The following is a 116,892-nucleotide window of genomic DNA, read 5'->3' as shown; positions in this document are numbered from 1 at the left end:
TGATAAAAAATATCCAAGTTAACATGAGACACTTTTTCACTGATGGAGAGTAGATTTATTTGACTACTATTCCTTGGACACTTACTTCAAGCCAGGCACGTTCAAGGTACTGGATATTTTCCTTGCTGTTTTCTATTTCAGAAGCCTCACTTTATTAGTTGTGTGGCTGGAGGAATACTGTGTAGTACAAATGATTCTTATCGTTCATTTTCCGTAAGCAGACCCTTTGCAGACTGAATTCTTGGCTTTCAGTATTCGTTAGCTGCACGCTTTTTATAAAATATACTATTTGGGCTGCACTTAGTGAGTCAAACTGACTGCAGATTATAGTTTCCAGCGTGACAAGAGTTCTAATAGGTGTTTCTTTATCCACCCCATGGCAATCTTCATTTCTTTTGGTGGTATATTGTAACACTATTGGCTAAAGAATCTGTTGAAAAACAATCTTCACCTTCCAAAGAAAAGTTGAGCTAACAGCCTTTCCAAGAATTACACCTAAGCCAGAATCCAACCCTTCAGTTCATTAAGACCACAGTTGACAGAGAATGGACCCATCTTGACACCTGAGGAATGACTCAAGTCTTCTTGGTTAAAAGGCTAATTTTCAGACTTAGTCACTGGACTTTGATGATTCCCTGGAGTGGTTATCATACCTGACTGCCACTAGAGAAACTCTTCTTAAATGAATTTCAAGAGCTTAGATGCAGGTTTTTTGATGAGGCACCTTAAAAGATATTATATATGACATCCATTCATAACCATTGTAAATTTGTTAATGGATGGAAGTTTCCTCTTCTAACTCTGTGCAGGAGACGTGGGATCTGAACTCTTGTTGGGTTTCTTTGGTGTACACATGAAAACAAGTACTCAAATAGCACTTACTATGTACTAGGCTTATTCTAAGCATTTAATTTGGTTTCATTCACTGAACCTTCACAACTACCATATGAAATTATTCTCTTCATTTTGTAGATGAGGAAACAAGCACAAAAGGATAAGGAGTATCATCAAGGTTACAAAGTAACAGGGAGTCTTGGCTCGTGCTCTTACCCTCTATTCCCTCTACCTTCTATCATTCAACCCCTTGGAGATTCTGTTTCTTCATCTGAAAAATTAGTAGATTAAGTGTTACATTGAGTGTGAGGTTGTACCTGCTAATCTCCAAGGTCCATTCCAGTTCTAAGACTCTTGTTCAGATCCAGCAGTCCCAAAAGGAGCATTCATGACCAAGGGTGGCTAAGAATAATTATCAAGCCATGATGTAGCCTGGGAATGCTAAAATACTCAAAAGCAGCCACTTCAAGCCTCCAAGGATGTTTGAAGGACCAGGTTCAGGGGAAGGAAATGCCCATCATTATCATTGTACATAGTGTTGAGAGGTAATTCAGATTTTCCTTGGTGGGCGCCAGAGTCTATGTGATGAATCCAAGTATTTGTACTGTGGGTCATACCACTCTCAGGTTAGAGATGTAATGACTTTTCTCTAAGTACAGAATTCTGGATTTGTGGGTAATGGGGCTGTTGGCATGCCTCTGTCTGAGCCAGCTGTACACCTGGCGTTTGGTTGATGTTTGCCTGTTACTGCCAAAGGATCTGGCTTGCCACTATGGTCTCTTTAGCCTAATAATCAACCCTGATTCTTTTTGCTCAAGTCAGTTCTATTTCTAGTGAAACTTTAGTATTTACTTTGCAGACACCACTACTCACAGTACTGGTACTGAATAGACTCCTTAGTTTCTGTTTCTGTTGCATGTGCTCACTCATTTGGTGCCGTGTCATCCAGACCACGAATCTGAAAATTTGAATCTGAGAAAATAATTTTGTACCATTTCAAATTGTGAAAAAAATCTTGGAGATCTACTTTAGATTTGGAGGGTTTTTTTTTTTTTTTTGGAATTTTGGGGGTCTTATTGGAACAATGAATAAAATATTTGAAATTTGGACTATTGTGGAGGATCCTGCAGTGTAGAGGCACACTTCCCTAATTTTCCCACCATTCCCTATAAGGTCGTTATGGGAAACCTGGACGCCATCACAAACCTTTCTTTTTACCAATCCTTGTATGGTACTTTGTAATCTCTCAAATTGGTCCCCCTAATTTTTAAATAATTTTAGAGGTTTTACATTTTCATAAGTTTTTTTCCTTGGCTATTTGATCAGCCTTCTAACTAGTTTTCCTCCCAGTGTACCCTCCAATGTGGTTTTGAAGAGTGATCATTGTGACAAATCCTACCATGTCATCCCGCTGTTTGGAATCCTTCAATGCTTCCTTCAACCTTTCAGTGCTTCATTGCTAAAGCCTACATACAGAGATAAGAACTCACATGGTCTAACCCACTGGAGAAGACATTTTGTGTGTGTATGTTTTGGCTAGTTAGCATCCCAATTTGCTTTTGGAGAATTACCTCTCCTTCATTGAGTGCTCTCAAAGTGGCCCTTGTTCCCTTGGGAAATGGTTATAGTGCCCAAGCCAGATCACTAACTCTTTCCTTTGGGACTCTGAATCTTGAACAAAAGCCTGTAAGAATGGAGAAAATAGAGCCCATTCATTTGCTGATAAGACTATGAGTCCCTGCCAACTTGATCTCTAAGTGGACCCATGTCCTCTTGGGTTGTCCATTTATGCAATCCTGTCCAGAGATGGGAACCATTGCTTGCAATCAAAAGCCCTATTCTTGTTTACTTTCTATTTCTCACAAATACTCTTATCTTTAATCCTGTGTAGTTATCCATTGTAGTTCCCTAGCCTAACATAAGAAGCTTTCATGACATTAAAGCTTTGCAAATGCTCTTTACTCTGTCTTGGGATGCCTCCTTCTCAACCCAAGCTGTTTCTATTTCTGTGTTCTGTTAAAGTGGCATGAGTACCTTGACTAAGGTACTTGGCACATTCCAGTAACTATTTACCTGTCAGTATTCCTTCATAGATGGCGAGACCCTTTGTTTTCATATAATGTCTGGCTCAAAATAAATGACTAAGAAATATTAGATGAATTAGTAAATAAGAATAAATAACAATTGACAGTATATTTTGTAGTTCATGCATGGGGATTTATGTTATAGACAACAGATTTCAAGAAATGGGTTGCAAATTGTAGATCATAAAATCAACATACATTGCGTGAGACTAACCATAAGATAAATTGCTGATGAGATTAAGGCAAATTTATGAGACTAAGGGTTGTGGTGATCACTAAGTTTTGTGACAAACACAGGACATTTGTTTAACTAGTGAATTTTTTTTTTAACTAAGTAAGTAATTTTAAAACATCATTTTAAATACAGCTTGATTAAATGGTATGTACTTAAGAGCACAGACTCCAGAATCAGGCTGGATTTGAATTCCATATCTTTGTTTTTTTCATCTGTAAAACGGTATCTACTTCTTAAGTGCTTAGCACAGTGCCTAGAGGTTCTGATCATCTCCGTTTGCCACTCTCTCCAACCCAATTCAATTTCTGCCCATCTTTGTCCTGCTCTGTGCCTGGGAGGCTGACCACTTGTGGGCAACACCTCTTGGGCTCCCTCAGTGCCTGGATGCTGCTTGGCCTTGGCCAATGGTAAGCACCATCAAAAGACTGGAGAGCAGAAAGAGAGGCAGGGGACTTCTCTCCACACTCACTTTGGCACTTTGTGTCTGGCAATTAAACTGTACCTCTTCCCAATCCCATCTCCCCTCAGGGAGTCCCTCCTTTGCACGTTCTGCTGTCCTAGGTGCTGGTAATACTACGTCTTCCCTTATTAAAGCCCAGAGGTAGTAATCACTTCCCACTGTCTAGTCTCTGGTTGCTTCTTGTTTATTCCTTTAATCCTGCCCACATTGCTATAATTATTTTTTTCCCTTAAGACTATCTTGGACCTATTCTGTTTCCTGCCTGGACCTTGACTAATACACTATATATGTAAATTGCTTAAAAATGAGAGCTATTGGGGTGCCTGAGTGGCTCAGTCAGTTAAGCATCTGACTCTTGACTTCGGCTCAGGTCATGATCTCATGGTTCATGAGTTTGAGCCCTGTATTGGGCTCTGTGCTGACAGTGAAGACCCTGTTTGGGATTCTCTCTCTGCCCCTTCCCTACTTGTGCATTCTCTCTCAAAATAAATAAATAAACTTAAAACAATCCAAAGAAATGTAAGCCATTATTATAGTAAATTATAAATATTAAATGTTTAATTAGTATTATTTTTTAACTTTTTTAATGTTTATTTATTTTTGAGAGAGAGGGAGATGGGGGGCAGGGGCAGAAAGAGAGGGAGACACAGAATCTGAAGCAGGCTCCTGGCTCTGTTAAATGTTTAATTATTAAATTAAAAAATTAATATTAAATTTTATTAATGGAAATATTTAAATTAAATAAAATAGATAATTATTGCTACTGAATATTGTTATGATATGAAAACACTTATGGCTATTGAGTCAAAGCAGGGTTCACATGCATCTTTAAAGGAAAGCAGAGGACCTCCAACACATTTCAATTCTATAGCTGGTTGTTTTGCTTGTGGTTTGGAATTACTGTTGAGTACTTGGATGGAAAATTAAAGAAGCTGTACAGTGTGCAGGGGGGAGGGAGAGAGCTGAGCACCTTTTTATGTGAGCACCGCCTGGGGTTGGTCGATGGGGGAAAATATACTAGCACTGTTGGGCTTATTCTGTCTGCAGTGGCCCCAGTCCATGTCCAAACTGGATTTTTTTCTTTATAACTTCTAGTTTCATGGGTTAGGTATCATCTTCGAAATTGTGCTCAATAAGCCAAAGTTGCAGCATGCTGATTAGTTCTAAGGTGACCATGTTTTTTTTTTAAAAAGAAAGAAAAACAAAAATGTTTACTCGCTGAAACCATGGGACAAACTATTTGGACTGTCCACAGATTTTGGACTGTATAGATCCTGTGCACAATGTAGAAGTCAGGCTTTTTTCACTTACATCATGTAACAGAGAAGAGAAGAAGGCTAAAACTTAACATTTGGAATTGAAATATTGTTTGGGGCTGTCTGAAATGTTGTTATATACTGCACATAAGTCAGACACTCAGGCAGAGGCACATTAAAAAAATTGGCACTGTCTCACAAAAAAATATTCAATTCAATGGTCTTATGTTTATTTTAAAATAATAATCAATTCCACCTGTATTAAAAAAAAAGAAATTGAATTCACTGGTACCTTTGAACTTGATAGCCTGCCTTTGGGATTAAACCCTTCTCTGGTGATCTATTATCCAATTTGATTACATCCTAGATGATATGAGCTGAATTTGCAACATAAACAATTCCATGAGTGGATTAAAATGTGAGAAATGGTCTGAAACTGTCCTGGACACAGGAGGGGATTTTCTCTTCCCTCCTTCAATACACTATAGGCAGACGTATGGCCTAGTCTCATAAGCATGGCCCCTGCACTCATGCTGCCTGTTTGCTTCCATCTTTGCTGCTTTGTTGCCCTCCGGCTTTGGGCAGCTTACTGAACCTCATGGGGCCTTAGTTTACCATCTATAAAATGGAAACTCTAATTTGAAAAGGTAGATATATACGCACCCCTGTGTTCATCACAGCATTATTTACAACATATAGAAGTAAACTAAATGTCTATCAATAGATGAATGGGTCAAGATGTGGCATATATACATAATGGAATATTACTGAGCCATAAAAAAGAATGAGATCTTGTCATTTGTGACAACATGGATGAACCTAGAGGGTATTATGCTAAAGGAAATCGGTCAGACGGAAAAATACAAATACTAAATGATTTCATTTATATGTGGAATCTAAAAAACAGCAGACAGAAAAGCCAAAATAGCAACAGACTCATAGATTCAGAGAACAAACCAGTGGTTGGCAGAGGGGAAGAGGGTGGGAGATAGATGACATAGGTGAAGGGGATTAAGAGGTACAATCTTCCAGTTATAAAATAAATAAGACCCGAGGGATGTTGTATACAGCACAGTTATTACAATATTGTAACAACTTTGTATAGTGACAGAGGGTAACTAGACTTATTGTGTGGCAATTACATAATGTATATAAATATTGAATCACTATGTTGTACACCTGAAACTAATACAATATTATACGTCAATTGTCTCCAGTTAAAAAAATAGAATAAAATAAAGCTTGGCAGAGTAAGGCAATTGAAGAGTATTAATGGTCTGATGCAGCAAAAAAGTCACTTACTTTTCACAAAAAAACGTTTGAGCATGCATTCATGCATTCATTGCTCCTTTGGTGACTTATTCATTCAACAAAAGTTCATTAAACAAACTTCTACTCTATTGTTGCCACTGTACTCTAGGGAGTAGTGATGAACAGGATAGGCCAACCAAGTACCTGCTATCAAGATTTTATAGTTTCTCTGTGCAAACAAATGAGTACGTTATAGACGTTGGGAGTCCTACATGTGGATATATGCTGGGTGCTTTGGAAATTGGTACATATAAAAATGCAAGTTATTTTTGGTTATGGCCTTGGAACTGTGCAATGCTAGCCAGAAGGATACAAGGTGGAAAGTATATATATGTGTGTACACACACACACACACACACACACCACAGAAGGACACACACATTCCGTGTAGTTTTATGTTTCTTATTTCCACTTTCTTAAGAATATAAAATGCTAGTTCAGAGCATGGTTCTCTGTACCCTGGATGTCTGGATTTGAACTCTAGCCTACCTGTTGTGAACTGTGTGACTGGGGGCAAGTTATTTAATTTCTCTCTAGTTCATTTTCATCAGCAGCCAATGTGGATGATAATCATAGCACCTGCTTCTTAGGTTTATTATGGGTCATAGTGAGCTTAGTGAGCCGGTAGTGTTAGCTCTTACCAGCCTTGAATCCTTTTTCTAAGGTAGAGTGGGAAGGGCACAGACTTAGCAGTCAGTCAGACCAGAGCCTGAGCCCTACTCCATCACTTACCCACTAAGCAAGTAACTGAATTCCAGTTTTCTGATCTGTGAAATGAAGATAACAATACCAAACGCCAGGAGATAGCATAGTTCTTGGCAATTACCAGACACTCAGAGAACAGCATTTATCCCTCTTAACCCTAAGAGGGTTAAATAATCTCCTAAGATTAAAAACATCTCAGCCCAATAATATGACAAAAGTAAAGGGAAGAAAAAGATGAAACAACATTCTGGAGAATTACAAGCAAAAATATGATACAGTATGTCTTTAAGTTCATGTCTAACATTTGAAAATTTGTCTCTTTAAACATATCTCTGTAAGTATGAGAGAGACTGATTTATCCACTTCCAGTATTTTTTGGTCTTTTATCTGTTAGAGTATAAATGAATGAAATGGAATTAATGGCTTTAGATCTGAGCCAACTGCTACAAAAACTCTAATGTCTATTTTCTTTATTTTTATTTTAAAATGTAGTGTCCATATAGCTATGCTGTCACTCATAAAGAGGGGAAGAACAGCATGTGGAAAGGAAAGAAATCTGTCCTGGTGTAGTAAGTCAGGGAGGAAAGTCTGCTCAGCTGGGCAGGCACTGGACTGGTGACTCAGGTGCTGTGGAAATGTCTCACCCTCCCCTGACCAACTGATGCCTTCACCTGCCCCCTGCATTTCTGGCCTCCTGGCTAGGATGAGGTCCTCAGAGCAATTTTAGGTTGATTACTGTGTCTTTTCTCTAAAGGATTGAGTCAGCAAATGGCCTAAGAAGGGGTGGACCTTAAGCTATTTCACAAATCACGAAGTTCTTAACAAATGCTCCATACCAATAATAATAATACAAGGCAAGGAATGAACTTCTTCAGCCAAGGCATCACTTCTGTATCAATTTTCCTTTAAATGCACATTCAGTTTTCTTTCTTCCCAAGGGAGTTTCATTAAATCCAGCTTAATTAAAAAAAAAATTAACGGTTGTTTGTTTATTTAGAGAGACAGAGACAGAGCACACAAGCAGGGAAAGAGCAGAGAGTGAGGGAGACACAGAATCCTAAGCAGGCTCCAGGCTCTGACCCCCTATGTGGGGTTTGTACCCATGGACACAAGATCATGACCTGAGCTGAAGTCAGATGTTCAACTGACCGAGCCACCCAGGGACCCCTAAATCCAGCTTATTTAATGACTTTTTTCTTTCTTTCTTGAAAGTACATATACTTTTGGGCCCAAGAGAGACCCAAAGGGCATGGGTTGCACAGAGCTATAAGGCCAGCAATATTGAACTATCTGATCCTCACCTTGCTAGCAAATCTTGCTTCTTCCTGTCATTGGGGATGAAAACTCTGGATGGTAGCAAGGTGGTTTTAATACTGTCTCTGTGAACCTGCTCTCTACCCCATTCTGTGCTGTGGGCTGGGTGGTGTGGGAGCCAGGTGATCAGAACATCCCTAGCTTCTCTAGGTCAAATTCCATTCATAGGTAAAGTGTCAGAGCTGGATTAGATTTCTGAGTTCTCTCGCATGTCTAATTTCTCTGCTGAGGTGTGACTGAAAAATGAAACTTCACAAGGGGGTAGGGGCAATTCTCACATTCTAGCAAGGAAGCAATTCCCTAAGCCAGGTGGCCACTGCTCCCAGAGTCACCTTACACACTCCTTAAGTTCTCCAGGCTGCCTTCTGCCCACTTCATTCATTACACTATGAGTCTGGCCCCCTAGCCATTTGAGTTTTTGACCCCTGGGCTCTAGTCCTACACTAAAATTGGGACCATACCCTAGTGTTTAAGAATGAACTCATTTTGTTCTTTAAAAAATTTTTTTTTCAACATTTATTTATTTTTGGGACAGGGAGAGACAGAGCATGAACAGGGGAGGGGCAGAGAGAGAGGGAGACACAGAATCAGAAACAGGCTCCGGGCTCTGAGCCATCAGCCCAGAGCCCGACGCGGGGCTCGAACTCACGGACCGCGAGATCGTGACCTGGCTGAAGTCGGACGCTTAACCGACTGCACCACCCAGGCGCCCCTGAACTCATTTTGTTCTTAACTGATAGGCGTGAACTGGCCTGAGCAGACACGGGAGTGTTGGTCATATACCGTCTGTAAAGGAAATCTGGGGAAACTTGGTGGAGACGAGAACAGGAACAAGGCACCTTCAGAAACCAGTTCGTGAACACAAGTAGTTTTCAAGCAGGGATTCCTTGTCCTCAAAATATAATTTTACATACATGGATTGGTTTGACCAAACTAACTGACAAGATGACACTTGCTTTGGTGGTTAGAGAGTATTTGAATCAAAGAAAAAACTTTCTAAAATATCTCTTATCAAACACAAGTTATCAGTGTACAGGTCAATGAATCATTATAAAGCGAATACACTCGAGTAACCACAAACTAGCTCAAAAATAGAACATAATGAGAACCTCCTTTTTTTATCTTCTGTCCTTCTCAGAAGTAAATTTTTGATGGCGTGGACAGCATCACCTCTCCATTTTTCCTTCCAGAAACTGTTCCTGGGAACACCTCCCTCTCATTCTTACTGTACCTTCATCCCCACCAACCCCCCACCCCGAAATCTTTCTTCCTCTTAACACAAAACAAAATATGTAATATCAACTAGTTCTGGCCATTCCCTTTCCCATAACCCGAAAGTCAGTAAATCGGGTAGAAGGGGATGAACCACAGTTTTCATATCTGTAAGAAAACTTGACATGCGTGATCAGGCTCCTTAAGATTTTTGGAACTCTCATTTCACATCGACTCTACCATGCAGGCAAGATGAGAAAACAGAGGTTCAGGAAGGTTAGACAGCTTAATTTGGACTTCAGAAAGCAACTTTACGCAAGGTGTAGAGTCTTTGTCTAGGTCAGCACCAGAGGCCTCAGTTTATAAACGGAATTCTCATTCCAGTGTTGGATGGCCTTACGCCTGTTTGAAAAGTTAGTACCAGCTATGGTGCCCCTTCCCAGAAACATGTACAGACATGGGAACACCAAAAGTGCATATCACTTTAAGGGTCCCCTCACCCAGTGAGCCTCTGGTACCTGCAAACTGTCCCCAGTCTGCTGCGGTGACCCTCTGTGGGGTTACAGCACACGTCCAGTTCAGCTCCCATGCCCGACAGTGTGAACTTGTGTTTAGATGCGCCCTCCCTCTCGGCCCGCTGTGTTGCACTGCGGAGCGCCCTCCTTTCCCATGGAGCTGTCACAAAGGACAGCACTTGGCATCCTCACTCCTGTAGCCCAGGAGCACCGGCTACACAAAGTTCTGGTGCCTGTTTCTCTGGGATCATTGCCAGCTGGGTATACAGCTCCGGCCAGGAGGGCGCCCGGCGGCCCCAGGAGCCTGGGAGACCGGGGGCGACTCGCACTCATCTCTACACCCCGGCTCCCAACCAAGTGCGCTGGGTCTTTGGCGAGCTGGTGCGGGCACGCGGTGGGCGGCAGGGGCGCGGCGGCGCCGGGGGACGCGCGCGTGTGCGCACCAACAGGGCGCCTGGCCGGCGGTGCCCAGCTCTCCTGAGGCCTCGGTGGCCCCGGGCCGGGCGGGGACCGCGGCCCCGGCAGTGCCCTCCCTCCGCCCCGCCGGCCGGAGCCCGGCCCGAGCCTCGAGAGCGGGAGCAGCGCCCCTACCGCTCGCTTTTCCGCCTCCATCTCCTCCGCCTCCTCCTCCTTCCCCCCAGCCACCCGCGCAGTCACAACCGGTTCAGACTGGCCAGGGTGCCCCGCAAAGGAGTGAGAGAGAGGGGCCAGACCGCGGGGAAGAACTTCCCGCGAAGGAGGAGGAGGGAGAGAAGGTGGAGCCCAGAGGAGGGGGCCGGATCCCCCTCTCCCTGCACGCGGCCGCCGCCGCCGCCGCCGCCGCGGGGCTCGGCGGGGGCAGAGGGCGGCGGCTCCCGGGGTCGCGCGTAGCGGGACCGATTGCCCAATACTCCGGCAGGGGCCGGGGCCAGGTCCGGGCCCCGGATAAATACAGCCCGGCGGGCCCCGAGGAGCAGGGGAGAGCTGCGGCCGCGGTCCTCCCCGCACCACCCGCCCGGCTTTGCCCGGGGCACTGCGCCCGGTGCTGCGCCCCGGAGCCCCCAGCCGAGGCCGCTACCCAGGTAAAGGGCTGGAGCTCGCGGGAGGGCGCCGACGCTGGGCGGCCACCCGCGCTGCCTCGCCTCCCGGAGGCGAGAAGTGACTCCTCGGGCTCGGAGCAGCGGGAGGCGGCGGCGGTGGCGGCGACGACGCTGTCACTGGCGGCCAGCACTTTGGAACGGGTTTCTGGTTTGGGCTGTGTACCGGGAGCCGAGAGCGTCCTCGGTGCGCCCATCCCTGGACACCCCCCTCCCCTTTTGATGGGGTGCCGCTCCGCGGTGGGCAAGTTTCCCCAGGAATCCGAGGGAGGCATTTTGCACGGAGCGCAAAGAGAGACAGAGATACAGAGAGAGAAAGGGGGTCCTGGAGGGAGGACGGTACCCACGGGCTGGGCTCGGGGCCGTGGTCTGTCCTGGAACTCCCAAGACAGCTTCTGGGGCAGAGCGGGACTGTGGGAAGTGCGACCAGGTAGGCCCCTGTTCCTCAGAGGGCGGCGAGGCCTCCAGGTGCCCGGGTGGGGAGCCGGTGCGCGCAGCTGCCCTGGGAAAGTCGCGGCTGGGGCGCCCCGCTGCTGCAGGGCTGGGAGGAAGGCGGCGCGCGGAGCTGGAGGCCTCTGAGCCGCGGCGCCAGGTTCAGCACCACCGGGTCAGTCCGGGCGACCGCCGCTGGAGGCACGGGCACCTGGGCCGCCTGGACGCCGAGCGGGACCTCGGGAGAACTTGGTGCTTAATGCTGCAGCTGTGGCTCGTCCCAGGTAGCCGACTCTGGCTTCAGCAGCACCCAGAGGCTTTGGAAAGAGCTGACAACTATTTAAAAGCTCGGCCATCAAAAAAACAAAGCAATGCTTCTCCGGGTCCCATGTCTAATTCAGCACAGGTCAATCCATCCTGCAGGTTTAGGCAGGCTTTACACTAAATATATTACTTACACAGTAAGTTATTTGATATAACAGTTTTTTGGGCCAATTTCCTGGCTTACAATTTGTTTGGGTGTATTTTTTAACATCTTGGATTATTTGGATAGTAGTGTATTTTTTTTTTTTTTTCTGTTATCAGATAGATTATCCGGATAGTAATTTATTTTGTTTAAATCTTGGATTATCTGGATAGTAGTTCAGACTGTAGATGGATTTTTACTCCCGAAGTGGGATATTTAGTTGTTCCATCACACTGTGTTCAGGTGGTAGTCCTAACAGTTTCTTCAATTCTGGGGTTGGCTTTAGCTCTGGGAAATTGTTCTGGCCAGAGAAGATTCTGAGGTGAGAGTACCCATATTCATTGACCGATCACACCTTCTTTTAGTTAACAGGTGAATGCAGATATCAGGGTTAGTATCCATACCATCGCTAAAAAAAGTTTTTTGTTTCAAGACCCTAGAAAATGGAAATTACATGATAAAATAGTTTAACCTGCCATTTTGCAACAACTCATAATTTTAGCACCACTGACTGAGAACATCCTTCTCTGTTGCTTCCCGTTTGTGTTTAAGGGGAACCAGGACCTTTCCTATGTATAGGATGAATACAGGGAAGGACAGGTGACATGGGGAAGTGCATCAGGACACTAGAAAACCTCTTGCAGCTCCTGGCTGTGACTCTAAAGAGATGGAGGTGATGGTGTGTGTTGGGTGGTGCCTGAATCTGTGTCAGAGCAGACTGATACAGTGCTTTTGGGTTGGATCTGGTCATGAAACTGGAGCTAGAGGGTGAGAGTTAGAAACATGTGGTCAGATTTTCTTGTTGTTTTTTTTTTTAATATTTGTTTATTTTGAGAGAGAGAGGAAGAGAGAGCATGGGAGTGGCAGAGAGAGAGAGAGAGAGAGGGAATCACAAGCAGGTGTGCTGATGTCAGGGCAGAGCCCCAGGAGGAGCCTGATCTCCTGAATCATGACCTGAGCCAAAATCCAGAGTTGGAGGCTTAACAGACTGAACCCCCCCCCCCGCCCCGGGTGCTCCCAGATTTTCAAGTTTTATTTCCTCACTCCAATCTTTTGACCCCTAGTTTTTGTGGTCTTTTTCTCAAGTGAGATATCCCTTCAATTTAATTTATAGAAAGAAATTGAGTATAAAAAACCGTGGGAAGTGCAAAAAGCCACAATGACTTGCTTGTATAACTATAGTTTTCAAGAAAGTTTGCCTAGTGACTTCACTTTTAATTAAAGATTGAAAGAATGCATATATTTTGAGCTAGTTGGCTTTTTCTTTGGGGGGTTCTTTGCAGATACCAAAGTATTCCTCGTAGATAATGAGATTGAACTAGAATTTACAAGTGAGTTCAAGCAAAGAACACATGCTCCCCACCTTTAAAGAGTTTAGTCTAGTTAGGGGCACCTGAGTAGCTCAGTTGGTTAAGCATCTGACTTCGGCTCAGGTCATGATCTTGCAGTCCATGAGTTTGGGCCCCGCGTCAGGCTCTTGTGGACAGCTCAGAGCCTGGAGCCTGTTACAGATTCTGTATCTCCCTCTGTCTCCCTGCCCCTCCCCTGCTCATGCTCTGTCTCTCTCTGTCTCTGAAAAATGAATAAACCTTAAAAATTTTTTTAAAGAGTTTAGTCTGGTGGGAAAGATAGGTATGTTTACAAATATCTACAGTACAAGATAGTATATATAGATGGAGTCATATGGCAGTAACATCAATAGCGTGCTATTGAATGGCAGAGAAAAGGAGAGGTTCATTCAAGGTTAAGAACTAAAAAAAGTTATGTGGCAGGTGGAGCATTTGAGCTGGGATCTGAAGAAGGAAGAGATTTCCTCCGTGGAAAGGATCCTCACTGGAAGAAGCAAATAGCACAGAGTCCTGGAAGTCTGATGTGTCCAAAGGAAGCAAAATAGTTTGGAGTGGCTAGAGCCTGGAATTTAAGATAGATAAGGCTGGGAGGTAGGATGGGGCTAGATTGTGGAGAATATAACAAGCCACGTGAAGGAATTAAAAATGTGCTTGAACGTTATTATTGTATTTATACTACCAATGTTACAGCATCTTTAACTGTAGTTTATACCTTAAAGTTCAATTTTGTTTATACACTAAAATAAAAAAAAATAATATTTTTTTGAGAGAGAAAGAGAGACAGAGTTTGAGTGGGGGAGGGGCAGGGAGAGAGGGAGACACAGAATCCAAAGCAGGCTCCAGGCTCTGAACTGTAAGCACAGAGCCTGACACGGGGCTCAAACTCACAGACAGTGAGATTATGACCTGAGCCGAAGTCAGATGCTTCACCAACTGAGCCACCCAGATGCCCCTGTTTATATCCTAGAATAAATAAATGGATAAAATCTCAATGGTATTTGCTTCCTGTAAACATTACTGTAAAAGAGTAATGTATTTCAAATAGCCTTTAATGCTTTAAGTCCAACAGTTTTTTCCCCCCAAGTCTGCAGTGTTATGGACTTAAGGTATACTAGTCTTATCGTATACCAAGTCTTAGTTTGACGAAAACTTTGTATAAGAAAACACCTCCATATTCCTGGGCAATATGCAGAGTAGAGCCACTGTCTTCTGTTTCAATTGCCAATAATAATAATGACTATTATTATTGTTTATTAAATGTGATATGTCATATAAGCCACATGCCTTATTTCATCTAGGGGAGGCATCATTTTGATCTTAGGCTGATGATTTTAATGAGGTCACTCAGCTGAGTAAATAATGGGACCAGGATGTGAAGCCAAGAAGTGTCTCTCAAAAGCTTATTCTTTGAACTATTGTGCTATCATGTAACAAGGGCATAATACATGACAACTTATTAAAAGAACTTAGAGGGGCTGGGTACCTGGATGGCTCAGTTTAAGTGTCCAACCTTGGCTCAGGTCATGATCTCATGGCTCCTGAGTTCCAGCCCTGCATCAGGCTCTGTGCTGAAGCTTGGAGCCTGGAGCCTGCTTAGGATTCTGTGTCTCCTTCTGTCTCTGCCCCTGCCCTGCTTGTGCTCTCTCTCTCTCTCTCAAAAATAAGTAAACATTAAAAAAAATTAAAAGAAGTTATAGGGGCATCTGGCTCAGTTGGTTAAGCATCTGACTTCGACTCAGGTCATGATCTTACAGTTTGTGAGTTTGAGCCTTACATTGGGCTTGGGATTCTCTCTCTCTCCATCTCTCTCTGCCCCTCTCCCACTCCTGCTTTCTCTCTCTCTCAAAATAAATAAATAAACTTTAAAAAAGTAAAAGAAGTTAGAAATTGAGCCTGCTAACTGTAGAAGTGTTTCTCTGTTTTTAAATTTTCACCTTCATTCCCATTATTCTGATTCTGTTTGTTTGTTTCTTTATTTAGAGAGGGTGCAAGCAGGGGAGGGGCAGAGAGAGAGGGAGAGAGAGAATCCTAAGCAGGCTCCATGCCCAGCTAGGAGGCTGACATGGGGCTAGATCTTAAGACCATGAAATCATGACCTGAGCTGAAATCAAGAGTCTGATGTTTAACTCAGTGAGCCACCCAGGTGCCCCAGTTTTATTTTATTTTTTTTATTGAGTTAATATTGACATATAGCTTTGTATTACCTTTACATGTACAATGTAATGATTTGATATATGTATATATTGTGCAGTGATTACCACAATAAGTTTAGTTAATATCCATCACTACACAGGTTTTTGTTTGTTTGTTTGTTTGTTTGTTTTTTAGTGTTGAGAACTTTTAAGGTCTACTTTCTCAGCAACTTTCGAATATAAGATATAATATGTTAACTATAGTCCTCATATTGTACATTGCCCATCATTCTGATTAATTTCACACTACAAATCAACAATGAGATGTGTAAATGTTTTAACACATCTTTAAACTATTATATGATCTTGTGCTTTTAGGATCCACTCAAAAGAAACTCTTCATCTTTTTGAGAAGAGATGGGATATGGATGAGAAAAACTCTAGTGAGAGTGACAGCATCAAATACAAAGGCTAGATCTTCCAGATTCTCTGGAAGGGTGTCAATTTCAAATATTCTTGTCATTATTCCCAGTAACCCTCACCCCCAAATGCACTAGATCTTTTTGTATTCCAGCATCCTGGAAATGTTGCCCTGTGTCTTAAGTTTTTATTCTGAAAGTAATATAGCAATATATTAGCTTGGACACAATATACTCGTGTGTGTTCAGACAATAAACTAGACTCCACATAATCATGTACAAATTATGCAAAACATATACTAAGCAAAAGAACACACCAGTGTAGATGGCATCATCATAGATTTCTTTCAGAACACTACTACTTGGGCCAGGCTGTGAGTGATATGGTTTGTGTGGAAGAGAGAATAGCTGAAGCAAGAGCCCAGCAGCATAGGGAACATGGCAAGAGTATGGGATGGATGCAGGGAAATGATTATACCAACTTGTATTGAAGTGTCTGGCCCTCATTTTGCCTATATTTAATTGTTAAATCTAGATGTTTTCATCTTTTTTCAGGCTCTGAGTGGTTTATAAATTCTGCTATTTTTCTCTTCTGAGCCTGAGAACAGGACTAGAAATAAATGACCTTTCACTGGATTGGTCAGTGAGGGACCTTGGTACTGGTGTTTCCTCTAGAGTGACATCTCTAAACCTCAGTGTCTTCATATAGACGAAGCAACTGAGTCATTGATGAGATCAGTGGTGCAAGTTCACAGGGTTCACCCGGGGGAGACAGGCATCATAAATAAGTAAATAAGGGGTGGTGGGAAGGGAGAGCACAGGTGAAACTCTAAATGCAGGTCAATCTTGGTCCTGTGTCAGGGAGATTTTAGGGAGTGGAAGGAACTGGAGAGAACATGTCCATTCGATGAGGGTGAATGTTAGTTCCAGCCAATTGTTGTGTAAGAACAAGAGCCCAGTGTCACCAGATCTTCTGATTTTTTTAAAAGAATCAAAAAATTCAGATTTTTATGTGAAATCTTCCAGTGCTAAATCAGTGGCAATTCATTCAAAATTGCCAAAAGTAAAATAAAATAAAATAAAATAAAATAAAATAAAATAAAATAAAATAAAAATTGTGCAGGCCAAACAGAATACTACTGATCTAAAGATCAGATCTGGCCTGAGAGCTGTCAATTTGCTGAATGATTTCCAAGCCTCCTTCTGGCTTCAGGTTTCTATGATCCTACACTGAATCTATTTTATCTCTAACCTATTTCTTCTACGTTGCTAAACCATAGCCTGGTACTCACCATATCTAAGTTATGCTTTGGGGATAACTTAGCTTTGGAGGAGTTCTTTGGCAAGTGCTGAACTATGATAGATCTGTAAGGCCTTACTAGATCAGAGGATGTCCTTTTTTGATGGCCATGCTGGTTTCATAATTCATAGGCTGTAGCAATTAAGTACTTGTGTTAATTATCCCTTTCAGGGACAATTAATGTGATTCAATTCCAGGGCCCAGAATTATTTCTCTAAACACTTTCCTTCCTGCTCTTCCTTCTCACCCCAGTAGGAGATAATAACCAGTTGGGAAATCGATCCTGGTTCCCAATTGGACAAGGTATATTTGTAGCCTGACTTATGGTGCTCAAAGAAATCTTCATCGTCTTTACCCTGCCAAGATTTCACCATGGAGTCTGTCTCTCTTTTTAAACTTGGAAGTGTCTGGGAAAAACATTCTTGAACTGCAAACTGAATTAAGGGTTTGGCTTTTGAGTTGTGTTAATACAGGACTTTAGGTTTCTTTTTAAGAAAGCATATTTATATGGGCCCCAAAGTAACAGATTTGCATATGATCCCAACCCCAAATTATTTTTAATAACACTGGTTCTTTCGCAGTGAAATTCTTTAGTATAAGTTTTTTAAAAGCTCCATTTATTGAATTTGACTTGCTAAGATGTGTTCCTCACTTTACGTCAATGAGCTGTTTTACAAACAAGTGAGTCTGACTCTAACTGAAAAGTTCAGAGCAGATGTTGACCATGAGAAGGAAGTGTCTGAATAAATAAAACAAGAATGTCATGTTTAGAGAAACCACATATCTTCTTGAGACTGAGCTGATTTCAAGAGAATGAACAGAAGGCTCTGGATGACAATTCTCAGCCACAGTTTGTCCTTGTTCTGGCTCCAGTAGTGAGTCAACCTCCTGCCTCCCCCCCACCTCGCCGCACTTCAGAGAGTGTGTGAAGCATCTCTGGATGTTTAACATTTAGAACCAAATCTGAGAGAGCCAGGTTACTGTCTGACCGTTAAAGACATACCATTTGATGTTATATTGGTAAAAAATTTGAATAAAAAAACTCTACTTCTGTATTTTTACCCATGTATTTGGCTAGTCCTTCCGATTCAATGATGAAAACAGGCTCTAAGCTCCGCGAATGCAGGGACCACATTGTCTTCTAAGTGCATTCCATTCATTTTCTTCTAAACAAATGCACGATGCCTTCTAAATGCACTTAATTCATTTTGTTGAATGAGAGATGTTTGATTAATCATTTTAATATACAGGAGAGTTAGGTAAGTAGCTTTTCCAATATTCATTAATTTCATAAAGATTTGTTGAGCTTTTATTATGCACCAAACACAATTCTTAGTGTTAGGGATGTGAGATGGGCTTGGAGGTTAGATACCTTAACAAGGAGTAGCAATATATTGTGATGAATGTTATAATAGCAAGATTGCCCAAACTGATGTGAGATCTTAGAGGAGGAATGACTGACCATTGGAGAGTCAAGTCATCAAGTAAGAGGAGACATTTTAGGCTAAGTCTTAAAGGAAAAGCAGGAGTTTGTCGGTAGGCAAGTTGGAGACAGGCATTACAACCTCTCTCTAGGCTCACGTGTTGACTTGCAGCAGTGGCTTGGGGACCACAGGTTTGTGGGACATCCTACAGAGGTGTAGTTGCAGGCTGGATTGTTGCAGATCTTTAGAGAAAAAAACAGAATTCAATAACTTTCTGGGTATTTAAAGATCTAAATATTGAATATATAGACAAAACATGGTTGTGTAAAACCAATTTTTCATTTTCATTTATAATTTTTGAATAACATTATTTATTGATGGGGAACTATAAGCTTCATGAGGCAGGAAAAATTATCTTTGGTTTTCTTATACGCTTATAATAATGAATTAAACTTCCCCTCTGCTAGTGGATACACTGTGGGTGGTGAGGAACCACTGAGAGATTTGAAAAGTGGAGGTGGAATTGGAGAAGAAGAGAAGCATGGTTTGGCAGCAGCCTGCCAAACGAATGGCAGCAGGAAGAGAGCATAAGCAGAGGGGTCCATGAGTAGGTGGCTGTGATAGTGCAAAGATTTGCAAAGAAGAGGTAGGGGAAGAGTCAGACTGCAGAGCTCATTGTCAGGACCCTGGTCCTGGCTGACATGGGTGTTGGGAAGAAGGAACAGGGACAGGATGGAGAGGGGGGGCTTTCTGCTTGGGCAATTGCAGGTCTGGTTGTGTTTGTTCTCCAGATGAAATTTAGGAGGAGGAATTATGGATGTGTTAATTGTGAGGGTCTTGAGCACAGCCAGGTGGGATCTTGACATAAAAACTAGTAAGAAATTGGTTGGACATATGGGTCTGGAGTTCTGAGGGGACGTCAGGCCTGCGGATGGAGAATTGGGACTCGTTCCTTTGCATGCATGCAATCACTTGGTGAGGCTAGAGACAGCTGGTGGGGTCCTGTGGGAGTGGGCTCAGGAATGCCACGGGGGGGCATTGGTTTGCAGAGAAGAGAGAGGTGAACAGTGTCAAGATGGCGGTTGAATGCAGGCCTGAACTGACTCAGTGTTAAGGCAGTGGGGGCTCCACAATAAGAACATTTCTCTTGTTGGATGCGTGGAAACCAGAGAACAGTTCAGGAATCGTCAGGATGTGAGAAAACAGAGGCAGGGAGAGTGTTCTTTCAAGTTTTTCTAAGACCTTTGAAAGATGCAACAACAGTAACAGCAGCTGCAAGCATTTACTCTAGGCTGAGCACCATGCCCAGTGTTTCATAGAGATGATTTCCTATATTCCTCCTAAAAATCCTAAGAGGAAGGAGTTCTTAACTATTTCCATTCTATAGATGAAGAAACTGAGAAGGTTGTTAACTCACTGAAAGGCACACGGCTGATGGCAGAGTTCGATCATGAACCCAGGAGAAATGACTCCAGGGTTCATGTTGTAGACCAGGGACTTTCAGTGTTTTAGAATATGACGTGCAGTAATATGTGTTTGTGAACCTGGCCGTGCACACACACACAGGCACACATACAAACACTGAAGCACAGATTCACACAATGCTACTGAAGCCTTATGACCATGCAGGAAGTATTCTTATATTTTTGGTGCTTATCTAATTTATTCTATTCTAAATTCCAATTTTAAAAAATGTTACTCATAATCCACAGTTGATTTCATGACCCATGATACATTGGAGTTTGAACAACACTGCTCTAGCCCACTGCTTTGCATTGCTTCCCAAACTAGAGCTTAATACTCTTTTCTATTACATTCAACAAAACATTTATTGAGTGCCCACTATATGCATAGATGTGGAAAGAACATAAAGAATATAAGATGTGCCTTGATCCCAGGAATTTTCTGTCAGTGAAGAGGATGGGAAGAAAGCAAGTAAATGCCTAATTATAATGCATACTAGAATGAAATAAGAAGAAAAGAGAGGTATAAGCAACATATCATGGGTGCATAGAGTGATTAATGCTGGCTCTAAATGTATATTGATTTGACTAGTAGTGTTTAGTGTTTTTGTGCTTTAACAACATTAAAAAACTTTTATGAAATTAATAGAAATGTATTTGGCAAAGACTTTTAAGAATAAAGGCCCCAAACTATAGAGAGAGTGCAAATGTCCATCAACTGATGAATGGATATATATATACAATGTGGTGTGTGTTTATGTGTGTTGTGGCACACAGACACACACAATGGAGTATTACTCAGCCATAAAAAAGAATGAAATCTTGACATTTGCAACTGTGTGGATGAAGCTAGAATGTATTATGCTAAGTGAAATAAGTCAATCAGAGAAGGACAAACACCATATAATTTCACTCATATATGGCATTTAAGAAACAAAGAGATGAACGTATGGGAAGAGGGGAAGAGGAGAGAGGGAAACACACCACAAGACACTCTTAATGATAGAGAACAAACCAAAGGTTGATGGAGGGAGGTGGGTGGAAGATGGGCTAGATGGGTGATGGATATTAAGGAGGGCACTTGTGATGAGCATTGGGTGTTGTATTTAAGTGATGAATCACTGAATTTTACTGCTGAAACCAATATTGCACTGGATGTTAATTAACTAAAATTTAAATAAATTAAAAAAAGAATAAAAGTCAAAGGAGATTTAAGACCATGATATTCTGTGTATTTTTCTCAAAGGTCCTGAGGTGGTCAAAATATTATTACTTAGATATCAGTGTGTTTAGTATAAGCCCTTGGGTGACGTCAGCAAGTTCAGTCATTTTAAAGTATATCCATTAAAAAGTTTTAAAATGGGGGTGCCTGGGTGGCTCAGTCTGTTGAGTGTCTGACTTCAGCTCAGGTCATGATCTCACAGTCCGTGAGTTCGAGCCCCGTGTTGGGCTCTGTGCTGACAGCTTGGAGCCTGGAGCCTGGAGCCTGGTTTGGATTCTGTGTCTCCCTCTCTCTCTGCCCCTCCGTTGCTCATGCTCTGTCTCTCTCTGTCTCAAAAGTAAATAAAAACATTTAAAACATTTAAAAAAAAGTTTTAAAATGAAAGGGTATCCATTAAAAAATTTACCATCAACTTCCCAAAGTAAAGCAATGCAACTATACAGACCACTTAAGAAAGAACCTGCATTAGGTGGTCACTCCTTGGGTTACATGGAGAGAGTTTGAAGTAGAATCTAACAAAAAGCCTAGGGACACAGGGATAGAATGAGAGTTATCAATACTTACCTAGGTTTTATGTAGAGTTGCACATAGATTAAAAAGATAACATTTGAAAGTCCTTGGCATTGTGTCTGATATACAGAAAGTGTTCATAAAAAATAGTAATTAGAAGTTATTCATGACATGGCTAAATAACAGTACATTTAAACCTTAGAAAATTTTCTTAATTCTACTGTTTAGGGAATTCCCAAGAAAACATGACATCATTATTGGGGTTTAAGGACACTTGAAATATTTTTCTATAGCCATGATTGGAGTGGGTAAAAAAAAAGAGAATTAATTTAAATAACTAAGGGCAGCCAAGTCTTTCAATTTATGACTGTATATTAGGACGTGAAGTTGTTTAAGATGACCTGTAGTGCTGTTGTCCCCTTCTGCTCAGTAACCACATGTTAAAATCATCTGGAGTGCTCTAATAGCCTGGCCTCCCCTCCAAACATCCTGCTTTCATTGCTGTAGGGTAGACCCAGACATCAGGGATTTTTAACCTCCCAAGGTGATTGATTCTACCGTGTAATCCACTTTGCAATCCCCTGCAAGTCTTAGTATAGAGTATGTGTTTAGGAAGCGTGCTTAATATGCTCTGATGATTAGAAACAAGCTCATGTGGAGATACAACCTTAAAACAGGGTTTTTCATTTGCCCTTCTGATGCACATTGAGTTACCACCTTTTCTTGAGAACTGGTTTAGAAAGGAAGATCTTCGGGGACTTTGGAATAAGAAAGGGGTTCTTTGAACTGGGAAGATTAGAAAACTAGGGTGTGAAAAATACAAAGAGAAAGAAGCTTGAGTTCATGTAGCACTTTAAGAGACAAAGTAGTTGATGTTTAAGGACACTTGTAGCCCTTGTTAACTCTGATGATCAATGCTCACCACCGTTATACCCACGGGCACCCTATGAACCATCCGGTGGCTAGGAAGGTGCTGGAAAGCTGTGTGGTTTCCTGAGTTGGGAAGAAAAGGAAGGATGGAAATGAAAGGGAGAAAGAGAACAAAAGGAGATGAAAGCAACCCTCGTTTAGATTTGTCTTCTCTTGACTGTTGGTGACCTAAGAGTAGACTGTCCTTGTCCTTCTGTTCTTTCCTCACTGAGACTTCCCTCTTCCCATTTAATTTTTCTTACTATCAGGAAATTATCCGAGATTTGAAAAATGTCACTTCCATATCACCCCTTTTTTTTGGAGGGAGGAATTTCATAGCAGAGTATGTGTGTGTGTAGGTGTGTGTGCGTGTGCACACTGTTGTGGCAGGGAGGGAGGGGGGTCGTGGATGTTCTGGCCAGCTGTGTTTGTAGGGAGGGTAAGTTTGAGATTTTGAGAGGATCTCTGCCAAGATAAAAAGAGTATTTTTATGACAAACAATTATGTTTAAAAGGATAAGAAATAATTTACACTGAAATTACTGTGTGCCAGGCACTGTACTAATAGCACAATAGTCTGATGAGGTAAGTAATATCATTTCCCTCACTTTTTGGATGAAGAAAGTGAGGCCCAGAGATATTGCAGTAATTTGCTGAAGGTCACATGCTTGGCTAGTATCAGAAGTGGGATGTGTACTCAGGTTATCTAGGACCCAAGCTCATACTCTTATTCCTTATGCTCAGTTTTTTAGAACAGATATCTTCACATATTTATAGATATAAATATCTGTGTATGTACTTGTATGAAACTATAGCTTTTGACATAACAAAAAAGTGGAAACCCTATCAACCATTCTTTGGGACCACATAATACCATTACTAGAAGATGCTGACTTCTCTTTCACTACCTTTCCCAAACTCAGAGATTGGCTAATTTGAACAAATTAATAGGTGGCTCCATCATTATATTGACAGCTTTATCATAATTATCACCATCATCAGCAGCATTATCATGATCATGAGAATCTTCTTAGAGTTTTACCTGCCAGCTGCATGCCTGCTCCACTGGGGACTATGGAGGCTGGCTGGGGCATGTGACCTAGATCTGGAGAGGTGAAGTGACCATTTTAGCATTGACTATCTGGAGATTTTTGGAGCTGCTTCTCCCCAGGTTTTTCCTGGGCTGCTGTACAGCAGAAGGATGACATTATGGGCGATTGGATGATTCTCTAGAAGTAGAGCGCCTAGGCTTGGCCATTTGGGACAATGGAAAAGAGACAGGGAAGGATTTTTCTCTCCTCTGGCTGGCAATGGTGTGTACTTGCTCTCTCTGGAGCCACAAGGGTGGAACTGGGCTCCTTCTCCAGCTGGAAACCAGCCAACAGATTCTGGGGGGTTGCCACATCAAAGTGTGGGGTTAATAGCATTGCCACCACCAGTGGGGATATAGCCAAATGTCACAAACGAAGAGGGAGCAGGCAACCGTCCATTCCTTTGTTTTCTGTCTGCGCTCCAGGGTGCTTAGAAAAATAAAAGTCATGCTCTCCTGAGAAGGTCCATTTATTCTGCCCTCTTGTTTTGTAAAGTTAGGATTCTTTGGAGACAGATGCTTACTTTTCTATAGGCTTCCAATTCACTAGAGCACATTACCATGTTGCAAGTTGTTTTTTGAGTTGATACAATTTCTGACACCATTTTCTCCTATTTGCATTAAAAACAACTTTTGCAAATCTTCAGATAAATTGATGTAATAATCATCTTTTAAATTTTGTATCACAGGCAATGATCCCCTTTGCATTTTCTCATTTTATGGAAGATCAAGAAAATAGCTTTTGTCATGGTCATCACTCCTATAGGAATTTTTGCTTTGATCAGTGGAGATTTAGGGGTAATAAGCTTTGTCCTTGACCATATTATAGATGACAGGGTTGAGTTAAAAGAACAGCACAGTGCTGGCAGCTGCACTGGGGTGGGTGGGCTCAGGGCGATGAGTTCCCACATGCTCCAGTCCCCACTTCGTCCCCAACTCTTAGCCTCTTCCTTTCCTCACCCGTGTCCCTTCTCCACTGGGAAAGAGGATGTGACAGTTGGTCAGAGGTGGTCCTTCTCTCCTGTAGGACAGTGATTCTCAGCCTTGGCTGCACATTTGAGTGACAGGAAGGGTCAGGCTGTACCCCAGCCTGTGGGACCTCAATCAGAGATGTTTTAAGCTCCCCAGAGCGCATTCAGGCTGGAGAACCATTGTGGTTGGGCAACCATTTTGAGTGTATCTGTGGATGACCTTGGTCAGAATCACAAGGTGATTCTTAAAAAATCCAATTTCTGTGATTCCTAACACACTAAAAATACTTAAGCCTTGAACCCAAAATAAAAGAAAACCAAATCTAGCAGTAAACATGAGTTTTGAATTATTCCAAACTAGAATCTGGAAATATCCAGATCTTGGTTTACATTTTCTAAATATTAAGAAATAACTAAAGTTAAAAGGTTTTAGAAACCCTAGGTTTATATATAATTCAGTAACTAGTTGCTGTAGAACTCTGGTGTGAGTAGTAACTACTTCTTAAAGAGGCTATCAAGTTACCAGAAATCCTTTATGGTTTTTAAAGTAATAACTAACATTTTTTTTTTTTAAACCAGTTTTTGTTTTAGAGAGAGAGTGTGTGCACACAGCATGGGAGGGACAGAGGGAAAGAGAGTCTTAAGCATGCTTCACGCCCAGCATGGAGCCAATCTCACAACTGTGAGATCATGACCTCAGCTGAAATCAAGAGTCCAACGCTTAACCAGCTGAGCCACCCAGGTGCCCCACTAACATTTATTAAAGCTTTTTACTGTGTGCTAGGCACTGAGCTTTGCACTTGAAATTCACTGTTATCCCATATTAAGACAAGAAAAGTGTGGTTTAGAGACATTAAGTAATTGGCTCAAAATCACATGGTAATTAGCATGCACTGGATTGGAACCCAAATATATGTATTTAATAACAAAGCTCACAATTGGGGCACCTGGGTGGCTCAGTTGGTTAAGTGTCCGACTCTTGATTTTGGCTCAGGTCATGATCTCATGGTTCATGAGTTTAAGCCCCACATCAGGCTCCATGCTGACAGCAGGAGCCTGCTTGGGATTCTCTCTCTGTCCCTCCCCTGTGTGTGTACTCTCCCCTCTTTCTCTCTCAAAATAAATAAATAAACTTAAAAAAAAATAAATCTCATGGTCTTAACCATTACTGAATTTCTAAAATTCTGGAACCAGATACTAGAAAAATTTTCTTCTCCTCCCTACCCCATCTTTATAGTAAAATTCAGATGAATAAGAGAAGCTATCAAGCAGTTGAAAATGTTAACTTCTTCATATCCTTTTCTTTACATTCTTCATGTGTGTTTGTGTGTGTGTATATATATATATATATATATGTGTATATATATATATATATATATATATATAAAATGCATCCAAACATCACTGATGTACTTCAGAAACCCTTAATTTATGTTTCATTTTCATTACTTAGATTCTTTTATGATGTGTGATCATTCCTGCACCTGAACAGAAAGAAGCTTTGCTTTCTGTTACTCCTTTGTTCAGAGAGCTACCATATACAAAGGAAGTAAGCAACACATCATCTCCTGATTTCATTGCCTTACTATAAACCTGTTTCTAGGTTAAAAATCTAGGCATATGCGTTGGGGGTGTGTGTGGACATGGGTGGGGAGAAGGAATATTGACCTGGGGGAAAGGCCTCACACGGATGAAAGACCTCATACAAATATTGTTGATTTTGTCTCCAAATCAGGCCATGTATCTGGTCATTGTAACTGTGTGTGTGTTTATAGAATTAATATTTTCCTTTGTAAAGTCAGCTTTGTTGATGTAAAATTTATATCCAGTAAAATTTAATAGTTTTAAGTGTATAATATGATGAATTTTGACAAATGTATACAGTTGGGGTTTACACTAGTTTTTTTTTAATTTTTTTTAACGTTTATTTATTTTTGAGACAGACAAAGAGAGACAGAGCATGAACAGGGGAGGGGCAGAGAGAGAGGGAGACACAGAATCTGAAACAGGCTCCAGGCTCTGAGCTGTCAGCACAGAGCCCGACGCGGGGCTCAAACTCACGGACCGTGAGATCATGACCTGAGCCGAAGTCGGACGCTAAACCGACCAAGCCACCCAGGCGCCCTACACTAGTTTTTTAATAAAGGTTTTATTAAAATGTAATTCACATACCCTATAATGCATCTATTTAAAGTTTGTTTTAAGTATACTCACAGACTTGTACAATCATCATCATAATTCTAAAACATTTTCATCATCCCCAAAAGAAACCGAATACCTATTAGTAGTCACTTTCCATTTCCTCCCAAACCTCCTAGCCCTAGGCAACCAGTGATCTACTTCCTGTCTCTATAGATGATCTATTCTGGAAGTTTCATATAAATGAGAATCATAAAATATGTAGTCTTTTGTGTTTGACCACTTTAATTTAGCATAATGTTTTTAAGGTTCATCATGTTGTAACATGTATTTGTATTTCATTCCTTTTTTTTAATGCTTATTTATTTTGAGAGAGACTGAGTGGGGGAGGGGGGAGAAAGAGAGGGAGAGAGAGAATCCCAAGAAGGCTCCACACTGTCAGCACAGAGCCTGACGTGGGACTCAATCTCACAAAGTGAGAGACCATGACCTGAGCCAAAATCAAGAGTTGGACACTTAGCCGACTGAGCCACCCAGGCACCCCAGTACTTCATTCTTTTTATTGCTAATATTCCATTGTGTGGATAGACCACATCTTATTTATCCATTCTTCACTCAGTTGATGGATATTTGGGTTGTTTCCACTTTTTTGGCTGATAGCCTTAATTTTTAAAAATATATTTATTTATTTTGGGGAGAAAGCAAGCAGGGGAGGGGCAGAAGAAAGGAGGACATAGGATCCAAAGTGGGCTCTGCACTGACAGGCTGACAGCAGTGAACCTGATACTGGGCTCGAACTCACCAACTGCAGGATCATGACCTGAGCTGAAGTCAGATGCTCAACCAACTGAGCCCCTGATAGCCTTAATTTTTAAACTTCAAACAGATATCTTTACTTATCTAATCTCATTTTGGCTTTCTTTTCCTCAATATTTAATATACCAGAAGTCTGAAATGACTTCTGAGACAGTCTGATTAAGGTCACCACGCCTGGATTCACAGTCGTACTAAAATTATTATTTGGAGTTCACTTCCTGTTATAGCAATGTCATGTTGTGGAAAATGCTTACAGAATTGTAGATATAGAGATATGCGTGCATATGTGTGTGTGTATATATATATATATATATATACACATGTATATGTGTATACGTATATGTGTGTGTGTGTGTATGTATATATACATATAAAACAAGGATTTCTTTGTGTGATTTTATGAAGAGCTTTAATAGTTTATAAGGACAGGGGCTGGGTTCTTCTTTTCCTTTAAAAATGACATTGATCTATACCAAAATTTATTTTGCTTCAGAAGAGAAATCATGAACTCTACTCATTATGAAATAATATCACTGGAAAAGGACAAAATTAATCCAGTGCCTATAACTTTTAAAGGAGTAACACTGGTGTTCATGAGTGTGTTTTCCAATATCCGAAACAACAAATGGAGCAGATTCACTTGGAAGTTTGTATCTTTGACCCAGAGGGAACTGACACTCTTATAAAGCTTTAAGCTACCCGTAAATGGTCAACAAACAGCCATGGTGACTCTTTGGCAAGTGATGACCGCACGTGTTGCACTTTTTACTTGGCGCGCGCTGTGGAACGCAGCTCCTCGAGACATAGGAAAGTGAAAGTACCAGCTGAGTGGTAGCGTGGTAGAGGCGGACCCCAGACCCCGCACAGCTGTGGTTACTTGTACGTCAGAACGGCCTCTATGCTGCTTGTCTCCCATTAAATGGAATCTAATTAACTTATATTTGAATCATGAGTCTCTGTGTGTATTAAAGGGTATTTTTTTACCTGTATTTTATTAGAATTCCAAAATAATTATTTGCTTATTTTTTATTTTCACAAAGAATGATTTGTTTACCTACATTTTTAAATGAGAATTCCTCCCAGTTTTTTCTCAATTCCTAGCATCCCTTGACCCAAACCGCAGTCAGCCGTGGAGGATGCATGATACATGTTTGGAAGGGCAAGTGTCACAGGAGCGAAAGAGCAGTATCAGTGCTAGAACTGCTTCTGGCAGAATGGGTCTGCTCTGTAGTTTATAAAACTTGTTACCCATGTTAGAGTCAGAACCAAAACATAATTTCCAGTAGCTTTTGAATGCATTTTACTTTAACAACTTTGTGGAGATATAAATCAGATTTGGTGAAGTTCACCTATTTATTTTTATTAAAAAACTTTTTTTTAAGTCTATTTATTTTTGAGAGAGAGAGAGAGAGACAGAACACAAGCAGGGGGAGGCAGAGAGAGAGGGAGACACAGAATCCAAAGCAGGGTCCAGGCTCTGGGTTGTCAGCACAGAGCCTGACACGGGCCTTGAAACCACGAACTACGAGATCATGACCTGAGCTGAAGTCCAACGCTTGACTGACTGAACCACCCAGGTACCCCTGGAGTTCACCTATTTAATCTGAACGGGTTAGTGGATTTTTTTTTTCATGAGTTGTGCAAACTGTACCATAAAAAATAAGTTAAAAACCTTTTTGTTACTTCAACAAAAACCTTGTGCGTATTCATGCCCACCTATCAAACTGTTTTCCAGAGTGGCTGCCACGTTTTCATCCCCACCAGCAGCACACAAGCGTTCCAGCTTTATTCAGCTTGGCCTCTGGTTTGGAACCTTCCATTTAACAGGATAGCATAAATGTAACTGAAGGAAGTTCACAAAGCCCAGGATGATTTTGACTTTTGACACACCTGATGGATGACCAGGTCAAGACAAAATCAACATGGAATCAACCATTTCCTGCTCCCACCTCCCCAGGATGTAATCACATGATCCTAGGCCCTTAGTTAAAATAAAGTGCTTTGATTGGATATTGCTCAGAAGAAAAAAAAAAATGGAATCTGGGGACCCCTGGGTGGTTCAGTCGGCTGAGCGTCCAACTTCAGCTCAGGTCATGATCTCACAGTTTGTGGGTTCAAGCCCCACATCGGGCTCTGTGCTGACAGCTTAGAGCCTGGAACCTGCTTTGAGTTCTGTGTCTCCCTCTCTCTCTGCCCCTTCCCTGCTCATACTCTGTCTCTATCTCTCAAAAATAAATAAACTTTAAAAAAAATTAAGAAAAAAGAATGGAATCTTGCCATTTACAATGACATGGAGGGAACTAGAGAGTATTATGCTAAGTGAAATAAGTCAATCAGAGAAAGACAAATACCAGATGATTTCACTTATATGTGAAATTTAAGAAACAAGTGAGCAAAGGTTAAAAAAAAAAGAGACAAACTTAGAAGCTGACTCTCCACTATAAAGAACAAACTGATGGTCACCAGAGGGGCAGTGGGTGGGGGGAGGGTTTAAATAGGTGATGGGGATGAAGGAGGGCACTTGTAATGAGCACGGGGTGGTGTATGGAAGTGTTGAATCACTATATTATACACCGGAAACTAATATTACACTGTATGTTAACTAATTAGAGTTTCAATAAAAACACAAAAAAAGAGAAGACATAAAAATAAAGTGCTTAAGCACCAGGTAATTTGTCAGTGACTGAGATTCAAAAAAAAAAAAAAAAAAAGAGTTCTGTTTTTACCTCCTATGATTCAAGTGAAAAATGCACCTAGGAATCTTTAGTGAGATATAGGTAACAGTCAAAAAGGGTTATTGGACAATGGTTATTGTTGGGGGGGGGAATGGCAAGAGGGACCATCAACTGAAAGGAAGGTAAACTGTAAATCACTCCCAATTTGGCAAAAAATAGTGTAATATGTATGTATACACCTCAGAGACAGAAAACTTCTGTGTCAACACTGAATGTTCATAAACATCAAATATGCAATTCTAGCATTCTATGTGTGGAGAATAGACATTTTTAGCCAGTGTAGATTTGAGAAAATAACAGAGGATTGGCATTATTTGAGCAGAAGTAAATGCAGACTATTGGAGTCTAATCACTTTGTAAATCAACAGTAAAATGTAGACTTCTATCAACATTTCCAAAGAAAGTGTCTTGTAATTTGTGCTTTCACAAAACAAATGCTAGCTTTAAGAGATCTGCTATCCTTCATACTATGATAATCTCATTTGCTTGAGTAATGATATCTCTCCCCGCTCCAAGGGAGATTTATAATATGTAGAACATATTTAATGTTTAGGTTAAAAATAAGATATGCACTTAAATTATAAGCTAAAGTTAATTTTGTAATGTTCCATTAGATCCTGTACTGTGACAGAACTGCCCTTAAATTATAGGGCTCTTCAAATGGTCTCTCAAAATGGCTTGCAATTTTGAGTTTGATAAGATGTCTCATCATGCAAAGTCTGGGTTTGTGAACACTCTGATTAAAAAAGATTCCAGGGTGCCTGGGTGGCTCAGTCAGTTGAGCAGCTAGCTGCAGCTCGGGTCACGATCTCGCAGTTCATGAGTTCAAGCCCTGCATCAGGCTCTGTGCTGACAGCTTAAAGCCTGACCTGCTTTAGGTTCTGTGACTCTCTCTCTGCCCCTTCCCTGCTCATGCTCTCTCTTTCTCTCTCAAAAATAAATAAACGTTAAAATTCTTTTTTTAAGTTTCCAAAATTTCAAAGAATGTACCAGAATATACCAGAATGTGTGTGTTTCCTAAAAGCATATTTTTATACAGTTATATCATTAAGAGCCCCCAATTTTGAGTATACTCATGGAACACTAGTCCAAACAAAACAACACTTTCTGATACTTACAGATTTTGTTATTTTTTAGGACAAGAAAAATCTATCACTTAGATAATATATCTTGACGTTGTAAGTATAGGCTTCTTGAGACATTTTCTTCTTAAATTTCAACTGAGAGTACCATCTTTCCAATCTTGTTTTCCTCTGTGATCCCTCTAAGACTTGGCTTCTTTACTTTCACCAAATTTAGCAGGCCTATCCTGATTCCACACCCATGTTCATGTTGTTTCTCTCACTAGAGCCATGCTTTCCTGAATCTCTCCATTGTTCATTAGGACCAACCTACTTCACAGGGCCTTCCACTCCTGCTTTCCTTTCCCTCTGACTCTCAAAAGTTTCACATCCAGCCACCTCTTTGGCACTCACTCACATGCTATCTTACATCTTAACTGGGTTATAAGCTCCTAGGGAGCAAAAGCCATGCTTTCTATTTTTTCTGCTATTTCTTCTTCTTCTTGGTATCTAGTCAATATATTTTAATTTGTAGGTGATCATAAAAGTTGAATAAAGATCACTTTTATAATGCTATATTTCTCTAAATATTAGTATAAGTGGACTTAGTGGAAATTTCAGTTAATTTGAAGTTTTTAGTTAAAAGAATGCCAGAGAAGAGATTTTATCATATTGAATCATAAGATGTGAAGAAGGAGGGATAACAAGAAATTTCAATAAAAAGAGATATGGCATATTCTATCTTTCCCATATTGTGCAGTCATAGACTATGCTCCTAAACCTACCCTTTGGCCCAAATGGGACCAAGTGGGGTATAGAAAGGTAAAATAATCAACTTGAAATTACTTCACACTCAAATTTTATTCTGTTCCAAGTACAAGAAGCAAAAACAAATTAACAAAATAATTTCCTGGGTTTGTTCACAGGGTGAAATGAAAGGCTGGAGAAACCCATCTTGGGTATACCCCAAGGAAGTCAAGGTGGTCTCTTCAATGTACTACCATTGAAATCAGTAAACTTCAAATATATATTTCCTTATAGCATTTGAGTCAAAATTCAGAGTCCTGGGAAAGAGGTCCTACTGGCTTTGCTTGGATCACATACTACTCTATGGGTCAAGATCAAAGAACCTTGATCAACAGTCTTACCAACTATCCACTCATAGAGAAGACCCAAGTCCCCCAAAGGAAATTGGGTACCATTACAAAAGGGGGAAAATAAAGATTAGTCTATTTGTGAAATTACCTTGGAGAATATATAATGTCAGAGAAATAGCAGGTGAGAAACACTTAAGGAATAGAAGAAACTGTAGGGGAAAGGTATTAGTTACCCTGACAGAAAACAAGACATCACTAAATGGTATTTTCCACCATATTCTATGCATACTACATGTACATCAAACTGTGAGACAATTAAAAGTTAGAAGCTATTAGCCAACTCTTTATAAAAACTTGTCTTTCTAGTCAGAGTTGATATACATGAGAACTTTGTATTTCAAAGGTTTGTTCTCCCAAATATTTACTGTGAGAAGAATTTCTCTGGCTCCTGTCCTGTGTGTTGAAATGTCACCCAAGGCAAGGCAAAGTGAAGCAAGGCCAAGGTATTTTGTGTATAAAAGCTCTTCTGTCTACTTAGGTCCGCAAGCTGGCAAGGGAGATACTCCTCACCCTTTTCCTCCCCTGACCCTTCAGAAAATACTGGCTTTCCTCATGATTCTGGTGCTTTGCCTATGTAAATGTGTACTTTTCCTGAAGTGTGATAATTTGAAGATTTAATTGAAGGGCAATCTTATATGCATTTGTTCTTATACAGCCTTTTAGTCTCTTTAGATGTTTGGCTGTTGCTATCATATAGTAATCTAGTTTAGGGAATTAAGACTATATTTTCTTTAAAAGGTATTTTGAACAAGAAATTTGCAAAGGACTAAATTGTCATTCAAAGGACCAAAATGATATTGTTTACTTTTACATTAGAGTAGGTACTGGAGAGAGTTGACTTCTAAAGAAGAGACATAGCTGATTATTTCAAAGGACTTAGATATTTGGAAATTTGGAGTATTCTGTCTGCTAACACAATCATTTGGTCTGAAATACTGGCTTTTAGACTCTACAGTTCTGTGTACAAATTGTAACCTCTTTCAATTGTCAGTTATGAAATACTGAAAGCTAATTTATACACTTTAAAGGCCTGTGGCAGGTCATGACGTGATTTTGCCTTAGCGTTCTGAATGTCAAAGTGAAGAAATTCAGTGAAGCCCATATAAATCGATGGGTGTAACTATGACTCTCTTAAGGTAGCCAAGTGCTCTGTCATCTAATTAGAGATGTGCATGAACGGATGAATGACATTTTCTACTGTCTTTACCTATTATTTGATAAAACCACAGCCAAGGGAATGGCTTGGAAAAATCTGAGGTCAAAGAAGACTCAGTTAAAACTGATTGTAAACCTGACATGGTGTAGTGACATAAAAAGCATACATTAAGTGGATGGCCCTGTTGGGGGCAGGAAGGTCAAGGCTTGGGCCTCTAAATCTATTGCCATGTAAACTGTTTCAGATCTTCAAAAAAAGTAATATTTTCAAATTCTTTTAAAATATTATTTTGATTCCAAAACCTAGTAAAAATTAAAAACAAAAAAGACAGATCTTACTTATCTATTTAAAAATCCTTCCTCTATGGGGCTTCTGGGTGGCTCAGTTGATTAAGCATCAGACTCTTGATTTCAGCTTAGATCATGATCTCACAGTTTGTGAGTTTAAGACCTGCATCAGGTTCCACACTGACAGTGCGGAACCTGCTTGGGATTCTGTCTCAACCTCTCTTTCTGCCCTTTTCCTGCATGCACATGTGCATACACACACTTTTTCTCTCTCAAAATAAATATATAAACTTAAAAAATCCTTCCTTTGTCCCCCAAATAAGCTGACATAATCAAAATAGTGCACAAACCCAGGAAAATTTAATCCAGTAATTCAAAGATAGTTCAATAGTAAAAAATACAGATTTTGTTACATTAAAAGTTATATGGAGAAAATCATAATCATCTCCCTGTGCATCAGAAATGTGTTTGATAAAATGTAGTAAGCATTCTTTTATGGTAACACTCAAGATAGAGTAATGTGAATGTTTTCTTTATGAAAGAAATCTATCTAAGCTCCAGGGGCAGCACGTTGGCATTTGAAGGTATTCTAAGTTAGGAACCAAAGACATATACTCTTATTATTTGACATTATTCTGTATGCCCTGTTAGATGCAAAGACAAAAGAAGGCATTTTGAAGTATAAAAACTCAAAATAAGAACGTAAAATTATCCTTGTTTGTAGATGATTGTGTAACTTTATTGTATTATATATTTTATATACTCAAGAGAATCATCCAAAAATCTACTGCAAACAAGAGAATGTAGTAGGGTAATTGGATACAAGATTAACTTATAGACATCAATAACTTTTACACATACAAACAAAACAAAGAAATAACCCTGATTTTAATATTAACAAAAAGGATAGAATACTTAAAATAAAAAGAAATGTTAGGGAAAACTTTAAACATAAAGAACACTTAATATCTTCTATTAAGAATAGTAGACTTGAACAAATGGAGAAGCACACCATGTTCTTCAATGCCAAGATTCAACATCACAAAAGGATCAATTTTCCTTAAGTCAACTTACAAATGTAATTCAGACTTAGTAATTAAGCTATTGTAATGTTGAGTGAAAGGCAGATCAATGGAACAGAATGGAAATTACAGAAATACACACATATATACCCAAGAATTAGATAGGAATTACAAATGGCTTTTTATCTATGTAATGACACACAACTTTCAGGGAAAGCTGAGAAATGCAAGTTAAATCTATAATGAAATACTGTTTTACCGTTACCAAATTGGCAAAAATGCAAAAGCTTTATGACACACCCCAAATTGCTGGGGATAATATGAATTGGTTTAATCCTTTGACGCCAATTTCGTAATACTAGTTACAGATACAATGTTCTTACCTTTTGACTCAGCAATTCCTCGTTTGGGTTTTATCTAACAGATATGCATATGTGCAAAAAGGTGTATGGATATGTAAGATTATTCATCGCAGCGTTGTTTTTCAGTGTAAGTCACAGGGAACTGGTTGAATTAAGAGAAAGCCCTATAATGAAACACAATGCAGCACAAACAAGAGAATGAGGAAGGTCGCTATGCATTCAGAATATTTTTCTGTGTAAACAATAGAGGAAATCTATATTTGAGTGAACAATGTATACATAAACCAACTCTAGAAAGATATAAAAGAAACAAGAAGTATTGGCTTCCTGTGGAGGGTATGGGAGTTAGGTGTGAAATAGGTATGGACTGTATACCTTTGGTCCTTCTTTTTCAGTTTTGAACCATATAAATATTTTGCCTATTTAATAAATGAATAAACGAACATGTGTGCAGCCATATGGTGAGCTACACCACATGAGAAAAAAAAAAGACTAAGGAAGCTGTGTATTGACAGGGAAAAATCTTGGGGGTATTAAATGCATGAGACAAGGTTTGGAATAGATTGTACAATATGCTGCTTTCTGTCTAAAAAAAGGGAAATCTAGGGGGGCCTGGGTGGCTCAGTTGGTTAAGTGACCGACTTCAGCTCAGGTCACGATCTCATGGTTCATGGGTTCGAGCCCCATGTTGGGCTCTGTTTTGAACGCTTGCCTGGAGCCTACTTCAGGTTCTGTGTCTCCTTCTGTCTCTGCCCCTCCCCCACTTGTGCTCTGTCTCACTCTGTCAAAAATAAATAAATGTAATTTTTTTTTTTTTAAGAAAGAGGGGAATCTAAGACTATTTGCTTGGTTTTGCTTGTACCTTCATGAACAAAGTCTGGGAGGATACTTAAGTTGGTGGACATGGTGATGTGCTGCCAATTCCCCCCCAGACCCCCTTTGGGAATGAGAGATTCCTTGCCCCAGCTATTGAGAGTGCTGGCCAAGGCAGGCGGTGGGGTGGGGGGTGCTGGGGCTTCAGCTGACTGTCCTCCGGGAATGACAGCCTCACCTAAGGTCATGCGCTCTTCTTGGATGGTCCAAATCCAGCGAAAGAGCAACTTGGGGGAAGACAGGGCAACTCTTCATGCCCAACTCAGGGCAACTCTGAAGGGCCATCCAGCTTTAGAAGTCCCCTTCCTTAACACCACGTGGCAGCTTACTTTTTCTCTCCCCTATTACCTTCCATAGGAAGAGAACAGTCCTAATAAACCTCCTTCTTACTAATAGTCTGCCTTCCGGGGAACCCAACATGTGACAAGAAACCAGACCTGGTGAATGGGGACAAGGTTTTCACTCTGTGCCTTTTTATAATTAAAAAAAATTTTTTTTGATACACGTGGAAATATTACTTACTCAAATCATCAGCACAAAATTTAAAGTTAACTTGATATGTCAGTGATTTTTATGCTTCTCCATGTATATTTTTAGAGAAGATTTTTTATTTAATTTAGAAGATATTTTTAATCCAAAATAATGTGCCCCACCACACTCTAAATATGCTTTTCTTTTCCTTTTGTTTTTGCTTAGGCCCGACAGAGGAACACCTCCTTGATCTCACCTTACAATGGAATTTAAAAAGTCACCTGATGGTGGATGGGGCTGGGTGATCGTGCTTGTCTCCTTTTTCACTCAGTTTTTGTGTTACGGATCACCGTTGGCTGTTGGAGTCTTGTACATAGAATGGCTGGATGCCTTTGGTGAAGGAAAAGGAAAAACAGCCTGGGTCGGATCCCTTGCAAGTGGAGTTGGCTTGCTTGCAAGTAAGTGGATAAATCTATGCTTCTCCTAATTCCTTTATCATTTAATTAGATTTGTTGCATTGCCAACACTGTGCAAGGCATAGGAGGCTATTCTTTTTTTTTTTTTTAACTAGCACATATTTTCCTGCCTTCCTTGAGATTATAATAAATCTATGTGAAAATACAGGGTTCCATAAGATACGCATTCATTTCTTGATGCATTTATTTGCCATTGTGTGCCAGGCAGTGTGCTAGATGCTAGATATAAAAAGATGAGCAGTAAACATGTTGTACCTGCCTTAAGAGACTCACAGTCTAGTGAGAGACACCCATGCTTCCATGAGTAAGACTGATACAGGGAGATGAAGGCATCCAACCAGGCATGTCCAGTGTATGCTGGTGAGCAAAGGACCACATGATGTTCACTGTCCTGTAAGCAGTTCCTATACGATTCGAAATTACTCCTCTTTGATTCAGGTCCACTGTGATCAAATTGCATGAACTACATTTGTGTCACCTTCATGAGGAAAATTTGACATGGCAAAGGTAGTTCCATCTCACAATGATGACACTATTCAGAATTTTAATGCAGTGTTATGTATGGTATAGATGTGATGAATTTTGTGTGGCCTTTGTATAATATCTCCATAAGTAATATTCTTGATAAATGTTTACATATGATGGAGTAGGGATTCTTTCTTTAGAAAGAATCTTTAGAATGAATCTAGAATGAAATCTTAGATTCATCTTTAGAAAGAAGAGTAGAGGGGTTTTCAGAAAGAAGAGTAGAGGATGAAAATCATTATGGCACTTCAATTTCTGGAGTCATAGTTTGAAATCTGCAGTAATATTTAGTGACCATCAATCTGATTTACTTGAAACTATTTAAGCACAGGTGTGCTAAGATGGTGACTTCTAGGGTCAGTATCCCTGGGGTCTTTTCCTGTGTGCTATGAGGTTGGCCTGCTTCATTGAGAAAATCACAATCTCTATGCTGTGGGGATATACAGACATCGTAGGAACATAAGGAGAAAATAAGGACATTGAATGTGGTGATTTGAAAGGTAATTTTCAGCTCTGAAATGATTTCATGAACACAAAATGCATTAGCTGTTCCTTCTTTTAAGTATGCTGTCTTTTCTTGATATCTAAAGGGGACTTCTTAAGACAAAACCAAATCATTTGTTTCCAATTGATGTATTATCTTGTTGAATTAAAAGCAAGACTTGAAAACACAATAGTGGATATTGTGGCCATGTCAGATAAGATAACTAAACATAACTAAACAAATGAAAATAATACTGTCATTAGGAACTCAGGAGAAACAGGAAAAGTTTGCTCAAGACTTATTTCAAAGAGTGTTTCAAAATGTGGATTGTTTCCAAAGCTGTCAAAGTACAAATGGATAATTGATATGTTAATATAGGAGTTTGCAAGCATTGATTTCTACAAAATGATGTGGTACAAAGAAGACAGAATCTTTTTAAATGTCCTCCAATTAGTCACCATTTCTATTAGCAAATACTTAAACAGAAAGGTAATTATCCTGTCTTCCAGCAAGGGTCAAAGGACAATTGAAATGATAGCACATATTCAGAGAACAAATTTTGTCAATAAGTCAGTCCAGGTGGGCATTGAGGGTTCAGAGAAGCTGAGAGCTCCTCCGGGATGGATGGGACATTGGTGGTCTGAACAGCAGCTTGCACTTTCTCCAAGTTCCCACTGCTTCAAGGACCAGGAGCTTCCCCCTTAACTTGTAGCAGGACCAGCTACATAATTTGCAGGTCCCAGTGCAAAATAAAAATGCAAGGACCCTTGTTAAAACTTAAGAATTTTAAGACAGAGACAGCAGAGCAGTAAATCAAGTGTGTGGCACTCAAGCCTTGAAACGAGCTCTGCTTGCAGGGGCTGGGGAAATACAGCATCTCACCAAAGTTCAGGGGGGGAGAACATACAGGGAGGGGGGGAGCATTGGGTTGAAGTTAGAGGCTAATTTAAGTCCTGGCACCAAGATTAGTTAGCTGAGTTACCTTGTATAAGTCACTTAACTTCAGTTTCATCTGCTAGACGAGGAGGCACTTGCACCCAGCTAATGAAACCCTTTGTGAAGATGACGATAGAATAAAGAGACAGAGGGCTAAACAAGGAGGAAGTGATAGGAAAGAAATGATGGCTGAACAGCTACCACTTATAGGTGTTTGTGTGTGTGTGTGTGTGTGTGTGTGTGTGCGCGCGCATGTGTGTGCTGAACACGTGTGATGTTGGCCTCCCATATGCTATGCTCTTCATAGCATAAATTAAAAGACAGATCCTGAAAACAATGGTAATGAAGTATTCGCAAGATGTGTCTAGCATGTGTGAACCACATCAGCCCTTTGTTGACAACTTTGTTCTGCTGAGAAATAAACAGATTAATATTACCTTGGAAATGGGAAAAGTAGGTCTCATGTTGGTGACCCAAATGGTTATCAGCAATTCTTAACTGGGAAGATAGAATCATCTATAGAAACAGTTCAGCATCTAAAGGCCTCTATTTGACCCCAGACATTCTAATTCAGTTGGTCTATGAAGAGGCCCACGTATGTAAATTTTTTTAAAGCCCAAAAAGTGATTTTCAGTTGGGAACCACCATTGGGTTACCTCTTGACTTAGATTTTAATCTTGCACTTGTCGACAGTTCTCCAATGTGTGATTTGCTTTGACTCACTTGTAAAAGGGATTGCTGTAGGTTTTTTTGGCTTGGTTGTAGCACTGCTCGTGCCATGTAAAACATGAAAAATAGTGTCCAGTGACTCTGATTCTGGTGAAAAAAACCACATAAGTGTACATCTTTGCATCTTTTTGATAAAAATAGTTTATACATATGTGTATATATCTATATTCATACATCTTTTTGATAAAGATGAGCTTTATATGTATACATACATACATATATAAATATATACATATGTATATACCCATATACATACATATATACACATATAGATGTATATGTGCATGTGTGTGTGCATGTGTGTATTTGCTCTTACATTCAGGACTATATACGAATTACTCAAGGTTGTCTAAAAAGACAATTTCCTACCTATCAGTGCAGTGGGGTGGGGATGGGGGGGTCTTCATTTTAACTGGCTGCCCAGATGACTATGATGCAGGTAGGCTGTATTATATCTGAGAAACATGAGTTATTGTCTTTACCCAGTTTTGTTCACAGAAGACGTAGTAGGAGTCTCAGTTCTGTGATCCAAACTCTGGAGCTTTATAACTGAGCAAGGCATAGAAGAGTAAGTCTATTTGCCAAGTAGCATACAGATTGTATGGTCCTTACAACAGTGCACTGAGGTAGGCATTACTGTCCTCAAGTTTAGTGCCCAGGATGCCCACATGAAGATGCAGCCCAAGATAAAGCACATTCTCTAAGAGGAGAAGTGGCACCCAAGCTCCAGTTTCTCTAACCTGAGAAGCCTGTTTCTTCATCTTTAAATTGGAGACAATAAAAGTACTACCTTATATGGTTGTTGTATAAAGTAATTGAGATGGTGTTTGCTATATGGTAGGTGCTCAACAAACCTTAGCTATTAAAGAACAAGAATCACCCACAAATAAAATTACTTTCCCAAGCAGTTGCAACCAAACTGTGGAATCCACAAAAAAAGAGACCTTTCAGAATGAAAGACAAAGATACTTCTAGGGGGATGGGCTGGAGGGAAAACTAGAACTTTGCTGAGATTGTACCTAAGCATCTCGAATTTAAAGGCACACCCCTGGTCTCTGGCAAACTGAGATTTGAATGGTAGCTCACAGTAATGTGCAAACAATGCAAGCCATGCATATGTTCACTTTATACTCTTCATAATCTTAATTCTTCATTCCTTCTCTTTGAAACTGGAATAATTGAAGAGAAAATACTTCTTCCTCTGTCTGAATTATTTGCTTATACAGCTGATCTTTGGGATGAATAAAGCTGGGAATTTGGGTTATACAAGCTCACTATCATTATATAAGTTAACATTACATACATCCATAGAGTGTCCTTTGTGCTTGGGATTCCAACACAGAAGACATCATCTGTGCTTACAAGGGATTTTAGTTTCAGGGAAGAGACAGAAAGAAGACTTACTGATAATTTGAGACTTCACAAAGGCAAGGGGAAAGCAATGTCTGGAGTTTTATAGAGATAGGTTGTGAGGTGGGCTAGATGGGAGGCTGGGCTGTGCAAGGTAGACCATCAGGGAACAGGCACCATGCAAAGGCCTGGAGCCTGCACCACAGGGTTGCATTCCGGAAGAGTATATCTGGCTGGAGAAGGAGGCATTGCTTTGGGAGATGTGATGGTCAGTGTCAACCTGGCTATGCTATGTTCCCCAGTTAGTCAAACACTAGTTTAGGTGTTGCTGTAAAGATATTTTATAGATGTGCTCAAGGTCCATAATCAACTGACTTTATTTTTTTATTTTATTTTTTTTAACATTTTTATTTATTTTTGAGACAGAGACAGAGCATGAACGGGGGAGGGGCAGAGAGAGAGGGAGACACAGAATCTGAAGCAGGCTCCAGGCTCTGAGCCATCAGCCCAGAGCCCGACGCGGGGCTCGAACTCACGGACCGTGAGATCGTGACCTGAGCCGAAATCGGACGCTTAACCGACTGAGCCACCCAGGCGCCCCCATAATCAACTGACTTTAAATAAGGGAGATTATCCTAGACAATTTGGGTGAACTTGATTCAATCCTTTAAAACGCCTTAAGAGCGGAACTGAGCTTTCCCAGAAGAAATTCCATGTTTTGTCTGTATGGTCAGCCTGTGCCAGAGAGTTTCAACCTGCCCTTCCTGATAGGCTGCACTGTGGGTTTTATACTTGCCTAGCCAGGTCTCATAATCGCAGAAGCCAATTCCTTGCAATAAATCTTTTAACACAAAACTTCTGGGTCTGTTTCTCTGGTTGAAATGTGACTGATACAGGAGGGATGGAACTTAAGTGAACTCACGGGCTGTGGTGGCCTTGCATTGTTTTCAGCTGAGCTAAAGCACAGTTAGATGTCATTCTTCAAATTCAAGAAAGGTGGGGCTGTTTTTTCAGATAACAGTTGCTGAAACAGGCAGACCTTTTGTTCTATATTTTTGTACTATAAGCAGACTTAACAGTGCCCCCTTCTCCTTAATTCCTCCAAAGTTCTTCAAATTGGTAATGAGTCAATAAATCTATCCCCAGGCTGATGGAGTAGGTCACTATAGCCAGTTGGGCTTGCTGGGTGAGTTGTGAGTGCTGGCAGAATTGTATTTGAGGATATCTGTACAATTTTACTCTCAAGTCCTATTAACTCCTGCAAGTAGGACTGAATTTCTGCCTCCTACAAGGATTCTGTTACATATTGGCCAGTTCCCAGTGTGGTAGGCTTTTCCAGGATTGGTGAGAATAACTCTGGGTTTTGGTTAAGCTTTCCCTACTCTCTATATCTCACCAAACCAACCAACAAGCAAGCTAGTCAATATTCATGAGATCAAGGACTGAGTGGGTGTGGCCTTTCTCTTCCCGTAGGGAGATGAACTTAAAATTCTGGTCTCAGCAAGAGCAAGGAGTGAGGAATCTACAAGGGTTCGCTGGGCTCCATGCATTGTGGGTAGAGAGTTAAGACTCTCATGGACCCCATCATCTGCTCTATTAGGAAATTCTTGCTGTGCTGCAGGCATACAACCTGGTTACTGCTATATTTTATTTCTCACTGTACTGTCAGCCTATTTATGGCTTCAGTGCAGTAGGCCTGGCCATCCTACCACTCTTGGGATTCTGAAAATTTTTAGGGGAAATAAGTGCATGAAGGGGCATGCCCCTTCCATGATTTCTTACCCAAAGCTATCTTATAATAATTATAAATTGGGGAAAACCACATTATGTTTCTGTTTCCATTTAGAATGTATTTCCATTCCTTTCGCTGATATAACCACCCTTTATGGTCCATCAGGTCAAGGTGCAGTTTCTTGACCCATGTGCTCTCCCTTTTCTGAAATCTCAAAACATATGATTTGAACCTTTCTTTTGGTGCCTCTTGCCCATGACCTTGGGTTTTAATTTAACTCTTGTGTGTTTATTTTGCCTTGCGATTTAGGTGTTGAATTGTGTGCCCTCTGTCTTCTACCATGATATGAGTGAGACTCTAGTGCTATGCTGTCCCACCAGCAGCCACCAGTCACATGTGGTTATTGAGCACTTCAAGTGTGGCTAGTTCAAGTTCAGGCATGCTAGAAGTGCAACAAATTCATACTGGATTCATTCACAAAAGAATGTAAAATATCTCATTAGTGATATTGAAATGATGATGTTTGGGCTTATTGAGTCAGATAAAATGTATCACTGAAATTAATTTTACCTGTTTTATTCTTCTAATGTGCCTACTAGAGAGTTTAGAATTCCATATGTAGATCACATGTGTAACTCCTTGTATTTCTATTGTGGAGTGTTGCTTTACTGGACACTTGGTCAATAGTGAAGGAATGACAGTGATCAAATATTTTGTTTTTTGTTTGATTAATGCAGACCTAAAGAGAACGTTACTAACATACTTCTAAATTTTAAGAAGTATATTCTTCCTCCATGCTAATTTTAAGAGCCAGCAACAATTTAGTTCTGTTGTTTCTTTCTACAGTACCTTGAGTGCTCAAGGAAACAATTTCATCACTTACTTGTGGATCATTCTGACTTCCTTGTAACAACTCATTCTTCTCATTTTTTAAATTTACCCATGATCATAACAAAACACTTTTTCAGTTAGAATGTTCATTTTCATTTCCCTTTTTATTCCTTTCATTGGATGAAAATTACCCCAATCAGTCTGATGTGCAGATGATTATTAAGAAATTATTTCATATTTTTGTTTCATTTTGTATTTAAGAGGTTGCAGTTCTCAAAATCGTATTCTTATCTTCCTTTCTTTCTTTGCTCCTTCTTTTGGTTTGTAGGGTTATTCCCTAACACACAGGTTCTTACATTTTTTGAGTGAATGTGTCCCCATTGTGCCAAAAATGTTGCCAGGGCCCCTGTGCAAGAGAACAGAATATCTCTTAAGAGCTCTGCATACCATAACCTGGAAAGGGTAGAGCTGTTCAGCAATTAGTGCTCCACATTGCCATCTAACCATCCTTAGAGCTTTCTTCTGTGCTTATTGCAAGCTTTGCTACTTAACACTCAGCCGAGGACTTTCAGTTCAACCAACCAGTCAATATTAATCTCTCAACAGAATGTAGTAATAGTAATAATGGCTCTCAAACACCAATATACTTACAACTGTAATTTCAAGAAAAGTTTTCACTGAAGGCAAAATTAATATAAAGGCAATGATACTGTGTGTGTGTGTGTGTGTGTGTATAAAGTTCCCATTATCTTCTTACTATCTTACATTTTATTCTGAAATTATATCCTGCTCATTACTTCCTTATTAAAGTATTCCTTCTTGCTCTTTAATGAAATGGCAGCGATATTGTAGAGTTGTTACATTCAAAGAATGACCTTACTTGTTAAAACAAAAACCTGGCAACCAGATGGTGAAGCTTTCTCTCTGCTTTTTTTTTTTTCTAAAATTTTACAGCTTTCAAGAAGTGGAATCACTGGCTTATTATGAGTTAACTAATGTTTGTTCCAAAAGCCCCTTCTGCAAAGCATAAGACCTGAAGCATTATATGAAGTCTCCTCTGAGAGCAGTCTTTTTATTGAATTTATCTCTTGAAACTAGTCCAGTACTCCATGGTTTATCATCTTGGAAAACTTGCCTGTTATTACAAAGAGCTAAACATGTGAATGTGTCATGTTTTACGGATGTGACTTAATGGTCAATTCCAGTTATACTTTGCCGTAATTGTTATTGATGAAATATGGGTCTAATGTGGTTTAAATCTATGTAAATAGAATCTGGAAATACTCTGGTTCCGAGGATGGGAAAAAAATTATTTGCCATAAACTTTTAAACACCAAGATGAGCTTGAATGTTATACTTTCATTTGCTATCAATTCATAAAACTGCTTGAGTTGTAACATATTAACAAAAGTACATTGGTGTTCTTTACTAATATTTTGATTTTTAGGAAAAAATTAAGGCATCAATTGAAATAGTTCTTATTGGGAAGAATGCTAAGTTGACTTTGGCCTTAGCCCTGTCATTGATTGGCTATGAATGTTTGGTCAAATAACAGGATCTTTCTGACTTCCAGTTTTATCATTTTAAAATGAGGTGTTTGGACCCTCTCCAAGGCCTCTTTCCTCTAAAATTCTTTGTTTTCAATCTCTGACATCAAGATATTTTTCTCTTAGTAAGCAGCAGATGGCAGTATGAAAGTAGAGAATTTTTTAAAAAGAGTTTTCAATTTACTGTTTTTATTGGTCAAAGAATTTCTGCTCATTTCTTCTTTAAGCTTGATTGTTTTCTGTGAATTGTGTATTACACAAAATAATTTATGAACTTATCATGTAATTGATAATAATTATGTACTTTTTAGCGTGTAATAGTCACAGTGTTATTGTACATGCTATGAAAATTATGACCCTCCATCCCTACCCCTAGCTTCCCAAACTCTGCATCTCCTTGTGGAATTATTATACATTAAGGAGCATAAATTTAAAGTCCTACTTTGAGGGTGAAACTTGAAACTTTTCAGGTATGCCAGCAATAATCTCTGTTTTAATTCTATTCTGCCTGTTATATTTGTTGACGCTGATTCTCTGTCAGTGCAGTTTGGTAAACAACACAGAAGGGTCATGCCTTTATGATGTCAGATATCCATTTATGAAATTTGGCCCTTAAAATCACTTCTATTTTTGAAGTATCTAAGTATTTCTAATTGGGTATACAGGCAGCTCAACTCTTGGATGATAAGTTTGGTCTTTCAAATTTATTTTCCTTTTAAAACACTGGCACAGAATATTCCCCTCTGTTTATCGTGTAAATATATCAGCCTGCTCTTCTGTATTGGCTCACATAGAAGGCCTGAAATGTCAGGGGCCAGTTCATGACCAGGGAGAAATGTGGGAGAGCTGTGCATGTTGAGAGCTATGTAGTATCTTAGTGGTCATAACCTGGTCTTAAGAATGCACTTGAGAGTTTCTCTGGTCCTGGCAGGAATGTTGGACTTGGGTGGTTAGATCCTGGTTCTATCACTTACTAACTAATTTCTCAGTTTGAGGTTACTTAAAATGTTTTAAAATCTAAATAAAAGATATATACAGTAGTGCCTGGGTGGCTCAGTCAGTTGAGCTTCTGGTTTCAGCTCAGGACATGATCTCATGGTTCGTGAGCTTGAGCCCTACTTTGGGATCCTCTTCCCCCCCCACCCCGCCCCTGTCCACCCCCACTCACGCATGTGTGTGCTCATGCCCTCACTCTCAAAAATAAACATTAAAAAAGATATATACATAAAACTGTACATATCATGAGTATTACTTGATGAATTTTTCACAAACCAGATTATACCCATGTACTAAGCACACTCACATCAAGAAACAGAACATTGGCACTACCTAGGAAGTTGGGCTGGGCTTCCTCTGGTTACAACTCCCTACCCATTACTAAAGATAACCATTATTCTGACTTCCAATCATAGATTAATTTTGCCTGTTTTTTTTACTTTTTATAATTGCAATTATGTAATGTATACTTTCGCATGTTGTCTTTCACTCCACGTAGGTTTATGAGACACTTCTATATGTGTAGCAATAGATCCTTCATTCTCAATGGTCCACTGTGTGACTACACCAGAATTCACTTACACATTGTATTGCTGATGAACGTCTGGGGTTCTAGGCTACCATGAGTAGTTCTGCTGCGAACATTTATGTACTTTTGGTACAGGTATTTCTATTGAGTGTATACATGGAAGCAGAATTTCTGAACCATGTGCTGTGTTCAGCTTTAGGAGAAAACACCAGCAGTTTAGGAGACTTCTGATTGCTCCATATCCTTGCTAACACTCACTGTTGTCTGCCTTTAGATCTTGGTGATTATACTTTTTAAAAATTGGGAATAATAATCTGTACCTTGAAAGGTTGTTGTCAACTTAAGGTTGTCAACTTAACTAGGGTTTCTCTTTGCTTTTGAAACCTGGGCTCTTCCTTCTACCATGGGCATGGACAACCTCTGTGAGCTTCAGTTTCCTTCATGTAAATGAGACTAATGTGCTGAATAATCCCCAATGTCCTTTCGTTTCTGATATGCATGCTTTGTAGTTACATGCTTTGTAGGTACACTGCTAGTGGAAGAGAATTTCACTATGACTTAAATCCCGTTACATGGGCAGTTGCCCACGTATGCATAGAACAGATCCAGGTAGTGGTCACTGTAGCCTGCCACTCAACAGTGCACTTCACCTCCCAAATTCCAGATTACATGTAGAATGTAGGACAGTGGTACTGACAGATTCGTGCTGGAATGGGTAGGGTGCTTCTCCATTGGTCCCACCTCCATTGGTCCCACCCCACCCCCACATCATCACTCTACAGGGTGGCGACTGGTTGTGGTCTGTCAGTCATCAAGTTTATTTTCCTCATCAATTACCTGACCGGCTCCATGCTGAGAAGGAGCGCTGGGGAGGAAATATGCATGGAACACGCAGGAGGAAAAGTCCTCAGAATAGTATGGTGGTTAAGACGCTGGGCTCAGGAGTCAGACTGCCTGGGTTGTTACTTCTCTCTCTGTTACCACTCTGGTGGCTGCTGTTGCTGCTCTTGTCACTGAGGAGCTGGCCCCGATCAGAGACTTCCTTGTCCCAGGCCTTGTGATCAGCTTGACACCTGTGCTCTCATTTGTCCTGCCTGTAGCACCACAAGGTGGTATGATTATTATTCTAATCTGCAGATGAGGAAACTGAAGCCCAGAGACATCAGATAAGCTGCCTAAGATCGAACTGCCAGCAAGTGGTAGAACTTGAATTTGAATAAGGCCTGACTCCAGAATGCCTGTTTCTTACCTACATGGCCTTACCATCCTGAAACCTTGATTTCCTTTTCAAAAAGTGAGGTTAATAGCCCTTTCAGGGCTGCAGGGAGATTAAAATGAAATGAGATTGTTTCTATGAAGTATCTCGTAGAGTGTCCAGCACATAGTAAATACACAGTAGATGTTTACTGTTAGTGTTGTTATTGTATGATGGAAAGAATCATTTTAAATTTATGATGGGATGGATCCTAGGACTGTGGGAAGGAGGTTACTGTTAAATAAGTGAAGGTTTCATTTATTATTTTAGGTCCTGTCTGCAGCCTCTGTGTCTCCTCTTTTGGAGCAAGACCTGTGACAATCTTCAGTGGCTTCATGGTAGCTGGAGGCCTGATGTTGAGCAGTTTTGCCCCCAATATCTACTTTCTGTTTTTTTCCTATGGCATTGTTGTAGGTAAGAAATCTGGTCACTATAATTCTTCTAAGCTTCAAGAGTTAAACATCATTTTATCAATGTCAGGTTTATTATTCAGTTAATAGAAGGTGTGAAAATGATAAAAAATAATGTACTTTCAATGACCACTTCACCAAAAATTATTGCCTTAGTAACATGTCTGCCCAGCGAATCAACATATTTGAAAGGATAAACATGTTTTATCAACACACACTGAGTTCTCTGACAAGGCATAAGAAGGGTTTTCATTTCAGTGCTGGTCTCTAATGCACACAAAGGAAAAGAAAGAGGAGGGAGTCTGAGGCTGATGTCACTTCTCTCTGACTTAAGAAGTGGTCCTTTTCATTCTGGCTGGCTAAGCAGGGCTCTGTTGGGTTGTTTGTGTTCTAAACATCCTGTGCTTCTAGGGCCCACATCACAAAGTTACAGCAGAATTGAAAAGTAGATTTCAGGGGTGCCTGGGTGGTGCAGTCGGTTAAGCGTCCGACTTCAGCCAGGTCACGATCTCGCCGTCCATGAGTTCGAGCCCCGCGTCGGGCTCTGGGCTGATGGCTCAGAGCCTGGAGCCTGTTTCCGATTCTGTGTCTCCCTCTCTCTCTGCCCCTCACCCATTCATGCTCTCTCTCTCTGTCCCAAAAATAAATAAACGTTGAAAAAAAAAAGTAGATTTTAAAACACACAATTATTATTTTTTTTTTTTTTAAGATAAGGCACAGGTGAAGAAAACTGAGTGGTGGGGATAATTGATGGTGATCCTGGTTACATGAGAGGAAAAGTAAAGGGTGACTGACAGCACCGACGGCTCTGGGTAGATGCCTTTGTGGCCTTTGTGATGTGTTGTACTAATTGTGTTCGGTGTTCAACATGATCAGACTATTCCTAGGGGCGGTTGGTGGGGAATTTGAAACAGATGATTCCAGCTTTCCAAGTTTTTCTTAGTGTCTGGAAGAACCTAATTTTGTTGGCTATTAATATTCCTCTTTTTCGCTTGGGACTATTTCCAGAATAATACCTAATGGAAATAATAGTGGCTAATATGCACTGAATACTTAACCATGTGCTTGGTTCTATGCTAAATGCTTTATCTGACCTTATTTAATCTTCACAAGAACCCATATTACAGAGGGGGAAAGTGAAGCTCAGAGAATTGAAGCTACAAAGGAGATTTGGGGTTGAATGCACTCAGTCTGACACCAGATCCTGAGTCAGAGCAGTCTGACCTGACCTGAGTCAGATCCCGACCTCTTTCACATTTTTGTAGTTATTTTTGGTGCTTTTAGAACCCTTAAAGTGTATTGTTAAATGCAACTACATACCCTAATACTGCTGAGACCTGAATCTAAATAAGCAAGCCCCATGTTAGTTCTTTGAGAGCATGTAGTGTATGTTTGATATTTTATGTTCCCTGTGGTGCTTAATACAGTTTTGGACCTGTGGGTACAAACACATTAATCTCTGGTGTAAACTTGAGAGTTTTCATTTGATAATCATTTTGCATTCTTGTCTAAAATCATAAAAATAAAAATGTAGATATCTGTGTTTATGCATGAATATTGGATTATTCCCTTTAGGACAAATCCCTTTTTACATAGAAAATTGAATCATTATGCCATTGATATGATCTAGTTCAAACTCTGGACTACATGTTTAAAATTGCATAAGATTTTACTGCTTCACCTGGTTTCAAGGTTAATCTAGGCATACAAAATTTTTACCGACTTAAAAATTGATTAGCAGTGAGTGATGTATAGCATTTGCATTACCTACATATAAAAATGAATTTTTAGGAAGAAAAATTTGGCTTGCAATGTCTAGGATTTATATACAATTGACTGTGTTGGAAGAATAAGGATGTATAGAAAAAAAAGACAATATTAACTAACTCCCAAAACTAAGTTTCAAAATTTCTGTATCAATGGAGGGAGCTTTATCAACTTGTGAAGTTAATTTTGATTTGATTTATGTTGTTGGAACCTTTGATAACTAACCATGACTCCTGACCTCCTGAATCCATGATCTTTAATTAATCAGATGGGATTTGAGATTGGTCTGACTTACCCTTTTGGCTCGTGGTGGTGGTGGTGATGGTGGTGGTGTTACAGGCCTTCCACTTGGCTTTTCCCCACTATGATAACTCTCACCCTGGCCAAGGAACAATGTAGGGAGTTATACCAACCACCATGTATGTGTGAGCCAATGAAATATCAGGAACTTGGATGCATCCATGGACTCAGTGGATCCATTGTAAGCCAGACCTGAGGCATGATCCTATATATTACCTGGCCCCCATATGACCACTCTAAGGGAAGGGCATGTAAATGCTTCAGGCCCCTAGTTAACAATGCCAGCTCATGTTCTGTGTCCAATAGTGCTCTAAAGGTATCCCACTTTCCCTAAATAAGTGGCCATAGTTGTCTTTGGGGAAATGTTTAGGGTACTGTTATCCATATACTTGTCATAGTGTTTGTTACAATGTCCTTCCTCCTGGAATCCCAGCCTCTCCTTCACTTAGTGGATTGTAGGTGAGAAAACAGGCTCAGCTCTTGAACACTCTGATTTGGTCATAGGTTCTGAATCCCTGCAGCTGAGAAGAAATTGTGAGCTCATAGAGAGAGTGCTGGGCTTACGGTCAGAAGACATAGATTCTGTGAGCCTGAGTACACTTGATCACGAATGGCGTTCCTTCATCTATGAAAGCAGGCTGGGAAACCTACCTCACACAGGTTTTGTGAGGACAAAATGAAGTCAAGCAAAATAAAAAAAAAATAAGTAAAAAGAGTTGAGTTGGATTTCAGTTAATAAAAAATCACTCTCTCTAGTATCTATTGGGGCCCCATGAGCTACTCCTAGCCAGCAGACAATTAATACTTATTACCATGGTTGATGTCTTCTTTCTATTTCTTTCTTTCTTTCTTCTTTCATCTTTCTTTTGGCTTATAATACAGGGCTCACAATATCTGTGGGATAAATAAATGAGATAATAGTGAACAATGATATTTCCATTCTGTCACCATTTAGAGTATCCAGTTGAAAAGGAAGTGACAGGAAATTATTACTGTCTAAACTCATTTTCCTTTTTAGTATTGAATTTCTTAGAAATAGCAAGAAAGATTCAGTCTGATGATAACATTCACTGAGCACCACTTCTGTGCTGAATTGTATACTAAGCATTTTCATTTGTCTAGAATGAACTAGATGGTGTCTTAAGATAGACAATATGCAGAGGGACAAGTTATTTAACTTCTGTTTCCCTTTTTTTTTAAGTTTATTTATTTATTTTGAGAGAGAGAGAAAAAGCGCGAGTAGGGGAGGGGGAGAGAGGGAGAGAGAGAATCCCAAGCAGGCTCCGCACTTTCATTGTGGAGCCCGATGCTGGGCTCAAACTCACAAACCGTGAGATCATCACCTGAGCCGAAATCAAAAGCCCGAAGCTTACCTCACTGAGCCGCCCAGGTGCCCCTCTGCTTTCTCATTTTTAAAACTACATATAATAATGACATCCACCTTAGGATTTTGTGAATTGATTAAGTAATGCAATAATATTAGCTAGCATTACCATTATTATTAGTTTTGTGACCTTGGAAATTATTTATTCTCTCTGAGCTTCTGTTTTTATTTTTTATCAAATGGGACTAATATGACTTCACAGAGCTATCATGCCCATTCATGAGCAAATGTATCTACAGAGGCACAAAGAGGTGTTTCACACATGTTTTTCCCTTCCCTTAAATTCCTTGCTGACCACTTAGTTCGAGACCACAGCAGCAGTTTTTTGCTAATGAGGAAGCTTTATTGAATCAGCAATATTTGTATAACAGATTGGGAAGATAGAAAGAGAAATTAAAGCTTTTTAGTATGTTTAGTTATAATACACAATATCAAAAAGAATACTAAAGTTTATTAATTGGCTAATACTAAAGTTTATTAATTAATTCTGTTTTACCCCTTAATTGATATTTTAAAAAGTATCATCTTGAAAATACGATGTTATCTTGTTCAGTTTTTGTAGCTAACATAAAATGGAAGTTTCCCCTTTTTCAAGGGACTGTAAGCCACACTGCCAATCCTGGTAATTCAGGCTTCTATTTTCTCAACTACTTTACCAAATCAGGAAAAAGAAAGTATGATGTGGGAGGCTGGAGTGCTTAATGAGCTCAGGCTTCTCCCCAATAATTTCCTTTTGCTTTTCTGGAAAGCACAACTCAAGATCAATGTCTTACATTCTCTTTTCTTCAGACTTTATTGTTCTTTAGCTACCTGGTTAGTGTTTGCTTGCTATTCCCTTTTGGATTTTGGAAAAGTTCAATTTTCTCTAACTTTGTTTTCATGGTAATATCTGCCTATGGACTGAATCTGCACAGTGTATTGAGACTGGGAGGAAAAAAACCACATTTGCAGAGTCTGATTCTCCTACTGCAATTATGGCAAATGAGATAAAGGTCATTTCCTGGCATTCATTTTAGCAGTTAGAGTTTTATAAGCCTTTTTGTTTTGTTTTGTTTTTAATGGTTATATCATTAAAGAAAGTCTTTTTTCTCTCATAGATGTTCAATTGTAATAAGGAACTATGATTTTCTAATTAGTCTGAAGCTATTATGGACATAATGTCATAATACTCAGGTGATAAGTGAAAACATATATCAATATAATGGTTATTTTTTTTTAGTACTTATATTCCAGGCACAGATACTAAATCTTTTACATTTTTTAGGTCTCTTAATCTTTTTTTTTTGTTTTGTTTTTTGTTTTTTTCTGAGAGAGAGAGGGAGGGAGAGTGAGTGGAGAAGAGGGAGAGGGAGAGAATTCCAAGCAGACTCCACACTCAGCATGGAGCCTCTGCCAGGGCTTGATCCAACGACTTTGGGATCATGACCTGAGCCAAAATCAAGACTTGGACGTTTAGCCGACTGAGCCACCCAGGCACCCTTATGTCTCTTAATCTTTACAATTGTCTTGTGAGACTGTTTTAAAGATAAAGAAACTAAGAATTAGAGACTTTCAGTAAACTCTCTAATCCCCAAAGTCACCTAGCCAGTAACTGATAGAGCTGGGATTTGAATCCAAGTCTGATTTCCAAGCCTGTGCTCTTAACTAGTCAATGTCATGTTCAGAGTACTCATGAGTACTCATGCTAAGCATACAAAAGTCAGAGCCAGTTTATTAAAAAAGCTAGCCAATTGCTTGCACTTCTTAACTCTCCATGCAGATGTTTGAAGCTAGAAACATAAAAGTAACTGCATTTGGATATGCTAAAGTTACTTATCTTCTTTTGGCATCCTAAGTTACCTTCCCACAATTTCATTTCTAGAAGTAGATATTTCTGGAATACTATATGCAATTGCTTATCCTAACCCAAGTTTAGGTTAGGTTTAAAGGTGATTTGCTTTAAAACATACATAAGGGATGGGGCACCTGGGTGGAGCAGTCGGTTGAGTGTCTGACTTCGGCCAGATCACGATCTCGCGGTCCGTGAGTTCCAGCCCCGAGTCGGGCTCTGGGCTGATGGCTCAGAGCCTGGAGCCTGTTTCCGATTCTGTGTCTCCCTCTCTCTCTGCCCCTCCCCCGTTCATGCTCTGTCTCTCTCGGTCCCAAAAATAAATAAACGTTGAAAAAAAAAACGTTAAAAATAAATAAACGTTGAAAAAAAAATTAAAAAAAAAACGTTAAAAAAAAATTCCCCCATACATAAGGGGAATTCTCCCAAATGACTGACAGACAGGTCCCACACTACAGTGACCACTGTCTTCGTTTTCCCAGGGCTAACAGGTTTCCCAGGATCTGATACTTCTAGTGGCCAAACCGGGAATGTCCTGGGCAGTACCCTATCCCCACCCCACACAGAATCTGGATTCTGTAGCTTCACCCATATTGCTTTTTAAGATTGCCATGCTAAAATGCACTGTTACTAAATGTTTCCTTTTCCTAAAAATAATATTCAGGGAGAAGTTTCATATACAGATGTAGGAGCTTGATAGATATCTATTCACTTACACACAAATATATGTATATAATAAAGGATATTTTAAAAGAATTCATAGACATCTAAAAATATGTATACGATTTCAAATGTTTTAATGCTTGTCTTCCTAAAATAAATCAAAGTTCCACTTTGCATGCTTTTATTCACATGCTAGTTCTTTAGAGATGCTTGCTTTATGTATTCTAAATTAGAAGCATTTTTTAATAGCAGAGTGTTTTACTTCAGTTACATTTTCTCCTTATAACTGTCTTACCAGTTTAATTGATCTACGCATTTTTGATTTATCGGTAAAGATTGAGAAAAATGAGAAAATGAGGAAGTTTAGTGTGATTTGCCCAAAGCATCCTCCTATAATGCATAGAATTTGTAAATTAGTTGTATCTTTTTTCAAACCATATAATTCTAATTCTGTCTTTCTAATGATGTTATCTTTGTAAATTAATTATTACAAAATTAAAAAATCTTTAATATTTTTAAAGCTAAGATTTAGTTTCTGGCTAAAGTAAAAAGTAAAAAAATTGGCATCATTTAAGTGGGGAGTAGGTATAAAGATATTATTAAAAATATATATACACACACGCATACATACATATAAGTGTGTTTGTGTTTGTTATATGAATAGAGACATAGACAGGAAGAGAAAAATGCAAGAACTCAAACGAGATTTATGGGGAATGGCAGTAGGATAACTTCTGTGGGGAGGTTCATTCAACAGATTTTAAGAACACTCACTCTGTGCCAGGCTCAGACCTGGAACCAGGATACTTGGATGAATAAGACACCACCTGCCCTCAGAGCTCGCTGTTTAGTTGGAGGAATAAACGTGTAAATTTATAACACGTAACAGCAAAATAAATGCGTTGATAAAATGAAACCAACATCCTGTGCTGATATACCACATACCTGTGGGAAGAGGGGTGCTGAAGCAGGCTTCATGCTCCAGGAACTCATGCTTGAGCTGAGTCTGGAAGGACAGGTAGGATGCGGTCAGATGGGCATGGGTTTTGAAGGGGAGTTGAATGGATGGGAGGGGGACATTGCGGGAGCTCAAATGCTCTGAGGTGTGAGGTGCCATGGATAACAGTGCTCTCAGCACGGAGCCCGATGCAGGGCTCAAACTCATGAACCGTGAGATCATGACCTGAGCCAAAACCAAGAGTTGGACACTAACTCACTGAACACGCAGATGCCCTGATAACAGTGTTTTTATAGGTATTTGTTTAAGGACTGAGGAAGTCATGTGAGTAGGTGCAAACACATCAAAGATTGGCATGCAACAGAGGCCAGATGACAAAATGTTTTTATATGGACTTTACTGTAGGAGCATGATGTGATGAGAATTGTATGGCAGCAGCTTAGAAGATAGATTTCTGGAAAAAGTACTGGAAGCTGAGAAAGTGATCAGGAAGCCAGAGTTCAGCTCAGAAAACATGAGATGAACTGAGGCAGTGGTGGTGCAAAGACGGAGGGAGGTTGATAATTTAGGCAGTGGGTATGATAAAGAGCTTCTTGATGGGCAGAGATGAGGGAATAGTGGCCTCTGAAGTTGTGATCTTGCCCAGAGATGTGTGAAATGGAACATAAGATGTGGAAAGGAAATGTTAGAACATGTAAAAATATTTAGTTTTTACCTATTTAAGTAAAGGGAAACAATAATATTATACTAATGTTTATGCTTTGAATTGTTAGTAATGTAGGTATTTAGTTTAAAAATCATTACGCTTATACTGCAGGCTGATGGTCAGAATTTTTTTCACTGATAGGTGTTTGATAAAAAGTGATTGGTCAAAAAAATGGTCAAAAATGGTTGGTCAAATCCCTTGGTCAAGGGATGCTTTAAGATAGTGGTTTCCAACTTTACAGCCTTGGGACCCTTTACACTCTTTTGTTTAGGACCCCGAGGAGCTTTTGAATATATGGATTATACTTACTGATATTTGTTCTGTTAACTATTAAAAGCTAAGAAATTTGAAAATATTTGAGTAATTCATTTAAAGATAATAACAAACCTAATATATGTTAACATAAATAATGTACTTATTATGAAAAATAGCTCTACTTTCCAAAAGAAAAACAAACTTTTGTGAGAAGAGTTGCATTATTTTACAGTTTTGCTAATCTCTTTAATGTTTGGCTTCATAGAAGACATCTGGATTCTCATATCTGCTCTGTACACAATCTGTTGCAATCTGTTTTTTTTTTTTTAATTGAAATGTATGAAGTAAATCTTGTCACACATAAAGATGTAGCTGGAAAAGAAAGGAGTTTTAATAGCCTTTTCAGGTAATTGTAGATACTCTTCTTCGATACTTTACAAAAACTTGATGAGTGATGATTTTCCAAAGTTAATTGTAATATGGAACTTGCTACTACATCAATATACTTTTCACACTCTTATATTTGTTTATTCTGCACTTTGAATGGATCTTCATTCAAACCTAATTTTGTAATATCATGAATTGGTTATTTGAAAAATACTGGTTCACTAAGTTATGAAAGAATTCTAAATGTTGACAAATTTCATTATACAACATCAAAACATCACTTTTGTTACTACCAAAGTGTCTACCAAATACCCAAGTCTGGGTAACCCTAGTTTGTCTGTCAGATATTCTTTCAAATAAAAATAAGGTCACAAGATTAAAAGGGGGCTCTTTTAGCTGGCTACTAAAATAATTGTGTAAAGGGTTTTCCTTGCAGCAATTGTTGAATCCAAATGAAGAATTTTTAAAATATTTTTGTTTGTTTTTATTATGAGTGTATGATTATGTAGCATAATTTGATACCAAAGTTTGGTACCAATACCTTGATTTGTGCTAAGGCACTTCTGGTTTTATCACCATCTCTTTTGCTCCATCAGCATAATTGTAAACACAGTGAAAAAAGCAGAGAACATATTAGTATCCATGGGATACTTATCCACAGGAGATACCATTCAAGACCACCAATGAATGTCTGAAAGCATTCATAATAGTGAACCCTATGTATATGTACACCCCCTATGTATATGTACACACTTGTGATGAAGTTTAATTTATAAATTAGGCACAATAATAAGTCAGCAACAATAACGAATAATCAAATAGAACAGTAATAACATACTATAATAAAAGTTATGTGAAAGTAGTCTCTCTCTTTCAAAATATCTTATTGTGCTGTACTCACCCTTCTTCTGTGATGATGTGAGATGGTAGAATGCCTGAGTGATAAGATGAAGCAAAATGGATGACATAGGCATGTGACATAGCATTAGGCTACTACTGACCTTCTGATGATATGTCAGGAGGAGGATCATCTGAGCATTCTGGACTGTGGTTGATTGCAGGTAACTGAAACCATGGAAAGCAAAACTGCATAAAAGTGGGGGACTAGTGTATTATGAAAATAGTTTTGAATTTACAGACTCTGTGAGAGATCATGGGGATTCAAGGGACCCCTCTCTAATAACTTCCAGTTTAAGGTTGTCCTGATGCAGATGTAGGAAGGCATCATGGTACCTTTTTGAAAAGTTTAAGGAGAAAGCATTTCAAATTTCTGCTACATTACAAAAAAAAAAAAAAGTGAAATAGCATTAACTATTAAACCCAGGGCCTTGAAATAATTTTTTAAAATGCCTTTTTTTTTTTTTTTTTTTGGTTTCAGGCTAAAAATTTAAAAGTTGCTGTTTCAACTTTTCTGACGTTGACATTTAGTAATCAGAAATGTCTTTTTCCCCTTTGTCTCTCATGCCTAACATTTTACAGAGTCCTGACAACCAAATCACAGAAAAGTAAATTCATTCTGCCTCCAAAGGCTTTCTGAGGTATATAGTCTTAGTCAAGGGTGACATTTTTTGGTTTCAAAATTGATTATTCAGAAACATTTAAAAAAAATTTTTTTAATGTTCATTTATTTTTGAGAGAGAGAAAGAGCATAAAGAGGGACAGAGAGAGAGGGAGACACAGAATCTGAAGCAGGCTCCAGGCTCTGCGCCGTCAGCACAGTCCCTCATGCCGGGCTTGAACACATGAGATCGTGACCTGAGCTGAAATTGGACACTTAACCAACTGAGCCACCCAGGCGCCCCAGAAACAGTTTTGTTTCATATCTTGAAGAGTCCTATATATGAATAGTAATGACAACTGTATAAATCAGTGCAACTCATGTTTTAGTTCATGAGATAATATTTTTTCCCTTAAATCAAACAAGAAGGGCATTTTATTTAGGGGTGCCTGAGTGGCTCAGTAAGTTGAATATCCAAGTCTTGATTTTGGTTCAGGTCATGATCCCAGAGTTGTGGGATTGAGCCCTGGGTTGAGTTCCATGCTGAGCATGGAGCTTGCTTAGAATTCTCTCTCTTTCTCTTACTCTGTCCCTCTCCCCTGTTCATCCTCTCTCTCTCTAAAATTAAAAAAAAATTTTTTTAAGGAGAAAAAAATCTTTTTACTTAAAATATAATTGTTTTAGTCTATCTCATTTCTTTAAGAAGAGTTTTTATGGAATCACACATAATCCTTAGAGTCTTAGGTTGTTTAAATTATTAATTTCCTAAAACACTTATGTAATATATTTGTTAAGCCCATGGATTCTTTCTAATTATAGTTTAGGTGCCAATGAAAGGCAATGACAATGATCTTAACTCATTTAATGGGCCGTGGTTTCAAATCCAGTTTTTAGACTATGGCTTATGTGTTGTTTATAGAATGATCCTCAAGAACAGATGATATTGCAGAAGAAAGGCAAAAAGTCATGAGTTAGAAGCTAGAGGAAAATTTTATGAAAAACCAACTGGCTTTAATAGGTGCTAAATAGGGAAGAAAAGATTAAGCTAACAAACAAAAGCCTTGGAGAAGATCTGGAGATAAATATAGTCCTTGGGTCTCAAGAAAGGTAAATTTAGGGGCGCCTGGGTGGCTCAGTCAGTTAAGCGTCCAACTTCGGCTCAGGTCATGATCTCTCAGTCTATGAGTTCTAGCCCCACGCCGGGCTCTGTGCTGACAGCTCAAAGCATGGAGCCTGCTTCAGATTCTGTGTCTCCCTCTCTCTGCTCCTCCCCTACTCATGGTCTATCTCTCTGTGTCTCTCAAAAATAAATAAATGTTAAAAAACTAAAAAAAAACGAAATTTAGTAAGGTATTCTTTTAGGTTATAGAAGAATTTCAAATCTACAGAAAAGTAGAGGATAGTATAGCAAACAACTGTATGCTCACCACTTAAATTTAACAGTTGTTAATATTTTAGTGTGTTTGCTTCCTTTTTTTTGCAAACATATTTCAAACTAAATCAAATACATTTTACTGTGAATAAGGTAGTTTGCGTCTCTGAAGGAGGAAACTTACAAATATATATTTTACTGTGATGGGATGACCTGAGAACCCCAGAGGCCTTTGTTTTGCAGACTGGGGGTGTGCAAGCTATAAGCTCTCACTAAATAGCATGGAATAATGAAGGGAACTTTCTAAAATTATTTAGAGCACTTTGAGGAGGAAGGACACTGAACTGAGGGCAAGAACTTGGAAGTGAGACTGAATGGGAAAGTTTGATTAAATTTTACTATTTGGTGTTATTTGGTGACTTAACCATTATCTCTATCTCCCTGTAATGTCGCAATTTAAATTTGCATTATTCATTCATGCTTCAGAAGTTGGACTTTTTTTTTTTTCACTTGATTCCAACCCTATGGGTGTGGAGTGAAAACTGAGCCTGCACAGATAAGTCCATTGGAGCTGTATGAGTGACATCAAAGAACCTACGAGTCCATACTCTGAAGAGTTATAGCCAATCAGTAACAGAACAACCTACTGGAGATGTTATTTTTTCTTTTTCTTTCTTTCTTTTTTTTTTGCATTGAAGTAGTATAATCTGTCTTGATTTATGTAATGTCTTCTTATGTTTAGGACTCGGATGTGGTTTATTATATACTGCAACAGTGACCATTACGTGCCAGTATTTTGACAGTCACCGAGGCCTTGCTCTTGGCCTAATTTCAACAGGTACATTTTCAAAATAAGTACAGCATTGTCACTATTCAGTTTTCTAATTAAAGTTAAAAGTTACTGAACACAGATATGTTTAACCAACCACTTCCCAGCTACCACTTAGGTAGCATATTTTTTTACTCTAGCCTGAGAAGGAAATTTTATTTTCCACAGTAAATAAGAGTAGTGCTTCCAGAAAACCTAGGATGGATGCATACATAAAAAGTCTGGGGCATTCAATGGCCAATATACTAAAGGAAAGAAAAGCTTATGGGACCCGTACATTGAGAGTCACAAGTTGGTGAGAGCTTCAGTAAAAGAAGCAGCCTGTACTTATGTAAGGCACCTTCTCCCTGAGAAAGGTAGGAGAAATGCCAGGAAAATGGAGACTCCAGGGCTCTGTCGAGAAGCCTGCTGTTGGCATCTTGCCATCTCCATTTACTGTGGAATGTACAATTTTTCTAAAGTACTTATTTATGAATGCATTCCCCTGGCCATGTGCATATCTAAACGACAGACTCTTCACTCTTGTTCTTCCTTTAATAATCAAGAGATGATCACTGAGGGAAATGTAAATATAAAAGCCTTCTGGACTTCCTCTGATGTTTTAAAGTGTCATTTCACTTTTCAGATGGATTTGTTTCCTAAGAGAACTTATCAAACTTATCAAACTTTTCATTAGAGAACTTATCAAAATTTTCTGTGGCCAATATTTTACCAGTTTGCTTAGGAAATAGAGCTGCCAAGTTTAGTGAAAGTGGCACATTTACATATGCTACTTGTTAATGAGCGGGTGTTCCTGGGAGGTCAGACTTTGAGGTAAATGGAGTAAATACAATGATTTGTCTGGCAGCAGGAGCCAAACTAATGTTTATTCCTGAGATCAATCTAGTGGCAACAAAGTGATTCCAGATTGAAATAAGTTGAGCTGGATATTTCCCAAAGGTGGTTTAAGGAAGTATTGGCAGGGGGGGAATAGGAATCATGATCTAAGAGGAGATGGGGCCAGAGTCTTGAGAACACAGCTGGGCTAAGGCAGAACTGAAGAAGAAACAGCAAAAACAGGAGATAGAGAATCCAAAGCAGTTGGAATGCAGTTCAAAGAACCTTACAGGATCTCCCACAGGTGTGTGAGTGTGATGGAGTGTGAAGGTAGGCATTAGTGTGAAGGTAGGCATGAGCTTGAAGGACAATAGGTCTTGCCTACACTACATTTTTGTAGAGGCATTGTAATGTGGCAACAAGCACAGACGCCAGAGCCAGACCACCTAGGTCTGAATCCTGCCTGTGTCACTCACTTGCTGTCTGGAAATAGACAGACTTTCTAACAGTCCTGTTAACTATTGAGTTAAGCTTCAGTTTTCTGAACTGTAAAATGGGGATAATAATAGTACTCATCACATCAAGTTATTGGGAATCTTAAAGAAGCATACATGTAAGGCACATAGCAGGGTACTAAAAGCACGAGATATTATCATTATGAACTAGGGTTTCCCTTAATGTCCAAATTTGTATGTGTGCCAAAGATGCCAGAAGTTGTATGCTACATGCTTTCACTCTGCCTAGAAAGGAGGGCATAAGAGACTGGGTCATGGCACACTGAAATAAAAATGGATCGACTCTGGACAGTTAAGATTTGGCAGAATTAAGGAATTTTCAGTTTCAACTCACAGGAAGCTAGGTGAAGCAAAATTAAGGAGAATTGTGGATCTACTTAGTCCTTCTGGGTTGCTGTAACAAGATACCATAGACTAGGTGACTTCCACAAAACATAAATGTATTTCTCAGTTCTGGAGGCTGGAAGTCTGATATCAGGATGCCAGCATGCTTGGGTTCTGGTGACAGATTTCTTCTGAGCTGCAGACTGCCATTTTCTTGCTGTGTGGCATGTGTGCATGGTGGAAGGGGAAAGGAAGCTCTCAGGGGTCTCTTTGATATGGGTGCTAATCTCATTTACGAGTGCTCAGTGGGCTCATGACCTAATTGCCTCTCAAAGGCCCCACTTCCTCATGCCATCATATCGGGGGTTAGGATTTCAACCTGTGAATTTGGGACGACATGAACATTCAGCCTATAGCATCCACCTTCAGTGAAAAAGATGACAAGCAAAAAAAAAAAAAAAAACAAACCTCACAGTAGAATTTTTTAAAAATTGAAAAGAAACAACAACAAAAAAACCCCACATGAAATATTCTGACATTGCTGGAAAAAAAAGGAACGTGAGCATGAAACAAAGTTTTTGGGGAAACAATTTTGTTCCATGGTTAACAGGGGTTGGTAAACTAATGTCCATGGGTCTACTGCCTGTTTTTAGAGAGCTCATGAGCTAAGGATGATTTTTACATTTTTGTACAGTTAAAAAATCAAAAGGTTATTTCAGGGCATCTGAAAATTATGTGAAATAAAGATTTCTATGTCCATAAATAAAAGTTAATTGGAATATAACCATGCTCCTTCCTTTACAATTCTTCTTTGGCTGATATCAATAATGGTTGTTCTGAGAACCCTGAATTATAAGAGATTAAGATTGAACATCTCCCATTTCTTTTTAGGTTCAAGTGTTGGACTTTTTATATATGCTGCTCTGCAGAGGTTGCTGATTGAGTTCTATGGGCTGGATGGATGCCTGCTGATTGTGGGCGCCTTAGCTTTAAATATATTAGCCTGTGGCAGCCTGATGAGACCCCTCCAGCCCTCTGATTGCCCTTTGCCTGAAAAAACAGCTCTGGAAAGTGCACCAGATAGATACTCCATTTACAGTGAAAAAGAGAAGGACCTGGAAGAAAACACGAACATTCTTGGAAAGAGCTACAGTGCTGAGGAAACATGCAAGAGCACCTTTGGCAGTGGTGGCCGGAAACAGGAGAGCCTACTTCATAAAAGCCCAACAACAATGGCACATTCAAAAGAGACTGAAACGTACAAAAAGAAAGTTGCAGAACAGACATATTTTTGCAAACAGCTTGCCAAGAGGAAGTGGCAATTATACAAAAACTACTGTGGAGAGACTGTGGCTCTTTTTAAAAACAAAGTATTTTTAGCACTTTTCATTGCTATCTTTCTTTTTGACATTGGAGGATTTCCACCTTCATTACTTATGGAAGATGTGGCAAGAAGTTCAAATGTGAAAGAAGAAGAGCTCATTATGCCTCTTATTTCCATTATTGGCATTATGACAGCAGTTGGTAAACTCCTTCTAGGGATACTGGCTGACTTCAAGTGGATTAATACCTTATATCTTTACGTAGCTACCTTAATAATCATGGGCCTGGCCTTGTGTGCAATTCCATTTGCCAAAAGTTATGTCACATTGGCAATACTTTCTGGGATTCTAGGGTTTCTTACTGGTAACTGGTCCATCTTCCCATATGTGACCACGAAGACTGTGGGAATTGAAAAATTGGCCCATGCCTATGGGATATTAATGTTCTTTGCTGGACTTGGGAATAGCCTTGGACCACCAATTGTTGGTAAGATATTTCTTAAAGCAACCCATTTTTACTGTTCTTCTTTGTAACATCTCCAGGTATAGAAATCCAGATTACAATAGTAGCACAGATTAGCACAAAGTAAATCTGCATAGATGTCTGATGGTAATGATTTACTCATAATCAGTTTGATAAAAAGGCCAGTATACTTGCTCAGGGATTTGTGTTCATTTTGCGTTCAGGAGAAACTCAAAATGCCTGCTTATTCTTGTCCAGATTATTTGGGAGAGTCTCCTCTGCTAACTCCTAAGAGTCTGCTATAGAGTGCATGGGGTTTTATCTATCCTAATCCTTACTGTATATAAAATTGGTAAAATTAGAGGATGGCTTCCAAGTCTTACTATTTCTATCAAATTCACTTTTTTCTTTCTCTCTTTTCAGGTTGGTTTTATGACTGGACGCAGACCTATGACATTGCGTTTTATTTCAGTGGCTTCTGTGTCCTGCTGGGAGGTTTTATCTTGCTTCTGGCCGCCTTACCCTCCTGGCATACATGCAGCAGGCTGCTGCCCAAGCCAGCTCCAACAACCTTTCTGTACAAAGTTACCTCTAATGTTTAGAGGATACTGGAAGGAACTACAGACTGTTTTCTCATAGCGAAATTTCACTGTGGCTGACTCTGAATGAATTTTTTGTTTGTTACAAATCCTATTCTCTTTGTACTGTATATGTAGCTTCTATCGCCTGTATTTACCACCCCTCCTCTTTTTCTTTTTGCAAGAAGTGGGACTATTCTGTTTTACCCTTATTCGTGAGTTCCTGGCATTGTAAACATTTTGGCCAGCCTCGAAAGGCTTTCTCTGTGTAAAGAAATATAATTTCTCTGTAGGATCCATTAGTTCCACTGAAAGGCACCCAGAGGGAGCTCTTCTATTTTAAACCTGATGTAGGCAGCATGATGAGATATATGTGAAGGCCACCAGGGGCGAAATCACTCTCTTCTCTATGTTAGACTAGCTAGTATGTTGAAGACTTCAGGCCAGTCAGGAGATGAAAGTGGTTACTAAAATGGTGTTAAGAATTGCAGTGGAGCAAGCTGATCTTTTTTTTTTTCCTCAAAGATATTTTAAATTACAGTCACTGGTTTTCACTATTTGATTTTATTTACCTTGAGGCAGCACCCCATATTTGGTATCCACTGCGCTTAAATCGTTTCAATTCCTAAGGTGTTTGCCTAGAGGCAGGCAGTCTCCAAACTGGAGCACTCACCACAGACTTGCTTCATGGTTGGCTGCCAAAAGCACACTCACTCTTCTCTGTCAGCATACACTCAGCTGATGTTTCCCAGGAAGTGCTGATTTTACCAGTTTCCAAATTGGAAATGCGTAAACCATTCCGTTCTGGCAAATGGGAAACATCCATTTGCATTGGGCACAGTGGGGATGAATTGCAAGTCCCTGCGTGTCTTCTTGATGAAGCATTTATTTGTTACTATGAGATTTTACCACTATCAGATTTTAATTCAAGGGCAGAACTAAAATGTGTGTGTGTGTGCGCGCGTGCGTGCGTGCGTGTGTGTGTGATGAACTCTGAGTCTGTGTGGGACATGGGAAGACAAAAAAGCAATAAGAAATCGATACCCTGATCCAACTGTATTCAATCTTAAGAAAAATGTTTTGAAAGAAAATCACTGTTTAATAAATGGGCATCTTTCTGAAGAAATATTTTTTGAATTTTGCTGTGTGTCAGAATCCTCTAGATCCTTTTAAAAATATGGTTGCCTGAGTACTACTCTTAGAGATTTTAATTCTGTAGGTTTGGCTATGGGCCAAGCATCTGTATTTTTAGCGAACTCTTCAAGGAATTCTGACGACACAGCCAGGTCGAAAATGAGGGTTACAAGACTGGCAACAGAAAACATTCATTCTCTTAAACAAAAAAACAGTAAACCATTGAGGTGAGGGGTTTTTATAAATAGCCAACTGTGGTTCTTTGAATAGGATGCACTCTTCCTATTGTGCCAAAATTGTCTCTTCATTTCTTTTGAAATATATGATTTTATACTTGTATGTTGCCTTTCTTCAAAGGCGCCTGAAGCACTTTATAAGCATGAAGCCCCACAACACCTCAGTGAGGTCCGTAAATAGATCTTTTGTATGCAATAAACCTGGAGTGTGGGGGAATTTCATAACTGAGTTAATCCTACTTAATAATGCAATAATGGGGCTTCAAAGTGCCTTGGATTTCTCCATACTCAGACTTCTGGAAAGTTTTCTGTACCTCATTCTTCAGTCACTGTCAAGGTTAATAAATATAAGAAGTGACATTTTAAAAAGTTAAACTAAGTGTTTTTATGTTGAAAGTTCCTTTTTGCCAACATTATATTCAGGAAGTCCAATAACCTGAAAAAGTAACTTTCCTGACATCCCCATGTTCATCAACGTTGGTAATTGTCCAAATGCATCTTCACCATGTCTACTAATACCATCCAGTGTGTGCATTTTCAATTGTCTAGGGAATGAATTTTAAGTTGCAATAAAATATTTTTTTGTTTGTTTTGCATTGGTTTGGCTGCTTTTTCTCTTAACGAGTCCTCCTTCTCTGAATTACAGTGATATTTCACTTGAATGTAAAAAAAAATGATCACATGTTCACTTCAGACCCCCGAATTGGTGATTGGACCTCAGCGTATTCAAAAGTCAAATTTGCTAAACTATTTTGACCATTGGTCCCAAAAAGCTAACATGTCAATCCTACAGAATCCTTTTGAGGAAAAAGGGGACAGGTTCCTCCTTGCAACTCTTAATGATGATCTTGTCAATCATTGGTGGAATTCTTACTATGCTCTTAGGCACATTATATTATTTATCCTTCATAATAGCTCTGTGAGGTGAGGATGCTAATCTTCATTGTATGGTACAAAACATAATTGTCATGATATGAACAAAATATATAAGCAACTTCCAAAAGCAAAATGAAAAAGTGTCTAGTGAATGCTTTGGTTTCTAACATGGCTGGGAAATGGGGCTCAGGAGGATGTGTTGCTATAGAGTCAATCCTTTAGTGAATAGAGAAGTCATGTGTATGTGAATAATTATTCAAGGCTTGCCCATTTCCTAAGAATTAGCATTTTTTAAACTTTATTTATTTATTTATTTATTTATTTATTTATTTATTTACATAAGGGGCCGAACTCATGATCCCAGCATCAAGAGACACAGGTTCTTCCCACTGAGCCTGTCAGGTGCCCCAAGAATTAGCATTTTAAAAGCATCCTTAATAATGAAATTATACTGATTAGGACATAATCTTTCTTTTGTGACTCAAAAGACATTTCTTGACCCTCCAACCAGCTGGAGCTGAGTTGGGGAAAGAAACTTTGTTAGGGACCCTCTTTCTTCCTTTCAGCCCTCGTGCCTCACTCTCTCTCTCTCTCTGATGAGCCTCCTAGGAGCCAGTTGGTAAACTCATTTTCTCGAGGGTGACTATGTCATCAAGAGAGAAGTTTCAGCCACCAACTTTTAAAGGCCCCATGAGGAACAATTTCCAAGAACCTGCAGCTGCAGCACTGGGAGGTCATGACCACATGGTAGGTCAGTTGTGTTGTGCTGGCTGGAAAGTCCTCTGATCTCAGATAGCCTCAACTTCTAGCAATCAATCTAAGATTATCTTAACTCAGGACGTTCTGGAAAATAGAGAGCTCTGTTTTGAAGGAAAGAATGTCTCATTTTTTTCTTTTACTTAGGAGTATTATTTTAAACACATAAAATACACAGTTTACATTAGCAGTGCCACACAATTTCTCCTTCATTAATAACAATCCTGGGACCTTTTGCTCTGCTGTCAGTTGTGGCTGAAGGATGCTGGTAAATAAAATGCCCCTTTGCACAATCAGTAAAGGTGATCGGAGACGTACGAATACATGGATAATATTCAGAGATGCAGTATATATACTTGTTAAGGTTATGGTTTCTGGGTTCAAATCCTAGCTCAGTTCCTGTGGCTAGGTGATTGTGAACATGTCATTTAGCCTCTCAAAGCCTTAGTTTCCTCATTTGTCAAACATGTCATAGGGCTGTTATGGGAATTAAATAAGATAACCCCATACACGTTACTGGCACCTGTTCAGTAAATATTAACTATTATGATTTTTGTTGTTATCATTATTCCTTAGTGTGTGACACCTCCCTCTCAGTATCCAAAGGACGTGTCAAGTGTTCCTGGGCACAGGTGTGGGGTAAATGTTTGTGTTGAAGGGCCTTATTTAGAAGAAGAATGAGCTTTCTGTTACCCCTAACTTGTACAGCTGTCACAGCTATTACCCTCCCCCAGGCATGTTCTTGTCAAAATCTTTTATCCTTAGGGATTCATGACTCAGCACATTTTTTCTGGAATTGCCATTCAGAGGCTCTGACACAAAACAAAACACAAGCTGTTCCTCCACAAATCAAATAGAACTCACTTTGTAAATTGAATTGCTATGGGAATTTGCACTTTTATTTATTTCCTTAAGAACTCATCACCCGAGCTGTTTGGAAGGCGGGCCTAAACTTAGGCAGAAAGCAAAGTGCTCTCATTTGTTTACTGAGCGCTGATTGGCCTGGGCTCAGGGCCCTTACATCCCTCTGCCTTCCCGGGACATCCTTCAGACTTACTCTTGGGAGAGTGTGATTCCAGTTCTTCTGGGATTCTGTTCCTAGTAGGTCTGTCACATTAGTTGCTTCTTACTGTATGGATTCCTTGTTTTAAGGAGTCATTTACTTTTATTCTCTCTCCTTGCAAAAATAAAAAAAATATATAATTTGTATAGTTTTTTTCTAAGTGATAGTCTACAAACATTGGTAAATGGCATATTCTCAATAAAGAATAATTAACTGTGGTCAAGGTGCTGTCCTGCTGTAGGTCACATTAAACCTACAAAGTCACAGGGACATGACTGTGTTTCATTCCTGGAAAATGCCTAATGTGCTAAGGCAAGTTGTTTTTCCTCCAGCTTAGATCTGAAAATCCCTCACCACCTACAGCTTTAGTAGCTCAAATGATTCTAGGACCGTAACAACAAAGAACAGATGCGACTGGCTGTTATCAACCTCTAAAAGATGACAGGTCAGGCTCAACAGTCCATTTTCATATAGTCTCTATGGTTGCTGGGAGGGTGCCATTTTGAGAACTCCTGGGCAGGATCCCCTCCTGAAGGAAATTTTCCCTGAAGGTCAAGTATGAACAAGGGCTGCACTGAGACTGAGCTGCACAGTTGAGACTGCCAGTGAGACACAGAGTCAGGATGAGCTCAGGTCCCTGGACGGAACTATAGACTGTCAGATAAAATGGGATAATATATGGGACTTTCCTCTGCTCAAGACTGGAAACAGTTCTAATTTCCAAGGGGCATTTTAGCAGTCACTAGCTGAGAGGCATTAGCAGGGACAAGAGCTGGGCCTGGGCTTTGTTCTCAAAGCCCTGGGAAGTGGTGTGAACCAAGGAAAGGTGACAGCAGAAGCATCAAGGAACCCCAGGAGGCAGCTCTGATGGAACTGGGAATGGATGCCCCAGAGAAACCTGAGAGAAACTGTGTGCATTTGTGTGTGTGTGTGTGTGTGTGTGTGTGTGTGTGTATGTGTGTGAGAGAGAGAGAGACAGAGACAGAGAGAGACACAGAGAGAGAGAGAGAGTTCTAAAGTGTTCCAGAGAGAGAGAGAGAGAGAGAGAGAGAGGGATTCTCCTATTACCTCAACCTACAACCCATTGACGCAACAGCTATGAAACATCTCAGGAAGACCTGTTTCAGGACGTGAAGCATCCGAGTCTTTCCAGAAAATTGAAAATCTTCAGGTTGGTTTCAGGCAAGAGGAAGCCTCCTTTCAGCTGGGCTTCATCAGGAAGCTAGAGGTAAACTTCCTTTGTGGGTTCTTGACTTTGGCTTAGGGGAACTTGCCCAACTCCACCCTCCTTGAGAAATCTTCAGGAAGGGTTGGGACTCAGTGATGGAGGAGAGAGCAGTTCAGTGCTTAGTCAGCTAGAACAGTTCTGGGAGAAGGAGCATACCCCCAGGAAATCTGTGGAGAACCAAGGGTTGTTGTAACTACCTGGGGCCTGGTAAGCTGAACATCAGGGATGGATGTTAACAAGAAAATAGCCCAGCACAGAGGAGTAAGCATGGGATCTGGAGTCCAACAGAGCAGGCTTGGCTTCCTAGATTCTCTAGCTACTGTCTTACTGGGTGAGTAAACTTAGTTTTATTTGTTAAATTCTCTGAGCTTCAATTTTTTTATTGGTGAACTATATTGCTGGAAGGTTTAGAAATAATAGATGCAAAATGTCCAGTGTTTCTAAAAAAATGGAAATTATTTTTAACCTCTGCTTCCATAAAGTGAATCCCATATGGTAAAATAGTAGATACACAACATATATGGTAGATTGAATTCTAATCTCACTGGTATATATTGTGGGCATGTTGTCAAACTATTCTGCAAATAATTTGTGTGCATGGTGGTGGTGTGGTAGGCAACAGTGTATCACTCCTAGGAGCTGTCCTAAATTCCAGAAATACAAGAATAAATAAGAAAGTCTCTTACCCTGAGAAGCTCACAGTTCAGTAGGACCAACTGATATTGAAGTAAGTATAAATGCAGAACTCACTTTTAAATATTTGCTTGTTAATTTATGTATTCATTCAACAAATTTTCATTTAGCACACACCATGTGGCAGATACACAGGTATTGAGGTAATGGTGATAAGCAAGACAAATGTGGTCCTTTTGTTCACAATGATTTCTTTTTTTTTAATTTCTTTTTTTATTTTACAGAGAGGGTATGAGCAGAGGAGAGGAGCAGAGAGAGAGAGAGAGAGAGAGAGAGAGAGAATCTCAAGTAGGCTCCATACTCAACACAGAGCCCAGTGTGGGGCTTGATCCCATAACCCTGGGATCATGACCTTAGCTGAAATCAAGAGTCAGATGATCAACCAAGTGAGCCACTCAGGTGTTCCCACAATGATTTCTTAAAGCAAAAAATAGATCCCATGGTACTCTAGTATTTGTGCTTTAAGGTCAGTTCTGTCTATGAGATTGTCCTAGGGGAGGAAAAGGTATACATGTATGCTTGCTGTTATAGTAGATACTGTAGCGTGCCACCCAGATGCCCTTCAGGACCTAAGTACTCTGTCCTCTATGGGCTGGGATTGGCTGCTGAGGGCTCACAGCTGAGTCCTGCTCTGGGAACTGCCTTCAGGCGAAGGTATTATTCTACCCCCTCTAGGAAAGCTAGACTTCAGTGACTCTGGCCTCATTGGCTGATGAATGGCTTCTTTGACTCAATGGGGACAACTCTAGAGTGCCATCCCAGCTCTAGAACTTCCTGTAGGATCTCAATTTTTCCCTCTGTCCCATGCTACTTCCCCTACTTCCTTACAGGTATTTTTCTGGAAAATACTCCCCAGTAAACTTGCTGCATGCAAACTCCATTGCATAGTTTTTGTTTTTTTTTAATCAGGAAACTTGACTGAAAACACCTGTAATTTCAATACAGTGGGATAATGCCCTGCACATGGGGGCCTCAGAGACATGTTTCTTGAGGGCTTGTATATACCTGGTATTCTTTCAGGTACTTCGCAACTATATATTGTCCTATTTAACTTCCAGACTCTGTCAAAGATTGGATGTCATCAGGTGAGGCTGGCTGCTTGACTATCAAAAAATGGCACAAAGCTGTATTTTATCTTGGGACATTTCAGGTATGGCTCTCCTGTGGGAAGTCCAGGTACTTCATTTCTTATTCATCCATCATACATTAACCAAGCACCTAGTATGTGTTGGGCACTCTCTCGAGCACAAAATATGTAACTGTGTATAAGATAGACAAAGTTCCTGTCCTCCTGGAGCTTGTTGGGGCCCGAAGCTAGTTGCAACAGAAGCCTCAGCTCCTATGGGAAGCTCTGGAGCTGGGATGGCCCTTCAGCGTTGTCACAATTGAGTTGTTACCTCTGACTCATGCTAAAATTCCCAAAAGAATGAATATAGAAGCCAAAATGCCAATTATTTTGATTTATATGAGCAATACAATAGCCAGGAGGACCGGACTTTCCAGTTCACCTGGTCATATCCCTTTCCCTGTAGGTAAGGTCACAGGAAGCCAGATACCACTAATTGGAAGGTGTTTGAGGTTCCTGGGATGAGGCTGAGGTCACTCACTCAGTGGTATGAGTTTTTAACAGCATCATGAGAAGACAGCTTCCTTCAAACTTTGCCATTCTAAGGAACTGCCTCTAGACAGTGCATAGTTGGGCACAGACAATATTTGCCTCCATGGCAATCCTCATACAAATGCACTGTGGCTGACCACAGTGACCCTGTTCTCTCCCCAATATGTTACTAAATTTAATCAGGCTACAGCTACATGCTACTGGTCAGAGCCACTGGCAAACGTCTGCTCAGAGGCTTGTTGCAAATGACATTGCTCAGAAGGCAGTCTACATGGGCAGGTTTTTGCTGAGGGAGTCACCATCACCATGAGACAGATGAGGAAACCAAGGAATCAAACACGCTAAGCAATATGCTCAAGGTGACCCAGCCAGTGTCTCAGGCCCAGGCCCAGATCCTGTCTATTTATGGAGATGGGGAAGTGACTGTGCATATGGAAATTATCCGATCCAACCCCATGACCTCATAGAAGAAAACACTGTGGGCCAGGGTCCAGAACAGAGCTCTTCTGCATCACTATTTATACCCAGAAATTCATGACACCACTCCTGTCCCTTTAGAACATTCATTTCATATGTAACCAGAACTTTATTATTAGCAAGAACCTTCTTTTTTTTCTACCAATGGGGTAGGCACTAGAAACGTATTGGGCTACTGAATACTTGAACTGTGATTTGTCTGAATTGAGATGTGTTTTAAGTATAAAATACACAGTACACTGGATTTCAGCCTTAGTACAAAGAAAGTAAAATAACTGAATAATTTTAAATATTGATTATATATTTAATGATTATTTTATGATTAGATGATAATAGGGATATATTAGGTTAAATATATTAATGAAATTAACTTTCTCTGTTTCTTTTACTTTTTTAATGTGGCTATAAGAAAATTTAAGATTATAGGGGTGCCTGGGTGGCGCAGTCGGTTAAGCGTCCTACTTCAGCTAGGTCACGATCTCGCGATCCGTGAGTTCGAGCCCCGCGTCAGGCTCTGGGCTGATGGCTCGGAGCCTGGAGCCTGTTTCCGATTCTGTGTCTCCCTCTCTCTCTGCCCCTCCCCCGTTCATGCTCTGTCTCTCTCTGTCCCAAAAATAAAATAAACGTTAAAAAAAAAAAGATTATATATCATATTATATATTTATTGGTCAGTGCAATTGTAGATATTCCTATCCAAAAACACATTTAAACATTTTTACACACATTATACTTAGTTGATATAAATCTTGAGTCTCTTTTAAAGATTTTCTTTTGGTTTATTTGTTGAAAAAAAATCAGATTATTTGTCCTGCAGAGTTATTCTGCTTTATTACAACCACCTGGTATCATTTAATATATTTACCCTGTATTACCTGGAAAGTAGTAGTTATATCTAGAGCTTGATCACATTTAGGTTTTATTGTTTTGGAAAGAAAAAGTAATTGATGGATGTGTAATTCCATCAAGACACACTAAATGTCTGGTTGTCTTTCTTTCTTTCTTTTTTTTTTGGTGTTAAGATTGAGCAGGGTGATTATTATAAATTTCCCCATGTTTTCTTCATTTAATGGCTTTTGTAGCTAGTTATTAGCATTACCTATGTCCATTATTACTTAGAGGTTGCAAATGGTGATATTCTAATTCCATCATTCCTTCACTCACTAACTGACCTACTTCTATAAAGACAAGGTTCCTCTTGTCAACTATCACTTTCCCCAAGGAATAGTGGATACAAGAAAAGCAAGATACTTATTTTACTTATTTAATTCTTTCTCTTTATTAGTTTCAGAAAAATAAGTTGTTTTTTTTCTGGCATCCCCCAAATGTCACCAATGAGTCCCCTCCCTGCTTTGGGAGAATATATCATTATGAACTTATGGATTTTAAATTTTGGGGTGTCAGGGGGAGGTTTCAGCAATTACAGAGGTTTTTTGATGCCTAGATTTTCCCATCAAGTTGACAAGCACTAACAACACAAGCTCAGTAGTCTTTGCCAGTTTCTTTACCCTCTGATATGACAAAATGTTTTAGGCTCATTCTGCCCCAGATCTGGAATTAGCCATTCCTCCAAGGACAGCAAGGGGATGGTTTTTAGACCACAATCTGGGCACTTGGGATTCTCATCGCTAGTGGTTGGGGATTGTTTCTACAAAGTAGATTTTTTTTTTTTTGTTTTTTCAACAGAAATGTATCATGTGTTAATACTGATAATTCTAATTGAAATTGAGGATCACTTTTTTTTTTTTACTTAACTTCATTGATTTTATACTTAAACTCTTTTCTTTGATGTTGACAACCCTGATTTTCTAATGATAGTATTTGCTCTATCCTATCATGTGTATAATATTTTCAAAATAATGATGTTACTATTATTACTAGTAACATGATTACTGAAACACTTTAAAATTGCTTTTCAGTTCATTTCATCCTAAAGTAACCTATTCAAGATGTGTGCTCAGATTATTATATTTTAGTCCTTTGAAATAGTTCCTCGGGGTGCCTGGGTGGCTCAGTTGGTTAAGTGTCCAACTTTGGCTCAGATCATGATCTCACAGTTTGTGAGTTCGAGCCCCTTGAGGGGCTCTGTGCTGACAGTTCAGAGCCTGGAGCTTGCTTAAGATTCTGTGTCTCCCTTTCTCTCTCTGCCCCTCTCCAGCTTGTGCTCTCTCTCTCAAAAATAAATAAATGTTAAAAAAAAAAGAAAGAAAGAAATAGTTCCTCTCTGTGTGAAGTCACCAACTTGCTACTCAGGTTTATTTCTGCCATTCTAATTTGCATCCTTCCTATTATGAGTGAGGTTAAACATCTTTTCAGGTATTTAAGGGACATTTAAATTTCTTTTTTTTTTTTTAATTTTTTTTTCAACGTTTATTTATTTTTGGGACAGAGAGAGACAGAGCATGAACGGGCGAGGGGCAGAGAGAGGGAGACACAGAATAGGAAACAGGCTCCAGGCTCTGAGCCATCAGCCCAGAGCCCGACGTGGGGCTCGAACTCACAGACCGCGAGATCGTGACCTGGCTGAAGTCGGACGCTTAACCGACTGCGCCACCCAGGAGCCCCTTAAATTTCTTTTTTGTAAACTGTTTTTCTATAGGGTTATTGGTGTTTTTATTTTCTATTTTTTAGAAACTCTTTATATATTAGGGATATTTACCCTTTGTACTATAAGTTTAAAGTGATTTTTCCCAGTTTGTCATTTGCCTTTGTACTTTATGATATCTTTTGCCCTGTTGAAAGTTTTTTATGTTTGTATTTGACAGATTTTTTTATCGAATGTTTTCAAATTGATTTTTAAAATTTTTTAGATGTTTATTTATTTTTGAAAGAGACAGAAAGACAAAGCACGAGCAGGGGAGGGACAGAGAGAGAGAGGGAGACACAGAATTTGAAGAAGGCTCCAGGCTCCGAGCTGTCAGCACAGAACCCGACACAGGGCTCAAAGTCATAAACTGCGATCATGACCTTAACTGAAATTGGACACCTTACCAACTAAACCACCCAGATGCCCCAAACTTATTTTAAATACAAATTTGTACATTTTAGATATTAGCTATGTGCATGCTTTTAAACATGTATTAACTTCTTATAATTATAATATAAAGTTTTATGTTATGGAGTGAACTTAATGAATACTTTGATTTGTGAGTTTTGTGTCATGCTTAGGAAGGCTTTCACAACTCCAAGAGGATAGAAAAATGCATCAGGATGTTTTTGGCTATAAGCTATCAAACTAAAAGTTGTGAGTATATTAAGAATATTTATTATTTTGCATAGCAAAAAATCTGGAGGTATGAAAATCCCAGCATTCATTAATTTTGTGGCTCGAGAATGTCATCAAAAACACAGAATCTTTTTACCATTTTTGTTTCACAATCGTACAGTTGACCTTTCAGGCTGGCCTCAGAGGGTCGCCCCTGTTTCAGGTATCACATTCAAACAACTACAGATGTAGGCATTGGAGGCCCCTCTTCACACTTCAGGTTTTGAGAATATGGAAAATCCTTCTCAGAAGTCCCAGGGTGAGTCTCAAGTCTGAACAGTCTCTTACGCTCATTTCCAATGCAATGACTGGCCCTGGAGATCGAATCTGCAGGAGTGACTAATGAAGATTTAACCCTGGGACTTGGGAAGGGCCTGAAGCAAATGATTACAACATATCTGAGCATCCTCTGGATTTTGTGAGCAAGAGAGAAAGAAGAAATCACTAGTGTGTAATTTTGCAGTTTCTTTTATTTTTTTTTACACATAAATCTTTGATCTCCCTAAAATTTATGTTGATGTAAGCAGTGAGCTAAGGATCAAGCTTATTATTTTTTCCTAAATAACTAGCTACATGTCCTATTTATTAAATAATATATCTTTTTAATCAGCTCTCTTATGAGAGTTCCTAAAAGGAAACACTGAGGAAAAAAATCTGCTGATCTCATGGGAATTTTTGATCAAGTCTTTAAAGTTCATGATCTCATGCAAACTCCTGCGAGGTGGCACTTTGAAATTGGATTGCTCACACCTACCAAGTCCACATGTGAGGGCCTGAGATGTGATTTCTCTTTCCATCTGAAGCCTAGACAAACACTGTGGAATACAACTTAAAAATCATGAATCTAATGCTGAGAAGTTGTGTGAAATGCTAGCAGTTTTTTTGTGTGTTGAAAATTGAATGCTTAAATATACTTGCGTCTTATTTGTTATAAAAATAACCAAATGCCAACTATCTTCCAGGCACATAGTATCCTTTAGAAGCATAGATTTTAAGTAAGGATGAGAGACAAAAGCAAATATCTTGTGTGTATATATGTGTGTATATGTATATGTGTACATATGTATACACATGTGTAGGTACATGTGTGTACACATGCGCACACATGTGTATGTCTACCTGCATATGTGTGTATGTCTGTGTGCACATGTACATATATACATGCATACAATGGATGAAAGGCAGTTAAGAGAGATGCAAGTGCCAGGGTATGAGGAGTTTTTAAAATGATTGTTTGGGTTGCCTGGGTGGCTCAGTCGGTCAAGCATCTAGCTCTTGATCTTCGCTCAGGTCATGATCTTGCAAGTTTGTGAGTTTGAGCCCCACGTAGGCTCTGCACTGACAATGCGAACCTGCTTGGGATTCTCTGTCTCCTCTCTCTCTGTCACTCCCCCACTTGTGCTTGCTCACTCTCTCTCAAAAATAAATAAACTTTAAAATATGATTGTTGGAAAGTATTCCCTGATTACGTGACTTGTGAATAGAGTCATAGTGAGAACAAGAGAGGGAGCTATGTGACTAAGAGAAATCAGTCCAGGCAGGGAACAAAGTGCCAAGACCCTTAGGCAGGAGTGTGCTTGGCACTGGTGGATGGAGTGGAGTGTGTGAGGACATGAGACCAGAAAGCAGAGAGTGAAGGTGCTTATAGGCTTTCATATGGGCCTTTATATGCCATTGCAAGGATGTTGGCTCTTCTCTAAATGAGGTTGACAGCACCTAGTGATGAGGCAGAGAGAAGGAGAGAGGATGAGGGAGGGAGGGAGGAAGGAAGGAAGGAACAAAGGAAAGAAGGAGGAAAGAAAGGAAGGAGTGAAGGAAAGAAGGAGTGTAGCAAGGAAGGAGTATCTGATTAATGTTTTAAGAGGATTATTCTGGGTTTTGTGTTGAGCATGGACTATACGAAGACTAGAGGAACAGCAGAGAGACAAGGCAGGAAGCTATTGTAGTAATTTAGTTGGGAAATGAGGGTGACCTGGAACTGATCAAGGGTGGTGACAAGTAACCATACTCTGGATATACTTTGAAGGTAGAGCAGGAAGATCTGTTGACAGGTTTGACATGGGGAATTAAAGAGAGAGGCAGGGATGATTCCAAAGTTTTTGATTTCAGCAACTGAAAGGATGGATTTGCCATTTGCTGAAATCAGCGAAATTTTGCAGGTTGTAAGATCAAATTTCTGCTACGGAATGTTGTTTGAGATATCTATTCCAAGTGGAGATATTGGGCAGACGGTTGATACACAGGAATGGAGTTCAGGGTCGCTCTCCATGCATTTAGGAATTGTCAGTCCTATAGAAAGTAAAACCTCAAGTCTGGTGAGATCACTAGGAAGTCATTGTAGAGAGAGAGAAGAGAAGAGGAGCAGAGACTGGGTCTGGGCATTCCATCATTTAGGAATTTGGAAGATAAGATGGAACGAAGAAAAAAGGCCAAAAAGGAACAAGCAAGTGAATAAATAGGAGGAAAAAGAATGGCATCTCTGAAGCCCAGTGGAGAAAGTGATTCAGGAAAGAAGGACAGTCACCTGTGCTAACTGATGGTAACAGGTAAGGGGAGGTAACAAGTAAGGGGAGGGCCACAAATGTTATCGTCTTCCCCAGTGTGGACACCATCTGGTGATCTTGATAAGTGGTCTGGAGGAGCAGTCAGTACATGAGTGTCTTGCTCAAGTGGGTTCAACAGGGAATGGGGAAACATGAGGGGGATCAGGAATGCAAATCACTCCTGAGGAGTTTTATTCTTATGTGTGATGAAAATATTGTTAACTGTGTTGACTGACTTGGGACAGTGCTAATTAGCCCCAAATCACTATTTATGTTGCTATGGGAAGTTTAAATACAGGGACAATTAGTTTTGCTTTGTCTCCTGGCCAAAAATGAAATACTGACTTTGATTATCTAGGATAATCACCCCTGAGGATGGCCTGAGAGAGTGTGGACAGATCATTACAAACTCATCCATAGTCCTGGAAAAACAACTTGAAATATTTGTCTAACAGATGATCCCTGGCTTTATTTCCTATAAAAGTTATTTCTACTGCATTGAGCAAATTGGGACAAGCCATTCCCATTGGGCCTGTGGGGTGGCAGGTGCTATAGGTGAGTGTGGAACAGAATAACCCCCTTTTGATTCTACAGCACTGCTAGGCTTACAAAGTGATTTTTATCCACTATCTCATCTGATCCTCATAACAACCATATGCTGTAGGCCAGACAATAATGCTATCACCATTTTACAGAGGAGGAAACTGAGGATTCCATTGGCTGAGGGACTGCTTCAGGGGATAGCGCTGGGATGGACATATAAAACTTCTGACCACCTATCTCCTATTCAGTTAGAATCTGCTGCTAACTCAGCCCTACCACACTTGGCTCCAGTGAGCAGCAGCTGGTCTGCTGCCCTGGGTCATGTCTTCCTGGTAACAGGAAGGGAAAGAAGGATGGCATGTAGCCCTCATCATGGTACTTCTACAGCCAGAGGCGCCCGGCCCCACCTCAGTTTCTGGAAGTTGACTCTGGCCTGACTTCTGCTCTCCTCTCTTGGGCCCTTTTGGACTGTCTGTTTTTCACAGGTTGTGACTCAGTTTGATGGGAGGTGACAAGCCTAGAAGATTGTGCTGGATGGCCTCCACTTCTATTAAAATCAAATGCAGCTCCTTTTAAAACCAAGAGATTAAAGCATTAGATGAAATGACAGGTGTGCCTTCATTTTATGTTCTTGAAATTATATAACTTCTCTTCCATTTCCAAGAATGTTCCAGAACTAATTTTAGAAAGTGTGGTCCACATACTAATGTTCTTAGTCAAAACAAATGAAATATATCTATATGTTATGTTTGGATGGGAGGGCATTAAAGGGGAAATTTGGAACCGAGGTGGCAGAATTGAGGAAGCTGAGTTTTGTCTGAAAGCTGATTGGTCCTCCTTTGAGATGTTGTAATTGCTTTAAAAAGGTGTCAAGGTGAAATTGCTAGTATCCTCAAGCAGCAAACACATAATGAGTGTCTGAGCATCTGCAGAATGGGGGGCACTGGCCTGATTACTGATTACACAGTAAGGAACATTCACATACAACAGGTTTAACTTCTAGTTTTCTAGTTCTAGACACTTCATGGAATTACTTAGGACATCCTGAACTCAGGAGGGAGAGAGAACAGATAGAAAATCCCCCACTAATCACAACTGCCACTGTAGCCCTGAGGGCCAAGTATCATAAGACAATCTACGTGAAGGAAAGTCAAAAAGACCAGGAGAAAAATAAGGTGGTGAAGCCACACATCGTCTAAGAGAGGTCTTCCTCCAGTCCAGCAATAAATTTGTATCCAGAAAGGCATGTGTATGTATGTATGTGTGTGTGTGTGCGCGTGCGCGCATGCACATGGGATGGGGTGGGGGGAGGTGGAAGAGAAGGGTAGGAGAACTGCATGTGCTAGGGAGACCTTAAATCAAACAGGCTGCTTTGAAAGTACTAAACATGCATCCAGTTAACAGGCATAAATGCCTAAGTGCTGATGCATAGGGGCACTTGTACCCCAATGTTTATAGCAGAACTTTCAACAATAGCCAAATTATGGAAAGAGCCTAAATGTCCATCAAATGATGAATGTATAAAGAAATTGTGGTTTATATACACAATGGAATACTACTTGGCAATGAGAAAGAATGAAATATGGCCTTTTGTAGCAATGTGGATGGAACTGGAGAGTGTTATGCTAAGTGAAATAAATCATACAGAGAAAGACAGATACCATTTGTTTTCACTCTTATGTGGATCCTGAGAAAGTTAACAGAAGACCATGGGGGAGGGGAAGGGGAAAAAAAAGAGAGGGAGGGAGCCAAACCATAAGAGACTCTTAAAAACTGAGAACAATCTGAGGGTTGATAGGGGGTGGGAGGGAGGGGAAAGTGGGTGATGGCCATTGAGGAGGGCACCTGTTGGGATGAGCACTGAATGTTGCATGGAAACCAATTTGACAATAAATTTCATATTAAAAAAAAGGAAAAAAATGCCTAAGTGCTGATATAGCACTCTCACATACTCACCATGACAGATATTCATAGATAATTTGGCAACATCCATCAAAATTAAAATGTACACACTCTTTGATCCAGCAATTTCCCTATTAACAATTTATCCTTGTCTTGTAGATGTGTGCAAAAATGTACACAAATGCTCATTGCAGTATTGTTTGTAAGAGCAAAGCAGGAAACTACCTCAGTGTCTAAGAAGGGAACTTGATAATTACATTATATTATATTGATATAGTGAGTTACTCTGCAGCCAATAAAGACAATAACTGACTGAGATGGAATGTGTTTCAGAACACATTAAGTGTGGGGATAAGGGTGTGTGTCTGTGTGTGTGGTATGTATATATTGTATATGTGTTAGGATCCCATCAAGGAACAGAATTTGTCCCAGATGGGGCAAATGAATGGGTCATGTACAGAAGTGTGGTCAGAGGCATTTAGACACTAGTACCAGTGGGAAATCACTACCTTCCTACAGTGGAAACTGAGGTTCTCCACCCAGGTCTCCTTTTTAGGGCTGATGCGCCCATTCACAGAGACTGAAAATATCAGCTGTTGTTGGCTTACAAATGGTCCCTCACTTGGTTGCCCTCACCCTCTATATGGGATGTGTTCATTCAGGTTATATTCCCTCTTGGGAGTGGCCATGGCCAATGACTATCTGACGTACGGACATGAAAGCCCAGCCTCTCTTCTCAATTTGGAACAATTCTGGAGGGCCATCCCAGCTCCAGAGCTCTTTGTAGCATCATCTGGGATCTCACTGAACTGCATTTCATGTTAGCTTCTCCTAGCCATTCCTGCTTTCCTCCTTTCCTTATAGGTGTGTATCCAAAGAGCATTCCTCAATAAGCCATCTGCATTCATCTCTCCATCTCAGTGTGTTTCCAGGAAACCTAGTCGAAGGTACATCTCTAGAGCTGAAGAGGCTGAAGGTGCTGGAGCCTGGAGTAGGGGCTGCACACAGGAGCTGTAGGTGTTGAAGAGTGCAGCTACCACCAGAGATATGGGGCCAAAGCAGAGGAAGAAGAGATACCCAAACTTCTCTCCCACCCTCCAACCCCTTCCATTGTTTCTCACTGGATAAACCCAGTTGGAAACCAGTCAGCAAGGGAATCTAGGTAATGAGGTATACAGGGACCACCTCTTGGTGGGCAAAGAATAGGACAAAAAATAGGGAATGGGAGTACCAAATGGGGAATAAGTGACACAGTATCTTCCACTTATATAAATGGGAGGAATATATACATATATGCACAATATATACATATATACATTTGCTTATGCATAGAACATTTATGGAATGATTTAGAATAAAACCCGTGGTTGCTTCTGGTTAGGGAAACTGCCCTTCATTCTCTTTTGACCATTTGAATATTTTTTATATGTGCATATGCATTTAATATTGTGTTTGAAAAAAAATGTTGACATGAAAATACTGTGCTTCTAGGTAGGGACTTAAGGAGAGAGGTTAGACAGGATGATAGATTCTTTCACTTATGATTGGTACTAAATGCTTCACCTTGTGCCACATAAATGCAAAGAGGAAAGGTCCCTGCCCTCCAGGAGTTTACAGGTTAGTGTGGTGTAGACAATGACAATAATGCAATGGGGCAGTGGTATCATGGAGGCAGATTGCAAAGTATAATGTACCAGAGAAGAATATTGGTCTACAGCTCTTGCAAGTCTTCAGCTTCTAGGAGACAGAGTCAAAACAGTGGGTGAAATAATGAGTAAAAGTTTCATCACATTTGGCCTGTAGAACTCATTAAGGATAATGGAAAGATAACGGGTAAATAATGGCAAGAGAAGGAAGGACCTCGCATACTATTATCAGGAGTTTAGGTATTGGAAATCCAGGGAAGACAGTTGTTTTCTTCATTGAGGTAAAATGAAATATACAAAGTGATGAGTTCTGCTAAAGGCATGCATCTGTGTCATTACTAGCCCAATCAACATTTCTAGTACCCTAGAAATATCCCTGAGGCTTCACTCCACTCGATTTCCACTACCCAGAGAAAACCACTGTTCTAATTTCTATTAGCGAATTCGTTTTTAAATTTTTTTAATGTTTATTTATTTTTGAGAGAGAGAGAGACAGAGCATGAGCAGGAGAGGGGCAGAGAGAGAGGGAGACACAGAATGCAGAGCAGGCTCCAGGCTCTGACCTGTCAGCACACAGCCCAATGTGGAGTTTAGACTCACAAACCTGAGATCATGACCTGAGCTGCAGTCAAATGCTTAACCGACTGAGCCACCCAGGTGCTCCCCATGAGCAAATATTAATTTTGCCTGTTTATGAATTTCATATAAGGAATCATTTAGGATCAACTCTTTTGTATCTGACTTCATTTGCTTAACACTATGTTTTTGGGATTAAGTCATGTTAACTTGGCCAGAAAAAGTATAGGATGCCCAGCTAAATTTGAATTTCAGAAGAACAAGTAATTTTTAACAAAATTGTGCCCCATGCAATATTTGTATTTTTATTTGCTAAATCTGGTAACTTTGATCCATATTGTGTTTTTAATAGTTCTTTTTTTTAATGCTGAGTAGTACTCAGTAGTATGAATGTAGCACAGTTTGGTGATATTTAGGTTGTTTTTTGTTATTATGGATAAAGCCCTTATGGGTATTCTTGTACAAGTCTTTTGGAGAGTACATGTTTTTATTTCTCTTGGGAGAAATACCTAGAAGTAGAATAGCTGGGTTGTGAGGTGGAAATGCATTTTTTTTTTGTTATAAGAAACTCCCAGGTTTTCATTTTACATTCCATGGAAGAATTTTGAGTAGTGGAGTGATGGATGTTGGGCACCACAGAGCCTCAGCAGGGACTGAGTGGCCAGGGCAGTGGGGACATAGGAAGGGCAGGGGACTCAGACAGTGTTATCATCCCACTGCTATGGAAGGATTGCAGCATTTTAAAAGTGATATGGTTGTGCCAGTGCCTTGCTCCTAGAGCAGCAATATCCAATATAAAAATAATGTGAGCCACGTATATGGTTTATCTTTTTTTAAAAAATGTTCATTTATTTATTTTTGAGAGGGAGAGCAGGAGTGAGCAAGCGAGTGGGGGAGGGGCAGAGATAGAGGGAGACCTAGAATCCCAAGCAGCCTCTGTGTGCTGTCAGCACACAGCCCAACAAACCATGAGATTACGACCTGAGCTTGAATCAAGAGTCAAATGCTTAACCGACTGAGCCACCCAGGCACCCCCACATATATAGTTAAAACATTTCTAGGAACCAAATAAAAAAGTAAAAAGAAACAGGGGAAACTGATTTTAATATTTTATGCCACTCGGTAGATCCAAAACGTTATCTTTTCAACATATAATCACTTTATAAAGCCATTAATGAGACTGATTACATTTTTTGGAAATCCCATGTGTATTTTCAACTTGCAGCCCATCTCTCTTCAGGAAGTACCTAACAGCCACAAGTGGACAATGCAGTTCTAGAAAGACTGTGGGGATGGCTTTCTCTCTCTCTCTCTCTCTCTCTCTCTGCTCCCTTGCTTGTGGGGAGGTGAATAGCTGTTTACATTTCCCTCAGGATCTTCCTGGGGTTTCCTTCACTGCTTAGCTCACCTGCAAACACACATCATCCTCAATAGCTATGGAATTTACAACACAGACTTGGTGGCTTTTTCAGCTCTGAGCTCAATTATATTAATTACCTGGCCCATTGTTTAGTGCTGGCTTCATTACCAAACCAAAATGTAACTTAATCACTCTTTAAGCTCTTTTGAATTTTCAGACCTGTTTTACCAGCAGCTTCGAGCTCCTGAACCTTGGGCATCTGTGGGTTTACAAGAAATAAGTAGGAATTCACTGTACACTGAAGCCTTCCTTGCAGGGGCCTTCCTAGGCCTGTGTTTTTCTTTCTTATGCAGCCACCCGAGATAAAGGATCTTTGCCTTCTCTTTTTGCCTCCTCACAGCAGGCACTACGGGCCAGCTTGAGAATCATTTCCTGTGCTTTAGCCCCACCGTGTGGTTTAGAAGAAAAAGTCCAGAAGTAGGCTGCATCCATCTTGAGATCATGAGCATAATTATCAGCCTAGAAAGGCCATCTGGCATTTGCTGTCTTCTTCAGGCCGAGAGGAAATGAGATTTGTTGCTGGATATGGAATGTCTCCCACAGGCTAAACTGCCTGCTAAGAAATCAGGCGGTGTAGTGGTTCCAGTGTGAACTAAGCAAAGAGTCATGCAGAAACACAAATCCAGGCAGCTACTGTTCTATTATTTAAATTGTATTGTGTTCACATTTCACAGATGACTTGGCTCAGCCAGAGAGCTTGGCATCTCTGTCAGCTGTTGCTGTAAAATGTTGAGTTAATGCCTTCAGTTACTCCAAGTTAGGAATTAGCTTCTGGCCATCAGTGATATACCCTGGAAATTGCACTCACTTCATGGATCTGCAACCCAACCCTCAGCTGAATTTCATCAATAGACATGTTGGCTTGGCCAGCATAGGGTGAAAACAAGTGACAACTGATAGATGGGGCAGAAATTTTACTGATACCCATAACCTCACTCGCCTCCCTATTATCTTGCACCCATACTCCTTAATCCCTTTATCAGCTGCTTCTATTGGAAAGGTGCATGAGTTTGTAATTTCCTTACTGGTTCAGAGAGGCTGATTTGCTTGCAGCCACACCATTAGTCACTGGCAGAACTTTATTGATTAACTTACCATGTTTAATGATTGCTTCATCCCACAAATTTCCTATTAAAAATAAGTCATCAGATTTTTGCAGATATGTTTCTACTCAGAGTGATGGATAGAGTCAATATCCTAAGGCTTCCAGTCTCCCAACATCAGAAGCTTAGCTTAATTGTGGTAATTATTTCATGATGTCTATGCATATCAAATCATCACATTACATCTTAAATATATATAATTTGGAATTTGTCAATTATATCTCAATAAAGCTGGGGAGGGGACAGAAACCTTAGGGACCCTGTTTATTGTCAACAATCCATATCCAATTATGAATCCAACAATTCATATTTATTAGCTGTGTAGCTTGGGCAGAATGTCTATTGATCAGATTTCTGTGACTCATTTTCCCCTTCTGATTCACTAAATTGATAACATATAAAGGTCTTAAACAGGGCCTGCCACCCACTGAGTATTCAGTGATGACAGTAATCAGACCTGGGAATAAGTCATAGTATAAGATGACTCTGAAAGTAATTGCCTCCTGGCCTTCCTGATGATAATGATGATGATGAAGCTAGTACATATATGGTCTTTGCCTTATTCATTTTGGACTACTATACCAAAGTGCCATAGTCTGAGTGAGTGGCTTATAAACACAGAAATCTATTTCTCATGGTTCTGGAGGCCGGAAGTCCAGGATCAGGGTGCCAGCATGCTTGGGTTCCAGTGAGGACCATTTGGTTTGCAGATGGCTGACTTCTTGTTGTATCCTCTCCTGGCAGAGAGCAGAGAGCAGAGAGGGAAAGCTGGCTTTTCTTCCTCTTCTCATATAGACTCTAATCTTATCATGGAGGCTCCACTATCATGACCTAATCATTCCCCAAAGATTGCACCTCCTAATGCCCTCACACTGGGGTTAGGATTTAACATATGAATTTTGGGCAGGTGGAGGGGGACACAAACATTCAGCCCATAACAGCATTATTCAGAGTGTTAATGTTGTTGTGTCCAAAATGGACCTAGGAAACATTCTGAGGAGCAGCTGGGCAGTCCTGATCCCATCATCTCTGTTCTTACCTTCTGAGATTTCACCCTAAGGACTTCATTCCTAAGGTAAGCATGAGAAGACTTCAGGAGAACAACACATTAAGCTCTTATCCTGTCTTAACATTTTCCCAGGATTTAGCTGAAAGGATGTTTTAACAAGGACTACTGGGGAGAAAAACAGTGCAAAAGACTCAAATAGATAGGATTGGAACAGAGAGCAGAGAGGGCAAAAAGGGGTAGAGTGCAGGGTCCTGGGCACAAGCTTCTCCAATTCCTGATGTCTGGCTGAGCACTGCTTTGCTGACCCTATCCTGTCTGACGGGTGAGTTGGGGGCCCCATGACCCCGGGTGGAAATCCTTCCATGTTAAGAAATGCACATCTGCCTATAGGATTCCAACTACCTATTCCAACAAGGGCAAGGGACAATGGTGGTAATTAGCAGGGCCACAAAACATATATGGCCTTCCCCTACCCCTAACCAAACAGGGTCAGAAGGCACTTACAATTCCAGATACTAAATAAAAATAGAAATAGCTCCTGACTTTGAGTGCTCCTGAGTCAGGCAACACCATGGACTCTTGCTCTTGGCTCACTTTAATTTTTTGCTAAAGCATATGGACTGCCAAACCAGTCATAACTGTGTCTGTGGGAGGGATGTAAGTGGCACAGGAAGAGAGCCTCAGAACTAAAAATTCCTTCCCACCAGGTGGCCTCAGCACCTATAGTTCCTGTGTGATTTCTCCTTTGGGTGAAGGCAGTGGAAATCCTTAAAGTACAATTCTTCTATGGGAGTAGATTTAAGCTTTTATCTGCCACTTTAACCTTAGGATAAAAGTACATTACATGGACTTTGTGGAAGGTGAGTTTTGATGGGTAAGTAGTATGCACCTAGAAGGAAAGTGACAAAATGTAATATTGCAGAGGGTAGGAAACCCCTTCTCATCTGATACATATGAAATATTTGTAATTATATAGATAGTGACATACAGATAGAGAATAGATGACAAGTCTATGAGCAGAAAGCATAGCTACATGGCCGACAAACTGAAGACCGAGAGCATTTGCCCAGCATTTATTTGGCTTGGGTTACCAGGCAACAACAAAGCTCCTCTGCTGCTCCTTGCAGTTATGAAGAAGTTTAGTGCTTGAGATGCCTTTCCCATAGCTGGATCCTAAGGGCATGTTCATCTTTGGTGAAGGGGCAGACTTGGAGCCAGTGTTGGCAGTAGGTCACAGACCAAATCATTGGAAAATAAATCCTAGTTTGGGAAGAGACCAAAGTTGTGTGAAGAGCTGAGCATCATGCCACATGTTTGTAGGTAGCTAGGTGGAACTTGTCATGGAAGCAGTCTCTGGGTCTCCTTTGAATTCAAGGGCCTAGAAACAACCAGAAGAACCAGGGAGTTGAAATTTCGATCTTCATAGGAGATAGAATGGGGTACAAACCTTCACTCCTTGCTTTCTTAGGTGTGTGAATAAGATATATGGATGATATTTACTATCTCATGTAACAGGGGACTGGGATCCAGGGTAGTTCCAAGGCTAGTAAGGCAGCTCAAGTGATTCTACCAGATACTCAATTCTGTCTATCTTTCTGCTCTTGCCATCATCACTATGCTGGCTTTTGTCTTTAGAAATATTCTCTTATGGTAGCAAGGTGACTGCCATAACTCCAGGTATTAACTCACATTATTATAAGTAAAAGGAGAAAAAGGGGAGAGGGGCAGTTTCTTCTTGTGTACTTCTATTTATGAGGCAGGAAAACTTATCTCAGAAGCCCCTTAAAGATTCCCTGAGTATCACTGGGCTGGATAGGTCACATGCCCAATCCTTAGCTGTGACATTTTTAGCCTATAGAATGGATGGCAGACTCTATCAGCAGGGAAAAAGTGGGGGTAATGTGGTCAGATAGGCAACTAGATGTCTGAAGCACAGGACAAGAATCTTAATATCTCTATCCCCAGTTTCTTCATCCATAAATTGGTATTTTAGAATTATGTTCTGCTGTACACAGAGTGTTTGTGTTCCCCCAAAATTCATATGTTGAAACTTAAACCCCAATGTGATGGTATTGGGAGGTGGGGCCTTTGCAGGTGATTAGGTCATGAGGACAGAGCCCTTATGAGCGGTATTCCTGCCCTTACAGAAGAAGCCCCAGAGAGCTCCCTTGTTCCTTCCACTGTGAGAGCACAGTGAGAATTCAGCAGTCTGCAGCTCGGAAGAGGGCCTTCACCAGAAACCAACCACACCAGCATTCTGCTCTCAGACTTCCAGCTTCCAGAACTGAGAAATAAATTTCTGTTGTTTATAAGATATTCAGACTATGGTATTTGGTTGTAGCAACCTAAGCTATGTCACTAGCAGGATGCCTGGTATACAAGATGAATTCAATAAAACTGTGTTATTGCCTTTCCAGGATCCAAAGTTCAAGAATTTCAGGAGCATGTTGTCCCAACTGTCATGTGTTCTTGGGTCATGGGGGATGGACAGAACAACTGATGGGGACAAGTGAACTTGACTTAGATAGGGTTGGTTCCTTCCTACTAGACCTCACAGAGGAGCCTGACAGGTCAGTGATGAGGAAGAGGGAAGTGGAGAGAGTAAACTTCACAAGGGGAAAAAAAAACCCAGCTTTTAAATGCTTCCTACTAATATGTACAAATCACTTAAGAGTGTGCTTATTTCCAAGATCTATTTCATGATCCCTCTTAGGAAGTTGATGATCCATCCCAACTGCCCTTACGTGAGTGTCATTTCAAGTAGTGTTATAAAACAGAGAAGCATCAGGCACTATTTCTTGAAGACATGACTAGGGTTAACCTCCCCCATGCTGAACAGCATGGTGCAGATGTGGACACTTGTACCTTCATGTATGGTCATCATGGCAGGAAGCTTACAGGGACCATTGATGTGGCATCCTGAGAATCTACAAGTGACTGGGACAGTTGTGATGCTCAGAGGGGGATGAACCCTTAATGTATAAAGAAGAAAAGAGCAAAATCTCATTTTGGAAACCATAATGAAAATATTGATCCAAGTAGGCATGACCAACATGTTAAAAATCACTAGTCAGATGGTTGAAGGATGACTGAACATCCCTATAGTGACAGGGTATACCACATAGTCACACTCAGATGCAAAGTGAACACTTTCCAGCACAATGTGATATGAGTGCTTCATCATGCTAATCCAGGGGTCAGGCTGAGCATTCCAATGGTGTGCTAAGATATTACGTCTTCTAATGTGATGCAGCTTGAATCCACCAAGACTTTAGACTGAATTTCTATTCTATGAGAACAGCTGAACAACACTGCAAGGGAGCAACAAATTCAAATCCAGAAGGAGGGGCATTCTTCAGGATCTTTGGGGGCACCTATCTCATAAGTCGGTGGGGGGGGCAGTGAACAAGGTTAAAAGACACTGAAGGGAAAAAATGAAAAGATGCAATGTCATCATTGTCATGGGTTGGATATTGGTTTGAACAAACCAGCTAAAGGACATTTTGGGGCCAGTTGGGAAAATATGAATATTGTCTGGATAGTAGTAGAGATAATGTAGAGATTACTGGTTGAAAAAATAGATAATAAAAAGTATACAGTCTCATTTCTGTTAAACCCACACACATATGTACATATATACATAGAAAACGGCCCAGAATGACACGCACAGGTGTTCACAAAGGAGATCTTAGCATGGTACAAATGTGATGTTTTTATTTTGTAACTGTTATTTATTAGCATTTTATCATTTCTACAATGCCTATGTCCTATTTCTGCAATAACAGGTTATTTTAAAAGACTGTTTTAAAAATTATTAAACCTAACACACAAAGTGGGGAGAGAGTGAAAAAGCACCAAGTGTTTAATTCTCAATTTTGCTGAAATCTGGCTTGATCTAGAGAAATAGCTGTGAAGAATAGGGGTATTGTTTATTCTCACTCCCTTCTCCATCCCAGGAGCAATTGTTGAAGCTGCTGGAAGTGGCTGCCTTAAATATTTTTGTGACTGTCACAAAATTGTGATCAATCTGGCTACTTCCACCAGCAAAGACATTTTCTCAGTAGGGTTCCTGGAATATATTTTCAAGCCTAAGAACTTCCCGTACAAAGTGTATTGAATGCTTTTGCTTTTTAATAGTTGGAACAAACAGCCCTCCCCTATCCCAGACCGAGAAAAACTGAGGCCCAGAGCAAGGAAGTGATTCCTCAAGGACAGACAACCTGTTAGAGGTCAGGAACACAGGTGTCCTGATTTCCTTCCCCCTGTTCTTTTGTTCATTCATTCATTCATTCATTCATCATATGTGTATTTATCACTTACTGTATGCGGTATTAAAGGCACAGGTGCTGTTTCTGCCCACAGTCCTGACCTCCTCTTACAGGAGATCTTTGTTTCTCTGGGAAGGCTGTCCTCTGGGTTCAAGACACCCTTGTCTTTTAGCAATGAACTAAAAATCCAAATGTGCTTATATGAATTTTCATGTGATAGATCTGAATTATTAGTTGAACATCAAATTTCAAGTACAGGGGAAAAAGTGTGCCTTTCCCCTCTTTGCTGGGAAGACAATAATCCAACGGTTACATGTGGAAAAATAAAAAAGAAAGAATTCTATGAAGCTATGAAGAGTCTGAACCACAGAGAATCCTGGGGAAAATGTCTCTGACACTCAAATAGTCCTCTTAAAAGATTTAGGGGCTCACTCTTTCATTGATTAATCATTTAGCAAGTACTTTTTGAATGAATGTTGTAGGCAGAAGCCGCAAGTCAGGTGTGGCTGGAACAGGAATGGCTGGGCTCAGCATTTCACTTTTAATCCTTTCTATTTTCCATAGCAGGAGAACCATCCCCAGAGGAGCAGAGCTGGACCTGGAAATTGATTGTTCCAATAAATAGCATCAATTGTTTGAGCAACACAGGCAGGGCCTGTGTTCTTCTGGAACACTATTTTACAGCTCTCTCAAGTGCATTATCGTATAGCCTCAAATATGAAATGAATATCCATGAGTTCATATGGATATGAGTAAATGATTGAATAAATAAATGGGGCAGAGGAGACAAACCTCCTATGCAGAAGGATTCCAAATAATTTATGTAAATACCCCACTGTCAGTGAGGTGAAACAAAACACCCCATTCCCTAACTCTGGGCGTGCATAGTGACCTCTTTTCAAAGTGAACTGTATGGAAACGGAGAGGGAAAAAAGAGTAATAATGGGGAAACCTGCCAAAATCTGTGTTAGCCAGTCGATCAAGGTCAACATCAATAGTTATATATCATGTTAATAGTGTATACCCTTGAAGCGATGTGATGAAAAATGCTACTTTACCCCTGTGATCTTCCTCCAAAAAAATTCATAATCCTAATGGAATCATACAAAAAGCATCAGACAAATCCCAGTTGTGTGTGTGTGTGTGGTGGGGGGACATCCTACAATGTATTTGGCTAGTACTCCTTAAAACCAGCAAGGTCATCAAAACAAGGAAAGACTGAGAAACTGTCATAGGCAAGAAGAGCTAAGGAGATGTAATGTAATGAGATCCTGGAACAGGAAAGGACATTAGGTGAAAACGACGGAAGTCTGAAATACTTTTGACTTTGGTTAATGTATCAATTTTGGTTTATTAATTGTAGCAAATATAAGCATCTGATGTAAGATGTTAGTAGAGGAAACTGTGGGTGGGTTTTTTTTTGTAATATAAAATTACTCTAAAAATAAACTATTATTAAAAAAGTCATTCTTTACCAAGGATATCTGGGAGATCTTGTATTTGACCTTATAGGTGAGTCGTGAGGCCAACATCTCTGGAATAGATACAAATTCTTTGGTGGCCATAGAACACTGTATATGGCAACACAGTCACATTCAATAGCTATTTCTTGAGAAGATTAGCCCTGTGGGATCATGTATATGTAATCTAAATACTGCACATGAAAATAATGGGTTTTGTATAATTTATTTTTAAAAAGCTTTTTTTTCTGATTACAAACTAATAGATAGCTTCAAAAATTTGAAAAATATAAAAAAAAACAAAGAAGAAAAACTTTAAGCCATCTCAAGAAAAGAAGTCTCAATGCACAAGACATTGAAGACTTTTGATTGGAGGCTGCAACTCTTTCGTAGACTATTTCCATCTAAAGTAGCTGCTACATGTGTCTTTTCTCAAGGGTGGGGGTCGACAAAATGGCCTGCAGCCACCCGTGTGTCAAAAGGTGTCAGTTCTAGCTCTCGTTGCCACATCCCTAGCATCAGGGGGACAATTGCTGGTTAAATCATCTGCACTTAGTTTTACCCCTGACCTGAGAAGGTCAGGAATTAGTAACGTGATTGGCATTTGCTCTTCCTAGCAAATGGAATGTGTGGAAATTATAGTAAATAGATTATTTTCACACATTGTACTAAAGTCCTGTTCTTATTTTGATATTTAAAAAAAAACATGTTTTCCTCATCTCAAGGTTATTGTGGAAAAACCAAAGCAAATATATTGATAGATTCAATAGGGCTATATGTATGAAAGGAGCTTTAAAAAGTTCAGGATGAATTATGCATTCTTTTTATTTTCTTATTTTTACTGTCTATACCAGGGGACAGAAAAATATCTATAAAGATCAGATAACAAATATTTTAGATGGAGTGGTGTGGCAGCATATTACCCCAACTCTTCCCTAAGGTTTACCTTCCTCTTGGGATCACTTCTAATTCGCACTGCCCTCTCTATGCTCTCCATCTTCTCTTTAGAATTCCGACCCACCTTGGACAATTGACACTTCCCTTTTTTCTCACGGTGCCTATAAGACAGCTGGGGAAGTCAGAAGGAGACTTTGCTAAGGTCTAGAGGATAACAAGAGGGAACATACTACAGACAGCACTGTGGCTCTGGTCCCTGCTTGTGCTTAGCTGCGGGCATTTCTGTGCAGTTCTCAACTGTGGGAGCTCCAGAAAAAGAAATAAAGCCAGGACACCCAAAATATATAAAGAACTTATACAACTCAATACCTAAAAAGCAATCTAATTAAAAACAATGGGCAAACTAATTAAAAACAAAGGACCTGAATAGACATTTTTTTCTAAAGAAGACATACAAATGGCCCACAGACATATGAAAACATGCTGAACGTCACGAATTATCAGGGAAATGCAAATCAAAACCACAATGAGATATCACCGTACACCTGTCAGAATGGCTAAAATCAGAGAGACAAGAAATAACAAGTGTTGGTGAGGATGTGGAGAAAAAAGAACCCTTGTGCACCATTGGTGGGAATGTCAATTGGTGTGGTCATTATGGAAAACAACATGGAGGTTCCTCAAAAAATGAAAAATAGAGATACCATATGATCCAATAATTCCACTACCAGGCATTTACCCAAAGAAAATGAAAACACGAATTTGAAAGGATATATGCACCCCTACATTTATTGTAGCATTAGTTACCATAGTCAAGATATGAAGCAATTTAGGTGTCTACAGATAGACAAATGGATAAGTCAGATGTGGTATATTTACAATGGAATGTTACACTGTCATAAAAAAGAATGAGATTTTTGCCATTTACAACAACATGGATAGACCTAGAGGGTATTATGCTAAGGGAAATAAGTCACACTGAAAGAGAGACATACCGTATGATTCCACTCTTATATGTAATCTAAAAAAAACAAATGAATAAACAAATGAACAAAAAGCATAAACAGACTGATAAATACAGAGAGCAAACTGATGGTTGTCAAAAGGAAGGGGGGTTGTGGGCAAAGTGGGCAAAGGTAAGTGGAAGATACAGGCTTCTAGTTATGGAATGAATAAGTCCTGGGAATGAAAGACACAACATATGGAATATATTCAATGCCAGGGAACTATTTTCTTTTGCTTCTTCGCCCAATCTCCTGTTTTTAGTTGTTTTTGAGTTGTTATTTTGACATGGTGGTGGGAGGAGTGATAGCCTCAGTGATGAGGAGAAGATTATAGAAGAATGACCAGAAATGTCTATACACATAAATATCTCCTCTAGTGACATGACCATGTCTGCCCCATTACCCCATAAAGTCCCAGTGCTGAGAACCCCAGGAAGCCTGTACCAGGGAAGTAATAATCCGAAACAGGCTCGACTTACCTGGGGGGTATGGTGGCATGGAAATATCTGGGTAATTATTTATTTGCTTTGCTTTGTATTAGTTCCTTCAAAATTTTAGGCCCATTCTTGGCCAATGCACCAAGAAATTTGTTGTTGTTGTGTTTTGGACCCTTCAGATCTCATATTATAATTTAAAAGTTTGATTTCTTTTATGATGGCAACTTTATTTTCTTTAATTTTAATTTAATTTAATTTTAATTTTTTTAATATATGAAATTTATTGTCAGATTGGTTTCCATACAACACCAGTGCTCATCCCAAAAGATGCCCTCTTCAATACCCATCACCCACCCTCCCTTCCTTCCCACTCCTCCATCAACCCTCAGTTTGTTTTATGATGGCAACTTTAAAATGTTGTCTATACAATTCTACACAATCTTAAATTTGGTTTTGATCTTCAGAATTTAATGATCACTTTATATATACACCACCTTTTACTCATAAGTTTCAAATGGTATTTAATTCAAAGACTGCCTCATCTTTAAGAATATTTGCTACAAATTATTTTAATACAAATCTTCTCTTGGAAAAATAATCTAAAGAGATTTCTACCAGATTCTCTTTTTATTGCCTACATTTGCCAGAGGTTGCCATCCCTTTTTCCAAAGTTCCTTTGAAGTTTACCTTATTTTAAATCATAAATGAGGTGTACTGGGGATAGGGGCCCCACATTATAATGCATCTCCCTGACATTGCAACATTGTGACTCAACATTTAAGAGAAAAAAATAGTATCGGTCAGATATATATTAGAACATGAACACAGCACTGGAAACCATAAAAGTCCTTGAAGAGAGCACCGGCAGTAATCTCTCCCACATAGCCTGTAGCAACTTTTTTCTAGCTAGGTCTCCTGAGGCAAGGGAAACAAAAGCAAAGATAAACTATTGGGACTGCATCAAAATAAAAAGCTTCTGCACAGTGAAGGAATCAATCAATAAAACTAAAAGCAACCTAAGGAATGGGAGAAGATATTTGCAAATGGCATATCTGATGAAGGGTTAGTATCCAAAATCCATAAAGAACTGATCGAACTCAACACTTCCAAAATGAATAACCCAATTAAAAATGGGCAGAAGACACGAATAGACATTTTTCTGAAGAAGGCATACATATGGCCAACAGACATATGAAAAGATGCTCAACATTATTCATCATCAGGGAAATACAAATCAAAACTACCATGAAATATCACCTCACACCAGTCAAAATGGTTAAAATCAACAATACAAGAAACAAGATGTTGGCAAGGATGCGGTGAAAGGAGGACCCTCTTGCACTGTTGGTGGGAAAACAAACTGGTGCAACCATGTGGAAAACAGTATGGAAGTTCCTCAAAAGTTAAAATTGATCTACCTTATGATCCAGCAATTGCACTACTAGGTATTTACTCAAAGAATAAAAAAGTACTAATTCAAAGGGATACCTGCACCCAGATGTTTACTGCAGCATTATTTACAATAACCAGATTATGGAAACAGCCCAAGTGTCCATCTCCTGATGAATGGATAAGGAAGATGTGGTATATATAAACAATGGAACATTATTCAGACATAAAAAAGAATAAAATCTTGCCATTTGTGACAACATGAATGGAACTAGAGAGTATAATTCTAAGAGAAATAAATCAGTCAGAGAAAGACAAATGCCATATGATTTCACTCATATGTGGAAGTTAAAAAACAAAACAAACAAGCAAAGGGGAAAAAAGAAAGAAAGGCAAGCCAAGAAACAGACTCTTAACTATAGAGAACAAACTGATGTTTGCCAGAGGGGAGGTGGGTGGGGGCATGGGTTAAATAGGTGATGGGGATTAAGGAGGGCACTTGCTGTAATGAGTACTGGGGGTATGGAAGTATTGAATCACTGTATTGTACACCTGAAACTAATATTATACTGTATGTTAACTACCTAGGATTTAAATAAAAACCTTAAAAAAAGAATGTGAACACAGCAACAGTAATTGCAAGATACAGTCACAGATTTACATTTTTAAAGTTCTTATTTTTTTTTGTCCAGGTATAAGGCAAAGACAAAAACACACTGAGACCATGTCAGTATGCTTCTCCTTGGCTATTTTAATCACACTGTGCTCTTGTCAAAAGGTAGAGTTAGATCAATGCACAGAGCTAACAAATGTTTTTCTAATGACAGTCATTTGGAATGAATTCAAGTTTTATTTTGGCTGAGGAGGGCATGAGTTATTGGGAAAAGTCTGCTCCACCAGGATATCAGCAGTGTGTGTAAGGGATGAGGTCTGCCACAAAATCTGAGAGGTTCTGAGGTTCTGGGTTGGATACATTTTGCTATTAGAACAGAGGTCTAAAATGTTATGAATATGATTGAAGTCCTTCATCCATTTGTTTAAAAAAAGGTATATAAGTTAAGTAGGAGAAATATGAAAAAAAAATTGTTATTGCCTGCTTGAAGTTAAGATACTTTAGTATCATTGAGTTTTTAGCAAGGACAGACATTCCAAATACTGATGTTTTAAAGGAAATTATATTTGTGTTTTATTATTACTAAAGGCCAAACTGGCTTATGCTCTGAAAGAGGCAAAACCAGACTTAGGGCGTAGGGTTCCTAACTACTGTGACTGGATCATTTCCACTGTGTCTGGTATTTTGACTATAAGTCTCTTCGCCGCAAGCATTTTTGCTGCAAACATTTCACTGCATAACTAACTGGTTGTAAGGCAATTTTGCCATAAATGATAAAAAAATAAATGGTTGACAGTTTGGTTTGACAGTTTGTTGGTTTCATCAACTGGTTGACAGTTTTGTTTCATTTCTCCCTGAATGCAGTACCTCAATCTTTACATTATAGAAGTCTTAGCCCTCATAATGGTCTATACAGTGTCACAGAGTTTTGAACCCACATTTCTCATACAATTTTGGAATGTGTATCGACAGATGTCTGACAGTATGCCAAGAACAGCTTTCACAACGCAGTACAAAGCTCAGCTAGAAATATGTACCCTAGTATTGGAAATGGATACCTCTTTTAATGAAGGAAAAACATTTAGCAATGAAAGAAAAAGTACAATGTGGAAGAAAAGATGAATCAACAACAAAATTAAAAAAAAAGAATACTGTGAATGAAAGACATTGAGGGCGAGTACTTAGGTATAATCTGCAAAATAAATAAAATCAGTTATTGTGCAGTATTGCCATGAATTTAGACTAGAAATTTTGAATGTGTTCAAATATCTTGTATTTTGCAATCAAATCTTTTTAATTTTGTTATTCATTTTTTCCCCTATTTCATCATGTCCTTTTTAATGAATGTCCCTCTTTTTTTTTTTTTTAATTTTATCTTTTACAGCAAAATTGCCTCATGGTCAGTTAGCTTTGTGGAGAAAATGTTTGCAGCAAAAATGCTTTTGACAAAGACGCATATGGTGAAACTACCTAGAACACATCTCTACCACTCTGTTGATATGAGAAGTACAAAAAACTAAGAGTTCTTGTTGGTGATCCAAGTATGCCTTAATTTACTGCTGGACCTCTTTTCTTTTTTTTTTCTTTTTTTTTTCTTTTATTTATTTTTTTTTTAATTTTTTTTTTCAACGTTTATTTATTTTTGGGACAAAGAGAGACAGAGCATGAACGGGGGAGGGGCAGAGAGAGAGGGAGACACAGAATCGGAAACAGGCTCCAGGCTCTGAGCCATCAGCCCAGAGCCCGACGCGGGGCTCGAACTCACAGACCGCGAGATCGTGACCTGGCTGAAGTCGGACGCTTAACCGACTGCGCCACCCAGGCGCCCCTGGACCTCTTTTCTTTATTTACGTAAAAGAAATAAGTGATCAGCCTTGGCACCAAAAACATAAATAAGCTCTGCACCCATCATTTTGTAAAAGTAAAGTTCCATTTTAATCAATATATAAGCAAACATAAAAATTGCCATATTACATAATCCAGTTCCACTGTACTTAAATTATTTTTAACTTTTTATTTTGAGACAATTGTAGATTCACATGTACTTGTAAGAAATATTACAGAGATTTGGTAAACCCTTCCCCCAGCTTCTCCCAGTGGTGACGTCTTGCATAATTTAGTACCTTGTTGCAACCAGGAAATTAGCATGGATACAATCCACTGACACGTTCAGATTTCAACAGTTTTACACTCACTCCTGTGTGTGTGTGTGTGTGTGTGTGTGTGTGTGTGTGTGTGTGGTGTGAATGAGTGATTTAGTTCCATGCATTTTATCATATGTGTAGAATAGTGGGACTACCACCATATTTAAGATGCAGAACAGTTTCATCACAAGGAACCCTTATGCTACACTTCTATGACTACGGCCACTTTCCTCCCTGCCCACTTCCTAACTCATGGCCACCAGTACTCTGTTTTTCATCTCTATAATTTTGTCATTTCAAGAATGCTATATGAATGGACCCATACATAAATTTAGAAATTATTTTCACTTGGTGTAATTTCCTTGACATCCAGTAAAGTTGTTAAATGTATCAATAGTTTGTTCCTTTTTATTGCTGAATATTATTTCATCATATGAATGTACCATTGCTTAACTATTTACTCATTGAAAGATATTTGGATTGCTTCTAAATTTTGGATATTATGTATAAAGCTGCTTGGGATATTTGTGTACAGGTTTTGTGTGAATGTAAGTTTTCATTACTTTGGGATAAATGCCCAAGAGTAATCCCTGGATCACATGGTAAATGCATGATTAGTTTTATAAGAAGGTTTTATACTCTTCTCCAGAGTGGTGATACAAATTTTACATTCCCACCACTAATGTATGAGCAATCCAGTTTCTCCATATTTTTGCTAGCAGTTGATGTGATCACTGTTTTTTATTTTAGTCATTTTGATAAGACCATAATGGATAGCTCATTGAAGTTTCAACTTGCATTTCCTTTGTGGCTGATGTTAAACATTTTCGAGTGCTAATCTTCCACTTATATATCCTCTTCAGTGAAATATCCTTTCATGTCTTTTGTCCATTTTCTAATTGTTTGTTTCTGATTTATTTTACTGTTGGGTTTTGAGTGTTCTATGTATATTCCAGGTACAATCCTTTACTGGATACGTGGTTTTTAAGTATTTTCCCCTAGTCTGTAGCTTTTCTTTTTATGGTTTTCACAGGATATTTCACAGAGCAAAAGTTAGGTTCTTTTCTTGCTTTTGATGAAGTCCATTTTCAAATTTTTAATCAATTATTTCTCTCATGAATGATATTTTTGGTGTCTCACTTTATTTTTATACCTTTCTATTTTCCCAAGGTGTGCATATTTGCAGTTAAAAGGAAAACTTTTTTGAGAAGAACACCGCTGTGAGTTCCCAATGTGTTTATACTTAGAGCAATTCACTCATGTAGGGTGAACTTGGACTATTTGATAGGTGATAACGGAAGTCCCGGTTAGCACAAACCACATTTAATAAGACATTTTTCTCCTGGTTCTCACAATTGATATTCTTGCTCAGGCTTTTTAATGGTTCTGGTTTTGGGGATTGTGCTAGTTGGTATGTACTCTAAGCCCCAAGCCCAGGAGATGTACAAAGTCTGTTTTATTTTATTGCTGGGAGTTTCTATAACAGACAGGAAAGTACATGCATGAAATTCCAAGGCAGCCATGCCCAAACGTGTATCTCCTAAGTTGTAGGAACTCTCCATGTTCCATTTTCTCAACAGGAAGGTGGGGATAGCAATCCTAAGTTTCATAAAGTTGCTGTGAAAATAAAATGAAATAATGTATGCAAGGCACTTTATAGAAGATCTGGTATACTGATATGCTGAATAAATATCACCTGCTAATATCATAACCTTTTCATTTCTGAATGCATTCACTCTCATATTATTTCCACCTAAAGCAAAGAATTTCAAAGTTCCATAGCCACTCATTTCCCCTTATCAAGGTCTTTAAGGAGAACATGAAGATCTAAAGGAAAAAGCACTGGCTGTTTTGGTCCCCTAATGGCATAAAAACAGTGGGTTTGTGCCTGGGAGAGGAGCACACCTTTGCTTATTATGGGAGAGTTGTTACATAGTAAATACCTCTTCCTTTGCAATTGTATAGCAGAAAACACATCTCCAGTAAGTTATATCTCTTCAAAAATAAATCTGAGGCAAGGATGCAAGTTTATTTGAAATAGGGTCAAAGAAAACACTGTACAAGAGTAGGCAAATGAAACGGGGAAGAAAAGGCAGCCAAGAAAGGATGTGTTACTAACTAGCTACCACTATGGCAACAGGAGTTTCATGCCTCTGAGAAGTCTGGGAGACAGTGTAGGAGATGTGACTCAGAGTTATCTCACTGCAGGGGGCAGGGATCCTGGTACTTCTCTACCAGTTCCCCTTGCCATTGATGGATGGGTGCTCCAGGGTGGAGTGGATTAATTCCCTGGCACTTCCCTTCAGCTCCAGGACAAAAAGAGCTCTTAGCCACCAGTTAAAGGTGGAAATGGAGCAAAGAAAATAGTAAGTGTTGAGGGGATGGAGGCAAGGCACTGATAGTTTCTGCTATAGTCTGTTCCTTGCCCTCTCACACATCCACTTGTGCCCCAGTTTCACTTTATTTCATACTATTTTTCAAGTTTGTGTCCAGTCACAAGGCCTTAGTAGACAAGCTATAGTTCCCCACAGTTGTAATTGGTTTCAAGGACATAATTGATATTTCTCACCTCTTCTCTCCTCCATCCATTTTAGATCCCCCCCCCCCCCCCCCCGCCCATGTTCAGCTAGCACATTCACATGGAGAAGTTGCTAACTCAGTAGGATAACCCACCCTTTCATCTCCAAGGGGCCTGGGCCCCTGGTTAGTACTTTAGCCATGCTGTAGTGGTTACAGTTGCACATGTACAGTTACTAGAGAGCATGGAAGCATCAAGAAAAGGGGCTTCCTGAATTCTCTGGGTTCCAGACCTACTCCTCCTTGCTCCATCATATAGCTACAAAATTATTTGTATCAGAGACGTGATATCTGACCTGCCCTTGGTGAGAGATTTCAGCAGAACCCTTAACTGTTTTCTCAGGTAGACCATTTCACTCATCATAGGGCCATCCACATTCTTATTCTCCAGATCCAAACCAATGTAGGCCTTCTACCTGGGGTAAGAATATCATCTTAATTATGCATTAAGAACTGAGAAAATGTCCCCTGAGGGACAGACTTGGGCCGGTTCTCCATTTTCTGCTCCATCTTCACCCCTTGCCACCCTCATAGAGTCTGTGCAATGATTTGCTTAGACCCTGCACCAAATAACCCTCAACTGTCCTGGTCATCCCTTTCTCCTCAGTGTACAACTACATGGGTATATGCCTAGAGTTCCTTTTGGGGTAGAATTAGGGGAGCTCTCCTGTATGTGCTTACTCTGGTGTCACAGGAAATTGCTTTCAGTGGCTTCAGTTGATTGTCTCTGGATGTGAAAGCTGATTCTGGCCAGAGTGGAGTGTTTATTCATCAGCTCCTGCCAGTCATTTTTTGAAGCTGTCCTGGGAAGCACTAATTCCTGGTATTCCTAGTCAGCACAGCAGGAGCAGAATGCGTTCCTGTGGTCAGGAAAAGCCCTTAAAATGAGCTGCAGGCACTGGCAGTGGGAATTTGGGCAGACATGCACAGAAGTGGTAAGCACCAAGGGATCATGGGGCATGGGCCTTCAACCACGCTGCTGACAAACCCACTAATTGGAAACTATTTGGTTATAGTTCAGTGGATTTCTGCATCAGCTAACTCCAGGACTTATTTTTCCTTATACTCTGTTTATAAACTGACATGGCTAGGATCTATGTTTTCCCCTTTAAATTAAAAAAAAAAAAAAGCTCATTGGTAAAAATCATTATAAAAGCAACATGCATGGTCATTGAGAAAATGCTGAGAAAATACAAGGCATAGAGTAAGAGCCGTAGGAGCCTCGAAGAGAAAATTGCTATTCTGATGAGCAAGTGAAGGAAACAGGCAGAGACCTTGAGCATCTCTGCTGACTCCCTTGTCTTCTGTTTCATCTGCAGCATCGGAACATCCCCATGAGAGAGTTACAATTTGAATATCATTCTAACTTCATCACAAAAGAAGATGAATAATAAAACATTAACGTGTTGAAGGTTACACTGTGAATTTTAGGAATACAACCGTGCCTCTTGATTCCCGTTTAGTATTCGGATACTCCCTAAACTACCCTTTATGTCACCTCAATTGCTATCTCAAATTATACTGTTAAGTTCATACTCCACAATCTGTTTTCTCTGGGGGAATGGAGAATGACAGCCTATCTATCATCCTTCTTTGCTTCAGAATGAAATGTGACTTTTATGTAACTACAGTAATATATGTATGCTGTAAAAATGCCTTGCAGTCTGAAAATGCTACAAATAAATTGGGAAATGAAGACTAATGTGCAGCTGAAAGGTTCTAATTTTCAACTCTCTTAGCATGAGTCAGATTCCATGTGCCAGTGCTCCCTTGAAATAGGGTTGACAGTTCTCCAGCATGAAGCAGAAACACAATAGAATTCATCTCACACATTATAAATGTCTTACACCCACTACCACAAATGACACATGGAACTTGGGACCGCTTATTGGAGGAGTGAACCCAAAAACCGTGTGACTTGACAATAATATCTTCCTCTTAATTTCATCCATACCCTATGTATTCTTCCTGAAATTTCTTTTTCAGGGGTATTTTGCATCAAACTGCCCTGTAATGTACCTTCAATTATGGTCCCATGCAGCATGCTGACAGATTTGTATACTGGGAGTGTTTAACCTTTATTCTCAGTATCCAAAGCAGGATACTGGCAGGAAGGGATATACATGTGAATAAAAAACTGATTTTTCAAGTGTTTCATCTACTGGGTACTTTATTTATAGATAAAGGATTGGGACTCAATGCTTGTAATCATTCAATTCCCAGAGAGTTTCAGGGACTCATTTTATGAATATTTGCTCCAAACCCTTGCTTTTTGTTCAAGAAGCACAAAAGTGAAGTTAATTGGGGGCCGGGGGTTGGGGAGGAAAGGGTTTGATTTCTTCTGTCACCTCCCAGTCAGCGACATATCCATTAGCACCATTGGTATTTTGCACTAAGCCTTCTATTTCTGATTGGATATTTAGAGCTTGTAGAATCCACTTTCTCCTTTTATTTTGTGAGAATGGGGATTACAATTACAATTTCCTTCTCTCTGATTCCTCAAAGATGACTAACAGCACTTCTCTCTGCAATCCCTGCACTTATTTTTGTCCAGCTGGAAATCCATTTAGAGCACCTGAGTCCCCAATTACAGTCTCTCTATCTTTCTCTGGCTTCAGTTCCTCTAAACAATATTAGTTTCACCTTTCCCAGTGTGACAGCAATGCTTTTACACAGAGCAAATGGAAGTAAAATAGAAGCTGAATGAACACATTTAATTTTGTGGTTTGTTAGGATTAAATCTTTGTCCCTAAAGCAGATTTAATAAAGCTTATATCATAACCTAAAACAAAGCAAGCTACAAAAGATTAAAAATATAAAGATAAAAAATGCTATCACTAGCATTGTCTCTCCACCCTCAATACCTCAATTTTAAGAAGAGTCATCATTACCTAAGTTAAATATTTCCTTCATTTTGGGAGGATTCTGATTTATTAGTTACAGCTCTTAAAGCCACCCCCAAATTGTGCATGTTTTAGCCTTCCCATTTTACTGAAGAATATTATACTATTTTTATTTTTAAATATTTTCAAGGCCTACCACTGACCCATTTATTTATTTATTTTTTAAATGTTTATTTTTTTATTTTTTTTATAATCAATAATCAGGAATTATTTAATTATCATCTTATGTGGTTTTTTCTAGCAAATGCACCTTACAAAAAAAAAACATTAATAAGCTAAGTACTTTCTTTTTTTATATATATATATATATATGAAATTTATTGTCAAATTGGTTTCCATACAACACCCAGTGCTCATCCCAAAAGGTGCCCTCCTCAATACCCATCACCCACCCTCCTCTCCCTCCCACCCCCCATCAACCCTCAGTTTGTTCTCAGTTTTTAAGAGTATCTTATGATTTGGCTCTCTTCCACTCTCACCTCTTTTTTTTTTCCTTCCCCTCCCCCATGGGTTTCTGTTAAGTTTCTCAGGATCCACATAAGGGTGAAACCATGTGGTATCTGTCTTTCTCTGTATGGCTTATTTCACTTAGCATCACACTCTCCAGTTCCATCCACGTTGCTACAAAAGGCCCTATTTCATTCTTTCTCATTGCCACGTAGTATTCCATTGTGTATATAAACCACAATTTCTTTATCCATTCATCAGTTGATGGACATTTAGGCTCTTTCCACAATTTGGCTATTGTTGAGAGTGCTGCTATGAACATTGGGGTACAAGTGGCCCTATGCATCAGTACTCCTGTATCCCTTGGATAAATTCCTAGCAGTGCTATTGCTGGGTCATAGGGTAGGTCTATTTTTAATTTTCTGAGGAACCTCCACACTGCTTTCCAGAGCGGCTGCACCAATTTGCATTCCCACCAACAGTGCAAGAGGGTTCCCGTTTCTCCACATCCTCTCCAGCATCTATAGTCTCCTGATTTGTTCATTTTGGCCACTCTGACTGGCGTGAGGAGATACCTGAGTGTGGTTTTGATTTGTATTTCCCTGATAAGGAGCGACGCTGAACATCTTTTCATGTGCCTGTTGGCCATCCGGATGTCTTCTTTAGAGAAGTGTCTATTCATGTTTTCTGCCCATTTCTTCACTGGGTTATTTGTTTTTCGGGTGTGGAGTTTGGTGAGCTCTTTATAGATTTTGGATACTAGCCCTTTGTCCGATATGTCATTTGCGAATATCTTTTCCCATTCCGTTGGTTGCCTTTTAGTTTTGTTGGTTGTTTCCTTTGCTGTGCAGAAGCTTTTTATCTTCATAAGGTCCCAGTAATTCACTTTTGCTTTTAATTCCCTTGCCTTTGGGGATGTGTCGAGTAAGAGATTGCTACGGCTGAGGTCAGAGAGGTCTTTTCCTGCTTTCTCCTCTAAAGTTTTGATGATTTCCTGTCTCACATTCAGGTCCTTTATCCATTTTGAGTTTATTTTTGTGAATGGTGTGAGAAAGTGGTCTAGTTTCAACCTTCTGCATGTTGCTGCCCAGTTCTCCCAGCACCATTTGTTAAAGAGGCTGTCTTTTTTCCATTGGCTATTCTTTTCTGCTTTGTCAAAGATGAGTTGGCCATACGTTTGTGGGTCTAGTTCTGGGGTTTCTATTCTATTCCATTGGTCTATGTGTCTGTTTTTGTGCCAATACCATTCTGTCTTGATGATGACAGCTTTGTAGTAGAGGCTAAAGTCTGGGATTGTGATGCCTCCTGCTTTGGTCTTCTTCAAAATTACTTTGGCCATTCGGGGCCTTTTGTGGTTCCATATGAATTTTAGGATTGCTTGTTCTAGTTTCGAGAAGAATGCTGGTGCAATTTTGATTGGGATTGCATTGAATGTGTAGATAGCTTTGGGTAGTATTGACATTTTGAGAATATTTATTCTTCCAATCCATGAGCAGGGAATGTCTTTCCATTTCTTTAAATCTTCTTCAATTATCTTCATAAGCTTTCTATAGTTTTCAGCATACAGATCCTTTACATCTTTGGTTAGATTTATTCCTAGGTATTTTATGCTTCTTGGTGCAATTGTGAATGGGATCAGTTTCTTTATTTGTCTTTCTGTTGCTTCATTGTTAGTGTATAAGAAGGCAACTGATTTCTGTACATTGATTTTGTATCCTGCAACTTTGCTGAATTCCTGTATCAGTTCTAGCAGACTTTTGGTGGAGTCTATCGGATTTTCCATGTATAATATCATGTCATCTGCAAAAAGCGAAAGCTTGACTTCATCTTTGCCAATTTTGATGCCTTTGATTTCCTTTTGTTGTCTGATTGCTGATGCTAGAACTTCCAGCACTATGTTAAACAGCAGCGGTGAGAGTGGGCATCCCTGTCGTGTTCCTGATCTCAGGGAGAAAGCTCTCAGTTTTTCCCCATTGAGGATGATGTTAGCTGTGGGCTTTTCATAAATGGCTTTTATGATCTTTAAGTATGTTCCTTCTATCCCGACTTTCTCAAGGGTTTTTATTAAGAAAGGTGCTGGATTTTGTCAAAGGCCTTTTCTGCATCGATTGACAGGATCATATGGTTCTTCTCTTTTTTTTGTTAATGTGATGTATCACGTTGATTGATTTGCGAATGTTGAACCAGCCCTGCATCCCAGGAATGAATCCCACTTGATCATGGTGAATAATTCTTTTTATATGCCGTTGAATTCAATTCGCTAGTATTTTATTGAGAATTTTTGCATCCATATTCATCAGGGATATTGGCCTGTAGTTCTCTTTTTTTACTGGGTCTCTGTCTGGTTTAGGAATCAAAGTAATACTGGCTTCATAGAATGAGTCTGGAAGTTTTCCTTCCCTTTCTATTTCTTGGAATAGCTTGAGAAGGATAGGTATTATCTCTGCTTTAAACGTCTGGTAGAACTCCCCTGGGAAGCCATCTGGTCCTGGACTCTTATTTGTTGGGAGATTTTTGATAACCGATTCAATTTCTTCAATGGTTATGGGTCTGTTCAAGCTTTCTATTTCCTCCTGATTGAGTTTTGGAAGAGTGTGGGTGTTCAGGAATTTGTCCATTTCTTCCAGGTTGTCCAATTTGTTGGCATATAATTTTTCATAGTATTCCCTGATAATTGTTTGTATCTCTGAGGGATTGGTTGTAATAATTCCATTTTCATTCATGATTTTATCTATTTGGGTCATTTCCCTTTTCTTTTTGAGAAGCCTGGCTAGAGGTTTGTCAATTTTGTTTATTTTGTCAAAAAACCAACTCTTGGTTTCGTTGATCTGCTCTACAGTTTTTTTAGATTCTATATTGTTTATTTCTGCTCTGATCTTTATTATTTCTCTTCTTCTGCTGGGTTTAGGGTGCCTTTGCTGTTCTGCTTCTAGTTCCTTTAGGTGTGCTGTCAGATTTTGTATTTGGGATTTTTCTTGTTTCTTGAGATAGGCCTGGACTGCAATGTATTTTCCTCTCAGGACTGCCTTCGCTGCGTCCCAAAGCATTTGGATTGTTGTATTTTCATTTTCGTTTGTTTCATATATTTTTTAATTTCTTCTCTAATTGCCTGGTTGACCCACTCATTCGTTAGTAGGGTGTTCTTTAGCCTCCATGCTTTTGGAGGTTTTCCAGACTTTTTTCTGTGGTTGATTTCAAGCTTCATAGCATTGTGGTCTGAAAGTATGCATGGCATAATTTCAATTCTTGTAAACTTATGAAGGGCTGTTTTGTGACCCAGTATATGATCTATCTTGGAGAATGTTCCATGTGCACTCGAGAGGGAAGTATATTCTGTTGCTTTGGGATGCAGAGTTCTAAATATATCTGTCAAGTCCATCTGATCCAATGTCTCATTCAGGGCCCTTGTTTCTTTATTGACCGTGTGTCTAGATGATCTATCCATTTCTGTAAGTGGAGTGTTAAAGTCCCCTGCAATTACCACATTCTTATCAATAAGGTTGCTCTTGTTTATGAGTAATTGTTTTATATATTTGGGGGCTCCGGTATTCGGTGCATAGACATTTATAATTGTTAGCTCTTCCTGATGGATAGACCCTGTAACTATTATATAATGTCCTTCTTCATCTCTTGTTACAGCCTTTAATTTAAAGTCTAGTTTGTCTGATATAAGTATGGCTACTCCAGCTTTCTTTTGGCTTCCAGTAGCATGATAAATAGTTCTCCATCCCCTCACTCTCAATCTAAAGGTGTCCTCAGGTCTAAAATGAGTCTCTTGTAGACAGCAAATAGATGGGTCCTGTTTTTTTATCCATTCTGATACCCTATGTCTTTTGGTTGGTGCATTTAATCCATTTACTGTGTTATTATTCTGTGTTATTATAGAAAGATACGGGTTTAGAGTCATTGTGATGTCTGTATGTTTTATGCTTGTAGTGATGTCTCTGGGACTTTGTCTCACAGGGTCCCCCTTAGGATCTCTTGTAGGGCTGGTTTAGTGGTGACAAATTCCTTCAGTTTTTGTTTGTTTGGGAAGACCTTTATCTCTCCTTCTATTCTAAATGACAGACTTGCTGGATAAAAGATTCTTGGCTGCATATTTTTTCTGTCTAGCACCCTGAAAATCTCGTGCCAATTCTTTCTAGCCTGCCAATTTTCAAAAGAGAGATCAGTAACAAGTCTTATAGGTCTCCCTTTATATGTGAGGGCACGTTTACCCCTTGCTGCTTTCAGAATTTTCTCTTTATCCTTGTATTTTGCCAGTTTCACTATGATATGTCGTGCAGAAGATCGATTCAAGTTACGTCTGAAGGGAGTTCTCTGTGCCTTTGGATTTCAATGCCTTTTTCCTTCCCCAGTTCAGGTAAGTTCTTAGCTATTATTTCTTCAAGTACCCCTTCAGCACCTTTCCCTCTCTCTTCCTCCTCTGGGATACCAATTATGCGTAGATTATTTCTTTTTAGTGTATCACTTAGTTCTCTAATTTTCCCCTCATACTCCTGAATTTTTTTATCTCTCTTTTTCTCAGCTTCCTCTTTTTCCATAACTTTATCTTCTAGTTCACCTATTCTCTCCTCTGCCTCTTCAATCCAAGCCGTGGTGGTTTCCATTTTGGTATGCATTTCGTTTGAAGCGTTTTTCAGCTCCTCGTGACTGCTCCTTAGTCCCTTGATCTCTGTAGCAAGAGATTCTCTGCTGTCCTGTATACTGTTTTCAAGCCTAGCGATTAATTTTATGACTATTATTCTAAATTCACTTTCTGTTATATTATTTAAATCCTTTTTGATCAGCTCATTAGCTGTTGTAATTTCCTGGAGATTCTTCTGAGGGGAATTCTTCCACTTGGTCATTTTGGATAGTCCCTGGCGTGGTGAGGACCTGCAGGGCACTTCCCCTGTGCTGTGGTGTATAACTGGAGTTGGTGGGCGGAGCCGCAGTCAGACCTGATGTCTGCTCCCAGCCCACCGCTGGGGCCACATTCAGACTGGTGTGTGCCTTCTCTTCCCCTCTCCTAGGGGCGGGATTCACTGTGGGGTGGCGTGGCCTGTCTGGGCTACTTGCACACTGCCAGGCTTGTGATGCTGGGGATCTGGCGTATTAGCTGGGGTGGGTAGGTAAGGTACACGGGGGCAGGAGGGGCAGGCTCAGCTCGCTTCTCCTTAGGTGATCCACTTCAGGAGGGGCCCTGTGGCAGCAGGAGGGAGTCAGATCCGCTGCCAGAGGTTTGGCTCCGCAGAAGCGCAGAGTTCGGTGTTTGCGCGGATCAAGCAAGTTCCCTGGCAGGAACTGGTTCTCTTTGGGGTTTTGGCTGGGGGAGAGGCGGGGGAGATGGCGCTGGCGAGCGCCTTTGTTCCCCACCAAACTGAGCTCTGTCGTCAGGGGGCTCAGCAGCTCTCCCTCCCTTTTCCTCCAGCCTTCCCGCTTTCCGAGCAGAGCTGTTAACTTATGACCTCCCAGAAGCTAAGTCGCGCTTGCTGTCGGAACACAGTCTGTCAGGCCCCTCCGCTTTTGCAAGCCAGACTCGGGGGCTCGGCTTGGCCGGCGAGCCGCCCCTCCGCCCCGGGTCCCTACCGCCAGTCTGTGGAGCGCGCACCGCCTCGTCGCCCTTCCTACCCTCTTCCGTGGGCCTCTTGTCTGCTCTTGGCTCGGAGACTCCGTTCTGCTAATCCTCTGGCGGTTTTCTGGGTTATTTAGGCAGGTGTAGGTGGAATCTAAGTGATCAGCAGGACGCGCGGTGAGCCCAGCGTCCTCCTACGCTGCCATCTTCCCTCCTCCTCTGACCCATTTATTTTGAATGATGATTGGTGAATTAAAATTGGGCTTTATTACTTCAAGTGTGGGCTTTGGAATCTGAAAAATTTTATCTTCTCCATTTAAACACTTGAATGACCTTCAGCGAGCTGATTAATGCCTTTGAACTTTAGTTTCCTCCTCTATAAATGAGCTGTTAGGATTAAGTGTAATAATATTTGTGAGAGCCCTGAGTAGGGTGCCTGACACATGACAGGAAATCTGTAAAGGTTCACTTTCCTCTTCCTTTGAAGGAGTTCTGATGGGATTGAAACAATTGATTTTGCAGCATTTTAGAAAATTAATTTTTACAAATGTCTATAAAGATCTTTATAAAATTAAAGCACAAAAGTAAGGAAAATCCATTAATTGGAGTTTGAATACTTAAAAAAAATTATTAGAACTTCAAACTCTCAGAATGTATTTCCTGATATTTTTCCAACAAGATTTATTTTTCAAAGTTAATTTGTGATGACTGATATCAATACTGTACAATATGTTGGAAAATCTTTTAATATGCAACCTTTCTCATAATGAATTCATACATCAAAGACTTAGATAATTAAGGAAATAGTTTTAGCTGGTTTTACACAAACTAACATACTTCACCCTGAGAAATGTTTTCAGAGGATGGGAAGGGGAGATTGGTCTGATCTCCATTATTTTCATAAGTCAGGCTAGAGAGAAAAGTCCTTTTATTGTCTAATACTTCCATTGAGAAGTAGAGGAGATAATTTTCAGAAATACCAAATAAAAGCTGTGCTGTCCAGTGAACAGTAGGTTTACAACCTATAGGAATTATGTACGAACCCCCCCCCCCCCCCCAACATACCGTGCACAAAATGGAGTCCTAAACCCTTAGGACTCACCTCACTTCACTTCCTGATTCTTCTTCCCGTCTTCATTTTGTGGGCTTATTTTCGAGGGCTTTGCCATGAGCATGTGCCAAAGCACAAAGAGAGGAGGGACAGTAAGTCTGTGTGTCACCTCAGGGAATGTACATTTGTTCCAATCCGACTACTTTTTGCCTTGCATGGGCATAGGCAAGATTGGGATACGGCTGTAACCTCTGTAGTACTCAGCCAATGAGGAACCAGGGGAGGGACTTGCATGTAGGAAATAAATACTCTGCTGTAACTCCCCCCAGTGTGCCTATGCATCAGACACCCATTCTTGCAAGAAGTTGATTAAAGCCTCACTTCACTGTGCTCCGAGTCTCCCCATTCCTCCTTTGATTGGGTCCATGAGCTTATTTCCCAACATTCCTTTATTGAACAAGAAGTATCCATGACTTTCATACAAAATGGGACCTGTTTTGAAACAGAACTGAGTGGATTTAAAAATTCTCATCAATTTTTTTTAAGCGAAGCTCAGTTTTATTTTCTGCAGTAACATTTAAGTTCCAAACAAAACAAGTGGACCCTGAGTGCCCAAGGGCCAGTACAGGCTGAAGATCAGGCCCCATAATAAAGCAGCAGCCACTACAGGAATTATTGCCCTCAGAAGGATGCAGTGCCCAGGAAGGGACACAAGGTTAGACCTTAGCTCCCTTTCTGGAGCCCAGGGTTAGCAGAAATGACTGGCCAAAGCTCTATATTGTCCACATCACTAGGGAAATCTGGTGGAGAAAGTGGAAGATGGAAAATCAGAGGAGGCAAGAACCAGCTCTCCACTGGACTTTCGGGATCCTGCCGCTCCCTGTGCGCCGTTTCTGAACAGCTTCTCTGTGGGGTTGGGCATCTGGGACCAGGGACCCACACGCGATCTGTGCCCCCAATAGGGATGCGGAGAGCAGGCAGAGGACAAATACGTATTTAGCTTTCTGGTCTTCGGGCAGTGGGGAGGCGTCTCCGCCCCGCCAGGGGGCGCTCTGTGCTCCGGGGACACGAGGACAGCCGGCTGCAGCATGTGTTGGCACAGCCCTGGCTGTCCTAGCCGTCGTTGGCCTCAAATCAATTTTTATTTATTTTTTTAACTGATGTTTGCTGTTGAAAGCCCAATTTAAAGTATGTTAAGTAAAAAGTGAAATTTATTGGGAGATATTGGGGTGGCTACTCATGAAAAAAGCAATCCATGTGGATAAGAGAGATGCCACTGAGCCTTAGGATGTGATAGCTGGAAACTGGGGCTAGAACATAATCAAGCCTTCATTTCTGCTCCATCTCTGAGTCCCTTTGCTCGCTTCCTTTTGTCTTGCCATGGATTAGGCTTTCTCCACGTGGCATAAAACACGAGCTGGTGGCTCCTGAAGTTCTATCTTACTGTTTCATCCAGCAGAGAAAGAATAACACTACTCTATCACCTCCATGACCAAAAACCCTAGGGAAGGGGTGACTGGCCCAACTCAGGTCAGACGCTTACTTCTGGACCAATCATATGTGGACAGGGAGTGGGGTCTGGTGAAAAAACATGGCAGACCCAGGGAAACCATGTAAGTAGGGTGGGGAGCAGGTGGGTGGTAGAAAAGAACAATGAGTGCCTTCATGCCTTCGTGATTGGGCTCTGCTGTCTTTCCAGAGCCACCTCCCCTGCCCTTCCTGCACTTTTACCTCTGTGAATGGTGCACTAACGTCTTTCATCCATGGGCTTTTGCTCATATTGATTTTTCTGCCTGAAATACTATTTTCTTTCTTTTCTGCTTTTAATTCCTGCTTCCCCTTTTATTTGCAACTTATACTGTCCACAGGAAAATCATCCCTGGCCCTCAAATCCAGGTTTCAACCTTACCTGTGCCAGGGGATACAAGTATAGCCTAAATTTCTCACACTAAGGCAAATATTGTATCGTATTAACCCCAACCCTAAGTAGGCTGTAAAACCATAAGGGCAGAGAACTCATGTATCTTGTTGGTTGCTATGTCAATAGCACTTGGCCCAACATCTGGCCATGAGTATTTGTTCAATAAACACTTGTTGAATAAGTGAAGGCATAAACAAAGGAGCAGGGATGAGAATATTTTAAGAGTTGTGGTAGCCAGGAGAAGGCAGTAGTAATGGTAAACTATATATCTTGAGAGTTTCTTGAAAAATCACTAGAGCCAATTTAGAACACTTGCTCTATGTATGCCATACATTATTTCACTTAATCTCTATGGGTTGGGTTTTAGAATTCCCACTTTACCTCTGAGAGTTTAAGTAACCTGGCAATGTTTCCATTCTAAGTACACACAGTACCTGGGCTTAAAACTCAGTATCTGACTCCAATTCCCGTGCTCTTAACTATTGCCCTGCATCAGTTCCTTTGTTAGCAGCTTCCATATGAGAGAATGGCATACTTAGATCTTCCAGACTTCAAAGGCTATATGACACTCATTTTTCAGGAAGGAAGGAAATGTTCCCAATGACATTAATCCATTGGCCCGTATTCTATAGCAATTGAACAAGTTGACAAATTCTTATTCTTCCTGGTAGTGCATGAAAATGTGAAAAATAAAATTGGCAATCATAGTTTAATCACGAAGGAGAAAAAGAAAAGTTATTAACTGATTAGTCATTTGCTGAAGCTTGTTGAGATTCAGTAAGTGTAAATTATGTAGAATAAAAAAATCTGCTGGATCTGATGATTATTTTCATTCTCTGGTTTTATAATGGCATAAGTGAAATTTAGTAGGAATGTAATGAGTTATCAGTATCAAATGGTTCTTAATTTAGAAACAATACCATAATTACCTAGGGTTTTTTTGATTTTTTTCTATTCTGAGTTTATGTTTACAAGTAACTAGCTCCAGATGATACCTAATTATCAAAAATTCTTCCAATTCTACCTTTGATTTATTTTGATGGCAAATTTGTCTTTAGTGACTTCCCTAGAAGACAAGTTTCTCATATTTTTCTCTGTTCTGTCTATATTACAGAATCCAAAACAGATGTGTGACAAGTGACAACTTAGCCCATCATTCAGATGGTCTTTTCTTTTTGGTGCTCAGTCAATCCAGCTGTAGAATAAAATAGACTCATGATCCTGTCATTCACAGTGACATGCCATTATATAAATATGAAGGCTAAAGATGGGCATGTGGAACTGACTTCCATTTATGTATTAATATTTTTAACTGTGATCATTTCCTGAGCTCATAATTATAAACCACAGTTGGATTTTTTAGTGTAATTTACTAGAGCCATAATTCTTGATGAAATTACCATAAGCACACCAGCCTCTTTGGTTAGTCAGAATGTGTGCTCATGCCAATGCTAAAGCATGTGAAAAAGTCACATTTATATATATCTTTGTTCTTGTTATGTCTCACCTATAAATTCATAAACTTTAAGAGAAAAAGATTCATCCATTCTATTTCTTTTACACTGTGTTTCACTGTGCCTCCCAGCAGGGCTTTAGCACCTGGACATGTGATGACATGTGATAACAGTGAGTAACTGACATTTCTCTCTTTGGGGTGTAGCTGCCTTTGGAAGAATAATGTGGGAGCTTCAATGTCATGCTCTAATCCATACGTTACTCCATATGCCTCCAGAGGCTGTTGGTTGCTTAGGACAGATTCCGTATGACATGGCAGTAATTTTTTTCATTTCTGTTTTTTCTTTACCTCCTGCAACCAGTCTGATTAGCTTTGCCTTTAACATATATCCCAAAACACTCCACTTCTCTCCATCCCTACTGTTATTAGCCCAGACCAAGTCATATTTTTAGGTTTTTAGCCTTTTGAGCTGCATTCCATGCTTCTAGTGTTGCCTCTCATCCCTTCCCACTTCCACCCCCACCTTTTTTTTCCACATAGCAGAACGAGGATGTAAATCAGATCCTGTAAGCTCACTGAGCATCAGACACCTCAAGATTATTCCACCTTGGAGCCTTGTACTTGTTACTCCTTCTGTCCAAAAAAATTTTGAAAATTCTTCACCCTTTGATGGCTGACTCATATTGTCATTGGGGTCTAGCTCAAAAGTCATTTCTTGGAGAATCCTGAAATCTTTTTTTTTTTTCTTGAAATTCTTCTTCCATCTTTGCTTTTAATAAATATATGTGGCATTCACTAAATGGTCATATTTCATACATAGAATAATGACTCTCCAGAGAACTTTATCTTTCAGTACTTTAGAAAACAAAAGCAACTTTAGAAATGTTTTTTTTCCTAGTTGTAAAATTAGTTCATGCTTATTAAGGAAATTTGAAAAACATAGACAGTAAAGGAAGATAACTAAAACCACCCATAACTCCACCTACCAGAGGTAAGTATTATTAATACTCTGCTGCTTTCTCTCTCTTTCCTTCTATGATCATGCATATCATACACTATCCTTTCTGTTTCAGATGTGTATCTTGTGATAATCTTCCCTGATAATCTAGATGGTGTTCACCTCAATATATCTCATTAGAGCTTTATTTTAAACCCAACTAGGTCCAACTGTGTATTAATGTAAACTTTCTACCATATCGTAGACATGTTCTTTCTCACCTGTTCCCCATATCACTCACAGTCCTGTCCTGTGACTTTTAAGTTGGAACTTAAGTTGGAACTCTCCCTTAAGATTTTTATCCTCTTTTCCACCAACCTAAATCATATATTCACTCTTTATTAATTTATTTTTACAAATGTTTATTGATGACCTACAATGTGGCAGGTACTGTTCTTGGGGCTGAAGACACAGCAGTGAATATAACAAAGTCCCTCCTCTCATGGATTTATTTTGGGCAAATACATGGACAAATACATAGAATGTGAGATGGTGAAAGCCTGGTAAGTAGGTAAGAGTCATGGCAGTGAGTGAGTTGTTATTTTTAAATAGTATGGCCAGGGAGATTTAAGGAAAGACCTGAAAGAGGTCAAGAGTGAACAATGGGATATCTGGAGGAATTTCTATGGCAGAAGGAACAGCAAGAAAACGGCACTGACACTGGAGTGTGCTTGGAGGTTCCCAGGAATAAGAAAGAGGTCAGCATGACTTGAACCTATCCAGTGAGTAAGGAATAGAAGGAGACAGATCAGCAAGATCAGGTGGCATCACGGTAAGAACTTTGGGCATACCTCTGCTCTGAGTGAGATGAGACATCAGTGGGAGCTTTTGAACAGAGGAATTCCATGATCCTGTGGATGTTTAGTGAGTTCCTCTGGTTGCTGTGTGGAGAATGGGTTGGAGGGAGCCAGGAGTGGGAACAGGTGGCTGCTCAGGAGGTCACAGAAAAAATACCGGCAGAGGATGATTTTGTTTGTGAGAAATGGTCAGAATATGGATGTGTTATGAATATAGAGCCAACAAGACCTGGCTTTGGAAGTGGGGATTGAGAGAGGAGAGGAGTCCAGGGTGACTGCAGGGTTTTGGGCCTATGCAACTTGAAGAATGTATTTACCAAGATGAGTGAGATTGGGGGCACCTGGGTGACTCAGTCA

General features: G+C 39.8%; 1 protein-coding gene across 4 annotated transcripts; it reads left to right on the top strand.

Annotated features, from left to right (window-relative positions):
• Window positions 1–10,164: 10,164 nt before the first annotated feature.
• On the top strand, window positions 10,165–66,498 carry SLC16A9 (solute carrier family 16 member 9). 4 transcript variants are annotated; one of them, XM_045039998.1, is made up of 6 exons: window positions 10,165–10,283; window positions 36,993–37,225; window positions 48,428–48,571; window positions 60,428–60,523; window positions 63,061–63,978; window positions 64,378–66,498. In XM_045039998.1, the coding sequence occupies exons 2-6, from the start codon at window positions 37,030–37,032 to the stop codon at window positions 64,554–64,556; spliced, it is 1,533 nt and encodes a 510-aa protein (XP_044895933.1). In that variant the 5' UTR covers window positions 10,165–10,283; window positions 36,993–37,029; the 3' UTR covers window positions 64,557–66,498. The 4 variants fall into 4 exon arrangements, with proteins under 4 accessions (XP_044895933.1, XP_023096224.1, XP_023096225.1 ...); XM_023240456.2 differs by lacking the exon at window positions 10,165–10,283 and adding an exon at window positions 10,855–10,987; XM_023240457.2 differs by lacking the exons at window positions 10,165–10,283; window positions 48,428–48,571 and adding an exon at window positions 10,855–10,987.
• Window positions 66,499–116,892: the final 50,394 nt, after the last annotated feature.

Source organism: Felis catus, chromosome D2, assembly GCF_018350175.1.
Source record: "Felis catus isolate Fca126 chromosome D2, F.catus_Fca126_mat1.0, whole genome shotgun sequence".
Lineage (NCBI taxonomy): Eukaryota > Metazoa > Chordata > Mammalia > Carnivora > Felidae > Felis > Felis catus.
Note: the sequence above shows the minus strand (reverse complement) of the source record. Positions and strands in the feature narration are given on the sequence as shown.

Excerpts from the sequence above, each read along its gene's own strand:
- SLC16A9 (XM_045039998.1), top strand. The coding sequence starts at position 37,030 with ATGGAATTTAAAAAGTCACCTGATGGTGGATGGGGCTGGGTGATCGTG. Across the intron at positions 37,226-48,427 it reads TGGAGTTGGCTTGCTTGCAA|GTCCTGTCTGCAGCCTCTGT; the intron begins GTAAGTGGATAA and ends TTATTATTTTAG. Across the intron at positions 60,524-63,060 it reads TCTTGGCCTAATTTCAACAG|GTTCAAGTGTTGGACTTTTT; the intron begins GTACATTTTCAA and ends ATTTCTTTTTAG.